Source organism: Mytilus trossulus, chromosome 7, assembly GCF_036588685.1.
Source record: "Mytilus trossulus isolate FHL-02 chromosome 7, PNRI_Mtr1.1.1.hap1, whole genome shotgun sequence".
NCBI lineage: Eukaryota > Metazoa > Mollusca > Bivalvia > Mytilida > Mytilidae > Mytilus > Mytilus trossulus.
Genome location: NC_086379.1, coordinates 5,716,032 through 5,822,752, shown reverse-complemented (window position 1 = coordinate 5,822,752; position 106,721 = coordinate 5,716,032). Strand labels below are relative to the sequence as shown.

Sequence of the window (106,721 nt, the reverse complement as noted above, 5' to 3'; positions counted from 1 at the left end):
AACAGATATTTACACATAGTTAATTTACAGTCATGTAGTTCAATGTATTGTTATTAACATAAGATATAATGCTGTTTAAGAAGTATACATGTAGTCAAAACAAATTAAATGAAAATAAAAAATATACATTACAAATGCATTGTCATGATTGTAGCAAACATTTCTTATCAGGATTGTGTTAGGTACTTCTTGATACTTTGCTTAAAAGTAAAAGTGTTTTGAGCCTTACGCATTTTGTGTGGTAGTCCATTCCATAATACTGATCCAGAATAAGCAAAGGATTTCTTAAATAGTTCAGCTTTTGGCTAAGGAACTATCAGATTACCTTGAGTGACACCTCTTAAGGAGTAAGGATTATTATCTGATTTCAGTTTAAACTTTTGAACTAGGTACATTGGTGCTTCCATACGCATACATTTATATAGAAGTAAATATTTGTGGTAATTTATTCTATTGTCAACTGTCATCCACCCAAGTTTATTAAATAAGGGGGCTGAGGGGGATAAAGGATCTGCATCTAGAATTAATCTTGCTGCTCTTTTTTGGAGTTTTAAAATTCTTGTTTTCCCTTTATTTTTACATTCACCCCAAATAATACAGCAGTAGTCAATTAAGGGAAGAATATACCCATTGTAATATGTTTTCCTTGCATTTATATCTAAAAACTTCTTTATTTTAGAAAGAAGGTATATTCTGGATGATATATTAGCACAAACTTGGTCAATTTGATTTTTCCAGTTAAGTGTGTTGTCAATTTGAACACCTAATCATTTTTCACATGAAGAATTTTGTAAAACTTTTGAATTTATTATCAAGTTTGGTTGATAAGTCTGAATTGATAGTTTCTGTTTTGTTCCAGTAACCAAACATTTTGTTTTATTTGCATTAATGAACATGGTTATAGGTTAATGAAGTATGTATAATGTGAACACGCACTCACACTACGCATTAGTTGTCAATTGTGGTATGCGAAGAACATACTTTGAGACACAAGGTATGTTACAATGGCAGGTCAAACGATGCAATATTTAAAAACATTTTGGTTAAATATATTTTTTTTTACTATTTTTCTATTAATACTCTAAAATTCAAATACATGTATATAAGCAAAATGTTTATATATAACATACAAGGGTTTGCTCCTGGCACAGACAGTTTAGTCTAACATTAACAGACAAACAATGTTTACTTATAGATATTATGCATCGACGACCCACTTACCTTTTTATATATTCTACAAGAGGTCATATAGAAAACATTCTAACACAAAGCACATATATTCAACAAATCATACAACTAAGCGAAAACTTACCTTTGAGTCCCATTGACACATGCGAAGACAATTTGATTTCAGGTTCATGTTAGAACCAATATATCGTATAAAAATAAAACATTTGATTTTATAAAAGCAAAAGTAACGTTCAACAACAAGTGTAACATTATTCATAATGGATGACATGAGTGGTACGGGAGATCTCAAAGGTATTATTGAGAGGGTAAACTGTATATCAACAACAATTAATATAACAATACTATCAAATTCTTGTTTCAACATAGATCGCTGTAAAATATGAAAAAAACAGCAAAAAACTGCCCACATTACAACAATTTGAGGTCTTAAAATTGGTATTTATAACAACAGAACTTTGAAAGACACCAAAGGGACACCTTAACTCATACCAGTCGAAAACAAACTAACAGCTGATCATGCCATGACAAAAACCCAAAAAAACAAAATGAAACTAAACAATCAAAAGACAAACAACATTATATGAGGCACAACATAGAAAAAAAGTCTGAACAACACAAAACCCACCATTAGCCGGGGATATATCGATCAGGTGCCCCGGAATTGAAAGCAGATCCTGCTTTACACGAGGTACCTTTTGAGTTACTCGTGGTAGTACAAACTCGGTGACAAGTTTAATTCTGTAGGTTACATTCGATTAAGGTGGTAGACCTTGGTTCAGGGAGATAACTCTTTAAATCAGGAATGCGTTTGTAAAAGTAAAAATTTATCAAAGTATTTTAAGCATTTACCTGAAACAGATTGAAAATAATCTACATAACCTATAAGTTAAAATTAGAATATATCTAGGAAAATGGTTGAGACAAACGTACTGATGATTTTAAGAGTTATTTCCCTCAACCTAGTTCTACCTCCTTAAAAGAGGACGGCATTGCAGTTGCGACAATTTGAGCATATCCGTCGTCATTTGTGACGGGTGCCACATGTGGAGCAGGATCTGCTTACCCTTCCGGAGCACCTGGGGTTTGTGTTGTTTATTCTTTAGTTTTCTATGTTGTGTCATGTGTACTATTGTTTTTCTGTTTGTCTTTTTCATATTTAGCCATGGCGTTGTCAGTTTGTTTTAGATTTGTGAGTTTGACTGTTCCTTTGGTATCTTTCGTACCTCTTTTGTGAAATAGATATGATTCAAACATTTCATAACGTTTAACCAACTCGTGAAGGCGTCTTTTATATTTCGGAACTTTTGGTTTAAGGAAATTCGCTCTTCTTGTTTTTGAATTTTTGTCAGATATTCGGAATACTGCAGCTTTGCCCATCTAGTGCCCATTAAAAAAATTGCCCGCTAAAGCCCTACTTTTCTATTCATAATTTTATTACATATAGTTTTTAAAGTCATATTTAAAAATCTTATAAAATCCTTGTTATTTTTTCCTTGTTTTTTTTAAAAGACAAATGATGACAATGTAAATTAAACGAAGAAAATATTTCCCGCCAAATTTTCAATAACTTATATCTCGAAAACAAGCACACGGGCCCATCATATTTTCTGCTTTTTAGGTTCCTTTAATTATGTACTATCAATTTATAACAGTTTTGAAGCAGAGTAGCGAACATCCTTAATATGGTACAGATATATCATTTATGCTATAGGTCACAGAATGTTTCATCATGAAAAGTATGATGGTGGTTGTGTGGTTGTACTTGAGTCATGACCACCAATGCCATTTTCATATCATACTGTATGGTATTAAATGAAATACGACAAAGACCTTTTCCTGAGAGAATGTTAAATATCATCAACGGTTTTATATATAGGTTTGTTGTTCGGAGCTTAACAAAATGAAGAATAATTCATTGCGAGAAAATTTACATGCGAAAGGTAAAATCACCAAAATAAAAAAATATCGAATGTCGAGGTAAACTCATCACGGAACAGTCAGGATTCTACTTCGTCAAAATTATCTCCCCATTACGCCAGTTCATTTACACAATCGTAGAAATGGAAGCCATTGTAGGGATGACGCACTACCAATTTTGCTCTTGGAAACCAAAATATTTATCCACATTGCACCATTACGATGCTTACATGTCAGTTGTATTTTAAAAGACAAATGTATCAACTAGCGTATGAGCATCAGTTAATGATCTTGTCTGCATTGATTCAACTTAAAACGTTTGTGTGATCGGTTGTTATATGGAATTTTCGAAAATTCATAAACATTTAAAACAAAAAATCTAATTTAATATTTCGTGGAAGGGCAGACTAGATTTGTTCAGTGTATAAAGACTATAAACCATAGTTATCACACACAAAAAAATATATTTTTTCGAAAATATGCATTTTCATCCTCCAACTTAATAAAAGACTGTTGTCAAGTACTTTCAGTAAAAAAATATCTATTCGAACACACATTCTCTGTTTTTGTGACTCATTAGATAGGTATTTCACTCGACCCATATATTTCATCTTTTAGTATTGTGATTTTTTTTGTGTTATAAAGTCAATCTGTAGCTTTGATATATCAAAATGATAGAATCTGAAGCGAGATTATGTATGAAATATTCTTACTTTGTACGATATCAAGACAAAATCTTCAACTCAAACACGCCCTTACATGAAAAGGTGCACTCAATTTTCTCTTTTCTATACAATTGTTAGTCATTTTTTGGAATTTTTTGTTGAGTCACATAATGGAAGGGCAGACACGAAAATTACTGAACTAATAGATTGATATGTTTTCCATCCGTGGTAATTTTTTTCAAAAAAATCGGAGGTTATGCAATTTATTCATCAAACTTGAAAGATACCCATGTCGTCGACTTGATATTTAATTATTTTGCTTAACTAGATAAATTGAAATTTTGTTTGTTTCTATTACCTTTTTTGTCACTTTAGTAAACAATACAGTAAACATTTATTGCCTTCTCTAACAAAGAGCTCCGATTCTTTTGTTCTATTTCAACCTGGTTTTCGACTGAGAAATTCCCTAATCAAATGGCAAAATCAAAAGCTCGAACACATCAAAAGAATGGATAATATTAAACTCTCATATTTTTGACTTAGTACAGGCATTTTCTTATAAAGATAGGTATAGGAAACTGCGGTATGAGTGCCAATGAGACAACTCTACATCCAAATAACAATTTATATAAAAGTAAACCAATATAGGCCAAGGTACGGCCTTCAACATGGAGTCTTGACTCACACCGAACAACAAGCTGCTTATATGTCTGCTGTATGTGCCAGACTTGACGAACCAATTTGTAAAATGATAGTGTACCAAAGAGTAAAAAAGAAAACCATGGCAACAAGGAAGGATAATTTTAATCAGATCATAAACAGATTAATAATTGTTTTTATATTTTCCGTTTCCTGTCTATATTTAGCGATCTATATATGAATGTGATAATTGGCAAGGGCATAGGTCTGTGTCAAGGGTAAATCACTAGAATGTAATTACATGTGTATTATAGAAATAATACACGCAGCGTGTAATCAAATACGTGTACTCGTCGAAGTGTAGTATCATTGTAAGTCTTGTGTATACAATTGGACACTAATCTGATAAAAACAGATTCTTTTTAAATCTTGAAGTACATAATGATGAATGATCAGATAACCAAGACATTGGTATTCTTCTTAATTGCTGGTAAAGACGATTAACGTCATTTCGACAACTTTATTCTTAAAAACAAACGATTTTAAAAATGAACACAACCCAATTGGAGTCTAGCTCCTTTCATTTGGCTAAATACCATCTGCCTCTATAACAACAGACTTTAATGATCGATCGATATTCGTACATAATGGTTATATGGTTTCGAATTACTTATCTTTTATGGGGGTCGAGATGGGGTTTAAAAGAATAGACAATAATGGATCAGAAGTACACAAATATGAGCCAAAAAATAAAGAATAGAGAAATTAAGGAGATGGTTGTTTACTAATGTTCAAACATATGATGGTATATTGGTACATTGATATATCGGTTAAAAAGAGAAAGATCATTGTAACAAACAAAAAAACTAATGGAATCGCATGCACTCCAAAGAGAGAACCCGGGTGCTTGGGTAGGGCAAAATAACTGAAGAAAAAAAATAAAAAATATCCAGAAACATAAATGCCCCATTTTGAACCTCCATTATTGACCATATTCGGTAACTAGTTTGTTTACACACAAAATCACTGATAAGTTTTATTCGTTGACAATAAAAGATTCAAACTTTTTGGAAAAAAATACTGACAAGTTAGATTAATATAAATGTGGATTAAAGTGATGATAATATTTTCTATATAAAACTGATACAAAGTACACATAGCATTATAGCTACGTAAAGACAATCGGATTGTAAACTGGCTTATACCAGTTCTATCTAGGGATATAGAAACTTTGAGAAAGCCCCTGCAGTTTGTATTATTAAACTAAGAGAAATATCTTCTTGTGCTTCACAGCAACAATGCGAACTTTATTGTACAGATATGTCCCTGCTCTTAAAAGCAAAATTTTTACAAACTCTCAAGGTAAGCTTTTTCTATTACATTCTTTTTATGTTCTGAAAATTATAATGATAAAGTAATTAAATCATTAATACCGGAGGATAGTATATATCATTGTCAGTATTTGTTTCTGTAAACAAATTGTCAATATACATAATTTGTTAATTTAAAAGACCATAATACATGTAACTAATATTTAATTGACTTTGTCCTCAATGCGACACGACGGGGACACAAAAGTCATTGTCCGTCAGTTTACTAATCTTAAATGAAATTCAATACCATTTAAAAGGTGGATCAAGGGGAAGGGACCAGGACACCCCGTCCCCTTATAGAAATACATATATGATGAATATATATATATATAGACGTTTTGCATGTAATCGCTCTCCAAACGATCAGCACCTGCAACTAACCGCAGTAAATGTATGTGTCATCACAATATTGGTGTTTCTACATGCAATATTTAGTGTGCCTAGGCTTTGATTGACCCTCTTGTGGTTGGTAGGTGTGCTTCCAATAAAGTTAAATAATAAAGCCTGACGAAATTTGAATACTATAAATCACTTAACCTAATTCTAAAGATTTTATTAAATGGTAATAAAATACTGCACTACAGCATTATAATAAACTGGTGAACGTTAAGGATAATCAAAGTTATAATTTTAAAATCCCTGCATACATACGTTATTAATACAATATTTAATTATCAATAAGAGAACACGCTCTTGTTTTGAATTCATTGTTGTTATTGTGAAACCTCGACATTTTCTTGCATAAAGAATGTCCACTTGACATAGATATAAATGAATGATCAATAATGTTGACTCATATTAAATTATGGCATGTATGGTATAAAAACAAATCTTTCGATCAAATGTGATGTTGATTCTATATAAGTTCTATGGATACACGTATTTGGCATCTATATCGAATCATTCAAGGTATAAATATCCGTCAGACAGTGTTCATCTGACCTCGACTTCGTTTCACAAATCAGTGATACATGATGTATTTTCATTAAGTGTGTTCTTAAATCTATATAATTAAACAAATGCCGACTTTATTCGGTGTATGACATGGTTGTAAGGTGTGAGTGGGCGTCTGGCAGGTTTTAACTAACCTTGACCTCATTTCCCTGGTTTATTGGTCACCGTAAAGTTACGTGGTTAGGTCCGTTTCTCAGATATTATAAGCAATATATAAGAAAACTGTATTTGTTGTATGGAATGATCGCAAGTCCTTCTTGTCCCCCTTTTAACCCCAATTCCCATCCATTTACCTCAATTATACAAAAAGAAGTAAGTCAACTAGTTTTGTTTGTACACGATATGGAAGCATATAATGGGCACATCTGTACTTTTAAGTAGAAAAGTATTTATCTAAATATAATTGTTAATCAATGTCAATGAAGGGTTGCCTACTTTAATCTCTATAACCCTTTTCCGGGTTTTTCTCGACTTACATGTGCTAAATAATTCCATATGCTGTTACACGGTTTGAAGATGAATAAATTAACATAAATTTGTTTTTCAAGTTTTTAAACACCTGAAAGGTGATTTTTTACCTAATTGGAAGGACATTTTTGCACTGGTTTAAAGGACATTTATGCAATGGTCGGAAGGATATTTTTTCACTGGTTGATAGGATTTTTTTGCATTGGTTGGATAAGCATTTTTGCTGCTTAAAAGGTCTTTTTAGCATTGCTTGAACAAAATGTTCAACACTCAAACGTGTTATGTATGTTAAATAGTTTTTTTCATTTTCATATCATAATTATTATTTTCCTAGGATTTCACAAGTCGGTTGGTGTCATGAGATTGGCAACAGAAGAGCCAAATGCGCCATCTATCCAAACAGAAATTCCAGGACCCAAGTCCAAGACATTATTTAATGAACTAAGTACTGTTCAGGTAAAGGACCATCTTATATAAAAAATCATTATGAGCTCTCACCCATAACCTCTGCATAAGATGTGCATGCAGTGACCAAAATACATTAAAATAAGTGTATATAGGTGACATAAGTTATTATTTCCAATCATGGTGTCGTAAATACTATGGCAGGTAAATCATTGGGCCCATTAAAACGTTTAATCCCGCTGCAAATGTTTGCACCTGTCCTAAGTCAGGAATCTGATGTACAGTAGTTGTCGTTTGTTTATGTGATATATACGTGTTTCTCGTTTCTCGTTTTGTTTATATAGATTAGACCGTTGGTTTTCCCGTTTGAATGGTTTTACACTAGTAATTTTGGGGCCCTTTATAGCTTGTTGTTCGGTGTGAGCCAAGGCTCCGTGTTGAAGGCCGTACTTTAACCTATAATGGTTTAATTTTTAAATTGTTATTTGGATGGAGAGTTGTCTCATTGGCACTCACACCACACCTTCCTATATCTAATAACTAAATAAACAGATCCATAACATATTCAAGTAATCTTATACAACGTAGTTATAGATTATCGTTGATTATCTCAACAAGATTGATTTTATCGCTTGAGCTGGTACAGCGAAAGTGAGAAAAGCAAGCGAGTTGAGATGACCAATGATAATCTGTTTATCGCTATTTTACCTATGACAATGTTGTCAATTTCAATTTCGTTAGCAACGCCACGTGGCCTGCTTAGGTTTTAGCGATAATTTGTCCATATCAAGCGAGAAGCATGATATGAAAGTTATCACAAAAAAAGATCAAAGGAAAAATGCACAAAATAGCGATAATACATTTTATAGACATTAATCTTACTTTGAGCAATACATATATTGACACAAGGTTAATTCAGGTCGGGATTGGTTTTGCAGTATAGAGAATAGTGGGTCAGTGGACAATTGTGTAGAAAAAAATGGCTTAAAATATAAATAGAGAAAACTAGTCCAAAGAAGAAAAGAGAATAACGGGTTGCAGTGTCAACGAATATTTGTTCCACCACACAGAAGTTCCAGTGGAAACTTTGTTATAAACAATGTCATAATACCTGTACCTGATGGCACACATATTCTATACCTTTTATTCCATAAGGAAAATCTACTGTAATATTTATTCCTGTGGAAATAATATTCCAGAATATATTTTCCTTTTGGAACTTATATCATGAAGGAACTTCTATACCGTGACATAAAGAAGAAAAAAAGAGAATTATGGGTTGCTGAAATATAAAGAATTGAGAATAACAGACTAAAATTAGACCAAGAAATAAACCTACAAAATAAAAGAATGAGTAAGATGGAAATCCAGACCCTCGTATAATTATGTCAGAACAAGATTGAAATAGAAATTCTGATATAATGTTAACACTGGGTTGTTTACATATATGTATAGTTAAATCAAGATAGTTCAATAACCTACATTGACCGAGGTAACAAGGTGACCCAAATAAATAAAGCGTAAACAGGATTATATCATAAACCGATTATATCTGTGTTTGTTTTTGTGCCGGATGAAGCGTAACCATGAACTTTTAGCACTTATATGATTGATTTGAATGTTTTGAAGAGAAAAGTACAAATTTCTATTGTAAAAAAAAAAGTATTCAATACACCATTGTACACGAACGAAAGAGTGAAAAAATGAAGAACGAAAGAGTTTTCCAGATTTGATCTACAAACAAACTGACAAAAAGACGAAACGTGAATTTAAGCGACTATCATATGTACATATCAGAAAACTGTCAACACTTATACCACAACAAAGACTTGAGTGTTGAGACATATAAATAAAGGACCATCTCAAAGTTATAAATATAATCTCGCTATCGATTTATTGATTCAAGAAATTAAAATACAATGCTAATAATTGTTTTAGTATAGATATCAGATATATCAAAACAATGTTTAGTGGAAGTTATTCATTCTGTTCATACATTTCAGCATGTTTGGTTGATTGTATTGTTGGTTGGTTGGTTTGTTAATAATTGAAAGTCTTACTGGAATGGTCAATTGGTTGTTTAATTGTTCAATTTACAGATTGAATAATGTAAAGAGTGTTTTTTTTTGTTAAAAAAGGTCAAAGCTCGTCAAATTCGGTTTAAACAAATAAGGAGTAGCAATTTATTCAAATTATTTGAAGCAATGGCGGAAAGCTACATTGCAAAACGTTTTTGTATTACTTATTTGACCCGTTAACTTCAAAATGCTGACCCTCTATAGTTTAAAATTTTTCAGATTTGATCTGAATGGATAAATACCGCAATTAACTGGATTGCATGTTAAATACTATAAAAACACCATGGAAAGATATGCTCATGCATTTCAAAGTTCATCTTGTTATCGCTAATTATGCAAACAAGGAGCCTGTACTCCAGTGGTTGTCCCTTTGTTTATGTGTTACATATTTGTTTTTCGTTCATTATTTGTACATACATTAGGCTGTTATTTTTCTCGATTGAATTATTTTTCATTGTCATTTCGGGCCTTTAATAGCTGACTTTGTGGTATGGGCTTTGCTCATTGTTGAAGACCGTACGGTGACCTATAGTTGTTAATTTCTGTGTCATTTTGGTCTCTTGTGGAGAGTTGTCTCATTGGCAATCATACAACATCGTCTTTTTATACGACCGCAAATTTTGAAAAAAATTTCGTCGTATATAGCTATCACGTTGGCGTCGTCGTCTGCGTCGTCGTCGTCGTCGTCGTCGTCGTCGTCGTCCGAATACTTTTAGTTTTCGCACTCTAACTTTAGTAAAAGTGAATAGAAATCTATGAAATTTTAACACAAGGTTCATGACCATAAAAGGAAGGTTGGTATTGATTTTGGGAGTTTTGGTTTCAACAGTTTAGGAATTAGGGGCCAAAAAAGGGCCCAAATAAGTATTTTCTTGGTTTTCGCACTATAACTTTAGTTTAAGTTACTAGAAATCTATGAAATTTTGACACAAGGTTGATGACCACAAAAGAAAGGTTGTGATTGATTTTGGGAGTTTTGGTTTCAACAGTTTAGGAATTAGGGGCCAAAAAAGGGCCCAAATAAGCATTATTCTTGGTTTTCGCACAATAACTTTAGTTTAAGTAAATAGAAATCAATGAAATTTAAACACAATGTTTATGACCACAAAAGGTAGATTGGAGGTAGATTGGTATTGATTTTGGGAGTTTAGGTCCCAACAGTTAAGGAATTAGGGGCCAAAAAGGGACCCAAATAAGCATTTTTCTTGCTTTTCGCACCATAACGTTAGTATAAGTAAATAGAAATCTATGAAATTTAAACACAAGGTTAATGACCATAAAAGGAAGGTTGGTATTGATTTTGGGAGTTTTTATCCCAACAGTTTAAGAAAAAGGGGCCCAAAGGGTCCAAAATTAAACTTTGTTTGATTTCATCAAAATTGAATAATTGGGGTTCTCCAATATGCCGAATCTAACTGTGTATGTAGATTCTTAACTTTTGGTCATGTTTTCAAATTGGTCCACATTAAGGTCCAAAGGGTCCAAAATTAAACTTAGTTTGATTTTGACAAAAAATGAATCGGTTGGGTTCTTTGATATGTTGAATCTAAAAATGTACTTAGATTCTTGATTACTGGCCCAGTTTTCAAGTTGGTCCAAATCTGGGTCCAAAATTAAACTTTTTTGATTTCATCAAAAATTGAATAAATGGGGTTCTTTGATATGCCAAATCTAACTGTGTATGTAGATTCTTCATTTTTGGTCCCGTTTTCATATGGCCTACATTAAGGTCCAAAGGGTCCAAAATTAAACTAAGTTTGATTTTAACAAAAATTAAATTCTTGGGCCTCTTTGATATGCTGAATCTAAACATGTACTTAGATTTTTGATTATGGGCCCAGTTTTCAAGTTGGTCCAAATCAGGATCTAAAATTATTATATTAAGTATTGTGCAATAGCAAGTCTTTTCAATTGCACAGTATTGTGCAATGGCAAGAAATATCTAATTTCACAATATTGTGAAATAGCATTTTTTTTTTAATTAGAGTTATCTTTCTTTGTCCAAAATAGTAAGCAAGAAATATCTTATTGCAAGATTTTTTTTTTAATTGGAGTTATCTTTCTTTGTCCAGAATCAACTTAATTCTTTGTTATATACAATATACAATGTATATTCACTTTTTACTACCAACTGATAAATTTAAATAATCTTTACCATTCAGTGATAACAAGCAGTTTTTTTACATCTTAATATTTTATGATGTATTTAAATGAGTAGTTATTGTTGCAAACTCCATTAGAATATTTTAATTGAGATTAGTTTTGGAATAAGGGAAAGGGGGATGTGATTAAAAAATTGGGTTCAATTTTTCTCATTTGAAATTTCATAAATAAAAAAAAAAAAAATTCTTCAAACATTTTTTTGAGAGGATTAATATTGAACAGCATAGTGAATTGCTCTAAGAGAAAACAAAAATTTTAAGTTCATTAGAACACATTCATTCTGTGTCAGAAACCTATGCTGTGTCAACTATTTAATCACAATCCAAATTTAGAGCTGAATCCAGCTTGAATGTTGTGTCCATACTTGCCCCAACCGTTCAGGGTTCAACCTCTGCGGTCGTATAAAGCTACGCCCTGCGAAGCATCTGGTTACAGATAGTTTTACAAGAGACATTTGCGCACAATTTTTATTAACTCGTTTACTCTCTTACTAAACAAAATAAACCAATATTTATTTTTAACTTTACAGAATTCTCTGGCAGTACAATTTTTTGTTGACTATGACAAAAGTTTTGGGAACTACCTCGTGGATGTAGATGGGAACGTCATGCTTGACATGTTTACACAGATAGCCTCTATTCCTATTGGTGGGTATTATTATCTGAACTATAACCTCAATGTTTAACCATTCTGGATGAGGGTCCATCATTCCTGTATTCTCTAATTTTTGAGGGGGGCATTACGTTTTACCCTTGTCTTTACGTACGTTCCGGTGTTTTCCCTTTCTTTAGTGTGTCTCAATAAAATGCTTATTACCACAAGACACCTGTTTTAGAGTTATGTCCTTTGCAATTGGAAGAATTGCTGAATTTTTGGTTTTCGTTCTCTAATTTAAGTTTGCCTCAACCAAATGTTATGAAAATTATCCACAATACTTTAATCACTACAAAATACAAATAAAGTTTGAATTTTCGTGGCGTCACTTTCACTGTTTTAAATTTATGCCCTTTACAAAAGAAAAAAAGGGCGAATGTTTCGTTTCTCTTCTCTAACTTTAGTTTGGCTCAACCAAATTTTATGACACTTATCCACAATGCTTAATAACACAAAACACATGCAGATTAGGTGAATTAGTTTGAATTTTGCTGTCGTCACTTTAACCATTCTATAGTTATGCCCCTTTACAAATGAAACAATTGGTGATTTTTTTCGTTTACGTTCTTTTACTTGAGTTTGCCTCAACTTAATGTTATGACACTTATCATAAACAATGCTTATTACCACAAAACTCAGATCAAGTACAAATTTGGGTATTGTCAATTTTACATCCCTTTAAAACGTTATATTAATTGGTTATCAAAGGTACCAGGATAATAATTTTGTACGCGAGACGCGCGTTTCGTCTTCACAAGACTCATCAGTGACGCTCATATCAAAATATTTATATAGCCAAACAAGTACAAAGTTGAAGAGCATTGAGGATCCAAAATTCCAAAAAGTTGTGCCAAATACGGCTCAGGTATTCTATGCATGGGATACGAAAATCCTTAATTTTTCGAAAAATTCAAAGTTTGGTAAACAGGAAATTTATAAAATGACCATATTATTGATATTCATGTCAACACCGAAGTGTTGACTACTGGGCTGGTGATACCCTCGAGGACGAAACGTCCACCAGCAGTGGCATCGACCCAGTGGTGTAAATAGTTATCAAAGGTACCAGGATTATAATTTTGTATATTAAAACAGGGGCATTTTCTGTGTCCCATGGACTCATTCCCCATATATATTTTTTAAGTCCTGAAAACGATTGAAATATTTGTCACTTGACAAGCAATCCATAATGCTAGATCTCTTCACATTTGTATTATTGTTTATCATAGGTTATAATCACCCAAGTTTGGTCGAGACAATAAGGAATGAAGACAACTTGGTAAGTTAATTTCAGTAATTTCCCCCCCTTTTTCACATTTCATGATTTTTAATAAGCAATAGTATGCTGGCATGCGATAAGGGTATTGATTTTGTCTTTGAATACAATCTATGTATAAGATTGTTAATCACAACACTGGGTAAGATAAATGTATTAATGAATATTTAAGAGATAACTACGAATTATATAGATATGTGCCAAAATTGTCAGTAAAAGGTACAAAATTGTAGACTGACTCTTTTAGTAGGAGTGAAGCGATGCTTAAAAATATCTACTATGAACCATTTTGATTGTCAAACATTATCAAACCATGGAAAGAATATTTTGGTACAGCCAACGCATTTAAAATAAAACTCATATATATCACATCACATTTGCAAGTCTAAATCATTGCACGTTTGTAACGGAAATTATATTTTGATAATGTTAAACCTGGACTTTTATACTTATATATTGTCCCAGGTTAAACATATGTTGAAGAGTATGTCTTGATATGAATAATAATTATCTTATGCATCGTATGTTTTGCAAATATAACGTATCTGTAATGAATCGTATATAAGAATTGTTTTGTATTTGTATAATTGTATGTTTTTTTGTGTGATTTCTAGAAGAATGAAAGTTTTGAACAAGCTTTTTTAGTTCCTTTTTAGGGACCTAAACGAAAGTACAACAAAAAGGTCCCCTAATGAGGGCAAGATTAAATTCTTTTATTTGTGCATATTCTGCCCCTTTTCAAGCTTTCAAAGCAGAACATTTTTCTCTTTCAGTGCTGGTTGGAACCTAAATTAAGCTAATTGCATAACAATTTATATGTTATAATGATGAAAATAAATACCCTGAAACAATTCTCTTATTTGATCATCTTTTTGATATTAGGAAACGCTTCCCATTTCTAATATAGTGTTTCTCAACTCACAAGAGACAGATGTTTGCTTATTTGATATCATTATATTTGTACAATTCTGTTCTTTCACAAAACGGTTGTTGCATGTTTTGATAACACTGAAATGTTAAACTGCGTTGATGGATTTTGATGAAAATTTCTTTATTTATCCGAATGTGAACAAAGAATTCGAAAGATTAGGCAATGTCCCTTATTTTAAAACTACTTTTGAAGATTTTCACGGTTTTGTTTTTATTGATGTCAAGGAACCCTTGAAGAAAATACACGGGCCGAATGTCATTTACTTCTAGCTTATACAAGTATCTTTTTTCATTATGATTTGACCAATATCATGTATAGCTCATCTGACCCGACTGGTCGTGTGAGTTTATGCCATCTCTTTGCGCCCGTTGTTCGTCCGTCGTCTGTCGTTCTTTTCATGAAATCTTCTATGAAACTGTTCAATGGATTGAAACCAAAGTTGTCTGATGCCAACTATAACGTTTGGGATTTTTGTCTATGTTGATCGGTCGTTATGTCTTAAGACAGATATAAAGTTGAATCAAATTACAGTATTGATTGATACATCTTTATTATAGCAATAAGGGGAAAATGATGGTTAAAAATTGTCAGCCTGACAAGTTTTAACTCCCTTAAACAATTTGTAAAAAAATCTTTCCACTTAGGCAGCAACCATTTGATTTTCTGGGGGAAAAGACAATCTTTTTTTTTTTCAATTTCAGCATTACATATAGTGGCGGCTGAGGGTTAAACAAACAATTTTTTTTTCTCAGGGTCAAAAACAGAAAATCAAATGGTTGCTGCCTTCGACCTTAATGTGTTGATTTTTTTTAAATTTCTGTGCCTTTGTTTCAAAATCTTCAGGAGCTTAATTAGAAATATAAAACTATCTATGAACCGTAAAAATCTCAGAAGAATCAGTCATCTTGTTTTTGAATGATTGCCCTGAATTGTCCAATTTCTTTTTCAATTTTTCGTATTTTCCGATTTTATTTTGAAAACTAAGAGCAGGATTTTTACTGGAAAATTATCAGCATGAATAGATGTATATAATTTTAAAATTTCACAACCCGTTATGGAGTAATTGCTCCTCAAATGTTGATTTTTTTTTTTTGGGGGGGGGTTCTTTTTTTTGGGGGGGGGGGTGGACTTTTGCTGTTATCTAGCTGTTATATTAGCTAGGTTAAACATGTTAATTGCAAAATTAGTCAGCATCTCAAAGATTAACTATTATGTGAGCATAAACAAAATTTAATTAGCCAACTGGTGATTTTTCACTAGGTCAGCGAAACATGTTTTTCTCTGAGTTTGGTGAGGTACCATTGCCTTTTGACAATTTAATATCATTTTAAAGACTTTCTGTTAGATAAAATATTCATATTGTAGTGATCAAAACTGGATAATGGACGGAGAGGAGATATGTAAATTATCGAGGTAACTTGTAGATGACGAAATATTTTACTGCATTTTGTGTATTGACCACATAGATTAATATATTATTTTATTAAGCACAAATCGATTTAAATGTTTTGTTTGTATGCTAATTTTATGCTTCGTTTGTCCTAGATTCTAGCTTTAAAATATGTAGACGATAAAGAAGGAACACATTTCACCACGTGTCTTGCTTTTGACAAATAAAAAAACTAAACAGGAAAATATGGCGGCATTACCTTATTGCAGATTTATTCACATTCCATAGTTTTAACTGTAGACATAGACATAACTACAGATAGACACAGAACATTTTATTTTGATTCGGACTATTATAAACCATTTAAAAATAATTATGTACTTGTGAGGTTTTAACCGAACATAAAAACGAATAAAAAAACAAACAAAACAAAGTACCATGCACCAAATGCCACACAAATGGAAACAAAAATTAAAAAAATAGACAGTCAACAATCTCAAATCTGTCATTAAAACAATTACATTTGTTTGGTACCACAGTTCCGAATTTAGCCAGAATTCGCTACAACCTAGTAAATAGTATATATATTATATATTAGTAAGGTTGATTAAGTTGGATCGACCAAAAAATATATGGAAAGCCTGCAGATGCTGTAACTAAGGAACCACACACTGGCAATTTGAAATGTATGGATTAACGTTTATATCGAAGCATTTAGAAAATCTTGAATAACTAACATGTTAGCCAAAAAAGACCAAAGTAAATAGGACTGACCTTTTCTTGTATTTATTGTTCTTTTTTTTCTACATTTCAGTCTACTTTTATTAACAGACCTGCACTTGCCGTATTCCCACCAGGCGATTGGCTAAAACGTCTGCAATCCTCACTGTTAGCGGTATGTACATAGAACATTTCCCATCACTATAATAAACGTCTGCAATCGTCACTGTTGGCGATATGTACATAGAACATTCCCCATCACTAACAAACGCCTGCAATCGTCACTGTTGGCGGTATGTACATATAATATTCCCCGCAACTTATAAACGTCTGCAATCCTCACTGTTAGCGGTATGTACATAGAACATTCCCCATCACTAATAAACGCCTGCAATCGTCACTGTTAGCGATTTGTACGTATAATATTCCCCGCCACTGATAGACGTCTGCAATCCTCACTGTTGGCGGTATGTACATATAATATTCCCCGCCACTAATAAACGTCTGCAATCCTCACTGTTAGCGGTATGCACATATAATATTTCCCATCACTAATAAACGTCTGCAATCCTCTTTGTTGGCGGTATGTACATATAATATTTCCCGCCACTAATTAAAGCTTTTTCTGAATTTTATTTTGGACCAATTGATAAATGTATTAGTCTCAGGCTTCATGTAGTAGTAACACTTTATATCATTCAAATTTGTTGAAATGTGAGTCAAAAAGCAATGTGATGCATATATAAAAGCTATGGAATGTATGCAACTGTTTAGAATCAAATTGCAATCAAGCTTTTCTATTATGTTTCAAATGTCAATGCCATCAGCTTAAAAATAAGGTATACATTTCAAATACCATCCGTTCCGTCTAGTTCTAAATGGTTTCCAGCAATTATTTGAAAATTGGCTTGAAAGCAACTTTATACGGTCAGGTCATACACTGCTCCTCATTACTCTACCATAATAATATTGATACGAATAGTTTGGATAGATAACGCCATTATTGGAAGTTAGTATGGTCAATAACTACGTCGGATTTAATGTTACTTCTATAAAGAGTTTTTACTGTTTGACAAATGTATTTGCATTGTAGGTGGCGCCTCCAGGACTGAATGAGATTCAAACTATGGCCTGTGGTGCCTGTTCAATCGAACATGGCATGAAAGCCATGTTTATTGCGTATCAAGTAAGTCATTAAATATAATATTACCTTTTGCAATGCAATTACGGACGGAAGGATAATTTTTGGGGATCGTCGGGATTTGACATTCAATTTTGGATGAGTTCGGACTTACACTTAGATCTATCGGTATTCTTGTGGTTTCAGTTTTCGCGAAAGAATGCTGTTTTTTCTTCAGGAATTCGGATTCAGTGTTCTGAATTCGTATGACATCACTCCTTCCTCCCCCTTTTTGGCTCACCTGGCATAGCCATGTGAGCTTATGCCATCATTTGGCGTCCGTCGTCGTCCGTCCTCCGTCTTCTGTCGTCGTCCGTCCTCCGTCGTCGTAAACTATTTCAAGAATCTGCTCCTCTGAACTACTAGGCCAAATACTTCAAAACTTAAACTGAATATTTCTTAAGGTATCTAGTTTATAAATTGTATCCGAAGTTTTGATCTATCAACAAACATGGTCGCCATTGCTAAAAATAGAACATAGGGGTCAAATGCAGTTTTTGGCTTATATCTCAAAAACGAAAACATTTAGAGCAAATCTGACACGAGGTAAAAATGTTCATTAGGTCAAGATCTATCAGCCCTGAAATTTTCAGATGAATCAAACAACCCATTTTGGGGTTGCTGCCACTCAATTGGTAATTTTAAGGTTATAAAATGTTGTCCGTACATTAACTCATGAACCGTTCAACCAAAGATTTTAAAAGTTTAATATGTTGTTATTGACAAATAAATGAAGGTCAAGTTCAATAATGGCGATTTTGACTTTTACCGTTCAGAAGTTATGGTTCTTGAAAGATTGAAAAATGGCGTTTCCAGTCGTGTCCGTGCATTTACTCATGAACTGTTATACCAAAGCTTTTCAAATTTTAATATGGTGTTACTGGTGACAAAATGGAGGTCAACTTCAATAATGACGATTTTGACTTTTACCGTTCAGGAGTTATGGTTCTTGAAAGATTGAAAAATGGTGTTTCAAGTCGTGTCCGTGCATTTACGAATGAACTGTTATACCAAGGAGGTTATATTAGAAGGAGAGAGGACGAAAGACGACAATTACACATAAAATGTTACCGACTTTTCTGTAAGTGGGTGTTAATTAGTTGAGATCGACCCTGTCACAGAGGGAGATTTTGTCCTAATTGCATACCCGAGTAAGAACGGAAACACCCGAGGTGTCATAAACTGACCAGATATACAATTATTGAAATGTTAATCAGATTTTTTGTGATATTTTTTATTAAATAATTAAAAATTAAAATGTTATGATAAAAGTAAACTTATTACCAATAAAAATAAAACGAATATCCGTCCCATTGACGTCAATGTTAATATCAACAGTCATAACAGAAAGTCACTTTTACGCTGTTCCCGATATATTTCTCTATGTTTCAATTGCAAATATTCCTTCCGGTCGTTACCGGTCACCATAACTAAAGTACTTTACATATTCGTATATTTTCTATGATTATATATATTACCTGCCAATTCTCATAAGCATAAATTGACAGGTGAAGCGAAAATCTTTGTTTAAAGCAATGTAGTGTTGAATAAAATTTGCTCACTAATTTTCCTTTAAACCCTCATAACTTTGTCATTTCTTTAACGTTTTTCACCGTAGACAGATGATTGATTTTTAAATTGCGCGTCCGATCTTTTTTACGTATCATAAACACCTATACACGCATTGTTACCGAAAATACACCTGAACTTTAATGACCCAGTCACTGATAACAATCACGTGACATATGCGATTTATCTAATAGCCCGAACTACTCGCGGTAACAGCCCGGTACATCAGAGGGCCATGTCAAGTGGGTGCTAAACACGTCGGTTTCTTTATAATTTTACCATTTTTCTCTGATCGAACTGCTATCCTGGGGATGCTAATTTTGTATCAAGCAGAGTGTTCACTCTCCTTCTAATATAACCTCCTTGGTTATACCAAAGCTTCCCAAATTTTAATTTGTTGTTACTGGTGACAAAATGGAGGTCAAGTTCAATAATGACGATTTTGACTTTTACCGTTCAGGAGTTATGGTTCTTGAAAGATTGTAAAATGGCGTTTCCAGTCGTGTCCATGCATTAACGAATGAACTGTTCTACCAAAGCTTCCCAAATGTTAATATGTTGTTACTGATGACTAGATGGAGGTCAAGTTCAATAATGACGATTTTGACTTTTACCGTTCAGGAGTTATGGTTCTTGAAAGATTGAAAAATGGTGTTTCCAGTCGTGTCTGTGCATTTTCTCATGAACCATTCAACCAAAGCTTTTCAAATTCTAATATTTTGTTACTGATGACAAAATAGAGGTCAAGTTCAATAATGATGATTTTGACTTTTACCGTTCAGGAGTTATGGTTCTTGAAAGATCGTAAAATGGCGTTTCCAGTCGTGTCCATGCATTAACGAATGAACTGTTCTACCAAAGCTTCCCAAATGTTAATATGTTGTTACTGATGACTAGATGGAGGTCAAGTTCAATAATGACGATTTTGACTTTTACCGTTCAGGAGTTATGGTTCTTGAAAGATTGAAAAATGGTGTTTCCAGTCGTGTTTGTGCATTTTCTCATGAACCATTCAACCAAAGCTTTTCAAATTTTAATATGTTGATACTGATGACAAAATAGAGGTCAAATTTGATATTGACGATTTTCACTTTCACCAATCATCAGTAATGGTTCTTGTGATATTGCCAGGACACAAATAAATGTTCATAAATCCGGTTTGCTGTCGTTGTGACAGCCTCTTGTTGGTTATTATCTTTAATATTATTATAGATACAGATAAACTGTTAAAAGCAAAAATGTTAAGCAAAGTAAGATCTACAAATAAGTATTTTGACCAGAATTGTCAATTGACCCCTTAAAGAGTTGTTGCCCTTTAAAGACTTTTTTCACAATTTGTTCATCATGTTGAATTACTTTAGAAAATCTTCTCCTTTGAAACTGCTGTATCAATTTCAGCCAAACTTAGGCTAAATGAGTTTCAGAGTATCTAGTATAAATTTTATATTTTATTGCCTTGGTTGTCAAGAAACATAGCTCCTATGGCTAAAATAGAACATAGGAAAAAATGATTTTTTTTTTGCTTTTGAAGAAAATAGGACGATTCAAAGAACATTTAAATAAATTGAAAAGACAAAAAATTCATTGATGAGAGATTTAACCAAAAAAAATTAAGGTGAGCGATTCAGGCTCTTGAGAGCCTTTTGTTGCTATATACCATCTCTTATATAAATATTACTGTTATTTAGGTAATTCCGAATTCTTATATCATAAAAACATAAGATTCTCATTCATAAATATTTTTTCTATCCTTAGAGAAAGAAACGTGGAGGTCAACCTCCATCTAAAGAAGAACTACAGACTTGCATCACAGGTGTACCACCCGGATGTCCAGATTTATGTATTCTGTCCTTCAAAAATGCATTTCATGGACGTACAATGGGTAATATTTCATTAATCATAAGTAACAAGAATAACAATGTCATAAAAACTGTTTCATTTGACGTCAATCCTATCACAAAAGAAATCATTTGGCTATAACAGTCATCAACATTGGATTTGTTTGGGTTTTTAACTGTTTTGATCTGAGCGTCACTGATGAGTCTTACGTAGACAAAACGCGCATATGGCGTATTGAATTATAATCTTGGTACCTTTGATAACTATTTATCGATATTTGTTGTTTTTACATCACCGGGTATAAGAAGGTTTAGATCCCAATGACTCTGTGGACGGTAGCATTATATATGCTTGTTATCATGAATAAATAAAGACAACAGTAGTATACTGCTGTTTAAAACTCATTATAATCCATGGACAAAAAACTAAATCGGGGTAACAAACTAAAACTGAGGGAAACGCATTAACTAGAAGAGGAGAACAACGACGCAACACTAAGATGTAACAAACAGAGAAACGGACTAAGCATTAGACAAAATCCTATAAGAATAACAAATATAACATCATGAGACTGATCATCTGATAAGTACCGTGGTCAAACTGTTTGTAATCGTCTTATTCAGCAACATTATATTTCGATTAGCTTTAACCGAAACGATATTTTAATTCATTTACTATATGTTTCAGGAGCTTTAGCCATTACTCACAGTAAACCCGTCCATAAACTTGATTTCCCTGTTCCATATTGGCCTATGGCGTCTTTCCCAATACTCAAATATCCCCTGGAGGACAATGTAAGGGAAAATCAAGCTGAGGAGAGAAGGTGTCTGGAAGAGGTTTGTACAGGAGTATCAGATATGTAGATAATTGACAGAAAAGGGAAAGTGTATTGTAAAAACAAGATCGAAGTAACACAAGTGTTGTGAATGACATTGCAACTTGATTTCCCTTCTTCTTCGGCTGACATCGGTATCATTCGGGACTACTCGGTTGTCAGTAGACTGTTACTCCATGAATGTACCATACTCTTTATAGCCAGTGATTAAGTGTTGATATAATTCTACTAACACATGTCAGTTTATAAATTTAATATATTTTTGTACAAAAACGAAGTTCAACTTTGTCATGAAATGTGTTCATAGACTATCAAAAAGGCTAATTACTGTTCATGTATTTGGATTCAATACATGTTGGCATCAGACATACCTCATTGATGCAAGATAATCCAGAAATATCAACCAAAAAACGCTTCATGTTATCATATACATTCACTTGTGATTATTGTTGATTTTAATTAAGCAAAATGTCCATGCAAAATAAGGGCAACAGTAGTATACCTCTTTTGAGAGTCATCAATCGATTGAGAGAAATCAAATACATGTTACAAACTAAAAATGATGATAACACATTAAGTAAAGAAACAAAACCACTCCTTTCAGTCAGCAGACCTTTATTTCTTTTGTTCATATCTATATATAAATTGTAGCAGATGTTTGTTCAACATTTTTAAGCTAAACAGCTTGTGTCGCTGAAATTGAAATACTAAAAATATATCCATAATATTGTTTTTATCAGTGCATTCAATCAGTCTAAGAAAAGATATTTACACACTGTTGTACATTTGTGATTCTAGTGTAAGGGATACCAATAAAGTTGTGTAGTAATTATTAAGAATATAATAGTCAGTATGTGCATATGTTGCTTAGAAAGTAGAGAGACACGAATATATAATATAACATCTACACACGCAAAAAAAACCACGTGTCTTATGTCTATCTCTAGATTCGCCTTCTGTGATAAGGTAACACTAAGACTATTGAAGTTATATTTTCATATAGTGGAAGATGTAAATATTCAAATAAGTAAGCTCGTGGTTTCAAAAATCTATGCAAGTTGCAAAAACACTGGTTAAACTTGCTTAAACACTACCTAGGAAACTTTTTTCAAATAGAATATTTAACTGTTCTTATGCGGCGTTTACACAGTGCCGATTATGGCTCCGATTAAAATCAGACAGAATTAAGAGACGAAAAGTGAATTACTATTTTTAATTATCTCGAATGTCCTATCAGGCGAAATATTCGACAACTAATCATCGTTTCTTACTCTCTTCAAGATTAAAACCATTTGTTGCATAACAGTTATTGCATATAATTAAATATAATGGTGTAATTGTAGGTTGAAGATTTAATTGTTTCATGGAACAAATCCGGAAGGCCAGTAGTCGGCTGTGTTATAGAACCCATGCAAGCTGAAGGGGGAGACAACTTTGCCTCGGCTGAATTTTTCCAAGGATTGCAGGAAGTTTGTTCAAAGGTGATTTTGTTTTACTGAAATAGAAATAGCGTAGTAGTTGATTTATTTAACCTTAAAAGAGAGGCGGGGAAAACCGAAGGGATAGTCAAATATTTAAGTTGAAAGAGAACTGACAATGTCATGTCAATAATCAAGGACCACCAAAATAAAAAAAAAAACCAATCCAATATAACACACCACAGAAAAATAAAAACTGTGCAACACAAACCAAACAAAATGTCAACAGTGTTAAAAGAAAAATCTCTATTATGTGTATGCTTCAAACAAGAACATGTTAGCTAACAGGGTCAGTCAGTATTATATATAAAGAAAAATGAGTGTTGTAAATTCTAAAAAATAATTGGAAAAATGTTATATGCATGGGGCAATTTGAACGCTGTGATCATCTTTGGTGCTGAAACTGTTCCGATTAAGTACTGTTATTCAACACTTTTCTCTATTGAAAATGTTTTTGTAGTATGATGTGAGTTTGGCAATAGATGAAGTTCAAACTGGATGTGGTTCAACAGGAAAATTTTGGGCACATGAACATTTCAACCTTAAGGAGTCCCCAGATATTGTTGCCTTTAGTAAGAAAATGTTGACTGGTGGATTCTACTACAAGGAACACTACAGGCCACACGAGGTAATGTGTTATTATATTCCTGAGTGATTATTTGATTAAATAAAACAAGCATAAAGATGTCCAAAAATATAAAACACTATGTTGGATACAACAGGTGCTAATTCGCTGGTTGCACCTCCGTAAGAATAGACACAAAAGTAATTTATATTTTTTTACCTGTTCTCCCTACCGTCTTCTCCAAATCAATATAATAATTGTTATTTCATTGGAGATTTCTTTCCTGTCGCAGGACTCTACTATCAACCATTTCTTTCCATAGTTTCATATATCCCGTTCTCTCACGAACATCTGCACATAAAAAAATATGTTTATACTCAATTTTAAAATCTAATAGAGTATTTCTAAACTTATTATAATTGTCTAAACTGAGTGATTGTAAATATCTGATAATAGCAAACCATCTGAATATCTTATAATCTTAATAATTCTTTAATCTTAAGTCCTTTTATATCCCATCAAAATGATTTTCAGGATCTGTACGAAGCCAGAAATATGACAGATGTTATTCATTCGTTTAATGTGTTTGAGCTTTTGATTTTGATATTTTATTAGGGACTTTCCGTTTCAAATTTTCCTCGGTGTCCGGTATTTTTGTGATATTACTTTTTCTTGTAATACTTGTATATGATGGAATTTGTGAATATACATACCACACTGCTTATAAAACTATGTTGAGACATTTATCTAATCTATACATTATATTTTTCAGGCTCAACGTATCTTCAACACCTGGGTAGGAGATCCATCAAAGGTCGTCTTATTAGAAGCTGTAGTTAAAGTTATCAAGGAGCAGAATTTATTGGCAAGAGTCAATGACACTGGAAAACATTTGTTTGGTGGATTAAAAGAGCTTCAGGTAAATTGGAGTAAAAAAATAATTCAGTTCATTTTACACTAAAAAAGAAGGTAAATAAAATACCAAAAACTAGCTCATTTTGTATTAAGTAGTATTTATATGTTCTTTTGGAGGGTAATTTTGTATCCAAATTGATGAACAGTGCTTCATTTATATATTATATATATATATACATATATATGTAAACTTACCAAAACTTTAATTAAGATAGAATTATACCTTTCATGAAATAGATGTGCATAACTTGCATTCTTTACTACGGACTTATTTGTTTGGAAACGTTTTTACGAATGATTCACTTTTAATCATACTAACTTTTACAGACACAATATCCTAATTTACTGAGCAGACTCAGAGGTCTTGGTTGTTATGGATCTATTGATATGCCGTCGATGGAAATACGGGACAAAGTGATATCTAAACTCAAAGCTAAAGGTAAGCTAGGGTTAAATATTTAATCAAAGATAACCAGGTGATAATTGTGCATGCCAGTGACGCTCGATTCAAACTGTTAAAAAAGCCAAATAAAGAACATAGTTGGAAATAATTTGGAAACCAAAATTCCGAAAGGTTTTGCTAAATACAGGTGAAGTTATCTGGGTAAATGCCAAATACAGTCGAATAAGCAATACAACTGCTTAACTGAGAAGACACATACGAATCTATGTATTTGCCATTAATGACAGTGATGCATCTAAACAGAGTCAAACGTTTGAGATAAATTACGTTTGCTGTTTTTTTTTAAATGTTTCCTGGTGTAGGTAAATAATCAAAATAGTATTTTCATTTGCTAAACTTCATTGACAAACATTTCACGGAATAATTAAAACAGGTCAGGTATGTTTTATAAAGCAGAAATAATGAGAGGGTAGGACATGTATGTATGTGTCTCTGTAAGCAGAACAAGTAGTGTTAGACACATTTTCATTGGACCATGTCATTTACTAGCTGATTAAAGGATAGCTGCAGCATGAGAAGCATGATGCGTTCTCAACATGGACAACTGACAGTCACTTTAAAATATGTGCCTGTAATATTCTATTTTATGTGCAAAAATTGTGCAAAAATTAATTTTGTTCGATGTATATCTGGATTTTGAGTTATAAATGTAGTTATAAAATAGTTCTTCAAAAGCGTCGGAATTTAAAACATAAGTAGTTTTCAAACTTTATTTTAATGAATTGTGTGTGTCTTTAGAACAAGTCGATATGATAATACGTATCCGTTGCTGTAACTTCTATTGCTTGATTTGTAGGTGTCAATACTGGTGGTTGTGGCGAGAAATCTATCAGATTCAGACCAACTCTAACCTTAGAGAAACACCATGTGGATATATTCCTTGACAGATTCAGCTCTGTTTTGCAGGAGGTTGATTCCTCACAAGACAAAAGTGAACGAGCAAAAGCTTAGAAAGGACTTGGTTTAACATGCCTTTAAGGACATTTTGTGAAAGAACATTGTATGTCCTTAAACTAAGATTACACTTGACCTTCCAGTCAATATTGACAGGAGGAAAACAAGACGAATCAGATTCTATGTCTCATTTGTCATTTTTATCCAACATTTCATATTGAAATGTTCTAATCTGAATGAATAAATGTGTATTGAGATAATCCGTGTTCAACACGTTTTATATTTGTGTATACTTGAAGTTGCAAGTATGAGGTGTTTTTATGTTAAGATTACCAGTCAGCATTACATTTGTATATCTGGGAATAGATAACATTGCTATTGATTAAGTAGTTGTCCTACTCAAGTGTGTAATGCCTTATTTTATTTTCGTGTTTTTTTTAACGTAGTAAGATTTATTTTGAGTTTAGATATATTATTCTACTGTTACAGTATTATAATAATTTTATATTTATATGTGTGTTTATAGCTATTGAGATTTTTTCTTAAATTTATGAGATTTTTTTTTTATATTTTAGCAGCAGTCTTGTTATTTTTGCTTCCAATTATAGATGTGTACTCATTTTTTTGAATATTTAAACTATAACTGCCAGGTGCATATTACATACATGTATATTTTTTTCATATGTCGAACTTATTGTGAATCACACTACATGATGACACTAAGCTAGGATTCACAATCTTTTATATGTTATGCATTTTCTTTAAGATGGTATTTTTTAAGGGGGAGATAGCCTGTGTCGGACGATTTGCTTATCTTACAGTTGTGACATCACACAGCAAAATTTGCTCATTTGTCAAGAAATTTGTACCTTAATATGAAATATATTTACTGTAAAAAGGCAAAAGATTAAGCATTTTGTTAAAACGATATCGGTTATTTACAATATTTTGAAACTTTTTTTGAACTTAGATCATCATTATCGTTTTGTTTTCTTGATTTTGTTAGATTGGTGCTTGTGCGTTTTAACAGTTAAGGGTGCAGTTTTGGGAATATATTCTGTTTCATTTATTTTATGATCGAGAAAACTGATCTTGTTGTGGAACACATTTGTTCTTTCTCTAAATTCATTTCAAAGATCATTTGATTTTTCGATTTTGTTGAAATTACAGTTCAATGTTTAGTATCGTTGCAAGTGAAATATACAGTGCGAGAAAAAATTGCCTAAGAACAAATGGAGCATATGGAGAACAGAATATGAAAAATTTTTACTTTGAAGAAATCTCAGAATATAGGTGTAATACCACCATTGATTTTCCCCTATTAGTCTTTGTTAAATTTGCACTTTTCAAAAAATTATTCAGAATTTATCTTTGTTTCAAATAAAGAAATACTTGGCATGAGTAAAGTTTTATCCTGTCCAGTTCTATAGAAAAAGTTTCACATAACATTTCATTGCATATAAGAAAATAACTATCATTGGAAGTTAACCAATCAAATTTCTCCCCTTATTCTATCTGTGTACAAGGTTTAGTCACCATGTAACCTCAAGATTACAAAATTTTCTATAGAAATCACAAATAAAAAATAATGGTGTTTTGAAATACCCAAGACATATGTTTATGACACAGAAATAGTTTTACTGCAATAAAATGTAGGATTAATTACCTGCAACGGTGAAATTCAAGGGAATATTTTTTTAGACCTACTTTCATATGCAACCGGATGTGACGTACCATGATTTGGTGGTATTACACCTATAACAGTATACCTGATTTGGTGCTGCATAATATACCATTAATTGAACAAAATACTCATCTTGACCTATATTCAGAAGCCATGTGCAGCAATGAACATTGTTGTTGGATGCATGGGGTTTCAAAGAATTACCAAATTCAGTATTTTATAATAAATTCAATATTTCACTAACATGTCTCAAATGTGTTTACTTGTATGGATATTCTACATTTGAATATTGGAAAGTCACGAATGTATATAATTAAACGTTTATAATGAATAAAGAAACATGTAAAACAGAATATTCAGTCTTTATTTTTATGAAACATTGCTGTTAAACTCCTTTTACATTGTAAAAAGACTTTGATAAAGTTGATGTATATTGTACAATAAATAAAGGCAACAGTAGTATACCGCTGTTCGAAAGTCATAAATCACTTGAGAGAAAAAAAATCCGTAACAATGAAACAACAGAAACACTACAGTGCAACAAAAAAAAATCGACAATGTAACACACAGAGAAACGAGCTATTAGATAATTACTACCATTTTCCTGACTTGGAACAGGACATTTTAAGAAAAAAATGTGGGTAGAACCTGGTTTTGTGACTAGCCAAAACTCGCGCTTTTGTGGCAATGTTTAATATAACACTAAATGGACAACATTACATGACAGGACTAAAGTACAAATAAATGCAAGAGCATTGAAGACAGAGAAATACACAAATAAACAATACAATAATACATTTCGGCATGCTAATAATTACATGTATCAAAGGTACCAGACTTATAATTGAATATGCACGACGCGCGTTTCATCTACATAAGACTCATAAGTGACGCTAAGATCAAAATAGTCAGAAAGCCAAACAAGTATAAAGTAAAAGAGCATTAATGACCTAAAATTCCAATGATAGACAATAGACAAAACAAAATGATTGTCAACATTGCTTGTAAAAGTGGTCTTCTACAATCACAAGACATCATCAAATGCTTTCTATTTACACTAGATGTTGTCTACAGTGAAAGCGTGAAAGAAATTATTAACGTTTTACCTTTGTTATCATATACCTCTTAAACCCGATTCGATGCTTAAACATGCACAGCTTTCAAATATTCGTCTGTGTTCGTTCTTATCTGATGGAGGTTGATATCTAGCGGCTCGGACGCGAGAGCTTTATAAAGTATCGATTTAATTTTATTTTGTCACTTATTGCTACATTCTTGATATTCCTCATGGCATTATTGTAAATATATGTATTAGATAAGCTCATCATAGATACCAAGATTCAAATTTCGTGCGACATACACTTGTTTCGTCTACAAAAGACTCACCAAAGACTCGAGAATCAGAAAATTTAAAACAAATGCAAGGTAAAGAATGGACTTGAAGATCGAGCTCTGAAGACTCAAAACTTTTTGACTTTTTATGTTGTCTACATATTTCACTGCCTTATATGCTGAGTCTTATGTAGACGAAACGCGCGTCTGGCGTATAAAATTATAATCCTGGTACTTTTGATAACTATTTACACCACTGGGTCGATGGCACTGCTGGTGGACGTTTCGTCCCCGAGGGTATCACCAACCCAGTAGTCAGCACTTCGATGTTGACATGAATATCATTTATATGGTCATTTTTATAAATTTTCTGTTTACAAAACTTTGAATTTTTCGAAAAACTAAGGATTTTCTTACCCCAGGAGTAGATTACCTTAGCCGTATTTAGCACAACTTTTTGGAATTTTGGGTCCTCAATGCTCCTCAACTTTGTATTTGTTTTGGCTTTTTAACTATTTTGATCTGAGCGTCACTGATGAGTCTTATGTAGACAAAACGCGCGTCTGGCGTATAAAATTATAATCCTGGTACTTTTGATAACTATTTACACCACTGAGTCGATGCCACTGCTGGTGGACGTTTCGTCCCCGAGGGTATCACCAACCCAGTAGTCAGCACTTCGGTGTTGACATGAATATCAATTATATGGTCATTTTTATAAATTTTCTGTTTACAAAACTTTGAATTTTTCGAAAAACTAAGGATTTTCTTAACCCAGGAGTAGATTACCTTAGCCGTATTTTGCACAACTTTTTGGAATTTTGGGTCCTCAATGCTCCTCAACTTTGTATTTGTTGTGGCTTTTTAACTATTTTGATCTGAGCGTCACTGATGAGTCTTATATAGACGAAACGCGCGTCTAGCGTATAAAATTATAATCCTGGTACTTTTGATAACTATTATATGGTTATCAACAATTTATTTTGTCTTGACATCAAACAAATCAAAATCCTAATTTAGTATAATGGTATGTCTATTCCTTGTGGACTGATACGTATTAAACTATGTATCATTAAATCAAATTGTTACTCATTGTTTTAAATAAGGTGACGTATAAGCAAAAACAAACTAATCAATCATCTGTCTTTTGGAGCTAATATAACTATGCTTAGATGTTGGAAATTCCCAAAAGTCAATCGAAAATTAAATATTGCATTTGCTGTTGATTTTATGATTTCAAAACTCAACTTGGTCATGCTTAATAATATTCAAATAAAACATTTATAAGAGTTTTTACGGAACCCAATGTCCCGCCTACCTTATGAACCAATTTAACGTTTTAAGGACTTTAACTGCAGACTATGAAAGTTATATTCTAAAGGAACTTAGTTTTCTCGTTTGTATTGTTTTACATTGTCTTATCAGGGCCTTTTATAGCTGACTATGCGGTATGGGGTTTGCTCATTGGTGACCTATAGTTGTTAATGTCTGTGTCATTTGGGTCTTTTGTGGATAGTTGTCTCATTGACAATCATACCACATCTTCTTTTTTATATGTAATGTTAACTGGAGGAAAGACTAAGTCCATATTTAAGTAACATACTAAAAAACAGGAAATATATTTTTACAAAATTTTCTTCTAGAGACTAGCTTCTGATCATAAACAAGCTTCTGTCCAATTTGGTAGAAATCCAGGATAGTTAAAGAAAGTTATACAAATAAAAAAAACCAACTTTAACCACAGTGAATGTTGTCACGGAATAAGTTCGTTCAGAATATAAGTTTCAAAAGGAATACATACTCTGGAATATTATTTCCACAGGAATAAATATTACAGTCTACGTTCCTAACGGAATAAATGGTATAGAATATTTGTTCCAACAGTAATAGGTATTATGACAATGTTTATAACAAAGTTTCTAGTAGAACACATTAACGTCGACATTAATGTAATGTTAACTGACAGAAAAACAAAATCCATTTATAAATTAAATACTGAAAAACAGATTTGTGTTTTACAAAATTTCTTTCTGGATACTATCTTATGATCATAAACAGTCAAAGTTTTACAGTGTTATTGCAATTTTGTGTTTACTATTTTCTTAATTTGTACTTTATCGAGACTATGTATTCTTTATGAGGTAAAAAGTAAAATCACTAAAATACTCAATTTGGAAAGTCCATAATCACATGGCAAAATAAAAAAACAAAACGCATCAAAAACGAATGGACAAGAACTGTCATATTCCTGACTTGGTACAGGCATTTTCAAATGTAGAAAATGGTGGATTAAACCTGGTTCTATAGCTCTTACCCTCTCACTTTAATAACAGTCTCATCAAATTCCGCTACATTTACATGATGCGTTAAATAAACAGTCACAATCTACTGCTAAAACTTTTTGTTGGTGTCTTTGTTAGAATTATTTGTATTTGTTGTTGAACTTCTTCAGTAGTGTTGTTTGTCTGATTTATATATACAAAGTTTGGGCTATTAGGTCCAAATTATTTTTACATTTACCTAATATGTTTATTTTGGTTGTTCATCCCACTTTGACAATATAGCGAAACATAAACGAAAATATATGCGATGTTAAAACCAACTGCCTTAGAAGTGGGTGGTACAGGTAGCTATTAAACCAGATTCAACCATTGTTTACTTCGACAATGTGTTCCAAGTCAGGAATATCACAGTTTTTTTTCACTCATTCCGTTGGTCAATAAAGTTGAATTTTTGGTGGCTTTCACCATGTAGTCTGGAATTTTTGTTAAATTTTTTTCCCAAAGTATTTCCAGCTGTTCATAGGTTATTACCCTAAAACACGATTTAATATTAATTACATATTAAATTGACACAACTGCTGTAAAAGTAATTGATCAATGATTCTAGAGCTTGTCCTAGGAATTGCTTATATAAACCTTTGATATCTATTTCGTTTGATCAGCTCTTCAACATTAGCATAAGTTTCGGATTTCAAATAAGTTTGCCTCTTGCATCACTACAGACACCTATAGTCGAAATGCGCGCATCTGGAGCAGTAAATTGGTACTATAGGTATTATAATATAACAATCCTACCAAAAAAAAGGCATTTGAAAGGGACATAACTCATTAATGATTTTTTTTTCAACACTGATTTTCTAACTTGTCCGAGAAATTATTTATATCAACCTTTTATAAATTAAATTGCCTAAAATTATGGAAATATTCAGGGGCGGATGCAGGAATTTTCCAAAGGGGGGTGCTATCCCAGGGCAAAGGGGGATGCAAAACATATGTCCCGATACAAATTTATTGATCGGCCAAAATAAAGGGGGGGTGCGAACCCCCGGACCCCCCCCCTCTGGATCCGCCACTGAATATTTGACCACTTTATAGTGCTTCGATGAAACTTGAATTTGACAAAACGGTCACCGCAGTACCAGAATCTATGACAAACTAGATAATTTTAATTTTAAAATCCCCCACCTCAGCAAAATAATACCAACTTTGTCTACATATGGGAGAGCCTGCAGCTGTAACTTAACCTCTTTGAAAAAAGTCTACAGTGTCTGGTTTGTTACCTTGATTTGATTCCGCTCAATCGATTAATGATCATTAAACAGAAGTATACTACTATTGCCACAAAGTATATGAATCAGGGTTATGTTAAAGAACCTGTTGACCTTTTCTAAAAAGTTCATCAGAAGATAACCTTGAATAATATTTAGTTTCAAGTTCACAAATAATGCCAATAGCCTAGATGTATAAATTCTAGGTACTGATGTTGTTTATCATCTTAATTGCATGTTATAGTGTTGTCTTATTTGTCTTAGTAAATTATAAATGTTTACTGTTTATCCCATTTTTGTTTATAAGCTTTTGATGTGGCTCGATATGGTACATTGCTCCATGGTGTTATTGTGCTATAGTTATTATTTTTATTCTTGGCTTTCATTTTTGTTTGTGTCCTTTGTGTATAAGTCATTTTGTTTTCCTTTGGTGGTATATTTTTGTTGTTGTTAAAGTGATTAAGATTTTGTTGACTACTGTCCCCTATTTGTTTATATTTTTATCTATTACATCTTTTTGTTTAGTTCAATGTTCGTTGTCAATATACTGAAATTTGATGCGACTTGCATACAAGTGAGAGGTTAAGGTTATAAAAGCAGACTTTGTTTACAATTCTTTACGTAAGGAAATGTCTGTACCAAGTCAGAAATATGACAGTTGATTTCATTTCATTTGATGTTTTGGGCTTTTGATTTTGCCATTTGATAAGGATTTTTTGTTTCGAATTTTTTCTTGGAGTTTGGTATTTTTTAAAATTTTAATTTATCCTACAGAATTTACATTTTCTGAAGGATGAAACTCAAAATAAATGACCTGCACTACTTTTTAAGCTTTAACTTAATTCTACAGATATAAACCTTTGAGAAGAAATTCATAATAATCTTACAAGAAATGTAGTAATTAGCATGTGTACAATGCTATTTTCCAACAAACAATATATTTCCAAGGGCATAACTCCAATTATAATAGATTTTTAGCACTAATCTTTATACTTTACAAAAACATTGTTGATATAAACCTCATAGCATGATTTAATTTTTATAAATATCTAAAATGTTAAGAATAACAGAGCTTACATTATTATACAGATGAAAAGTTGCTCAGTATTCCTATGTCATCTGCACCACATTGAAGGAGAACAAAAAGACATTTCAATGTTTGGTAAGGGCTCTATCTTATATAAAGTTGATAATTTCAGGATGCAAACTGTTCAAATGGATGAAAAGACATGTTAGAATGTAAATAACTCCAATTTTTAAAGATGACTTTAACAATGACATCATTTATATTTTTTTGAACAGAAATGAAATTTCTGTACCTTACAAAAGTTGTTGAATTTTGACTATTTTATTTATTGTGTCTATTTATTTAACGCATCAATGTAAATACAACGGAATTTGCTGAGACTGTCATAAAAGTGAGAGGGTTAGCTCTATAGAACCAGGTTTAATCCATCATTTTCTACATTTGAAAATGCCTGTACCAAGTCAGGAATATGACAGTTCTTGTCCATTCGTTTTTGATGCGTTTTGTTATTTGATTTTGCCATGTGATTATGGACTTTCCAAATTGATTTTCCACTAAGTTCACTATTTTGTGTGATTTTACTTTTTTTTTTGACAGGTGTAAAATTGTTTTGTGACCTGAATATCTGAGCATATATTAAATTGATGAAAATCTTGAAATGTTCATCGATATTGAATATCTGAGCATATATTAAATTGATAAAATTCTGGAAATGTTCATGGATAGGATGTATAGAATGTCATGATCAATGCACACAATATTTTGTGTATCAAAAAGGTAGTGAAAAGCCTTGGAAGATTTAGATATCAAGTCAGTAACATAGGGTTTTGATTGCATTTCATGCAAACTTTACCCCAAAAAATGCCTCTATGAGGACCTAACACTCGGAGAGTGATCAGTACTGTGCCTAAACTCATACCAAGATGACATTTAAATATATAAGATAAACAGAAAAGCAGTTAATTTTTAAAAATATTTATTCAATTAAATTCTGTTCTTTTTACCTGTCAAAAAGGAAAATGCTCACTCAAAATTATAAATAATGATGGATGCTTTATGTTTGGTTGTGTTTTACAAAATTATGACTCGACTGCCACTGCAGTAGGGGAATTAACTCTAGCTTCCACTACAGGCTGAATGTTGTTGTTTGTGATTGACACGTCATTTGTGTTTGCCACGTCATTTGTGTTTGACACGTCGTTTGTGTTGGACATGTCGTTTGACACATCACGTTTTGACTTTTTGCTAGGTTTCTGTGGTTCATTAGCTGGGTTGAGTTGATGATTTGCTTCCATTGCTTTTTTCTGAGCTCTTTGCTGCCGCGTATTTTGTGCCACTGCACTAACATGAGGATGTAATTTTATAATGGAGCCGATGGCTTTTGTTCTTCCTTCACGAAACACCATTTTCATGTCTGTCTTTAGATATTCAGGATTTTTTATAAACCTAAATCTCACATTACATTTATCGCCTGTTCTTAAATGCTCCCTTGTCATATGAACTATTGTGGCTGTCTGCCGCACACTTCCCACATGCACTGAAAAAAGAAGAAAAATAATTACATGTTTTATAATTTAAAACAATGAAATAGCTTAAAATTGTTAGAGTTGAGACTACAGTCCTTAAGTCATATAAGGAAGAATGACTTAGAGAAAGCATGTGAATATGAACTGTAAATAGTTTTTTACTTAGTTGTGTCTCCTTTTTCTAAATTTCTTTGCCAACTGCATTTATTTTTAAATACATAACAATGTGTCAATATATTGTGATCTGTTTAAAAAAAAAATCTTAATCAATTTAAAAAGGCCATTTTATAGCCTATTGCAATGGTGTGTAGGTAAAGGTAATATCTTTGGATTTTTTGTCATTCTATCATGACTGAACTATTACTCTGTAAATTTTGAAGTTATATTTGAACAAAAGATGTGCAATATATAATATTAAAACAGCAACGTGTGAACACACAAATAAATGGACATTGTTCTTTGTTAGTCTTGCATCATTTTTAATTTTAGTTTCTTGTGTATATTATGGAGTTTAGAATGACATCCATTATCACTGAACTAGTATATATTTTTGTTTAGGGGCCAGCTAAAGCACACATCCAGGTGCAGGAGTTTCTCCCTGCATTAAAGACACATTGGTGGCCTTCACTGTTGTCTGCTCTTTGGTGGGTTGTTGTCTCTTTGAAATATTCCCCCATTTCCATTCTAAATTTTATTGTAAATGGTCAACTTTTTTATAATATAAGCTCTATCTATCAACCATAATAAGCTACCTACCCATTGCCTGGTATCTGACACTTATTGTAGTCGGATGATGTAACACCAATACTTCAGATTCAAACTCCCAGCATGCTTTAGGTTCTATCTTCGGTGATACCATTACCATACCTTTTCTAATTGTTGATCTTTTAATCTAACAAAATGATTAAACTTGGTTCAATTTAAGAAACATATTTTTGTTAAAACAAATTGAGTTGCCATACAAGACTATTCTTTATTAGCCTTGGGATGGTCAGTTTATATGCAATCTATGAATTTGACTGTCCCTTTGGTATCTTTTGTCCCTCCTGCTTATATATGCTATAAATATCAAATGTGAAATATGTGTTTCCCCTCAGAGCCAATGCATTGAAACAACATTAAATTCACCAAAATTTATTTATATGGAAAATATAGACATTTATCTTTTTTTTTCAAAAATAGATTGTCTAAAAAAAAAAAATGAAAAGAAAACAGGGTGTGATAACTCCTGATAAGTAAAGGGCATACATCTTTATTAACCTTTATTCAATATATGCACGATAGTTCTGCTTTACATGTTCACAATAATAAGTTATGTTATTCTTTATAGACAAACAAACCTTTTTAAGAGCAAATGAAGCAGTTTGTCCACCTCTGACCTCTTTGACAGGCATTCGTTTTCTATGTATACTTTTAACAGCTATTGGTTGGAAGTTTCCCAAGGCGTCTGGCCCTAACATAAGTACATCGTTGATCCTGATACTGCCTTGTAATAAAGTCCCTGATACAACAGTTCCCACACCCTATCAATGAAATAAACATTCCTTTATCTATTAATGAAATACAATAATGAAATGTCAAATAATACACAGTTTCTAATACATGTAATATGGTCATTTTTATTAATTTACTGTTTGCAAAAGTATGAACAATTGTAAGTTGAAAGATGATTGGTCAAGTTCCCATTTCCATAACCAATAAAATTACATATTATAACTTTTGCATCTCTGTATACTGTAGATTTATTATTATTCTTTGGATACCAATTATAATGGATTTCTTGGGTATAAGTGATCAGTTTTTTCTTAATCCACAAAAATTGGTTCCCACAAATTATAAATAAATAAACAGTATTTATTTATAGGTTATAAAAGTCACATTCATTGCGTTATTTATGCATGTCTTACCGGCACAGAAAATGTATCATCTATCTGGAACTCTGCTGGTGCTGCAGGCAGACTTTTTAACCGTGTTGATAGAAGGTTCATAAAGGTTTGTAGCAGCGGTAAGTTTTCTCCACTCACATTGGACACTTGGAAAATTGGACACATTCTAAAATACAAAATAATTCTGTCAAAAGTATACCAATAGTAAATATTACAGAAAATACAAGAACTGCCTGTTGTTCACACTAAACAGCAAGCTGTTAAGGTCGACAGAAATTACCAATTAAGATGAATGATGGGAAAAGATGATTTGTCTAGGAGGTAGGTACTTTGGAATTGCAAAAAGTAAATTTAACACCCCTCTTAGATGAGCAGGGTTCTTTTGAGAGAAAAGTGCTTTGGACCCATGAAATTAAAAGTTATGTTTTCATTTTTGGTGTTGACAATCTCCCAATAAAGCTTCTAATTGAATACCCTCAGTCAAACCAGATTGTCCTGCTTATTCTTGCATCCACTTATAAAAGCAATACTTATTTTACACAGGGTCTTGCTGCTGGAAACCATAATTATTTACTCCAGCCAAACCCTGGTTCTTATTTTAATAAAACAATTGTGTGAATACTGTAAATTCAGAAATTGTTGCGATTTTGTCATTTACATTGTAAGACTAAACATGATTTTAATTTTTTCAACTTTGATAAAAATCCAGTTTAATTCTTATAAAACATTCACATTATTAGCAATAATAAATACATTGCAATAATTTCTGAATTATAAAATACGTCTCTTGTCAGAATTGTTCTTACCTTTCAGAAGTGAAGTTCATGGCTGAAACGATCACATCGTCCTGGTTCTGGACCATAACAGGGATCTTCCTACAACCTGGAGACTTCAGAATTCTGGTTAATAATTTTAAGGTTTCAGCGAGGACATTTGGAGGACACATGTCAATCTTTGTTACAACAACAAACACAGGAACATTTAATGCCAGGGCTAATCCCAAATGTTCTTTGGTCATACCTATAACACCTGCATTTGATCCAACCTGCAATACAAAGGATTAAACTATAGTGGTGTGTAACAACAACAAACACAGGAACATTTAATGCCAGGGCTAATCCCAAGTGTTCTTTGGTCATACCTATAACACCTGCATTTGATCCAACCTGCAATACAAAGGATTGAACTATAGTGGTGTTAAAACAAGATATAAAGAATAAGTCAATGAAACAGAATCAAACAAAGCAATAAGCACACAAAGAGAGTGGTTTCAGATCTTTTTTCACCCTACCATATACTGTGGATTCATTATAATCGTGGGATTCAAATTTTCTATGATTTCCTGGTTAAAGGTGAACCACAAATTCAAATGTTTGACTTAATAGTAAAAATTTTCAAAAGAACTTATGCAGACCTTGGTAAAACCACCAAATCAAATTTCCTTAAAAAAAAGTTTCTTCAATTTAAGAAAGATTGGTACTCAGGAAAATAAATTGATCCACAGTTTATGCTCCTGTGTCTGTCAAAAATCAGATACATACTGCATTGTACTGTTTGTGGTTGTCTATTGCTGAATCTGACTATTTTGTTAACATTATGGATGGCTTTTTTTTTTATAGTCGCTGATAAATTTATTCACATCTTTTTTAGACTAAGCAAATTAGAGCTGAACATACTAAAAGTCATTTGTCATTTGTTGAAGGTCTTTATTGACATCCAGATATCTTTTATTTTGTATTGCTTCCTCATTGAGATAAAAACCATATTTTCTTCAGTTCTTGTAAGACATGCATCTATCAAGTACTATTAACAGTAAATGGGGAATATGTAGATGGGTCATAGATGATGACCCCGCTTGCAGATCATATACAGGTATAAAGGGACATAAATGAAGAATGGTATAAGTGACGCTACCCAAACTTGCACTTGATCTGAGCTTTGTAGTAATAAGAAATAAGAATGGTGTATAAGTTTCATTGTATTTGTTAAAGGCAAACTAAAATAAGAAAATTTATAAAAAGAAAAATTTCATCATTTTTTTCCATATGAAAAGGGACACAACTCTAGAACTGTTACAGTGATGCCATAAAAAAATCACACTAGATCTGTGTTCTGTGATAATAAGATTTTGTACATAAGTTTCATACATTTGGTTGACACAAACAAAAGTAAGTGACAGAAACTAACTTTGGGATGTGTGGACATGCATACAGATGGACAAGAGTAAAACTTAGTGCCCCGTCCATCATGTTAGGGGCGTAAATAAACATAAAAATAATAAAAGGCCTCCTACCATTAACATTGCAAAATCAGGTGCATGTCCAGTCATACCAAATACTGTTGTCTTTAAGTACTTTTCGTGGCCTGCTAAATCTATAAATGTTATCACCTACAAAACAAAGCATATTATGAGTTATTCACTCTCATTATTATTATCTTTTATTTTTACACCTGAACATGCTGAACAACATACATGTACATGTACATAAAATAATATGATACAAATTTAAAAACTATTTGTTTTTTGCATTGAACTATATTTCCTCCTATCCTTTTTAGATTTAAAATATAAATCATATTATAAACCAATAAAAAAACAGGTATTATCATAATAATTTCTAAATTAAATGATCGCTATTTTACACAATTTTCCTTTGATCTGAATACTGAAAGATAATTTCCTTTCTCAGCACAGTAGAGGGATATGAAAAATTATCACTAGAAATTAAGAATGTACATGCCCTTGTCAATGAAATCAACAGCTTCATTATAGGCAATAAGCAATAAACAGATGATCATTGGTCATCTCCATTCAATAGCTTTTCTCACTTTCGCAGCATCGGCTCAAGCTATAAGTATTGGATACATTTTAAATAGCTCTAATTATTTACTGATTTATAGCGTATAACAACACTGGTGAAAATTTTATGAGTTTTATACCTTCGCTGATTCTTCACATATTCTGACCCAATCTAAGTTTCCATGTTCTGGTTTATTGACTACTTTTCCTGTGGCATCAAAGCCTAAGATATCATTCCCTACGCTACTTGTTCTTCCAGATTCCATCTCGTGTTTGTGTCGGAATAATTTCTGCCTTGCATGTCCTCTTCCATTATCTAACTCCCCGTGTGTCAATACACCAAGTAAAGTACTTTTTCCTGCATCTACATTTCCAACTACAGCAACCCTAAAGTTAGAAAAAGAATTATCCAAGTTTTTGTCGTTGCAAATCAAGTGGCCATTCTTGAGAGGATCAGTTCAGAGTGGTCTACTATACAATATAGTGTAAACAAATACACAGCAAAAATATTTTGGTTCCAAAATAGTATATGTTCATATAAAATGTTGGCTAAATATGTATCAATACATTTGGCTTGTTAGACATGTCCTTTCAAACCTTTGTTAACTGTGAGAAAACTGAGTTATAAAAAAAAATAAAATTCAAAATCATATCAATTACATTGTATAATTATATTCTCTACTGTAGTGCTTTAAATTTACCTAACTTCCATGAAGTCCAATGGTTCTAACTTTTTTCTCAGAAGATACTCATGAACACAGCCATCCACTTCTCGTTTGTCCCTTAACAGAACCATTTCCAAACCTAAAGTTTGAGCGATCATTTTCAATGTAGCTGCACTAGCCTGGAGATCTTCTTCATTCAGACCAGGTGTTTCTCCATCTAAAAATAAAAAATCCCCAAAATACTGAACATCCAAGGAAAAATTCAAAACGGAAAGTCCTTAATCAATTGGCAAAATAAAAAGCGAATCAAGTGAATGGAAAACAACTAGATAGATACATTTTTTTTTGTAGTTTGTGATCCATTATCATTTATTGTTTGTCATATATCAACTTGTTTGTTTACTTATTTTGATTTTTTCCCATTTGGCACTGTGCACATTTTATGTCTCAATATATATGGTATGCATTTTGATACCTTTTTTGAAGGCCATACAGTGACATTTAATTGCTTAAATCGAAGTCATTTTGGAGTCTGGTAGATAGTTGCATCATTGGAATTTTTAATACATTTCCTAATTTTTGTATAGACATGATAGATATGTACATAATAGAATTCATCATACATTTTGTCCGACATTTTTCCCCTTCAAATGGTAACTATAATCCTGTCCTTAAAATGCTTAAATAATACTGTGGATTCATTAATATTTGTTGGATACCATTTTTCCTAGATTTCATGGAAATAGGGGAACCACGAATTTAAATGTTCCACGAAATACATATTTTCTATTGAATGTATGTTAACTTTTTCATATTCAACAAATTTAAAATTCCACAAATATGCAATTTTTCAGCAATCCATGAAAATTGATACACACAGTAATGAAATGTTTACCTCCTGTTCCTATTTCATAGATTGTCTCCCCTTGTCCTTAAATAATACTGAAATGCTTACCTCCTGTTCCTATTTCATAGATTGTCTCCCCTTGTCCTTAAATAATAATGAAATGTTTACCTCCTGTTCCTATTTCATAGATTGTCTCCCCTTGTCCTTAAATAATAATGAAATGCTTACCTCCAGTTCCTATTTCATAGATTGTCTCCCCTTGTCCTTAAATAATAATGAAATATTTACCTCCAGTTCCTATTTCATAGATTGTCTCCCCTTGTCCTTAAATAATAATGAAATATTTACCTCCAGTTCCTATTTCATAGATTGTCTCCCCTTGTCCTTAAATAATAATGAAATGTTTACCTCCTGTTCCTATTTCATAGATTGTCTCCCCTTGTCCTTCTTCTATTCTGTCTTTGATCACATCACAAATATATTCATATTCTTCATGATTAGGGCTGATGAAAGATGTCTGAAATCAAATTGTCAAAATTATAAATGTTTACCCTCCTAAGTTTGAGACTTAATAGCTTTAACTATTGCTTTACATGTAGGTTTAAACAGAATATACATGTACATCTATACATTTGTACATGCCCCAGACATAAAAATAAATAATGTGTCTGTGTATGTACATGTACATCCATGTTTAATTTAGAAAAACAAAACATTAAAAATCTTGTTTGACACTTCCACATATGCTTTTCCCAAACCATGAATCTCAGGATGTCACATACTATATGACAAATTCTAAATGGTGTTTTTTTACTAGAATTGGGTGATGATGGCAAATCTTTCATAAAAGGTTAAAATCATACAAAATTTGTTTAAATGATTTAGAGCTTGACATATACATTTGTATTCTATGGACTCTCCTCTTTCATTGTCTTTTGTTTAAGATCAAATTTATAGATGTCTTTGGCTGTTTGTCTCATTTGGTTGCTTTTTCTTTGAGCATGTTGATGTACAAAATGTATATAACCCACATATTCTTTTGTCACATTCAAATGTCCAATGTTATGAATGTTAACAAATGTAGATATAAATGTAAATAAATACCTTTGAAGTGAGTGGTGAGGCATCTACTTCGATATCATGTCCTGGGGTAAACAAATTCCCCTCAGGATCTTCAGCTGTGTCCAGTTCCAGGTCTCTAGGACTGATTGCTGGCGACGGCATGTCAACTGCCGCTGCCATTTTATAAAAATTTTCTTCTTAAAATTCTTTCTTTTTGTTAGCCAAACTCTTGCAGACAGCTGTTTTATAGCAATGGTATATTTCAAAATTTGCACAGCTTTGATTTTATAACTGAATTGTTTAATGTCTTTTGGGTAAGACAAGTTGTTACCTGCAATTTAAAAAAATCTTAATGAACTATATATGTTTTCATGGTATTAGACAAGTTTAACAAGTTTGATTTTGTTATTTATCACGTTAATAGAAATTTATTGTCTGTCAAAAAATTCCACTTGTAATCATCTCTTAGTCAAGGATTATACAATTGAACATGCAAACCTAAGGACATCATCACATGACTCCATTTGTACTTCAGAATCAAAGGAAAAAATATTTCTCTTTTTGAAACTGATGAGAAGTTGTGAGAAAGAGAAGTGATTGTGTGTTTGCAGCATTTTAAAGAACAATGTCAACACAATGTATCTCCTATTAGCAAGAATAGATGCTGCATGTAGGAGCACCTTTGAATATGAGAATTTTGCTTCAAGAAAGATAACTCAATTTTTTTCCATCATGACTATAGACTAAAAATATTACTTAAGATATTTCATCTCCCTTCAACCGCTAATACATGTAAGTTTGGAAGGCCTTTTTGAGTCTGAGATCAAACATACCATAACTTCGAATTCAAGCCCATAGTTCATTGTAGCTATTTCAATTAGGGCAAAGTGGAAAGGGATTAATATAAGTTGCAAAACTTGTTTCCCAATCCACTATAAATAAATATGTTTAAACTAAACTAATTAGGGCTTCCGATAGCAGTTATCACTTTTGCATTTTGCAAACACATGAAAATTGTGGCAATCAAAATTCATTAATGGCAAAAGAAATTTAAGATAATAATATAATGGTTAGACTCAGTCCATCTTGTTTACTTGAGGTATTACTTTATTGGACTTTGCCCTCATCAGGCAAAATCAGGGTTTATATTGACTTGTTATGATAGAAAATCAATAATCAGCTGATTGCATTTTAAAGTGATTGGCAACAATGGACTAATGAATAAAAATGTTGTTTGTATTGTTACATGAACATGTCAGATGAAATGGTGTGGTTAATTGGCAACACATGTCGCTGTAAGGATTTTTTTTACAACTTTCATACAAATTATTGTATTGTTGTTGAGTGTACATTTTGTACATGTACTTCACTATCGTTTAAGCAACATCTTGAGACATAGTACTACGTCTCCTCATTTTCTTTGTCTGCAAGTAAAAATCGTTTGTTGTTATTGAGTTTTCATCTATTATATTGTAGATTAAAAAATGTATGTATAAATATAATAAACAACAATATGGCAAACTGATTTTTGGGTTTTTATTTGGAAAGAATATAAATCATTTTGTAAATACAAACTATGTTTATTTCAGTTGACAAAAAAACTGAAAGTGGCAAAAATGTATCAAAGGTGGTGAAATGATTTCAATTTTACACATTGTAAACAATAGAGGCTCCTCAAGATGTCTTACGCTACAATGAGGGAGGGTAGGAGGGGTCCTGATCCTGAGATCCCGGTCTTAAAAACACGAAATCCCAAGATTCGAAAAAAAGAATTCCCTTATACCGGAAGGGTCAATCCCGAAATCCCGAGCTTAAAAACACCCGATCCCGGAGTCCCTATAAAGGTCCTACCCCTCCTACAATGTACATGTAACTATTTTAATGTGATACATACATACACAAGTACATGTATGAAATTATTACTAATTTTAGATCAATGAAATACTGAAAAAAGAAAATGAAAGTAAAAATTCAGCTGTAAATCATGCTGATTGCGTGTATATATGTTAAGCCAACCAATAATTATTAATAAAGTATGTTTTATCATTGTGTAACAGTGACTAAAGCTAGCATTATTAAGGATTACATGTACTGTACATATATTTTTCTTCTTTATAGAAATACTCACATTTTTCAAGTAACCATTTGAAATTTCCTAATAAGAGCTATTAGGATATCCCTAAAATATTACATTTTCTATTACTCCATTTTTGTTTTTAGAATCATTTATCAAGTTATTGGTGTTGTACACTTTTTCCCAGCTGGCAACATGTGCATTCGCATATGGGAATCGACACGTATTTCACCAATCTATTGATTATATTTAAAGTTTTCAAATGAAAATTTATTTTAAAGGACTTGATTGCCGACGCTGATGCAATATACCGGCAATATGAACTTTGCATTATGGATTATACCTTATAAAGAAAACATTGAGTTGCGCCACCATGTCATCATCAAAATCAAAATACTATATTCTACAACCGGAAGTACATCGACGGATATGTATTTTTTCCGGGAACTAATATGCTACTAAAAGTTTTGAATGATTTTGAATATTAATGATAATGTGTAAATAGCAAGCAAAAAATAGACACTTAAAATAAGTGTATGTAACTTACTTACAGTTAGTTAATGGAAAGGTAAATAAACAGGTACTGACTTGCTCTGATTTTTGTACCTTGTATAATTCATAGTTTAGAGAAAATTTTCATTTTTAAAGAGTAAATTCCCTGTGGGTATACATGTATTTTGTAAAATTTGGTTATAGGGGCTAAATTTCATAGTACAAACTTTTCCATTGAATATCTAATTAAGCGCATATTGAATCGCAACTCGAGTACCTAATAATCCTATAAATGGTCCTATTGCTGACTACTTGTTTCATAGGTGTTTGTTAAAAGGAGGTAATAAAATAAGGTTTATGTTATGTAGATTTTCTCATTAGTATCAAAGTTGTCATATTTATTCAATTTGTGACAGTGATTTACCATATTTGAGTTAATTAATGTGGTTGAAACAAGATTTCCTAACTTGACTGCGGATTTTTAGTTTAAATATATTTTATTTGTTCAGGTACAAATTGGATAAGACACAAGTCAAACAGTCCGTTTTTTTAAAGGCGAATAAACCATGATCAACCATAGGGATTTTTTAACTGTTGACGGTGGTATAATTGCTTTCACCACTTCTTTGAACTTTGGTGGCTAGTTGTGTCATTGGAAATCATAAAACATCTGATTCTCCTTGAATTACAATATGTATTTAGATACTATAAGTAATGTGGGTGTTCTACAAGTAAACATATCTAAACTAAAGTCTGCATTATGTATATATGATACTTCATCTTACATTTTTGATTTCACGATTGACGAAAATTGCCCATCAAAATCAAAGCATATACCTATTGCTGTTCAACTATTGTCCATATGTCAACGTATATTTGTTCCACCTAACAGAAGTTCCAATGGAAACTTTGTTAAAAACAATGTCATAATACCTGTTCCTGTTGGAACAAATATTTTATACCATTTATTGAGTTAGGAACATTTACTGTAATATATATTCCAGTGGAAATAATATTCCGGAACATTGTTTCCATTTGGAACTTATATTATGAAGGAACTTCTATTCCGTGACACATATATATGGCACGCCTGAACCACTTTTATTAATTAATCTTAGATTATCTCAGATAAATTAGGTTTATCTGAGATAATCCCGGTTTATCTCAGATAAACTTAGATTATCATTACATTTAATGTGTGATTTGTCAGTAAAACATAGGCATATAAAATTCTCACACGTTTGTTGTAAGTTAAGTAAGAATAACCTCACAGAGTTCTTGTTGTTAACAAGATATACGCCGGGCTATTCGATTGAATTTGAAATACGACCGACACGAGTTAAAAAAGACAAAAAAAGCAATTTTTATCCAAATGTTTGATTGATATGTTTCACCCAACAACATTAAGTGAAGAAAAGGGTTCCAAATCAATCAAAGGCCAAGAATGAGTCTGAAATGACAACGAATGTATGAATGCCGGCCGACAAATGAAGACATAAAGGCCACACCCAGCAGGCAGGTTGCTCTGATTCCTTTCACGGATTTGGCTATACTTTTTGGACCTTTTGAATTATAGCTCTTCATCTTTTATATAAGCTTTGGATTTCAAATATTTTGGCCTCGAGCATCACTGAAGAGACATGTATTGTCGAAATGCGCATCTGGTGCAAGAAAATTGATACCGACGCAACGTCAGATATTGCTACCATTTAGTGTAACAGAAAAATGACGTTAAATTGGAAACCACACTATCTAATTCTTCCTGCTTTCCTTTTTGGGTAAATGCAAAGTATAACAAACAAGTATAAATGCCGTGAGAATCCAATCCAATATGATTTTATAATTAGCATAGGATATTCAATTTTACTGCTAGTAATTACGTGTTTTTTGGAGGAATGTTGCTGAATTATATATTCATCCCGAGTATGATTTTTTTCAAGCAGTGACATACAATAGCTTATAGTTATAGTTATGATACTGACGTTTTCTTACTTTTTGATCGTCTTATAGATGTGCATTTTTTTAATGTGTGTATCATTTCGTTTTGTTGAAAGCAGGACATTTATATTTAGTGGAGGAAGGAACACGCGAATGCAGTTCATGCCGTCCCTAGCATATTACGCTTGTGGCGACGTCAAATTAAGATAACGGACAAACTTGCAAGACAAATTCAAAAGTACTTTTTATTGGTACTGTATAGTTATCAAAGCCGAAAAATAATCTTCACGAAATCAAATCTCTATTTTTTGGCCGTAAAAGTTTTGTGAAGGCATGAAAGTTTAACTCGGACATTTCCGCAAGACATTGCAAATCTATTGTTTTGAATTGAATATGTAGCTCAATTTATTTTTTAATTCAAACTTTGTGAGCTGACACTTAGTACAAAACAATAGTGCTTACAATTTAATGAATTATCTGTCAAAATTTTATTTTTGAACTGAAATGTTTCAAGTTTTCAAATTAACTTTCCGATGGGACATTTCCGTGCATCATATTTTTTGGAAAATAAGTATGCAAATCTTAAAGTGAGACAGCCATGTTAACCAGTACTGAACTATATCACGTCATAGAATTTTCATGCAAAATTTTGAAGAGTTGCGTGGACATTTCGCGAATTGTTCGAGTTTTATGTTTCGAGTTTGTTACATGAGACAACGCTGAGTAAACGTTTTTTTCGGATAATATGTGTCTTCCTAAGACTATGAATATTATATTTTTATTCTTTCTCTATCATAATGTGAAAATTCAAGAATCAATCTTTATTTTCATGTATAATTTGAAATATTTATTTCAGCATTTTTATAAAAAATTTCCCTTCAAATATTTACTTAACGCTACTTTTCATGGTAGTTGCAATATCTAACGTTGCGTTACCGTTAATTTTATTGCAGTCTGGTCTTGAAAAAAGTGTTCCATATATATCAGTTCGGCGAAACAGTCATTCCGGTCAGACATGAAACCCCCTGCCATAAAAAAATATGCCCGCTTTTATTCATCATGTTCATTTAATGCTAAATAAATCTGTTGGGAATTTTCGTTTCTAATAGAAAAAAAGTGGACAAGATTTTTGTTTTGCGTCTAGAATTTTTGTTTAAGGCAAAAATCAAAGTTTTTTTTTCTTTCTCTCAAATATCTAAGACTGTCTCCTCAAATCAAATGGTTCGTACTTACGACTTTGTATCTATATAGAGCTTACTAGAACACACCCGTGATATTGCGGGTCCGTGACTGAATCAAAGTATATAACTATGCGTATGCCTTATTTTAGTATTGGTATTGTCATCTGATCAAGTCATGCCGATTATAAGATGCACAGTTTTCTCTGTTTTCAAAATCTTTCTGTTTGAACATGTTGAACCCGTCGACCTGGAACCTATCAATTATTGGTAATATTATTAATTTGCAAAACAAAAGGGCCGTGGAGTACTTTTTAACAGTATACAGCAAAATTCTAAATACACCGTTTGGTGGTGCGCCTGTCAAATGCGGAACATACAGATCATGTAGGAATAGGTAACAGTTGAATATACTATTGGTATCGGTGTCGGACTCGACTCGTAACTTCTTATTTATTGGCAGTATTAATTACGTGGAAAACAAATGGGCCTGGAGTGGTGTAATTTTTAATCAACACTATTGTACTATATTAGTTATATATAAAACTTTATCATATCTTGATCAACTTTCCACGAAAAACTGCTAAATATCTGGTGGACGCAATTAGGAAACGACGTCAAGTTGTATTCGGACAAGCTTAGTTATTTATCAAAAACTTTAATTCATTGATGATTATAAAAAGGTTACTTCATGGTCAATATGAATATTTTCAGTTTCTTTATTATACATTTTTGTAAATATTAATTTATTATGCATTCAACTGGAAATTTACTAAATCGATCTTCTGACAACTTATTTTTCTTTTCTTTTATATAAGTTTGAATTCTTCACTATTTTTCACTATTAATTAATTATTTTGAATTAAGCTTAATTTTAATTTTCATTACTTTGTTTGAAATCCGTGATAAAGAATTACGTTTAATTTTTGAAAGTGACTTATAGACCCAATGGGTCGGGTGTATTTTATTGTGTATATAATATATTGTACTTTACTGAAATGTGATTACACATGTCACTATAATAAAAAAATTACTTACTTACTTACTTACTTATAAGGTTGAATTCTTTGATTCATCGTATTTGCGTGATGACGGCTGACAAATTGGACCTCGTAATTTTAGTATTATAGATAGATACTGACTGGGGATCATTATTCAGCTATATCATTTTAAAATAGGCTGGGGCGTTTGGGGTTAAACATGTTTCCGTAGTTAGATACTATTGCTGTGGAACTTTTTTTCATGAGAGTGTAATAGTCTATAGAGCATTACTTTCTGTTTGGTGAATGGTGTACGCCCTGTACGCCCCCCTCTGGATCCGCTACTGAATTGAAAGTCCGAGTAGAAGTATCGGAAACCAGTTCACATTGACTGAATCCTATAGTCTGTTATCACGAAACCAAGAAAGGTTTATCAAGTTTGTTTTCACTTTTATCATATTTTTACAATGATAATTTTGATCATTTTCTTTAAATTTTAAGAAGGGAAAATTCTGTCAACAGTTAATTTTTAGCGTTTTCTTTTATTAATCATTCAATATTCATTATATTTCTCTAATCTTTATTTTTTTCCCCATTATTCTCTAATCTTCATTTTTTAAGGGCATTATTCTCTAATCATTTAACCCCATCCAAACCCTCATAGTAGATTAATTATTTTTTATTCATATTGTTAACATTGTATGTAGAGAGCCTTATTGAAAATTGGTTTAATCCAAATCAGTATTATTATTATTATTATTATTATTATTATTATTATTATTATTATTATTATTATTATTATTATTATTGTATAGCAATATAATATTTCCCACAGAACGTAACCAAAAGTTAGCGTGCAATAAATTCTAATATTGCACTAGTGCAATAAGTCTTCAATATTCATGACGTCATCAACGACAAAATCTTATCTAAAACCATTTTTTACTTTCAAATATTATATTGCTATACAATAAAAGGGTTATTGCATGAATATTGGGGAATATTGTCCCTCGTAGAACATATATTGCACTCGCAAGCTCGTGCAATATAAAATTCTACTCGGGACAATATTCCCCAATATTCATGCAATAACCCTATATTATTATTATTATTATTATTATTATTATTATTATTATTATTATTATTATTATTATTATTATTATTATTATTATTATTATTATTATTATTATTATTCACAAAAGCGTATTTCTAATGTGAATTGGATCGAATTCGCGAATTCGAATCAATTCGTCTATTTCGAATTAAAAAAGAAGAGTGTGTAAACGCAATTAGCGAATTCGATCCGCATTCGATTCGAATTCAATTCGAATTAAATGTCCGTGTGAACGACACATACATATAAGATTCGTGTTGCTTATTCTTAAATAGTTGTCATGTGTACCATTGTATGTCTACTTATACGGTTATACCTGTCTTTTTCATTTTTAGCCATGACGTTGTCAGTTTATTTTCGATTTATGAGTTTGACTGTCCCTATGGTATATTTCGTCCCTCTGTTATATATTCCTAGCAGAAATATTCAAAAGAGCAGACTCATTTGGCGGGTGGGGGAACCTACTAGAAAACTTTTTGGTAGGAATTTTTCATAAATTCCACCTAGCCAAAAGAAACAAAAACAAAGGAAATGCATGGAATATTGAGTGTTAGGACTGGTCATGGTATTTGCAGTTACCACTATCAAAAACTGGCGAAGCCAAAATCAAGTAAATTTTACTTCTTCTAATTTCTCCGTGTGCACGCGTTGTTTTCAAGAATGTACCATATTGTTGGGTGTGCATGTTATTAATATCATGCGGCCTTCACGATTACCGAAATAATAACTACCGATATTTTATTCCAATAATTTTGTAACGTATGATAATCGTAACTGGATTATACGATGGTGGTTACTTGGACATGATAATAGTAACTTATCAGTGATAATCGTAACTTTTTTTATATGTTGATGGAGATGGCGACTATACATCGTGTTTGGATATAATTAACTAATAAACATTTTGCTTTGCAGATAGAATCATATTCAAAACAGTGTGGTCCTGGCCATTGATTGACGATCTAAATTATCCCATTGACTGGGACAGATTAGGTGAACGTTTGTCTGTATCGACCATTGCTCACTTCTTACTTATTATAGAATTTAAACTGTGGGCAACCAAAGGTTCTTAACGCCTCTAATAATAAAAGAATTCGAAAAATTATTCAGGAATAACCTTTATGTTTTGATTTATATAATTGATATAAATCAACACATTGTATTATTCCGGATTCGTTTTTCGAATTGCTTTATTTAGGTGTTGAGAACCTTTGGTGACCCCACAGATTCAGTGTATTTAACAAGTACATAGTGAGCAGTGGTTGTTACCGACAAACGTTCACCTAATCTGTCCCAGTCAATGCATGGGATAATTTATGTCGTCAATCAATGGCCAGGACCACACTGTTTTGAATATGATTCTATATAAAGTCTTTATATTTAACAAGTTATAATTTACGGTAAATGCTTATATCATAATGAAAAGGAGATGCTGAAACGTTTTTCATGTTCACATGTTGTTAATGGAAACTTTAATGTTTAAATGGTTCGTTTTCAAGTAAAGATATGAGTATATTCAATGTTTAAAAACTTTTTTTCATACTTTTATTATATTAATATTAAATGTGCAATAATTAATTCTTGTTTATTTAGCAAAACAAACAACAGTTGCATTGTTTATCTAAGAACATTTTACTGCATAAAATAATGTGGGACATTCAGAATTTTTCATGTGGGACAATCAGAACTCTAAAATTTTAAAAAGTGGAACAATCGGGAATAAACCACTGACGTAGTTGTACTACGTATTGACGACAAACAATATTCCTACGACTTTTGCCATTTGGGAAATCTAAACAACTTGTCTTTAGAGATTTTCGGCGATTAAATATTTCATACAGTTGTTTTTTGACATCTTAGCCAAAAGCTCAGGGGATAATAAACTACATAAGGATTCCTAATGTGCTGTACTTCCTATGTGCAACTTCAAAACTTTTGGGTGATTCGACGATCATTTAAGGTTTTTTTTGGTCATATTTTTTGTAATCCAGATTTAAAAGTATGAAAATACTGACCAATTAGTTATAAATAACATAATATCCAGCTAGATAATAACAATGGCACGTATTTCAGCATGTATTAGGTAGAACACAAATCTAGTGTGCTCGCATGAGGCAGCTGAACTGCCTAAAAATCATTAGACTGGAGCATAATTCGAAATTGATCTTTAACTTGTCACGATAAAACTATATACCGAATTTCAAATCAATATCTTTAAGCATGAAGAAACAAAAGTGCACACGCTGACATGTCTCGCCTTCTTTACTAATCATTGATATTATGTTGGTAGTCCTAAATATATAAAGGTTTATTACAACTGTCACACAAAGTTAACATTAACCAAGAAAACTAAACATTGACCAATGAAGCATGAAAATGAGGTCAGGGTCAGATGAACCATGCCAGGCAGATGTGTACAGCTAACAATTCTTCCATACAACAAATATAGTAGACCTATTGCATACAGTATAAGAAAAACAAACCAAAACACAAAAACTTAACTATAACCAATGAACCATGCAAATGAGGTCAAGGTCAGATGACATCTGACAGTTGGACATGTACACCTTACAGTCCTTCCATTCACCAAATATACTAGACCTATCGCTTATAGTATCTTAGATATGGACTTGACCACCAAAATTTAAACTGATCCATGATATGAGGTCGATGTCAAGAGAAAACTGTCTGACGGGCATGACGACCCTGCAAGGTACGCACATACCAAATATAGTTATCCTATTACCTATTATAAAAGAGAATTCAACATTACAAAAAATCTTCTTTTTTTTCAAGTAGTCACTAAACAATGAAAATGAGGTCAAGGACCTTGGACATGTGACTGACGGACACTTCGTAACATACAGCATCTATATACAAAGTATGAAGCATCCAGGTCTTTCACCTTCTACAATATAAAGCTTTTAAGAAGTGAGCTAACGCTGCCGCCGGATCACTATCCCTATGTCGAGCTTTCTGTGACAAAAGTCGCAGGCTTGACAAAAAAGTATTGAAAATTGACAGATGGACAGACAGACAGAGTGCAAACATTAAGTCTCCACCGTACTGCTTTCTACAATGAGCAAAGCCCACACCGCATAGTCAGCTATTATAGGCCACGATATGACAATTAACAACAATTTAAAACAATTCAAACGAGAAAACAAATATGTAACACATAAGCAAACGACAACCACTGAATTACAGGCTCCTGACTTGGGACAGGCACATACATAAATAATGTGGCGGGGTTATAGGGACCCCCCTAACCTGGGACAGTGGTATAACAGTTCAACATAAGAATTGATCCAGTGGTTTCAGAGAAGATTTTGTGAAAGATTACAAAAAAAAATGTTAAAAATAACTATAAAGAACTCCTTAACAGGTCAATTGACAGTTTTAGTCATGTGGACCTATTTAAGGGTCTTACTTTGCTCAATTTTTTTTGCTGTTTGCAGTTTATCTGCATCTATATTAATATAAAGATAAAAACCAAAAACTGCAAAAAATTCTTAAAATTACTTTTTTTCTAAATTGTTGTCTGATTTATCTGGAAATTGAAGAACAAATATACAAATGTATTCCTGATGAACATTTTTACCCATGTCAGATATACTCTGAATGCTTAAATTTCGGAGATATTATCCAAAAATTTCATTGTACTCCTACGTTCTATTTAAACAATGTTCTGTTTAATGTGTCATTGCTTTTATTATAATTTGACTAATTGATATAGTCTGTTTGTCCATCTGTCGGTCTGACAGTCTGTCCAGCTTCAGGTTAAAGTGTTTGGTTAAAAATTTAAGTCAAGGTTAGCCAGTTGAGATAAAAATGTTAGCTTTTTATACCTTATATGGGATTTGCATATTTTTAAAGACTGTAATGTAATTTCAACGACAAGGCTGTCAGAGTGACAGCAAACCGGATTTTTCTGCAGAGGTGCAACCCTGAACAGTTGAGCTAGTCTTGACAATACGTTTAAAATTTAAACAACTCTGAATTTGGGTTGTGATTGAATATTTGACACAGCATAGGTTTGTGACACAAAATGAATGTGGTCAAAGAACTGAAATTGGACATTTACCTATTATGGTCCAATATCCAAAATCTAAGTACGTTGTTATCATCAGCATATCAAAGAAACCCAAGAAATCAATTTTTGGATGAAATCAAACAAAAGTTTAATTTAGCACCCTTTGGATCCCAACTGTTCCCAAAATTCGAAATCTGAATATACATTGTATGTTTATTAATATACAATATAAGTTCTTTAAGGAGCCTACATAACATAACAGTTACCCTTCCAGAGCACCTGAGATCATCCCTAGTTTTTGGTGGGGTTCGTGTTACTTATTCTTTAGTTGTCTATGTTGTGTCATGTGTACTATTGTTTGTCTTTTTTTCCTTTTTAGCCGTGGCGTTGTCAGTTTATTTTTGATTTATGAATTTGACTATCCCTCTGGTACCTTTCTTCCCTCTTAATTTCTTACTATATTTATACAGTCCTATATAGATTATAATCACCAGCAATTCAGAAACAAAAAATTTAGAAATAAATCTGTCACTCCAATAGTGTGATAAGCCATTTACTAAAATGCTTCACCAAGGGCAGCCTGATACGACCGCAGCGTTTGAAACCTGAAAAGTTGGGGCAAATATAGTCAAAATTCAAGCTTGATTCTGTCTGAATTAGGATTGTGATCAAATTTTTGACACAAAATAAATGTGATTTAAGATCTTACAAATCTATTGTGCAACTGAAGGTTTAATTTTTCTTCTTGAAACTTTTTTTTTCAATAATTGGAAAAAAAATCCCCCTTACTTCTTGAATCCCTTCTTGGAGCAATTACCCCCAAATGCAATCCCAGCCTTTCCTTTGTAGTATGGAACCTTGTTTTACTATTTTAGAGAGATCCATACACTCACACACAACTTATTGTCTGGAAACTACAAAAATGCATGTTTTTTGTCCCTTTTTTCCTAAACTGTTGGCACAATAACCCCCCAAAATGAATCTCAACCTTCTTCTTGTAGTATCAAAAAATTTGGTACAATTTCAGAGTAATCATAAAATTGAGAAAGGAAATGGTGAATACGTCATAGCGACAACCATATACTTATACACAAGTTATTATCCTGAAACTAGAAAGTGCTTTTTTTGGGCCCCTTATTCCAAAACGGTTGGGACCATCATCCCCAAAATCATCCCAACCTTCCTTTTGTGGTAATAAACCTTCTTAAAAAATTCATAGAGATCCATTCATTTAAACTCAAATAATTGTTCGGAAACTAAATGTGTCTTCCTATGACGACGCAGACGATGACACCATACCATTATACGATCCCAAAAAATATTTTGCAGTCGTATAAACACACTTAGTGTAATCAAACTTTTTATACAAGTATATAATTAACAATTTCTGTTCATAGAGAAATAACTGAAGCATATTAGAAGTACAAGTACCACTTTTGGATATTAAAAAGGATGTTAACTCAACAAGAAGATATCTGAAATCATGAAAATTGCAATTGGCCTTCATTTAGTCACAGGAAACAACTTATCTAAATTTGAAAATATTTCTTCCAAGGCTTTTCATGTAATTGAACACACATGCCCGCCAGCTGTATATCCCTAAATCAATAAAAGAACCTTAGTGAGCACGCTCACATACCCCACGTCCCCACATTGTCATTGGAGAAATTAAATAAGTGTAAGGAAAAAAATTGAATAAGAAAAAATATTGAATAATAATTTCCTGTCAATATGCACATCTACATGCATAGTATGTCCTTATTATCTACAAAATTTCATGAAATTCTGTTGTATGGTTTCAGAGGAGTTGAGATGACAAACTGTTGCAGAAGTACATTGAAGCAAATAAGTTCAAAGGGGCATAACTCCTAGAAAAAAAAAATGAATAAAAATGTCTTGTCGATATGCACATCTACATAGTATGTCCTTTTTTCTGAAAAGGGTTTCATGAAATTCTGTTGAGTAGTTTCAGAGGAGTTGCGATGACAAACTGTTGCAGTAGTACACTAAAGTAAATAAGTTCAAAGGGGCGTAACTCCTAGAAAAAAAATTGAATCGCAATTTTCCTTCAATATTCACAACTACATAGTATGTCCTTATTAACTGAAAAGGTTTCGTGAAATTCTGTTGTGTGGTTTGAGAGGAGTTGCGATGACAAACTGTTGCAGTAGTACATTAAAGTAAATAAGTTCAAAGGGGCGTATAACTCCTGGAAAAAAAATTGAATCGCAATTTCCCGTTGATATGCACAACTACATAGTATGTCCTTATTATCTGAAAAGGTTTCGTGAAATTCTGTTGTGTGGTTTGAGAGGAGTTGCGATGACAAACTGTTGCAGTAGTACACTAAAGTAAATAAGTTCAAAGGGGCGTAACTCCTGGAAAAAAAATTGAATCGCAATTTCCCGTCGATATGCACAACTACATAGTATGTCCTTATTAACTGAAAAGGTTTCGTGAAATTCTGTTGTGTGGTTTGAGAGGAGTTGCGATGACAAACTGTTGCAGTAGTACATTAAAGTAAATAAGTTCAAAGGGGCGTATAACTCCTGGAAAAAAAATTGTGAATCGCAATTTCACGTTGATATGCACAACTACATAGTATGTCCTTATTAACTGAAAAGGTTTCGTGAAATTCTGTTGTGTGGTTTGAGAGGAGTTGCGATGACAAACTGTTGCAGTAGTACGTTAAAGTAAATAAGTTCAAAGGGGCATAACTCCTAGAAAAAAAATTGAATCGCAATTTGCCGTCGATATGCACAACTACATAGTATGTCCTTATTATCTGAAAAAGTTTCGTGAAATTCTGTTGAGCGGTTTGAGAGGAGTTGCGATGACAAGAAACAGGACTGACGGACGGACGGACTTGGTTAGTAGATTCTGTACAGCAATAAGCATTTTATCATCAATACCATTTCGTAACAATTTTTGCCATAGTTAACTATGGCAAGTTACGAAATGATATTGATGGTAAAATGCTTATTGCTGTACAGAATCTGTATGAAAATGCAAACTGATCATGTATAAGAGAAGGTAATAATTTCTCTGAATATTTTGCTCCAAATGTAGGAGTCAGACCAGGAGAAAACCTCTCTCATTTAATATTTTCATTTTTTCTTAATGATCTGACATAGTTCTTATCAGAAGCCTATGATGGTCTTAATGATGTATGTACTATTTCTCACTTGCTGTTTGATAATGATGATATTGAAGGTTAAATTGTATTTGTTACTATACTAGTCAACACAAGAAACGATACAAGACTTTTTTCAAATTAAAGATAAAGTTTTTCGTTTGTAGGACCAATATTGAAGGTAGTGATATTAAATGACCATGAAAATATAAATCCGTTTAAAAGCAAAAGCTATAAAATTGAAATTTCTAAAGCAAATGAACTGTACCAAAGAAATATTGGAAATAAATTACGCCAGACCAAAAAATCAGATAGTAAAAAGTTTTGGAACATTTTGAATAGTATTGGGTCAAATAAAAAAAAAAGGCGCAGACCCTGAAATTTCGATTGAAGCTCTCTATGACTATTTCAAAGATATGAATAGATGTGACTCAAATACTGAGGAACCAGAAGTTAATTTTGATGTACATAATTTATCAGATGAATTGTATAACTTATTGAATGGTACTGTAACCGAAGATGAGATTTTAAAAAGTGTAAAAAACTTAAAAAATGATAAAGCTAGTGGATGTGACAAAATAATTAATGAATATATAAAATGTACTGTATATGATCTTATGCCAATGTATGTTAAACTTTTTAATTTAGTATTAGATACAGGAATAGTTCCAGAGTTATGGTCTCTTGGTATTATGATTCCTATTTTTAAGAATAAAGGTTCAAAAGCAGACCCTGCAAATTATAGAGGTGTAACATTAAACTCTTGTTTAGGAAAGACTTTTTCATCAATAATAAATGAGAGATTAAATAGCTTCTCAGATGAAGTTGAACTTATATCAGAATCTCAGGCTGGATTTAGAAAAGGTTTTTCAACTACCGATAATATTTTTGTGCTGCATTCAATTTTATCTATATTTTTTTCAATGGGCAAAAAATTATTTTGCACATTTGTGGATTTTAAGAGAGCATTTGACACTATTTGGAGAACAGGGTTATGGCAAAAGTTACAAAAATCTCACATTACTGGGAAAATTTTTACAGTTATCTATAATATGTATCAAAATATAAAGACATGTGTTCGATATGGTAACCAAAGTTCAACTTTCTTCAACTGTGGAGTTGGTGTTAGGCAGGGTGAAAATTTATCACCGTTTTTGTTTTCAGTATTTTTGAATGATTTAGAAAACTTTTTTGTGGAAAATGATGTTAAAGATTTAGAATATATTTCTAAAAACTGTGAAGAGTTGTTACAAGTATTAGTTAAAATCTTTGTAATTTTGTACGCAGATGACACTGTTATTATGTCTGATAGTATGGAAGAACTACAACATGCACTCGATGTTTTTGAACAATATTGTAACATATGGAAACTCCAAGTAAATATAGATAAAACAAAAATTATTGTGTTTAGTAAAAAAAAGGTACGAGACAACTTTGATTTTCATATATATGGTAATGCTATAGAAGTTGTAGATTCTTACAATTATTTAGGAATAACTTTTAATTATAACGGTAATTTTTGTACTGCTAGAAAAAGGATTTTTGATCAAGCTCAAAAAGCAATGTTTGCTCTCTACAGGAAGATAAAACATATATCATTGCCTATTGATATTCAGTTACAACTCTTTGATGCTGTAATCGCACCTATATTATTATATTCATCAGAGATTTGGGGGTTTGAAAATAAACAGAATATTGAGAAAATGCATTTGCAATTTTGTAAAAATATTCTTGGTGTTCGGAACAGTACACCAAATTTTATGGTTTACGGGGAATTAGGGCGGGTTCCGTTAGATATCACTATAAAACTTAGGATGGCATCATTCTGGTGTAGAACTATTAAAACAGAGAGCAAACTGTCAAATATCCTTTTAAGACTTATGATTAAGCTACATGAAAAAAATCCTACCAAATTTAAATGGATTCAATATGTAAAATCTATATTTGATGATACAGGTCTAAGTTTTATATGGAACGATCAATTGGTTGTAAATATTGATTGGTTAAAAAGTATGGTTAAACAGCGATTAACAGATCAGTACTATCAGCATTGGTTCTCGCAGATACATAATGCATCTAGGGGGGAATTCTATTCTTTATTCAAACTCGAGTTTGGTTTGGAACCGTATCTATTGCGATTATTACCCAAGGACAGATATTACATATCTAAACTTCGATGCTCGAATTTGAAGTTACCTATTGAGACGGGTAGATGGGCGGGGATTGCTAGGGAAAATAGAATATGCACATTATGTAATGAGGGAATAGGGGATGAGTTTCATATATTGTTTACCTGTAAAAATGCTGATGTTTCTGCTCTTAGATCAAAGTTTATACCAAATTACTATGTAATGAATCCAAGCAAGAACAAGTTCACTGGCTTGTTTTCTATTTGTAACGTACAAGTTCAAAAGAATTTATCAATTTTTGTGAAGAAAATCATAAAATACTTTATTTAATTATACCAATTGTCTTTTAAAATATACTATGTATTTGTGTTCCGTTTGTCCTGTCTCGCTAAGTATTATCTTAATATGTATGTATATATTGTCCTCTTGTACACAAGTATGTGTCTGAGGTTATGAATAAAATCTTGAAATCTTGAAAAAAACTAATGATGTCAACCTTTCAATGACAATAAAGACAATGTTTGACATTAATTCTTTTTTAAAAATCGTACAGTTTCTTTGTTTATTTGTAAAGCAAAGTTCTGCCCAACAAGAAATCGTTAAAATGTAAACATTATCAATTGATTTACCATTGACTGTATGTGTAAAGTGAAATTAAAAAGAACGTTAACAATCTTAAAACTAATCCGAAAGGTTCTAAAGTTACAGTGTGTTGTTTTCATATCTAAAACATTGATTTGAGACGAAAACAATTTATTTTTTTGCATTTTTGAGATTTCATAAACACATTTTTTACCCATTTTTTTTCAATTCAACCCATTATATATAATTAGTTACAACATGAATATATTAACTTGATTAGCGTTATGAATATTTTTTAAACGAATTTGATAATTCTATTTGGTACTTAGAAAATTGTGTGACGATTTTGTGTCAAACTTTCCACAAAAATAATTTGCACCCTATGATCGTTTACATGGAATTAAGGTACTCTCCGAAAGGTTTTGATTTTCATTATCACAATTGCATACATTGCAAATGAAAGCCTTTGGAAATAGTGTAACTCATTTTGTTAAAATTTTAATACTCTTTGATAAATTTTATTCTAAAGTCGTGTATCGTTTCTTTTGTTGACTAGTATATATGCTGATGATACTGTTATTTTTGCAGAATCTGGCAGCTGAATTGCAATCTGCACTAAAGTCTAAATGTGATGTTTTTATATTGTGAGACCTGGAAACTTAAAGTCAATGTAACTAAGACCAATGTTATTCTACTTTCAAAAATAGGCAGTGTGAGAATACTCAGTTTTTATACAATAATGAATAAATAGTTGTTATAGAAGATTTTCAATATCTGGGAATAGTCTTTTTTAAGAAAAGGTACACTTTCAAAAAATAAAGCTCGGCTAGTCTAACAGGCTAGGAAGGCCATGCTCTATGCATTGTGTAAAGCGAGAAGGCTTTGTTTACCAGTTGATATTTTGTTACAAATATTTGATGCAGTGGTTGCACCTATATTGTTGTATGGTGCTCAAGTGTGGGGTTACGAAAACAATGAAATTATTTAATCTTTGCAATAGAATTTTGCAAGTATATTTTGAAGATTAAAAAATGTACTCCAAATTGTATTGTTTATGGAGAGCTTGGTAGAGAACCTATGCCTATTTGTATTAAAGCCAGAACGGTTGTCTTTTTGCAACTTATTTTAAATGGTAAAAAAAAGAAAATATCACGCACGATATGATATGTTATATAGACTTCACGGTGGGTATGGTTGTCCTGCGAGAGAACGTACTGTGCTGGTGATTTGGTCCTGACGGGTGCTGGTGGGTCCTGATTCTGTGCTGGTGGGTTTGTTTACATTGTATCAGAACGGCAATAAAACGACCGTTTTGTTGCTTAATTTTTCTCTGATGCGTCATAAGTACCATGCAAAGTATATTACAACAATATTATATTGCAAAAGTCGTGCAAGTTCGTTTAACAGAATTGTCCTGACGCGGTGCTGGTGATAAGAAAAACGGTCCTGGTTCTGTGCTCCGATGTCCTGGTTCTGTGCCTTTATATTTTAGTTAAAAGTGGCATATATTCAAGATCATTGATGCTGTACTGTTATTGACTAATTAACTGTTGCCTGCTTTCTTGAAATTGACGTTGTTTTGAATCCGTATACTGTTATTATGCAAGAAAAAATACCCCTTTTTTAAATTTTTTTTTTAAATTAACTTTAATCTTATTTATTGGCCTGTTAATGGAACCCTTCTTGTCCCCTTTTAAGATAAGTACTATATATACCATGATTATTACGAGATAACATATTTAAACAAACGAATCCGAAGGATGAGTTTGTTTAAATATGTTAATGAGTAAGACAAATGGTATATAAAATTTGCAATATAAATAAAATGATTGACAGCTTCAAGACCTTCAACTAATATTGGAAATTGATCACGTTAAATTTTTATCCAATGACATGGAAGCTCGCGCAAGTCACTTTTGCGCCTCGTGTATGCTATTCTGTGTATTTCATGTAATAGAACCCCTGAATTTGCACAAAGGAAAGAACATGTTAGATTTTCCCGATTTTTATTTAGTTTTGCGCCCCGTGTATGGTTGTTTGCGCAAGTAACTTCATAATTTCATCAGACTGAGGTAAACAAAAATATCGGATTCCAGCGTCGGACAAGGATTAAATAATTATTCTAATGACGGTAAGAATTGGGGTTTTTTTTGTTTTCAAGTATCATACAAATTAATCATATTTTACAGAATTTTCATCTCATTGAAAAATGCATATTTATACATTTCTAGTTTTCGTACAAACTGCTTTCTTCCGTTATTTTATTAATTCGATTATTAGATTATTTATTAAAACACAATTTTAATGATAAAACACTGTACTTAAACAGTATCGGATCCAGGGAGCGTAGAAAGTGTACGTTCCCCTAATTGATCGCAAAAAATATCATGTTTTTTCACAGATATTTGTAGCCGATATTTATTCCTTTTTTCTATAGGTACCCCCTTTTTAAAATCGAAATTTAATCGGATCTTCGCAAAGGAAGTTTGAAAAAGGTTTCTAAAGATTTGGGTACACATAATGTATTGCCTTTTTGTTATGAAATGCAAACAAATGAAGATCTTGACCTTTTAGTACGTTTAACAGTTTCCTAAATATTTAAAAGGCGGATACATTTTAAAAAAAAAGGTGGAGCTTCAGCCATGGAATAACATAAACATGAATATGTTATACCATGGCTGAAGCTCCGCCTTTTTCCTTTGATTTCTAGTTGAGTTGCAAATTTAATTAGCAAAGTATGGTACAACATTAATTTGCATATAATATACCATGGTTTTCCCTCAACACACTTTTTAAGCAAATTATTTCATAAAAACATCAAAGGAAAAAAACTAATTTATGTTACAAGAAAATATGTTTACGATTTTCAGGATTACGATCATTTTGCTAGATCACCAAAAATACGTTGTAATTTATACAATACTTATATAAAGTAGATGATGTGGTATTTGTGTTGTCAATGGACAAGTTTCCTTAAGAAACCAAAGGAAGTATGTGTTAATAACCATACGTCATCGTAATACCTCAAACAATAACCCATTAAATAAAAATGTAAAAGGTTACCGTTTTGCATAAAAATGGAGAGAAAAAATATAGAACAAAGAACTTTCTGAGCGTTTGAATCATATGTCTTTAGCAGCTTAAATCACATTTCTTTGTGAACAATTGAGTGCTGACTATAAGAATGACAAAAGTATTGCGGGTTTGTTTGTTTGGGTTTTTTTTTTAGGGGGGGAATAAGTAAGAGCGAGGTTGCAGTAAAAGTTTTAAGCTTGGAATAGTTTCCCGTAAGATTAAAAAGTTGTATTTTAAAAGAAAAATTTGTAAGGGTTCCGCGGAACCCAGTGTCTCGCCTTCTATTGCTGTAAATCGCAGGCTCAACAAAAATGAGGAAAAAATCAATAAAAATATTCCTCTTGATACTATCTTCTGATTGTAAGAAGCTTCTGTCCAAGTTTGGTAAAAATCCAGGATAGTTATTGAATCTAATAAATGTTTTGAAAACTTTAACGGCAGACTGTATGTAATGTTAACTGGAAGAAAATTTAAGTCCATTTAAAAGTAAAATACAGAAAAAATGGAGTTATCTTTTTACAAAATTTACCCTTGGAAACTATCTTATGTTCATAAATAAGCTTCTGTCCAAGTTTGGTACAAACCCAGGAAAGTAAAAGAAAGTTATTAAAATTTGAAAAAACTTTAACCACAGAGTGAATGTAATGTTTCCTCGCAGAAAAACTAAGTCCATTTATAAGTAAAATACGGAAAAAATGGAATTTTATTTTTACAAAATCTACTTCTGGATACTATCTTATGATCATAAACAAGCTTCTGTCCAAGTTTGGTACAAACCCAGGATAGTTTAAGAAAGTTATTAAAATTTTAAAATCTTTTAACCACAGTTCCCCGCAGAAAAACTAAGTCCATTTATAAGTAAAATATAGAAAAAATGGAATTTTATTGTTACAAAATTTACTTCTGGATACTATCTAATGATCATATACAAGCTTTTGTCTAAGTTTGGTACAAACCAAGGATAGTTTAAGAAAGTTATTAAAATTCTAAAAACTTTAACCAGTGGCGGATCCAGAGGGGGGGTTCCGGGGGTTCGCACCCCCCCCTTTATTTTGGCCGATCAATGCATTTGTATCGGGACATATGTTTTGCACCCCCCCCCCCCCCCCCCTTTGGAAAATTCCTGCATCCGCCCCTGCTTTAACCACCGAGTGAATGTAATTTAGTCCATTTATAAGTAAAATACGGAAAAAATGGAATTTTATTTTTACAAAATCTACTTCTGGATACTATCATATGATCATAAACAAGCTTCTGTCCAAGATGTTGCCCTTTTATGTAATTATGTTATACAAGTTACGATCATTTGAAAACACATATTAAACAACCAAATAAATGCACAAGAGCTAAATAGGAGTAATAGATCCTATTGACAACAATTAGCTGCCCAATTTTTATTGATTTTGTAACATTTGTTTCAAATATGACCAACTTCTAATCCAAAATCACCAGCACCGTATCAGGACCCACCAGCACAATGACAGGACCCACCAGCACAGTATCAGGACATGAGTTAATTGAGAAAATGCTATTTTTTTTATAAATTGCAATGTTTTTTTACAAAATAGTTCTGTCGTGTGGAATGCGGTAGAGAAAGCGGACTCTATGAGCATTTTTGTTTTATTTTTTCAGTTCGAGATTTTCTGAAATTGAGCATTTTTGTGTTACGCTTACTGAAACAGTTTAGAGGGTCAACTTTTCAATGGTTTATATATGAACCCATAAGAAACAAAATTGAAAAATCTCAACTGTTTTCTTCCATTTTTTATTAGTGAAAACGTCAAAAATCATCATTTTCGTCTTTGTTTACATTTTTTCATTGATCACCAGCACCCGTCAGGACCGAATCACCAGCACAGTACGTTCTCTCGCAGGACAACCATACCCACCGTGGACTTGACGAAGATGATGTGTATCACTCTAAATGGTTACCATGTATCAACGAAATTTTACTTGAATGTGGTTATAATCATTGTAGGAATAACCAAATTATGGAAAGAAATGTTATTGTGTCAAGACAAGTTAAACAGTTTCTTCATGAAAAATTTATTGAAAATTGGAAAGCACAAATATTTAACTCACCTAAGTGTATTAATTATAGAATTGTAAGACTGAATTTGGTTTTAATTGAGAAATATCTCTCTGTTTCCCCACCTGAAATGATGTATACTATTAATAAATTTAGATGTGGAAGTCACAAGTTGCCAATTGAAGCTGTTAGTGTTTGTTCTATTGATGGATCTGGAAAAAAAATGTGATCTAAGTGATAAAGAACAACTAGATTATGATACATATTTAATTGTAACTTTTTTAATGGAGTTCGTGATGTTTCTTATTTATTATTTGTAACTGTTTATGTATAAAATGCCACGGTCTCTTAATTTCATGAGTCTTTAGGATAAAAAAGATCTTTACAAGTCATTTTTATATCAAATGTATTATCACACCTTTTTATGCTCGATTTGAGATCTAAATTTTTTTGTTAAAAAAGGCTAGCTGTTGTCAAATAAATTTTGTGAGCAGTTTTAATACCGAGGGTGTGTCTTATTTTGTGAGTTTTCATTGGTTTGGAGTTTTTAGACCCTTCATTGTTGACCAGTGGAAAACTTCCCGCCGAAGTGTTTCAAATAGAACTTTGTCTTCAAACGAACAAGATGGACACATGCAGTTTACAGAAGCAAAAGATTTGATTTGAACTGTTCGTGAAACCACACATACTCAAGGTAGATATTAACCCCTTGGTATTTTCCCAGATTATTTTCATTATTAAAAATATGGATCAAAACACGACTTTTGAAATCTTTTTCGAAAAATTAAGATATGATATAGAAGACTATCTGATGAAATTTAATAAGTTGGCTCGTGTTCATTGATCGTCCTGAATATGCATGATATATTTGCCACTGGACACCAAGTAACCAACAATCAATCGTGTTCATTGACATCGGAATAAATAAAAAAAAATAAACTAGATCATGCACTGGTTACTACAAAACAAGTGCCTGAGTCGATGCTGTAGCAAGTATCGTGATGTTTGAAAAGGTTGCACCAACTGAAAATGCAGATGGCATATTTTTGCTCAACTATCGATAGCAAAGATTTGAAAATATTTATTTTAGTTTTTCGTATTTTACTGATACATGGAATTATATTTCAAGTTTACAGTTTTCAAGTTTATAGAAGATGCAGTCTATTTGTATTTTATAAAGATGATAAAGCCATAATTCAAAAAGTAGAAGACTTGATTCTCCATTATAATTGTCCTTGATCCTCGATTTACTTACAGCCGTTTTGGTGGTAATAAATATTATGTACATGGTTTAATCTCAATTGTTTTAACACTTTTTTCACGTTTTTGTTATTGATCTGAGTAAAGTTCAGTTACATAATTTATTTGCAGTATGTCCTTTGTCAGTAGATATTTTTCTGCACAGCCAGTTACTAAAGTGTGAAATGAGTAGATTGTTGTGTAACACCTATATGGTCATGTGATCAAAAGGTTAGAATTTGAACCGATATATGGTCGTGTCATCAATAGGTTAGAATTAGAAGCCAAATCAGTTTAAATTGATTTTTACTTGGACAAAGACCTAGGTATTTTTATGCCCCACCTACGATGGTCCACTGAACATAGAAAATGAAAGTGCAAAGTTCAGGTTAAAGTTTTTGGTCAAGGTAGTTTTTGATGAAGTTAAACTGAGTCACATCTACTTGAAACTTAGTACACATGTTCCCTATGATATGATCTTTCTAATTTTAATGCCAAATTATAGTTTTGATCCCAATTTCATGGTCCACTGAACATAGAAAATGAAAGTGCAAAGTTCAGGTTAAAGTTTTTGGTCAAGGTAGTTTTTGATGAAGTTAAAGTCACATCTACTTGAAACTTAGTACACATGTTCCCTATGATATGATCTTATTAATTTTAATTTCAAATTAAAGTTTTGACCCCAATTACACGGTCCACTGAACATGGAAAATTATAGTGTGAGTGGGGCATCCATGTACTATGGACACATTCTTGTTTCATTAGAATATTAGGGGACATGACATATGTTTGAAAGAATTTTAAGGCAATTAATTGATTCAATGTGATCTGTGTTGGATTTTAGATTTTAAAAGTTCCAGAAAATTACTTTTGGAGAATTGAATGATTTCACTAATTTTTCATGTTGCATGTGAAATTACAATATGATGACTTTACCACATTTCTTTAAGTTAATTGATTTATTAGAGTTGTTATGTTTTCAAGCTTTTACTCTTGTATAAACATCATCGAACTGTAACTATAAGTTCTGTAACCATGGTAAAATTCATGATTGATTGTGGGTGCATAACCCCCTGTGGCAAATATATCATGCATTTCAAGTTGAAAGATCCATGTAACTTGACCAGGTATTGCTTCCAAATAGTATCTACCTACAACAACAGGAATAGGGGACACATTCATGTATATGTCTAGGAGACTGACAGTGTACCAACTGAATTTGTTGGCAATACCTTCTGAATACATTTTTTATATAAAAGTTAATTACATTTGGTTTTTCAGAGAATTTACAAGACTATGATTATCCACAAAATGCAACAGTCTTATTTTGATGAATTGTTGAACCAGAGAAATGTGAAGACTTACAGACACCTAGACTGTATAGTCAACATAACAATGATTAGAGAATCAGACTACAGTGAACATTACAATGATTAGAAAATCAGACTAGAGTCAACATTACAATGATTAGAGAATCAGACTATAGTCAACATTACAATGATTAGAAAATCAGCCAGCTGCATTTCATCAATCAGTTTATGATGAAGCTTTACAGCATTGGAAATGATTACTCAGGTATGTATTGGTTAAAATTTTGAGGTTTGTTTTATAGGATAATAGTGGTGTTTAATTTTATCTTTCTTGAAATAAATATATTAGAAATGAGGTGAAATATGGCATTGATTAAAGGAGATGTACCAAGGAAAACATGTGACTGAATAAACATTTTATTAAAAAAGGATGAACAATACAGTTTTGAGTTTCAGAGCTCCAGATAAGATTTCACATATTGGGGTTTTTACCCACCATTTTCTTAAATAATTGGGTGATAAAGTTTTTTAATTGCATTATCAATTCCAATTCACCCCTCAGGTTAATATCAAATTGGGTTTTTCACCACCAAGCTCCTTAATGAATTGTGTTTTTTCATCGACACAATATTGAATATTTAGGCAATATCAACCCCAATTGTTTTCCATCTAAATATGTTCCTTTCTTTGTTTATAGCTGTTTTATTTGATTTGAGGTTATGGTTAGGGTTATTTGCTAGCTGTTTTATTTGGTTTATTCACTGTGGAGCAGTTGTAGGTTTACATTGTGTCCCGTTTCAAACCTTTTGCCAGTTTTGTATTTTCTCACAGAAAACCAGATATGTGTATTCACAGGCACTCGTCTTATACCTTCATATAATAAATTCTGAGACCAGTGCCTGTGTGCATGGTAATGTGTATTCATTAATTAACCGTAAAATAAATAAAAAATAGTATATAAACTCTAATTATACTTGAATGATTTTGTTTTATTCAATTTACATAAATCTGGGTTTAGTTGTCTTTTATTTAGAACTTTTGGTTTCTGATGCTTTATCATTTTCATAATTGTTTTGGCCTTTCACTTTTTTCAACTGATTTCGATTTTGATGAAACCCCGTGTTTATTAGAAATGTTCTCGTTATGGTACGCACACACGCCTGTGCATTTGATGGACGCTTTCTTAAAACACTGGCTGAGTCTTGTTATCATCATAACTTTCCCTCAGCTTTTCAAAAGAAGCCAAAAACATGCTTCTATTCAATATTTTTACCGGACATTCACTTTCGTTTTAATTCAATGTATGTTATGATAAATCCCGAGCAATGCGAAAAAAATATGACTACATGACACACGCTAATTAGATAAAAGCCGAGAAGATCGAAATGTTTACAAAAACACGTGTACCTATTGAGCAAGGGAAAACTCAAACAGGGACCCATTTCAGGTACTTGATGCAGGGATCTATTTTTAGACCGACTGGAAATTTCCAATTATAAATATTATAAAAATAGTTTACGCGACGACTTTAAACAGATAAGGGTAAATAACGCAAACGGTAGTCAATAAAAGGATTGAGAACTCATGGTTTCGGTATATAATTGGGTTTTCCGTTGAATTAATTGGGTTGTTGAACCCTGCAATGGACAATTGCATTGGGTTTTCTAATATTTGTATTGCGTGATCACGCAAATACGCAGCTTATCTGGAGCTCTGCAGTTTCAATCCTTTCATATATTAAAATAAAATGATATTTTGTAGGGACCAAACAACTGAGCAGAAAGAAGAACCGTATGACCTTGAAGAGTAAGCAATGTATTAAGTATATTTGGGGTTACCAAAGAGTATGGTAAGAACCTCATCTTGAATTATACTTGGTGAGTATTCTTATTGTTGGTTAAAAATTAAGCATCATTATGGAAAATGGGGGATCAAGGGTAAACACCAACAAGACAGTGACCAAAGGAAAATAAATAACCAAAACCATCTAGAGGTTTCAACTATAGTCTGATGTTTATACAATACGTGAACTTGTAAATCATCCAAAGTCTAAAATATTTATGAATAAAATGAACAGACTGACAAATAACTTACATACACACAAATATCTGACCTAAGCACATGAGCATGTTGCAGGGTGAATTTTTTTTTTAAATAAAGCTTGAGCCTGTTTTGTGCAATGCCTAACCATTTAACGATAAAATTTCATACAGAAAACTTTTCAAATTGAGGGGTTTCAAATTTTAAATAAGCCAATTTATGGTTTAAAAAAATAATGGAAATCTTGACTCCCCAACAAGAGAAAAATGTCACTCTTATCATTGAGGAAAATGGCCACTACCTGAATGGTCTTAAGAATTAATTCAGTTGCTCTGGTCATTTTTCAAAATTTAACAATGTAAGTAAATATGGAGTTGTTTGATCAATGGGAGATAACTCTGACCACATGGAATAATTCTGAAAACTTAAAGAGGGGTCCTGATCCAGAAATCCCGGGCTTAAAAACACAAAATCCTGAGCTCCCGAAATTTAAATAAATTTAGATCCTGACATCAAGAAATTAAAAAAAAACAAACTTTATCCTGAAGGGGTCAATCCCTAAATCCTGTGCTTTAAAATACCAGATTCCCGAATCCCAATATAGGTCCTATCCCCCTCACATATATAATTGATAACTTAGATAAAAGAAATACAGAAATTGTTTTGCCTTTTGCCATGCTTACAATCAACAAAAGATTTTTTTCTTCATTTTTCAAAATAAATTCCAAGACTAAGATGTAGGATGCCATTCTTCTAACAAAATACCACAGCATGGAGACCCTAATCAGCACACTAAAATGTCCAAAGGTGTGTCCTACATCTTGAAATAAATATAATTTTATAAATGTTCAAGTATCTTCAAAAACATTTTTTACTCATTTCTACTCTGTTGAGACAATTTCACTAGCACTGCACTTTGACTTTGACTAAGACAAACACAATGTTGATTGAAGTTGAATGGTACTAGTGACAACTTTGTTGGAGACATGGAAAGCATTTCGTCATTGTTAGTAGTTTTATGGGCTTTCACCTCTTGAGTCACAAAGAACCTTATGTACGTTAGTTCCATTGAAATGTTATATGCATTGTCAATGCTAAACATTTGATTGACTTTGACTGATTTTTTTTTTAGTTTCGTCAGAGTGTAAATGAGTTTGAACAAAAGGCAATATAACCTTTTTTTAGTGATAAGAAGATTTGACTTTCATTTTTGATAAAGTTTTCACCAAATTTATTGTTGATAGCAAGGCTTATGGTTTGCACAATAGAATATGACTTTTACACAATGAGCTCAGTGGTGAATCCAGGGGTGGGGGGGGGTCTGGAATTTGGAACCCCCCTTTTTTTTGGCCCATCAATGCATTTGAATGGGAGCATATAGTTGGACCCCCCTTTTAATCTGGGTTGGGAACCCCCCTTTTTTTGGGCCTATCAATGCATTTGAATGGGAGCATATAGTTTGACTCCCCCACCCCTCCCCCTTTACTCTGGGTTGGGAACCCCCCTTTTTAAAATGGCTGGATCCTCCCCTGGAGCTTGTCACTTTCACTCAAAAAACATTAAAGAAACCATCAAATTCCTAAGCTTAGGTAGGAGCTTCAAATTGTTATAAAAATTACTTAATTATCATTATCTTGTGTATTTTAGCCACCTTCTGCTTAAAAAAAAAACCATTTAGATAATTTATCACTTATAGAGGCATTTGCAATGATTTAGATAAACAATAACAGCACTTTGTTTTTTTATAAATATTAATAAAAGTGGAATAATGAAGAAATGACTTGTAATTATTAAGTCATTTTTATAGTTAAATTGGTAAAAATGATCTGAAAAGCATTGCTGATTTCATATTTTTTTCCAAAACCACAATTCAACCTCATTTTGGTCTGTATGCATACAACATTTAATAAGAACCCTTGTAGTAGATGGTTGCTCAGCTTGGTCAGATAATAAAAAGAACAGAATGTCAAAATAAAACGGTTTTGCCAACAAAAAATATTATTTCAGTGGTAAAACTCAAATGTTTTTGCTTCAATTTTTTACTCACTTGAGTGCAATTATTTGCAAAGTACAAATCTTATACAAAAGAATTATGTCTGAGACAACAACCCAACCAAAGAGCAAAAAACAGCCGAATCAACTAATGACTCTTCAACTCAGCAAGAAAATCCAGCATCTGGAGGCAGGCTTCAGCTGACCCCTACACAAAAATGTTCACTAGGTCAGTGAAAGTGGACTCAAACATATATTAAAATGAACTGAAATTAAAAAACCTACGAGACTAACAAGGTCCAGAGGCTTCTAACAAGGGACAGGTGCAAAAATGTAGTGGGTTAAACATGTTTTGAGAGATCTAAACCCACACTTATACCTCTATGAGCCAATGTAGAAAAAACAAACACAGCAATTTGCACCGTAAAACTCATTAAAAAGAAGTCTGTGTCCAACTTCAGAAAAGGTAACAAAAGAAACAGACTAATAATTTGTGTATTTTTACAACATTTACAAAGCTAAATTTTGTGGGAAAATAAAGTAAAAGTTAAATTAAAAAAGATATTTAATTTTGAAATTTACTTCAAAGGAAAGAAAATAAAGTTTAATTGATTTTATTCTTATATGTGTAATGTTGTATATGTATTTATATTTCATTTCAGAGTTCAACAACAGATTATTAATTCTATAATTTTGATTTTTGCAGATTGCAGCAGTGGGATGTTACAGTCATAGACGTTGGATAGACTCCGTTGTACTAGGCCAGGGAGGGTAGCGCAGAGTTTCCGCAGCACTATACAATAGTAACAAGATCACTCTACCATGAGCTTGTTAAAGGGCCCGTTTGATGAAAGTGACACCAACGTTCTCCACAACACTACAGATTTGTTTTTGCAGATGCAGCCGAGAGGATGTTTCAGTCATGGACTCATTTGATGGAAGTGACACCAACATTCTCAAACACTAATAATTTACAAATTTGTTTTTGTTGTAGATGCAACCTCAGTCATACACCCTAGAGTTTGGCTATGTTGTGACAGAAGAAGAGTGGCATATAGACTTCTGTATGTCCATTTTTATGGAAGTGACAAATTACTAATCTTTCTTCTTATATCCATTTCAGAGTTCTTACAAAGATGCATAGGTATAAAATATTTATTATTTTTTGTCTTTTGGTGTATTTTTGTCAATGAGTTAAAACCCAAAGAACAGTACATCGATCAGAAGTAATAAGTTTGACTAGTGTAATTTGAGAGAGAACACTCTGGAACACAAAAAATATCCTACCTCATAAAAATTTAACACATCTTATTTTCACCTTTTTTCATTGAAGCAGCACACAGTGTAGTCAAGAATGTATGCATGTCCTTGAACTTCTAGAAATACAATACCTCTTATAGTTAAAACAGTCTGGTATAATGGTCAACAAGAGCTACATAAAAAAAGGAAGATACCAAAGTTAAATTAAAAAAATATGTATTTAATTTTTGAAATTTACCTCAAAGAAAATAAAATAAAGTTTAATTGATTTTTTTCTTATATGTGTAATGTTGTATATGTATTTTTATTTCATTTTAGAGTTCAACAACAGATTATTAATTCTATTATTTTGTTTTTCGCAGATTGCAGCAGTGGGATGTTACAGTCATAGACGTTGGATAGACTCCGTTGTACTAGGCCAGGGAGGGTAGCGCAGAGTTTCCGCAGCACTATACAATAGTAACAAGATCACTCTACCATGAGCTTGTTAAAGGGCCCGTTTGATGAAAGTGACACCAACGTTCTCCACAACACTACAGATTTGTTTTTGCAGATGCAGCCGAGAGGATGTTTCAGTCATGGACTCATTTGATGGAAGTGACACCAACATTCTCAAACACTAATAATTTACAAATTTGTTTTTGTTGTAGATGCAACCTCAGTCATACACCCTAGAGTTTGGCTATGTTGTGACAGAAGAAGAGTGGCATGTAGATTTCTTTTATGGAAGTGCAAATAACTAATCTTTCTTCTTCATATCTATTTCAGAGTTCTTACGAAGATGTATAGGTATGCAGTATTTATTATTTTTGTCTCTGTGTATTTTTGTCAATGAGGTAAAACCACAGAACAAATCAATCAGAAGTATTAACTGGTGTAATTTGAGAACACCCTGGAACACGAGAAATATCTTACCTCACAAAATTTAACATGAGACATCTTGTTTTCACCTTTTTTCAAGGAAGCAGCACACACAGTGTAATCATGAAGGTATCCATGTCCTGGAACATCTGGGAATAGCATATCTCTAATAGTATTTTAACTATTATCCTCAAAATTCAAACAAAACAGTCAGATATTTTGATCAACAAGAGGTACAATCTCAAACCACGTGGTGAAAAAAGACAACACATAACCAAAAAAAGTGACGGAAAATTGTCTACACTGACAACAAAATATTATACAGCAACAACCCATTCAAAGACCTGAGAGATTCTCAAGCACCAATTCAACCAAAGACCAGGGATGAACTCCAGCACTGAGCACCAACCAAAACAAAGAACAGACATGAACTAGGGCAAAAAGCACCAACCCAACCAAAGACCTAAGAGGTTTTCAGGCACCATGCAACCAACTAAACTAAATAGCCAGGGATGATCTCAGACACCATGCACCAACCTTTCCAAAGATCAGGGATGCTTTCAGGCACAACAACCTTACCAAAGACCAGGAATGATCTGACACCAAGCACCAACCAAAACAAAAAAAAGGGTGATCTCAGACACCACAGAATGTTAGCAAGTATTTGATATGTTAACTTATCTACTACTTGTGTAAGTAAAATGTTTTTTTTTCATTCTGTGCTGCATTTATTCTATCAAAAATTGTCAAAATGCAACATGAAATTTTTATGTGTTTTTCATCTCTTCAAAATGTTTTACATATTGAATTTTTTTTAAAATTCCATTGGACTATCAAAAATAATTAGTAAATAATTTCTTGAATAATTTTTTTTTTATTGGAAATGTTAATTTACTTTAATCAACGAATATGAAAATAAATGTTCAAACCTTTTTCATGCATAACCAAATTAATAAATGTGTTAAATAAAAGATTACAAATAAAAAATTTCTATATTTTTTTTTTTGAAAATTAAGATATGCTTCTAAGAGTTTTTACAATTGAACTGTTCCAGAATATAATAATGTATTGTTGTTTACAGAAAATATAAGGTAAAATGACAAATTTCGGGTTTACATGAAAACACTGATATCTTGAATGACAGTAGCATAGGTGGATCCAGGGAGCCTTGCCCCCCCCTTTTGTGGGTAAAGGAGTAAGTTCGGTAAGAGCCATATTTGGCCCCAATTATAAAGTTCATAGTAACAAGACAATAACTGTTTCAAGTTGCCTTAAAGACATGTTAGAAAGTTACACAGAACTGTTTTTGTCAAAGTTTACTTCTAACACCTTAATTTTTACATCCCAAAAAGGTCAAAATAAGGGATTTTGGTGAAATTTGTCAAAATAAGCCAGATTGCAACCAAATGAAGGACCAGGAAACATAGAGGGCAGGCGTCGACAAGCTTAAGATTCAAATAAGACGTGTGAAATGTCTTCACAAACATTATTTTAAAAGATCTTTGTTGTCGACGTATGCGCTCTATATTTCCTGTCCAATAATCTATGGAAATTTACCCATTTTCATTGATTTCTTCGTGAAAATCAATGAGTTCAACTTGTGACGTCATAATGAAACGTAAAATTTCCAACAAAATGGTGTATATCCTAGCTAGTCAATGGATTAGCTGTAATTTATCGTGATATTGGTCGATTAATCTGAATTTGAAATTTACGCTAAAAAGGGGGCCATTTTAGGACCTTATCGAACATACTCCTTTTGGTTGATTATATAAGGAATCACTGTAGTATGACTAGAGGGGGCCCCCTCATGAAAAGTTCTGGATTCTGCCACTGAGTAGCGAAATAAAAATTCACTAAATTAGAAGGGGAGGCAAGTTGTATAAAATAAGGGTATCAATACGATATGGTATTTCAACAAATGATGCAATTTTGCTCTAAATTTGTGAAGTAAAATTCAGGTACACTATGCCAAGATCAAATTCATGTATATTTTACCCTTGGGAAGTGGTAAAAAAATGCTTGAAAATTAAGATATGTCTGCAAAGTATTTAGTAATTGGGGAAAATATGGTTTGGTTCAGATTAATTGAATAAGATTTTGAATTTCTGAAATTAGTTGATATTGTAATAAAAAAAAATATTTATGATTATCCCAAACATTCACCATCAACGATTCTGGAAGATTATGTCGAGCAATTTTTTTTTGTTGTAAAAGTTTTCATCCAATAATTTATAACTGTAGACGAATAATAATTTGATTTATTAAAGCCATGGACACCTTCTCATAATTTAAAAATATGGAGATAAATATGCCGATATAAATACAAGTGGTACCTATTTGATTCTTGTCGGTGGATTCTGGAATAATTTTCATTTCATATTTAAAAATTACCAAAAAGTATTTTTTTTGAGAACATATTCAGCTTGAATACATAAATGACAGATTTTTATTAAGCAATTCATGTGAACAACCAAGTTAGAAATTTGACCGAAAAAAACTCAAAAAAAGATTCAGGCATACAAATTATAATATACATTAAAAACTGGATATTAAATGATAAAACCGTGGAAGAAGATTGATTTAATTTGATTACAACACTATTTAACCATTGAACAAGATTTTCTTCTGAAATGCAGCAAAATGGTTTGCCCATCAATTTCAATAGTTAAATTGATATATATAGGAAGATGTGGTATGAGTGCCAATGTGACAAATCTCCATACTTATATATGCAACAACATTTGAAGCTAAAAAAGAGGTTGGAGATTAACCCAGAGTGGAACGCCCATTTATTTAATTTCTTTATCAAATTGATCAATGCAGAAAGGGTGATAGTTGAAATAACTTAGGATGAGGTTTATTAGGTTGTAAAACAGTTTAAGGTCCTTGGATCAAATGATCAACAGATATTTATAAAACATTTTTAAACATTGTCTTGTTTGCATTGTTAGTGCTTTCGGGTGGTTGAAATTTTCAAAACAATTCATGCAGTTTTTAATGATACACTCGTTTAAATGATAAAACTGAAATTTCAGTTTTGTAATTTAACAACTTCCCTAAATATTTTACTGTTTTCAATACATCTTGATTGTCAAATTGGAGAATAACAGTACATTTGTACTTGAAACTAAATTAAAGTTTGTCATCTGCATTTAAAGTTTCATAGCTGAACATTAATGTTCATCTTGATTTTTTTTTTGAAGACTAAGCAAATATCTAATGACCATTTCAGAAATACATTGAGCTCAGAGCGCTGCGTTTCTTATCTATTACTAACATAGTTTCTCTTTGGAGTAGCTTGCAGTTGCTAGGGTCTGGTTGTTTCTTTTGTTTTTTCATTGGTTCTTTGAATGGTGTCATGGTTTTCAAGTGTTCAGGATATGGTGTTCTGCTTTTGAGGGAATCTTTATATGTAATTCTGAAATGAAAATATTTGATATTTGTTTGGTAATTTAAGTATTAAAAAAATTATAATTTTGAGCTTAAATCTGTAAAAAAGTTTTATAATTTTCGAAACAATGTCAAAAACAAAGGTCTTTAATCAAATTCTAAATTATATTTGACATATTATGATGTACTGGAAACCAAAATATTAAAAATATATTTGTATCTTAGATTGAATTCAAATACCTTATTGTGAAAAATTACCCAAAATGTTATATACTTAAGCGTCATCAAAATTATTTCAGGGTATCTGTTTCTTAAAAGCACTGATTGCTAACAAGATAATGGTGAAGTAAAAGTAACATTTCAAAATTATAATCTACCTTTTAAATTAAATTCACTTAATGCTTTGACCAAGTGGGAAGAACAAGTATTTAAATCATTTCAAATACCCCCCTTAAACCTTCATTCTTATTTATCTGAAACTATCATCATTTCCCAGAGTTATTTAGATAAAAATCCCTAGTATTAAACAGAAGTATCTAATTATTTTGCTTCAAATATATCATTCTTGGGTTCATTTTTAACTCTAACCCCCAATAATATGCTTTCATTCAGACATTTTACAAATTCTCCATACAAATCCCCCAAAAAATAATTTTGTGAAAACCTAAAATTTGTCATTCACATGAATAATAATAATAAAAAAAACTGTCAATAATAAGGAATCCACAGTATTCACATTTTGCTTGAAAAATATTTGTAATCAAGTTTCATCAATTAGCCTCGAATGTTGTATTTAAGCGAAATAGTTGTTTGTTTCTTTGCTTTGTCTTTACACAGCTGAAAACTTTTACTTTTAAGCAAGGGAGATAACTTGTTTCAAATTTAATTTAATTAAGAAATTTCTAAAAATGACATTTGTCCATTCGGCATCATATTTTTTTCTAAAATCAGTGTAATTCTTAAAAATGTTTGGTATAACTATTTGGTTTATAATTATCAATACATAATTAACAACTATTTTTAATTTTAACTTTTTTGTCACATTTAACAATTACTCATCATGACAAGATTTTGACATTTCTTTTCGAAATTCCCCTTATATTTCTTTTAAAAATTGCATACAATATTCACTTTAAACATATTATAATTGTTAATGTTTGTGTCATTTTGGTCTTTAGTGGATAGTGGATAGTTGTCTCATTGGCAATCATACCTCATCTTCTTTTTTATAACTAAGCAGGTTCAAATTAGATCATGTACCATACTTTAGGGGCAGTGGTAGATTCAGAGGTTGGGAGTTCTGGAGAGGTTGGATCCTCCTTTTGTCGAGCCTTTGACTTAAGTTGAAAAAGTGACACATAGCGATCCTACATTCCGTCATTGGCATTGTCCACAAATATTCACTCTGTGGTTAACGTTTTTAAAATTTTAATAGCTTTCTTAAACTATCCTAGATTTATACCAAACTTGGACAGAAGTTTGTAAATGATCATAAGATAGTATTCAGAAGTAAATATTGTAAAAATAAAATTCCATTTCTTCGTATTTTACTTGTAACTGGACTTAGTTTTTCTCCTGGGAAATATTACAGTCACTCTGTGGTTAAAGTTTTAAAAACTTTGATAAAACTTTGATAACTTTCTTAAACTCTCCTGGATTTGTACCAAGCTTGGACCAAAGCTTTTTTATGATGATAAGATAGTACATGTACCCAGAAGTAAATTTTGTAAAAATAAAATTCCATTTTTCTGTATTTTTCACTTATAACTGACTTAGTTTTTCTTCAAGTTAACATAACATTCAGTCTGCTGTTAAAGTTTTTAAAATATTTATTAAATTCATTAACTATTCTGGATTTTTACCAAACTTTGACAGAACTAGGACATGCTTCTTTTAATCAAAAGATAATAAAAAAAAATAAGGGATTGCTAAAGTGAATTTGATAAGATAGCCATATTTTGGATCCTATGGCACCTTCATCAGGATTGAAACTATAGGGAACTGCAGAATCCTGTAATGATAATTTGCATTTCACAATGTCACCATCAGGATAAATTATAAATAGGAGAGTGAAGGTAGATGCGAAAATAAACTAGATCAAGAATGTTAAATAAAATATGTTTTTGTATATTTGGACGACATTTGACTTGCAATTATGTACCATTTACTAGGCTGGATATAGTACAGACTTGCATACCGTACCATTTCGACACTGGAAGCAGTACGTTTGTCTGAGCAAAGCCAATTGGAAGCATGTACCTCTTAGTGAAGCTAATTGCGAGCACATACCCTCTGTCTTGTTGCGAAGCTGATTTGAAGCAGTACATATATACCTCTGTCTGCTAAAGCTAATTAGAAGCAGTACCCCTGGCAGCGCGGTCCCAATTAGAGGCATGTAACTCTGAGGGAAGCCAATTGGAAGCATGTACCTCTGCAAAATTTGATTAAACACTATTCAACAAATTTTATTTAACATTCTTTTTAAACCATTAATACTTTTTGTCGAGCCTTCAACTTTAATTGAAAAAAACATGAGACTTAGCCATCCTACATTCTGTCAGCAGCGTCATCATTGGCGATCACAAAAATTCACTCTTTAGTTTAAGTTTTTTGAAATTTTTATAACTTTCTAAAACTATTCTGGATTTCTAAAACTTCCACCGAAGCTTGAATATGATCATAAGATAGTACCCAGAAGTAAATTTTGTAAATGAAACAAATTAATTTTTCCATATTCTACTTATAAATGCCAGGATACAATACATTCACTAAAGTTTTTAAAATTTTAATAACTTTCTTCAAATATTCTGGATTTGTAACAAACTTAGACAGAAGCTTGTTTATGATCAAAAGCTAGTATCTAGACAAAAAATAGTTAAAACTTATTTCCTGTTTTTCCGTATTTTGCTTATTAATGGACTTAGTTAACCTTATATTCTGAAGTTAAAGTTTTTAAAACAATTATTAGATTCATAAACTATTCTGGATTTTTACAAAACTTGGACAGAAGCTTCTTACAATCAAATGATAGTCTGAGAAAAACAGCAAAAGTCAGCGAGACACTGGGATCTGCAGAACCTGTACAAATTTTTTGGTTGCAATTAAATAAGAACAGAACCTAGTTTGAACCCTGCCTTTTATCCTGGTTGGGAGCCCTATCTCTTTAAAAATGGCTGGAACCACCCCTGGGGGAGAATAATTGCTTTTTTATCATTTGAAGATGGAAAAAACTATTTACGTTATTACATGGGATTTGTTTCCAAATGGCAGAAAAGAGGTGTTTCCTGTCTTGTGTATTGACAGGAGCTAGTTCTGACTGTTATCCTCCATTTAAGGAACCAGTCATTCCCAAAGGTTACCTTGTGTCAGTCCATCTCTATTAATGTCAAGATATCAGTGATTTCTCTTCTCTTAAGTTTTTTGGAAGCATTCTTATGAAAAACAAATTTTGACATCACCGATTAATATGGTTCATGTATCAAACTTAATTTGGGAACACAAATGTTACTTTTGAATTGTAAATTTTGAAACTATTTCCTTCAACTATTCTAGTTTAATGATTTTATTACATGGAATTTGAATTTGGACAATTATTTTTTAATTTAAAGAAACAGGATTTTTTGAGTTTACAATATTTCATCCTAAATTTTATCCTAAATGTAAAGATTTCTTACAACATACCACTATTTTGTATTATATTTGTATTTTATATTATCAGCGTTTCTTTTACCATTGAAACTTCAAAGGAAGATTCCACTCACGTTGAAGTTGTGCTATTCCTAGTATGAAACTGGTTGAGAAATTTCCCCCCATTTTCCCGAAATTTGTGAAATTTTATTAAAATTTACAGACAGTACTCGTTTGTGTAATCAACTCCTGCAGTTATAATTTTTTCTATTCTTGAATTAGGAGATTTTTATTTAAACCTTTGTAAGAATGTAACAATTTTTGTTTAGAACTCACATGATGAGCATGCAAATTGATTAAGGTTAATCGTCATCACAAATGTTTGACCTTTTATATTTCCATATATTTAAATTTCAGTAAAGACCATTCTCCTTTGTTGATGGAAAATATGAACTTGCACAACTGAGCTACTTCAGGCTATGATCAATTTTTGTAGAATTATTTTCATACTTATGATGTGTGTAAAGAGAAACTTGAAACAAGGGAAATTTTATTAAACTATGCTCCAAAATATTAAAAAAATGTTTGTGATTTAAAGGTGTTAGCCAATAAATATTCTGTTCTTTTTTTATAACCTCTTTTTTTAGGTATTTACATATCAGATGTCTGCTAACTAATATAAGAGCAATAATTTGAGCTATGTAAATAAAAAAAATGTAAACATAGTTCTAAATAAAAATGGAAAGAGAAATTGTGGGTTTTTAAAAAAAAACATTTGGTCAATTTTCAAAATTCAAGTTACATGTATAAAAGCACATCTGATATTTTTACTGTTTTATGTATGAGTTCAAACAATTATTTTTTATATTGAGAATTACTTCCATGCTGCCATGAATGTAAAAAGAAAATATTGTGAGATGCTTTGGAACATTCTTTGGACAATTGGATTATATACAACGGAAAGGACATTGGAATATTAAAATGGATTCAGTGAACTGGTTATCACAAAGAATTATGTTGAAAAGCATGAAAAGTAGCCATGGCAGCAGCTCCAAGGAAGATAGTTACATAAATCTTCAACCAAGTCTGAGGCTTCACCAAGAAAATAAGAAGGCAAGTTTAATTAAGCCAAACATTTTCTATACAATCAGTAATTTGATAAAAATTGTATATTAAGGGCATATGATAGAGTTGATGTTGCTAATGTTAAATGTTATTTTTGCCATTCAATGGGAGATAACTCATAATTTACCTTTATAAACAATGGAATATATTTAAATTATTATTTTTGTGGAGTTGAAAATTCAATCAATAAACTTAAGACTGACTGTTTTTGATTTTAATCTTTTATATTGATTTTACAGTTATTTATGTTATAGTAAGAAATTGGAATAATGTTTGGTAAATGTCGGGGAAATTGAAATATAAAGTATATAAATTGTAAATTTTCACATATTTCAGGTTTTTTTTGTGAGATTTTTTCATGGTGTGGGAATAAGACTTGGAGGTCTAATACAGCTAGTATATAGGTAGGTGCCAGTATACAGTTTCGAATAAAATAAATGTTTTATAAATATTCTTTTTAAATTTTATGTGGTTCAGGCTTGAAAGTTTGTAAGAGTTTGGTTTCTAGTTTACGCATTTTTTTTTTATCAGTACAAACATAACGTAATTTTGAATATCGAACCTAATTAATTAGTTTGTTGGATTGCTATCTAGTTAATATATGTTCTCAGCCTCTATTACACATATATAACCTATTTCTTTATAATTTCATATGGTAACAGTGATCTTTTGAAACCATTCTGGTAAGACTTAACACTTTATATTTCAGATTAGCATCAGCTTGTCTGTAAGGATTGAGGCTGAGAATGGCCATTGGAGCTGACTAATATGGTAAGAACCAATACATAAATTAATGAGTCATTTAGCCAAGAACATGTAAATACCCTAGAATGTTATGCAAAGAAGTATTATATTTTAATTATGCAGATCTTGAGACGTAGTAAACTTTAATTTTTCTTGAACTATAACTGTGATATAATCTAAAGGGAGGTATCAAGATAAATAAAGGAAATAAAAAAATTATTCAGTTACTTAGAAAATCTTGCTATCTGTAAGTTTTCTAAAATTGTTCCCGTATATACATTGTATAATGAATGGGATGTGGACCATCATGTGGTATGATTGCCACTGAAACAACTATCTCCCAGAGACCAAATGATATGTAAGCAACAAATGGTCACTATGGCCTTCAACAATGAGCCAAACATATACCTTACAGTTAACTTTAAAAGTTAGAAACATGGCAAAATGTGAAACAATTCAAACAAGAAAACCAACAGCTTGATTTATAATGAAACCATGAAATAATAACAATTATCGCTATTTTGTGCATTTTTCCTTTGATCTTTTTTGTGATAATTTTCATATCATGCTTCTCGCTTGAGATGGAAAAATTATCGCTAGAAACTAAGGAGACCATGTGGCGTTGCTAACAAAATTGACATTAAAATTGACAAGGTCGTCATAGGTAAAATAGCGATAAACAGATTATCATTGGTGATCTTAACGATAATCTATAAATACGTCGAACAACAACCAACTACTTGTCATCCCTTGTTTGCTACTGAAGACTGGTTGTTTGTAAATTCAGTCTACAGAATCACTTCAAAGCAAAGTAAAAGCAATGTTCTATTGTTCTATGCATCATAAGTGCATTTATTAACTAGTTACTTATTCCTTTGCATTGAATATTGTTCTGAAAGATATTAGAATGTATATTTCTTTTTCAGGTGACTTCAACTGTGGCTGCAGGAAATTATTGTGCAATACAACTGAAACCAAAAAGAATGTAATTCAGACTATTTTTGTGTATGTTTTAAAAAATGTTCATATTTTTTTACCAAAAAAAAAAATTAAAAATTGTAAAGATTCTCCATTTTCAACAAAGCTGGAAGTTGTTGGCTAAATTGATACTTCATAATTTTCCGATTTTACTTTTAGACCTACTCTTGATATCTTAATTATGGTCAATGTGTTATCAAACATTTCCAGAAGGTTAAAAATGGAGAATCTAAAAAAAAAAAGAAAAATAATGTTATTTTGTTAAAATGTACATTTTGGTTTTCTGATTTGTTGGATGTATCTCTTTTTTCTTCATTAGTTTGTTATTTTTTGCAGTGTTTTTAGCTATAAAAATGATTATTTCACAAGAAGCATAGAAAAAAACACATCTTGGTGAGAAAAGATTAATTCAGATTTTTAGTGTTAAATGCCACAATAAGCAAGATTTGTTATATATCTTGGTGTCAATTTTTTCAATTGGTTGAGAAAATCGGAGTAATGGAAGTGAACCACCTAGGTGAACAATGATGTACTAAATATTTTTGTTAATTATTTAAATAATTTATATCAAATTATTTATTATTTATTATAGCTATACCATCTTGTATTTTTGTTAGATATAGCAATGATGTGGAGTCTAAACAGGTGAAATTTTTGGCAAAGGGAGGTAATAAATTATTCCCCTGTTTAACTCCTCATTCTTTTAAATTTATTATTTTACTTAAATATTCATATGTATAAGTTTTTTGTTTAATATCAGATGTATACTAGCTAACAATGACTATTATTCAGAGTTCTGTAAATAAAAAAAAATGTAAACAGAGCTCCAGATAATAGATTTAAGGGTGGGAGAAATTATGGGACACTATCGGTAGAATTGATTTGGTGAAATTTCAAGATACGTGATTAATTGAGAGTGCATCTGATATTTTTTTTATTTATTTCTATAAATAATGGACCAAAAACGAAAAGATTGCAATTAAGACAATGATGACAGCCACTCTGGCAGCCAGGAGAGCAGCTCTAAGGAAGATGGTCAATAAAATTTTCAACCAAGTCTGAGGCTTTACCATGAAATTGAGAAGGCAAGTTTATTGAAGTCAAACAATTTCTATACATTTTCTAGAAATATTTGTTAAATGTACATATTCATCCTTATTTTCTGCATGAAAAACATCTTTCAATAATTTATTTACCAGTTTAATATTTTGGGATACCATTGTCAAGGGGTACAATCAAAATCACATGATGGATATACACACACCGGAAGTAACAGTCGAGCAGACCGCTTGAAAGGTAAGTAGTCGTATTTACTTGTTTATATCAATGAAATTTAATAAATAAGGTAGTGCACGGAATATCGGTTACTATCTAGTTTTGAAATACACAATTATCATTGCTGGAAATCGTGCAGTTAATGCTAACACTTCGACACAAAAATTCGTTGAAAATTTGGAACTGTGTCAAAGTGTTTTCAATAACTGCACGCTTTCTAGCAAAAACAATTGTGTATTTTAAAACTACATACTATCTGACATTCGGTGTGCCAACTTATTAATCAAAATTTCATTGATATAAACAAGAAAATGCAACTACTAACCTTTCAAGCGGCAAGTTCGACTGTAACTTCCGGTGTGTGTATATTATTTTTCAACTTCTCTGTAACCTTTGTACTTGCATGGTTTTATGAGAATAAACTATCTATCTATTACAATTGCAGGAGTAAATTCTAAGATAGGAATTAACTTTCAAGGGGAGACTAGCACAATTAACAGCAAGATTTGTTCATTCAGTGGGAGACAACTCATTTTCATTATTCAAATTAGTTGAGTGCAGAATTCAAATCATAAACCTTGACTACTTTTGTTTGTTTTTCAATCTTTACCAAATATGTGGATTTTATACTATTGGTACTTGAAGTAAGAAATCAGAAAAATGTGTAAATCAATCTTTAGGTTGACATAGAAATTGGTTTGTAAAATTAATAAATGTGTTAATTTCTTTTTAGGTACTTTCTGTGGCATGTTTTCATGGTGTGGGAATAAGACTTGGTGGTCAAATACAGCTAATATGTAGGTAGGTACCAGTATTGTTAATCCTGTTTAAAAAAAAATAATCTATAAATAAGATTATTTTAAAATGAATACTGACTTTTTTAGGGTTAAAGGTTTATAAGAGTTTGGTCAACAGTATATACTCTTTATTTTATCAGTATCATATGACAATGGTCTCTTGGCAAAGTATGGCCTTATAATAGATTTTAAATTTCAACTTTTATCATAGAATATCAAAGGGGCCCCAATTTGGATCTTAAATGGATATATTTCAAGAAACTTAATGTGACTTAAAAAAAATCGCTTCTTTATAATACATTGTAGTCTCCATAATTAGCTATATTGGGAGATATTATCAAAATGCTATAATTTTGTGAATTTTCTTACCTAAAAGCTTAAAGAATACCTTTGATCCAAAATGTTTCGTAACTTATAGGAACCAAGGGTAATACATGTATTTAAATAAAAAGATGTAAACTATTACTGGATATGCTAAAAACTGTTCTGAATTGTGAAAAATTGGACCTTAATTGGCGCTTTTGCGAATACACCAGAATTGCATAATCAAGATGTCATAACTTAATAGTTTATAGTGTCAGGTGCCAAAATGAAGTGTTTATTTTGTATCAATAATGATACCAGAACAATATATATGTTAAATTTGTAGTATTTGGGCTTGATTTAAAAAAAATAAAAAATCTTAGGGCTAACTTAACCCTTTTAAGACTACTCCTTTTAGGATTGAATTGTGTTGTTGGATTGATGTCTAACCAATGTTCTCAAAACCTATCGCATATATAACCCATTTTATATATCATAGATACAGTATTTCAGAAGTTATCCTTTAAGGCGAAGTGTACGTAATTGCACGCCCCCAGCGGAATACGGGATTAATAACGTTCGACGTTAGTTACGCAAGTTATCTCCCTTACTCCAAGAAAGGACACAGTAAAGAGAAAATACTTCCTGCGGTCTATCATAAATCCAACAAGCACGCCCATGCTGTCTTAAAAAACCTAATCATGAGAAATTATCTGAATTACTCCATTTAGAAATCAAAGCATTCTATTGTTTAGTGCAGCCTGACTTTAATACTAGTTGATTTTTTTTTGTTTCAGACGCATGGGACATGAAAGGCATTTCGTGTAAAAACTTTTGATATCAACAGATTGTAAAAACGCCTCACAACAGAATTATAAATAAATAAACATGTGACGATTCTACTTCTATTATTAATTATCTAATTTTTAAAATTAAACCTGAATTGACCCAACAATATCGTTTTACAAGCCGTAGTTTTGAACAAAAACACACAGTACTCAACATACAGTTTTAGGTTACCGAACAATTAATGAATGACATGTGAAATTAATTATTAGATTAAAAAAACGTTGACATGTTCGTATTTTGTGCTAATGAAAATTTTAGGACATGTTTTATATCAATTTAGAAAATAAGACGATACCAAGAGAATATAATTTGACGACTAGTCTAGGGCAACACTTACAAGTCGGAAGAACAAAGACAAAAGTTAACAAATTAGGCCCCAAAAATATACTCATAGTAAACTAAAAAGTGATCACTCTAAACATTTATCTTAGAATAAGTAAAAACTATGTCCTTCAACTTCCAGTTTTCAACTTTTTATACATGTGCAGAAAATAAACAGGTGTCTTCTATTCCGTCCGAAATTTATTGGAAAACTGAATCTAAATTTAGAACCAAATTGAAATTGAAAGTACAAATACACATGATTCATGTATGATAAAAATATAACATGTCATTTCTTCTTTTCCAAATTCCAATTTCGAAGAGATAGCAAAATTTGTTTTCTTTTATTGTGCCTGTGTGCATCATTTCAAATAAAAAAAAAAATGTAATTTTGACAGAGTAACGTGTTAATTATTCCTAATGTCTCAATTCAAGATTAAAAATGAGTAGAAAATATCATTACGGTTAAAGAAAAGAGGCCAGGAAAGTTTTGTGGCACTTGTAACTGTGATTTAATGTTTAGTGAAATGAGAGGTGAAATGACCTCAATGATTATCCAGGAAGATCTCGCACTCAGTCAGCTCTATGCTTTCACTTAGTTCATGATAATAGATCATAATACAAGAATTGAGAAGCCCTTGGTGTACTAGCAGGGGCGGATCCAGCCATTAAAAAAAGGGGGGGGGGGTTCCAACTATATGTCCCCATTCAAATGCATTGATCGGCCCAAAAAGGGGGGTCCAACTCCTGTAAGGATCTGCAAATTACTTGTCCAATAATGTAAGAATTTGGAGTTTCATATCATTGACATTCAACATTTTTTTTTATAGGATATTACTTTTCTTATTATCAACATTGACCCCCCCCCCCCCAAAAAAAAATATCCGATAAAAATCGTTGAATATACATTTCAAACTCCAAAGATATGTATTATTGGACTAATAGTTTTATACTGGTTTGTTTATCAATTTGGTTCAAGTCTGTTACTTCACAACATGGTATTTGTTTTTAGTAACTATTTTTTTCATGAATTAGGTTGTTGATTGTCTAGTTGGAAATTTTTTGCATTTTTCATATCGGTGTTTTTGTGGCCTACACATTATGTTTTTGTCCCTTTAATTGTTGAAAAGAGTTTGGTTGTTAATATTTATTGCTTACATAGACTTCATTTAACCAGTGGCGGGTAGTTGACTCATTGGATGTCATACCACATCTCCTTATTGTTTTATATGAAATAAATAGGAAAGCCGTGCATTTGCATTATGCAGAGGCTATAGTCGTACGGCACTTTGCTAGGTAAACCCGTGTAGCAATACAGTATGAATAATCTCCGTGCATTACACTGAGTACATTCTTGTAACATTTTATTAGATAAAATTTTTAAAGCATCGAACATGATAATTCTCATAAGGTCGCATTCTTATATAATTAATTTTACACCAGTTAATTTAAAGCGTTACTCTATATTCATCGCTATTTAAAGCATTCCCCTACCGAAATATTATTTCATAATACTGCATGGGTATGTTGTGGTAGTTATTGCACTGACTAGGTACGTCGATCTCAAAAGAATCACATAAGGTGTAAGGTTTTCATTTTGAATATACATGTTTGAAATATCTGCGACTGGTAGTTATACCAAATACTCCGATCTTTTCTATTTTTTTAAAAATGTATATATAAGCGAGTCCTTCTTTTTAACCTCATTGCGGTCTAAAAAATTCAGAAGATAAAATGAAATGAAGCGCTTTTCTGGATTAACCTAGATGAGGGACACTAAAGGCAGAACATTTTAAAGCCACGGATGTATAAGAACTAAAATAGTTTAAGAACCATAGTATGCATTATGCTTATTGTTTAAATCCGTGTTACTAGGGTAACGAAATATGGTCGCTTGGTCTTCTCCCGACCGGCAGTAAAAGATTTGCCGAAGAGGAGCGTCCGTTTGGCTGTGCAGGATTTATTAAGCTCGCAGTCACGTCCGGTCAGAATGGGAATGCTAAATCCAATGCCTCGTGTAAAGAGAGTGCCACACTCTATGCCCGCTAAAAACCATTGTAACAACTATAATTTAAGGGTTGAATAAGTGGACTGTTGCATGCGGAAAAATTGCTGTCCCTATCTAATATACATGTAGTCTCATTTTCTGGTGGCACTCCAAATTTCCCAGACCATCATCCCGGATGGCATCTGTTTATATGAACAAAACTTCCTATTGTATTTATTATTAAATTGTTCTCGTCCTGAACATGCATGACATATTTGCCACTGGACGTTAAGCAACCAACAATCAATCAATCAATTTAAATCCTTAAATGTGGATTTTTAACAAATTACGCATGGAACAAACAAATATTTTCTTACGTTACTGAAACTTCATTCAGCAAACATTACATCATTCTTTGTCATTTAGTTAAAGAAAAGGGAAAGGGATCGAGATTGGAAATTTTGTAAAATAAAATATGTTTTGGCAGAGATGCGTCTTTAGCATGTGTGTAAACATGACTTAAATGAAATAGGTTTATGATGTAGACTATATTGTGTGCAAATCCTCAGATCAACAACATGCAGAATGACGAACATGAAAATATGCAGAAAATAGGTCTACTTTTTTAAATATAAACATACAGAAGTAAGATTGAAAACGAGGTGTATACAAGATCTTAGTATTAAAGCCGATCAATTCATTCTGACAACACTGTGTTAACAGGGACTAATTCAAACTCGATATTTGATTCATAAAAGAATTAAACAATCCATGCCAGCATTGAAAAAGGTTCGGAAATAACTCTAATATAGAAAAGATGAAATTAGAGTCTACGGCAAATTTCTTTGATTTGCGGTAAATTAATTTACAAACTTGCATTTTCTTTTGCGACAGAAATATTCTTTAAAATTAGTTAGTTTATTTCCTTATCAAATTATAGCGTAAGATCATTTGTAATACATAGGAAGACGGGTAATACACACGAAGGCCATTGCTACGGCATTGTACGGTATAATAGAGTTTCGTCGTAGAAGTTGTAGCGACCTTACTGCAGACAATGACGTCGCCAGATAATTTCAATGTTCCGGCCAAAAACTAAACTTCAACAGCTAGAGAGTAGCATAAAAACTAATACGGTTGCTAAGGACTTTCTTTGCACCGATGGATTCGTCTTTTATTTGTAAATCGTATATCAATTTTAGAAAAAAATCCATTGTCCAACAAATAGAAAATTTTGATAATGTAAAAATATCTGCTAATTTTGATGATTTTCCCTATATATCCTTTGTAATTTTGGTGTATCGAGTAGTTAATTTCAACGGCTTGTATCTCAAAAACGAAAACGGTTACCCCCTTTTTTTATTTCATTTTATTGTGTAATTTTACAAGCAGAATTCGTATGTGAAATTTTAAAAAAATCCATTGTAAAGTTTAATTACGTACACTTCGCCTTAAAACAATTTTGTATTTTATATTTCAGGTTAGCACCACAGCTTGTCTGCAAGGATTGAAGCTGGGAAACGGCCATTGGAGCTGAATTTTATGGTAAGAAACTAAAATATTGATTAATGAACTTTTAAATTCACCATGTATTTTTTTATGAACACATGTATTTTGAAATATTTTACAAATTAATAGTTTTAATTATACTGGTAATCTGGATTGGGTATGTAAGAATACTGGATTGGGTATTTAAGAATAAAGAGATGTTATAAGATTGCCAACTACTCAACTATCAATAAAAGAAGCAAATTACAATCACTGTAGGACCTTCAGCAATGAGCAAAACCTATATGAATGTAAATAATGCAACTGGTTGAATATCACAATAGGAACTTGTATTTATAAATCTAATCTCTAATGCAAAACTTTGAGGCCAGATTTTTCTGAAATCTTGGGATTATTTATCTAGCATATTTGTCCATTTGTTGAAAAATCACAAGAATAGCATGCAATAATTTCTGTTTTTACAGTACCAGTTTTAAAGGCCCTGCCTGAACATAACAAAATGTGAAACAGTTTCAAACTAGAAAACCAATGCATTAATTCATACAACTAATAAAGGAAAATAAACATGATGCACATCAACCATTGATTTTATCATCCTTTTTTGCTAATAATTGTATAAATCGGTATATCGGTTTGATCTTGTTTTGACAAATATGTTTAAGAATGTTTATTTCTATTTCAGGAAGCTGTGGCTGCAGCAATGATTATGTGATAAAACTGAAGAATGTTATTCAAATTTTTTTTGTATATATTTCAAAAAATGTAATTTTTTATAAAAAAAAAAAAAAAAAAAAAAAAAAGGTGTAAAGATTCTCCATTTTCAATTAGATTGGAAGCTTGTATTTACAATTGTTAGATCTTCTTCGTTATTCCCCCACCCCCTGTATCTCTATTTCATTTTTACTTTGAAAATGAAATGGAACAGACAAATTTTACTTGTCAACTTAATAATGGTCTGTCTAGTCAAAAGGCCTCCAGTTGGTTTAGAATGGAGAATCTAAAAAAAATATGTAAAGTGTTTTTTTTTAGTTTCCTGAATTTTTATATACATTTTGTTATTGCTCCCTTTCAATTTTTATAAATTCCAGATTTTAAGTTTTGGATTTATGGGGCTTTATTCATAAAAAAGGGGGATTTTTCACACCTGGACAATAACTCAAAAAGGCTTTCACCAATGTCCATGAAACTTTGGTGAATTGTTTATATCTATTGACATCAGCTCACTTTCCCTTTTTATTAATTTACGTTTTCTTAAGTAATGAATTTTTATAGTTAAAAAAGGGGGGTTTTATGCAGTTTTGGTGAAACTTAAAAGAGCAACGGCCGTATCATGTGCTAAAGCGCATCCCTTTATTGAAATGTGTTGTAGTTTTTACATATTATTATTTCTTTATTTTAATAATACAAATTTTGTATTGTTAAATATTTAAAGGGTGTGGAGTCTCAACAGGGTGAAATTTTCAGGACAAAAGGGAGGTAATTCCTTTATAGTTATACTCATTATACTTGAAATTTCCTGAGTGTTTATATGGAATATAACTTTTTTAATTAAAATATTCACTTTTGTACACATTTTCTTTAAATATCAGATGTATACTTGCTAAAATTACTTTTATTTAGAGTTCTGTAAATAAAAAAAAATGTAAGCAGAGCTCTAGCTATAGATAATAGATTTGGAGGGTGGGAGAAATTGTGGGTAACTACAATTGATAAGGTGAAATTTCAAAAGACTTAAAAAGTGCATCTGATATTTATTTTTACATAATGTTATTTCTGAAAGCAAATGGACAATAAGATGAGGACATAAACCACCTTCCAGGTTAGGATAGCAGCTCTTAAGGAAGATGGTCAATTAAATCTTCAACCCAGTCTGAGGCCTTACCATGAAAAATATGTGGTGAGTTGAAATATTCCACAAAACTAATGATCATATTATTATAGGCATTTTAAATTATTTGTTTATAATAGGTTTGATTTTGAGGACATCTACATCAATGCTGAACAATTTTATAACACATTAAAAAGAAGATGTGGTATGTTTGCCATTGAGACAACGGGCGATATCTTTTTGCGCCAAAAAGTAACTCATTTGCGCCACAACTTAATTGCGCCAATACTTCTTTTGCGCCACCTAATTTTCTAAGCTATAGGTATCATTTGCGCCAATAAAACAATCATCTAATTGCGCCATTTTTATTTATTTTTATTTATTTATAACAACTATAAATGATTGACTTCCCTCTTCATTTATCTGGCCTGGGGAACGGTAGTTCTTGCAATTTTAATCAAGTAAGGAAAACATTTTCTTGGAACAAGCTTCTGATTTTGACGGCAACAGACAAACTACTAAGGGAATATAATGTCTATTCTAAAGCCATATATAGTATAAAGTTGTTTGAAATATTATTGACAACATTTATAGGTAGTATAAGGTACCATCAGCAAAAACTTCCTCTGTACACACTGTACACATAAATTTTAAATTAGCCTCGCATCTTATAAAATTAGCCCGCTTTTTGGATCGTTAACAATACAAAGTCAGCATCTTTGTTTGTAACAATTAACACAATATCATCTAATATTCTGTGAAATTCTGCTTGTTTTTTAGGTTGAGCCGGATGGAGTTTTCTTCTCTCTATATTACATTGACTAACGCACATATTTTAAATCTTTCTTTTATAAATTTTTTTCTTCAATTTTGAAAAGCTCTGAATTTATTATTTTTTGAAGGTTGTTTTGACAACATATCGGTTGCTTTTCTTTTTCAGACATCTTCACTCGTGTAAAATATTCTATTACTAAACAATTCATTTTTTTTTTAAATTTGACGAGTGTTCAGTTAAATTTTAAGTAGAAAGGTAAATTATAATACATTTATGATATAGGTAAAACATGTACAAGTATGATATAGGTAAAAATTATTTACAGGTAAATGTGGCACAATTTCATTTCATTTAGTGGCGCAATTAATACCACCAAAATAAAAGATAGTGGCGCAATTAATACCTTTTCAAAACTACAATTGGCGCAAATTGATTCTGCCCGAGACAACTATCCACAAAAGACCAAAATGACACAGACATTCACAAATATAGGTCACTGTACAGCCTTCAACAATGAGCAAAGCCCATACTGCATAGTCAACTATAAAAGGTTCTGATAAGACAATGTAAAACAATTCAAACAAGAAAACTAACGGCCTTATTTATGTAAAAAAAATGAACGAAAAACAAATATGTAACACATAAACAAACGACAACCACTGAATTACAGGCTCCTGACTTGGGACAAGCATGTACATAAATAATGTGGCGGGGTTAAACATGTTAGCAGGATCCCAACCCTCCCCTTAACCTGGGACAGTGATATAACAGTACAACATAAGAACGAACTATAAAAATCAGTTGAAAAAGGCTCAACTCATCAGATGCACAAAAATACAAATGGATGTGAACAACAACTTGTATTCAATTGAATTGTTTTGTACCTTAGGTATCAAGTTAACATACAGAAAATGATAGTATAAGACAAATTCATAAGAAATGTGACAAGGCATAATTTTGTTACACTTTTAAAAAAAATCTTATGTACAATTTAATCTTAAAAACATTTTTTTCCAGGTTGTTGAAATTACAATGTTTTCATGGTGTCGGGAGTAAGACTTGAAAATCTGATATTGTTAACTTGATGGTAGGTATACAAGCTTTTAGTTTTTTTCATAATTTAATAGTAATTGATATCAATTGTTTTTTTAAAGGTTTGAAATACTATACTATATGATAAAGTACAAGTTTATTTTTGTATTGCAAACTTAATAGAATTGAAAATAGCAATCGAAAATGAGTTGGAGAGATAAAAAAAACATACAAAGAGCAGAAAACATAACCATTAGTTTGATTTTGAATACCAATTATTTTCTCACAGAATTTTGTAGTCATTCGAGAACTTTTAATCAATTATTATGATCTATATATATTTTTTAAAGTTGCGAATAACTGACCTTGAACTTTGTTTTACAGGTTAGCATCACAAGTTTCCTTTGGGTAACTTGCTTGAGGAGTAAAGAGAGCTGTTTAAGGTGAGAATTTATTAATCAACAAACAATTTAAATTTTAATTATACATGTATCTATGCCCCTAGATATCTATGTATCCATTTTTACTGATTTTTTGTCCCTTTCCTGAACAAGAATTATGAAGGGGATATAACCTGATATCAAGAAAAAAAATAGCTTTTATAAAAAGATGCATAATAACTGCCTAACATTCAGTGGTTCATATATTCGTTTCAACTTTCAAAAGAATTTTATTCCTACATTTTTGTCGAGCCTTCGACTTTAGTCGAAAAAGCGAGACTAAGCGATCCTACATTCCGTCGTCGTCGGCGGCGTCAACAAATATTCACTCTGTGGTTAAAGTTTTTGAAATTTTAATAACTTTCTTAAACTTTACTGGATTTCTACCAAACTTTGACAGAAGCTTGTTTATGATCATAAGATAGTATCCAGAAGTAAATTTTGTAAAAATAAAATTCCATTTTTTCTGTATTTTACTTATAAAGGAACTTTTTTTTCTGCGGGGAAACATTACATTCACTCTGTGGTTAAAGTTTTTAGAATTTTAATTACTTTCTCAAACTATCCTGGGTTTGTACCAAACTTGGACAGAAGCTTGTTTATGATCATAAGATAATATCCAGAAGTAAATTTTGTAAAAATAAAATTCAATTTTTTCCGTATTTTACTTATAAAGGAACTTTTTTTTTCTGCGGGGAAACATTACATTCACTCTGTGGTTAAAGTTTTTAGAATTTTAATAACTTTCTTAAACTACCCTGGGTTTGTACCAAACTTGGACAGGAGCTTGTATATGATCTTAAGATAGTATCCAGAAGTAAATTTTGTAAATAAATAATTCCATTTTTTCCATATTTTACTTTTAAATGGACTTAGTTTTTTCTGCGGGGAACCATTACATTCACTCTGTGGTTAAAGTTTTTAAAATTTTAATAACTTTCTTTAACTATCCTGGGTTTGTACCAAACTTGGACAGAAGCTTATTTATGATCATAAGATTGTATCCAGAAGTAAAGTTTGTAAAAGGATTACTCCGTTTTTTCTGTTATTTACTTTTAAATGGACTTAGATTTTCTTACAATCATAAAATAGTAACAAGAGGAATATTTTTATTGATTTTTTTCCTCATTGTTGTTGAGCCTGCGATTTACAGCAAAAACAGGCGAGACACTGGGTTCCGTGGAACCCTTACAAATTTTTAACATAAATTTTGTGTGCAGTAAGTGTCAACTAAACAACAAATAACATACCGTATTCAATTATTTTAACTTTTTTGTTTAGTGAATTTATCAGCAGCTTCTGCATTCATCATGTTGAATATTTCAAATAATTACTCATGGAAAATTGATGTTAAGGTGGTACCCAACACTTTCACTAAAATTAATTTGGCTCGTTTATATTTTCATAAAATTTTGACAAAGTATTACTTTTGACCCTTTGACAAAAATATAAAAATTTCAAAAACGTTGAATGAACTATTTTATCAGATAAATTACACTGATTATATAGCAGTTTTACAAACACTACTTTTGATCATTAAAAAGCTTAATCCTCCCTAATAACACAACATAATTAAAACGTTTAGCTGATTTTACAGATTTATCTCCCTGTAGTGTAAGGTACCACCTTAAGTCTCAGAAAAGTTTGGAAAGTTTATTTTTGTCTTCAGGAGCCTGTTTCTGGGGTTGTATGTTGATGTGTTACATATTTGTTTTTTGTTCATTTTTTGTACATAAATGAGGCCATTAGTTATCTTGATTGAATTGTTTTACAGATGTCATTTTGGGAATCTTTTACAGTTGACTTGATAAGGGTTTATGGGCATTGCTCATTGTCGACGGTCATACAGTCTATAGTTGTTTTAAATTTCTGTATCATTTGGTCTCTTGTGGAGAGTTGTCTCATTGGCAATCATACCACATCTTCTATTTTTTAGCTCACCTGGCCCGAAGGGCCAAGTGAGCTTTTCCCATCACTTTGCTTCCGGCGTCCGTCGTCGTCCCGCGTCCGTCGTCCGTCGTCGTTGTTAACTTTTACAAAAATCTTCTCCTCTGAAACTACTGGGCCAAATTGAACCAAACTTGGCCACAATCATTATTGGGGTATCTAGTTTAAAAAATGTGTGGCGTGACCCGGTCAACCAATCAAGATGGCCGCCACGGCTAAAAATAGAACATAGGGGTAAAATGCAGTTTTTGGCTTATAACTCAAAAACCAAAGGATTTAGAGGAAATCTGACATGGGGTAAAATTGTTTATCAGGTCAAGATCTATCTGCTCTGAAATTTTCAGATGAATCGGTCAACCTGTTGTTGGGTTGCTGCCCCTGAATTGGTAATTTTGTGGAAATTTTGCAGTTTTTGGTTATTATCTTGAATATTATTATAGATAGAGATAAACTGTAAACAGCAATAATGTTCAGTAAAGTTAGATATACAAATAAGTCATCATGACCGAAATGGTCAGTTGACCCGTTAAGGAGTTATTGTCCTTTATAGTCAATTTTTAACCATTTTCTTAAATTAAAGTAATCTTTTACAAAAATCTTCTCCTCTGAAACTACTGGGCCAAATTCAATCAAACTTGGCCACAATTGTTATTGGGGTATCTAGTTCAAAAAATGTGTCCGGTGACCCGGTCCACCAAACAAAATGGCCGCCACGGCCAAAAATAGAACATAGGGGTAAAATACTGTTTTTGGCTTATAACTCAAAAATCAAAGCATTTAGAGCTAATTTGACATGGGGTACAATTGTTTATCAGATCAAGATCTATCTGCCCTGAAATTTCCATACGAATTAGACAACCCTTTGTTGGGTTGCTGCCCCTGAATTGGTAATTAAAAGGAAATCTTGCTGTTTTTTGGTTATTATCTTGAATATTATTATAGATAGAGATAAACTGTAAACAGCAATAATGTTTAGCAAAGTAGGATTTACAAATAAGTCAACATGACCGAAATGGTCAGTTGACCCCTTTAGGAGTTATTGCCCTTATAGTCAATTTTTAACCATTTTTCGTAAATCTTAGTTATCTTTTACAAAAATCTTCTCCTATGAAACTACTAGGCCAAATTAATCCAGACTTGGCAACAATCATCTTTGGGGCATCTAGTTTTAAAAATGTGTCCGGTGACCCGACTATCAAATCAAGATGGCCGCCACAGCTAAAAATAGAACAAAGGGGTAAAATGCAGTTTTTGGCTTATAACTCAAAAACCAAAGCATTTAGAGCAAATCCGACATGGGGTAAAATTATTTATCAGATGAAGATCTATCTGCCCTTCAATTTTCAGATAAATCTGACAACCCATTGTTGGGTTGCTGCCCCTTTTAAGGTAATTTTAAGGAAATTTTGCTGTTTTTGGTTATTATCTTGAATATTATTATAAAAAGAGATAAACTGTAAACAGCAATTATGTTCAGCAAAGTAAGATTTACAATTAAGTCAACATGACCGAAATGGTCAATTGACCCCCTAAGGAGTTATTGTCCTTTATAGTCAATTTTTAACAATTTTCATAAAATTTGTAAATTTTTATTAACATTTTCCACTGAAACTACTGGGCCAAGTTCATTATAGATAGAGATAAATATTAGCAGCAAGACTGTTTAGTAAAGTAAGATTTACAAACACATCACCATCACCAAAACACAATTTTGTCATGAATCCATCTGCTTCCTTTGTTTAATATTCACATAGACCAAGGTGAGCGACACAGGCTCTTTGGAGCCTCTAGTTATATTTCACATTCAGTGATATCAGGTTCTTTTTTTTATTTGAAAAATTGCACATTAAATGTTATTATATTCCAGAATAATAATTAATTCGAAATCAAACAATAATTAAAACTTGACTTTATTTCTTTTCAGTTGAAAGTGTCACCTTTGCTGCCTTGTGTGGTACAATCTTCAGACAATATCCTGCAAACCGTGGCTGAACTGTTACTATCTTTTTTTAGTAGAATCCTTAGACAGTAATCTTGTGGCAGAATGAGTTGTAAACAAATTGTTTTTATTCCTGTATTGAGTTTCAAATTGGATATTTTTTTATTTATATTATTTGTATTCCATTTGCATTCAATTATTGTTTTTTAATTGATGAATCATTAAAACTTAAATTTTGTGGGGTCCTAAAGGACTTTCTTAGAGGGGGCCAGCGCAATTGATTAAACAAATTTTTTCCCGCAACAGGGAGAGGAGACATCCCCATAAATATGCCTTTGAAATGGGGTGTTAAAGAAGATTTGTATTGTTTGTTTGTTTGTCCATCATCAGCTCTCATCCACAGCTTGGTAGATTTTCATTGAAACTTTCAGCTGATTTTCTGTACTAAAATCAGTATGTTTTTTAATTTATTATAATGAAATTTTGGGTTTTCCCAACCTTTTTGAAGTGAAAACAATGGAACACAGTGTTGGCAGATACTGAAGATTATTTGAAAGTTTAGAGAAAGTCCCATTTAATCTTGATAATTGTGGGTTAAAGTTGTAGATGGATAAACAAACATATCATACACTTACTCACTTTACCTATTTGCGAATCCAGAACTTAACATAAAGGGGCCCAACACCAGTCATTTCCTGTACAATCAACCAAATTTAAGGGGTTTTTTTTTTGGGGGGGGGGGGATATTTAATAAAGATTAATATGCTTAGAAATTTGGTGTGAGTAAATAAACTTTACTTTTTATTTTAAAACAGCATGTGATTAAAAATATGAAATGAATTGTTAAACATATCCTTGGTGATCTAATAATTTTTTGCACAGATCAAGATATTTAGTCAGTGGTGGATCCAGAAATTTTCCAGGAATATGGGGGGCACTGACTGCTTCAGCGGGGCCCTGCTCCAGTCATCTTTTAGTGATTCCCTAAATATTAAACCAAATTTTTCCCACTGAAGGGGGCCCTCTGAAAAATCCTCTTAATCCAAGTCTCTGCTATTTTGTTTTTTTATAACCCAGTAAATAAGTTGAGTTTGTTCTCAAAAAATAATTTGATTCATGTATTTTTTATTGTAGCATAAACATAGCTTTAATTTCCTTTGTTTAAGAATTGTAATGTTTTTTTAATGTCATTTTTAAAAGTTGGCACTAATTGAGGATTCTGTTGTTTATGGAATTCTTTTATCAGTTTGGTTAGCAATAAAAAGTTTTTTTTTATTAAACAAAGAATAATTACTCTGTTTACAGAATTTAATACATGTATCAAAAATTAGACATGATTTAATTTAATTCATAATGCTTATTTAATTGGAAATTACATTAGGATTATCTCCCCCTAATTAGTATTCAAAACAATATTATAAAAACAACCCGGAAAATAAATAGAATCCTCAGTAATGTCAACATTTATTTTGTATAAATGTAATATTATGCTAATGATACAAAACCCATGATGCAGATCCTTTTCCTCCTTTTTATTGTAGAGATAATTTACAGACGTGTCCAAAATCATATCCCTAGAATCAATTTGTTTTTTGATATTCGTACACACCTAACAAAAGCAGATTGTGTTTGGTTTCATTTGGATATTTTGTATCATTGTGATATATCATAATAATTATAATTGGTAAATAAAATATATTTGAAAAACCAGCCTCATTTCATTTGAATTTGGATAAGTAAAGGGGGAAGAGATTTCTGTGGTCCACGGTATGACACACATGCAGATGATTTATATTTCCATTAGGTGTCGATCATCATCATTCAATTTTTTTAAGAATTTTTTGTGTAATTTCTTTGCTGGTTTGAATAAGACCCAAAATAAACGATGCTTTAAGCACTACCTTACAGAATTGATCATTGTGTTTGCTGATTACCATCATATAGCTACCAATGCTGTTAATAGGTGACTATAATGCTAAAAGGATTTATGTAAAATCATAATTATGCAAACTGTAGAAGAGGCTCGATAGCTCCATATCTGTATGCAGATGCCTCATGGTGTTTCATTATACATTTTGCCCTATATTTCAGGTTCAATAACCAGGGTGTTTTTATGCCCCATCTATGATAGTAGAGGGGCATTATGTTTTCTGGTCTGTTCGTCCGCTTGTCGTACCGTTCGTCCGTCTGTCCCGCTTCAGGTTAAAGTTTTTGGTCAAGGTAGGTTTTTTTTAAGCTGAAGTGCAATCAACATGAAATTTAGTATGTATGTTCCTTATGATATGATCTTTCTAATTTTACAGCCAAATTAGACTTTTGACCCCAATTTCACGGTCCAATTAAAATAGAAAAGGAAAGTGCAAGTTTCAGGTTAAAGTTTTTAGTCGAGGTAGTTTTTGATGAAGTTGAAGTCCAATCAACTTGAAACTTAGTACACACATTCCCTATGGTATGATCTTTCTAATTTTAATGCCAAAGAAGACTTTTTACCCAATTTCATGTTCCTTTGAACATGTAAAATGATAATGCGAGTGGGGGCATCCATGTTGGGTACTTTGAACACATTCTTGTTATGACATGAATTTGACATTTTTTAGGCAGCAACCATTTGATTTTCGGGGGGGGGGGGGGGGGGGGGGGGGCCTGGGGCTATGGTTTTTTTTTGGGAAAAAAAGTTTTTTTCCAGGTTTTGGTGAAAACATAATTTGTTTTGGACCATGAGAAAAAAAAATTTTGGTTTCACCCTCAGCTGCCACTATGTAATGCTAAAATTGAAAGAAAAAAAATGTTTTTGGTTTGTCGCTAAAAAAATATATTGTTCTTCGCCAAAGGCGAAAAAAAAAGTTTGCACAGGAAAAAAAAAACATAGCCCCCCCCCCCCCCAGAAAATCAAATGGTTGCAACCTTATGTGTAATATGGCTGACTATATATTTGGTATATTATAAAATTATAAAAAAGGTATACATGTCCTTCATACAAAGATTACATCAGTGGTCTTGTGTTATTGCGTTGGTCTCAAGTTGGACCCCCTGGCATGTTAAAACCAATGATTTAAAAAATGGCATTTGCTGCTGCTCTATTTGTGGATTGCACAAAGTAGGCTTGATATTCACGAACCTGTCCTGAATATGCATTTAATTGCCACAGGACTTTAAACAGCAATTCATTATTACCATCCTGAGGGAATGCTTAGCCTAAACAAGTCATGGTTCAGTGATTAATGTTCAGTTTTGTGATTATGTATTTGTTTCTCTGAAACAAGGTAATTCTTCATGTTTATTTATGTTTTAATGGATGGAATGATTGTATGGTGCACATGTCTGTCTAACAAGGTTCTTCTGACCTTGACCTTATTTTCATGGATATTTGTTCATATTTAAATTTTGTGATAAGGATTATTTCTTGGATACTATAAGTAAAAGTTATAAGAGATATTCAAAAAAGGGTCAACTATATTTGGTATACAGAATGATTATATAAAGGTAAACATGTTTGTCTGATGAGGTACATCTGACCATGAACTTATTTTCATGTTTTTATAGCGCCTGCAACTTTAGTGGCAAAAGCAAGACTATCTAAGCCATCCTACATTTCTTTTGTAGTCTTCTATAAATATTCACTCAGTTTTTGAAATTTTAATAACTCTGTACTAAACATGAACAGAAGTTTGTTTACAATCAAGCTAATATTCAGATGGAAATTTTGTAAAAAATTATTTCCTGTTTTTTTGTATATTACTTACAAGTGGTCTTAATTTTGCTAGCCTTCAACATTTTTCGAAATAGTGAAACATAGCAATCCTACATTCCGTCGTCGTCCCCACAAATATTCACTCTGTGGTTAAAGTTTTTGAAATTTTAATAACTTTCTTAAACTATCCTGGATTTGTACCAAACTTTGACAGAAGCTTAAAGCTTTTACAAAAATCTTCTCTGAAACTTCTGGGCTAAATTAAACTAAACTTGGCCACAATCATCATTGACAGTGGCGTAGCCAGGGTTGAAATGATGTGGATGTTTCGCCGAGCGGAGCGAGGCCAAAAAATTTTGGACCTTTTTATGCAGAAAATTATTTTTTATTTAAGCACATGTACTCCCCCAGAATCCGACACTAGTTACATTTTTGTGTAAATTCAAAATACCCACCTTTTCATATATTTATATTTTCAACTGAATTTTATTGTTTCCTCGAAAGTACCTTCATTTAATTCATGAATATTGCATTTAAAAGTTTCCCACCTAATTTTATATTTGACATATCAAAAACGGACCCCATTACAGCGGCACTTTTGAATAATTAAGGAACTTCGGAATATAGGAACTGAAGTGACTCTTCTTTCCAGGAATTTGCGTCTACAACCTTAGGTTTTTGATTTTTGATTACTAGTATTTAGCTAAACGCGTTGCAGGAGACATAAAAAATACCGGGCCTCCGACCAACCGGTCGTGTTAGCACTCTCATGTGTACAATTTTTGTCAGATTAAGTGAAACTCGTATCATCAGCAATGTCTTTGACACTTTCAAAAATAAGTAATATTCAAATATTTTAACCAGTTATATCCCTTTGAAATATAAATGGTAATGGAAATCCCATTTCATTTGCTGTAAGCTTTAATTTCTCTGAAGATATTGAAAAGAGAAAAGAAAAAGAAAACAAGTGCTTTTTTAGTTATTCCCTTGTTCCTTGCCCTTTGATAGATAAAACATGACACGAACATTTGTGATGTGCATGGCGGGGAACATTGGACCTTTTCTTTAATTGAAAATAAAACTAGTATTTGAACCTAGATAAAAACGGGAATTCATAAGCCTAGGAATTTTCACGGTATATTACAAATTGATTTTTTTTATCACGTCGTTTACCATGTCACAAAAACGATATCAGGAGTCAGGATATGGTGTTTTAGTTGTTAGTTGCTATAGTCCGATGAGAAGACATCACTTCACTAGGACATCACTTCACTAGGTTCAATTACAGTTTTTTACAGACTTGATAGTGTTTTAATGTGAACTTTTATTTCCTGTATTGCCAATGAGAACCCTGAATGATGTTTTAGCAAAGTGAAAATACATTTACTGCCATTTCTCGAAAGAAAATGAGATACACGAGACAAAGAAATAGCCGATTCATAGTCGCCATCTTGGTTTTATGAAGAAATTTTAAAGAAGTTTTTAATTAACAGTCCTTTTACCTTTTAAACATAGAACACTTTTAATATATAGTGAACAGTTTTAAGAAAGACAATTGTTTTATTTATAAACATTTTTTCCAAATCACTGTTTTTGAGTAGATACAACCAACAGTAAATTCAAAATGTCGAGAAGGTCAAGTAGAGAATTAGTTCCAACTAAAATATATACACCCAGCAAGAGTATTCAAACTACTAAGAATTATGTATTAAATGAGAAAAGAACTTTGAATAAAATTAAGGAAGCTGCAAATAGAGACATTGATATTCAAGCAACTTTGAAAAGGGGGAATTTAATCATACAGTTTTCATCGGCTGCATTTTTGCAATTCAATACATGCTTCGACCAGTATTTTAGCTCAAACCAAAGTTTAAAACTAACAGTACATGAAAGGTTCGACTTACCAAAGAAATTAGCTGAGAGGTCAATTTCATTTGCTGACGTTAGTAATCCGTCAAAGCAATTATATAGGGTGAACATTTTTAATACAACATGTCGTATTGAAGTGAATGGGAAACAATTTATGTTATTCATAGATGAACTTTCTAAAATTGCATCGCATATGAGTAATGATGTAGACTATAAACATCTCAACACCAAAATTAAAGAGCAATGTGATTTTTTATTATCATCAATTAATAACGGTCATAATCCGTCAGTTGTAGTGGATAATACAAAGATTAGTCAATCTAAAGCTGTTACAAATGCTGCCGCTGGTAGTAATGACATTAAGGACCCTAAAGTATGCCCTAAATGTACTAGAAATTGCTTATCTAGAAGTGTCTGGTGTAATAGGGGTGAACATTGGATACACTATAATTGCGAAAAACTAAAAAGTGAAATGATTAACATTTTAGAGAATAATTCTGATACAAACCATTATATATGTTCAATTTGTGATATAGACTCCATAGATGATAAGCAAGTATTATCTGTGAATTCTCCCACTCATACTCAAGTATGTGATAGTATCAACTTACCTTTGGTCAACATGATTAATGAAGAATCTTTTTTAGAAGGAAATGGAATAGAATCCGATACTTCAGTAAAACATATAGATAAAGATCAAGTAATACCCAAAGTAACTTTTGCTCAATCTCTTTTATTGGAGGAATTTCCAAGGTCTTGTGCCTTATGTTTAGAGTTGTTAAATACTGATGAACAAATTTGTGAATTCTGTGATCAATCTTATCACATAAAATGTATGGGAAAAGAAAATAAAATATGTCTAGGATGTGAAGCAACACATAGTCAAAATTCTGAAAATTTGCATTTGAATATTGAAACTTCAGTAAAGAAGGTTAATTCACCTCGTCCAACTTTAGTCTGTGTAGACAAAAACATTACTGATAAATCTAAAGAAAATCAAGATAAGGATAATGAAAATAGTGTGTTGAAACAGAAAGAATTGCGTCAATTAGAACTAAAATTAAAGAAAAAAGAAGAAAGTCTGAAATTAAAAGAGTTGTCAGTGAATGAAAAACTTAAAGAGAAAACCAAGCTTATTGATTATCTTCACCAAATTGAAGCCCGAAATTTAGAGTTAGAACAAACCATAAAAACAATGAATAGGAAAATTATTATATTGGAAGAAAATCAAAATAACTCTTCCCTGCGTAATGAAAAATCAGAATCTGGAAATTTAAATAGTCATAGGGATAATAGTGAAGATTTACTGGTACAAGTAAGGAATAAAGTCACAAAATTTATTGTGGACAAGATTGAAAATGAATTGGATAAATTATCTGACAATATTACTGAAAGCAATGATAAATTAAAGGATACACAAAATCATGTTTATCAACAAAATGTGAAAGATAACTCAGAAAATCAATATTCTCAACATAATTTGGATTACCAAAATTATTATCATCAATATCCATATTATTATGATCATCACAACTCATATTATATAAATAATTATGGAATTGTAAATGAGAGTCATAGTGATTCAGAAAGTAGATGTGATTATGAAAATCAATGGTTTCAAGATACGTCTCCGGACAATACTCAAACTGTTACTCATTCGAATCTTATTGATGTATTAGCGTCAGACAACCAAGTAAGGACAAATTGTGATTCACAAAGTAATCAACCTAGGGACTATTTGGGACAAAATTTATATTTCCAAAGTAATAACATTGCCAAAACTTTACATGGAAATAATTTTTTATGGAAAACAAGCCTCAGTGTCCAACCAACATAATGGAACAATTAAATCATGAAAGTAGAGAGGATGATAAAAAGAAAGAACTTAATAT

The 106,721-nt window shown here is 31.8% G+C and overlaps 2 protein-coding genes and 3 long non-coding RNA genes across 8 annotated transcripts; 4 read left to right on the top strand and 1 right to left on the bottom strand.

Moving 5' to 3' along the window:
• Nucleotides 1-5,453: 5,453 nt before the first annotated feature.
• LOC134724523 (4-aminobutyrate aminotransferase, mitochondrial-like) lies at nt 5,454-28,599 on the top strand. Its single transcript, XM_063587595.1, has 13 exons — nt 5,454-5,774; nt 7,542-7,663; nt 12,383-12,500; nt 13,737-13,786; nt 16,919-16,999; nt 17,918-18,010; nt 21,329-21,455; nt 22,100-22,248; nt 23,591-23,728; nt 24,186-24,353; nt 25,063-25,209; nt 25,533-25,644; nt 26,465-28,599. Exons 1-13 carry the CDS (start codon nt 5,711-5,713, stop codon nt 26,617-26,619), a joined length of 1,524 nt encoding a protein of 507 aa, XP_063443665.1. The 5' UTR covers nt 5,454-5,710; the 3' UTR covers nt 26,620-28,599.
• A 6,515-nt stretch (nt 28,600-35,114) lies between these two features.
• LOC134724522 (GTP-binding protein 1-like) lies at nt 35,115-45,589 on the bottom strand. Of its 3 annotated transcripts, none has more exons than XM_063587594.1 (11): nt 45,567-45,589; nt 42,984-43,272; nt 42,288-42,396; nt 41,069-41,249; nt 40,508-40,754; nt 39,861-39,956; nt 38,374-38,612; nt 37,589-37,733; nt 37,022-37,204; nt 36,438-36,573; nt 35,115-35,692 (listed from the first exon to the last, which is right to left on the bottom strand). In XM_063587594.1, the coding sequence occupies exons 2-11, from the start codon at nt 43,119-43,121 to the stop codon at nt 35,235-35,237; spliced, it is 1,932 nt and encodes a 643-aa protein (XP_063443664.1). In that variant the 5' UTR covers nt 43,122-43,272; nt 45,567-45,589; the 3' UTR covers nt 35,115-35,234. The 3 variants fall into 3 exon arrangements, with proteins under 3 accessions (XP_063443664.1, XP_063443662.1, XP_063443663.1); XM_063587592.1 differs by lacking the exon at nt 45,567-45,589 and adding an exon at nt 45,359-45,485; XM_063587593.1 differs by lacking the exon at nt 45,567-45,589 and adding an exon at nt 45,070-45,265.
• A 20,719-nt stretch (nt 45,590-66,308) lies between these two features.
• On the top strand, nt 66,309-68,197 carry LOC134724521 (uncharacterized). The gene is made up of 2 exons (XR_010108444.1): nt 66,309-66,392; nt 67,070-68,197. It is a non-coding gene; the product is annotated as an uncharacterized LOC134724521 (long non-coding RNA).
• A 14,679-nt stretch (nt 68,198-82,876) lies between these two features.
• Nucleotides 82,877-85,348, top strand: LOC134724520 (uncharacterized). The gene is made up of 3 exons (XR_010108443.1): nt 82,877-82,949; nt 83,255-83,316; nt 84,216-85,348. It is a non-coding gene; the product is annotated as an uncharacterized LOC134724520 (long non-coding RNA).
• Nucleotides 85,349-85,359: 11 nt separating this feature from the next.
• On the top strand, nt 85,360-99,977 carry LOC134724519 (uncharacterized). Of its 2 annotated transcripts, XR_010108442.1 has the most exons (7): nt 85,360-85,563; nt 86,276-86,343; nt 91,280-91,344; nt 91,991-93,205; nt 94,929-94,998; nt 95,328-95,386; nt 99,255-99,977. It is a non-coding gene; the product is annotated as an uncharacterized LOC134724519 (long non-coding RNA). The 2 variants fall into 2 exon arrangements; XR_010108441.1 differs by lacking the exon at nt 94,929-94,998.
• The last annotated feature ends 6,744 nt before the right edge of the window (nt 99,978-106,721 follow it).

Bases quoted from the DNA above. Each gene is read 5' to 3' on its own strand.
- LOC134724523 (XM_063587595.1), top strand. From the start codon at position 5,711: ATGCGAACTTTATTGTACAGATATGTCCCTGCTCTTAAAAGCAAAATT. The intron at 5,775-7,541 runs GTAAGCTTTTTC...TTATTTTCCTAG, and splicing joins AATTTTTACAAACTCTCAAG to GATTTCACAAGTCGGTTGGT. The intron at 21,456-22,099 runs GTAATATTTCAT...TATATGTTTCAG, and splicing joins ATTTCATGGACGTACAATGG to GAGCTTTAGCCATTACTCAC.
- LOC134724522 (XM_063587594.1), bottom strand. From the start codon at position 43,121: ATGGCAGCGGCAGTTGACATGCCGTCGCCAGCAATCAGTCCTAGAGAC. The intron at 36,574-37,021 runs GTTTGTTTGTCT...TCATTTTGTTAG, and splicing joins CTTCATTTGCTCTTAAAAAG to ATTAAAAGATCAACAATTAG. The intron at 35,693-36,437 runs GTAGGTAGCTTA...TTCTTTTTTCAG, and splicing joins TGTCAGATACCAGGCAATGG to TGCATGTGGGAAGTGTGCGG.